Source organism: Lepidochelys olivacea, assembly GCF_965140295.1.
Source record: "Lepidochelys olivacea isolate rLepOli2 genome assembly, chromosome: 7".
Lineage (NCBI taxonomy): Eukaryota > Metazoa > Chordata > Testudines > Cheloniidae > Lepidochelys > Lepidochelys olivacea.
This window is the reverse complement of record NC_140417.1, coordinates 107,705,541-107,849,719: the sequence shown is the minus strand read 5'-3', so window position 1 is coordinate 107,849,719 and position 144,179 is coordinate 107,705,541. Positions and strand designations below refer to the sequence as shown.

The 144,179-nt window shown below is 40.1% G+C and overlaps 1 protein-coding gene across 7 annotated transcripts; it reads right to left on the bottom strand.

Annotated features, from left to right (window-relative positions):
- Nucleotides 1-45,077: 45,077 nt before the first annotated feature.
- FGFR2 (fibroblast growth factor receptor 2) lies at nt 45,078-141,195 on the bottom strand. Of its 7 annotated transcripts, none has more exons than XM_084634861.1 (18): nt 140,693-141,195; nt 134,731-134,988; nt 115,345-115,605; nt 114,543-114,617; nt 107,158-107,327; nt 97,834-97,957; nt 78,378-78,568; nt 77,378-77,516; nt 73,231-73,433; nt 60,307-60,458; nt 56,458-56,579; nt 55,706-55,816; nt 54,467-54,657; nt 54,125-54,247; nt 52,459-52,529; nt 50,043-50,180; nt 48,122-48,227; nt 45,078-45,496 (listed from the first exon to the last, which is right to left on the bottom strand). In XM_084634861.1, the coding sequence occupies exons 2-18, from the start codon at nt 134,903-134,905 to the stop codon at nt 45,332-45,334; spliced, it is 2,517 nt and encodes an 838-aa protein (XP_084490987.1). In that variant the 5' UTR covers nt 134,906-134,988; nt 140,693-141,195; the 3' UTR covers nt 45,078-45,331. The 7 variants fall into 7 exon arrangements, with proteins under 7 accessions (XP_084490987.1, XP_084490988.1, XP_084490985.1 ...); XM_084634862.1 differs by having other exon boundaries at nt 73,237-73,433; XM_084634859.1 differs by lacking the exon at nt 77,378-77,516 and adding an exon at nt 75,759-75,903.
- Nucleotides 141,196-144,179: the final 2,984 nt, after the last annotated feature.

Here is a 144,179-nt window from a genome sequence, read left to right as displayed (position 1 = left end):
TACTCTAAAAAGCAGAGATCTCAAAAGATCAGCCATGCATCTGAGTTTGCAGCTGCATCTGAACTGGACCCAAGGGCCATTTGATTATGACCTGAAACCAAAATAATATGGGCAGGCTTGGATTTGGGGATTCAATCCTGTACCTTTGTAAAATTGGAATGGATTCCAGTTTGCAGTTCCAGATTTGGTCCATCTATAGTTTTTATGTGTAGCCCTTCCGCCCGTCAGAGTTGGCAGCAACAAGGGCCAGGTTCAGTATCTAGGGGTTCCATTTCAATAACACAAGGCAAAAGCAGCTTGAGCCCCCACCCAATGACCTGGGACAATTACATACCACCCCCCCGGGCGCCTCTGAGAGGCAATACTTCCCCTCTCGCAAGCACAGAGTCTGAGTGCAGCGAAAGCCTTTTAATAGAAGAGGGAAACAATGTGGCATTATGTTGGGGAAACACAGCAAACAGGATTCATAACACAAACCACAAGCAAAAGACCCACCCCCAAAGTAAGTTTGACAGTGTCCTTTTCCCCTCAGGGTTTTAAGTCCAACAACCCACCAGTCACCCCACCCACAGTTTCTGACCTTGATCAGTGCAGCCCTCAGAGTTCAGAAGTTCATCTGCAGAGTTTACCTCCCAGCCTCGGTGGAAGTGGAGAGAGGTACGTGGAGGCATCTTACAGCTGCTCGGGCCAACAGCCGAGTGCCACGCCTCTCCATGGGGTTCTGCTGCAGTCTTCACCGCCAGCTCTGCCTCTCCGCCAGCCACCCTGCTATCCACTCCATGCCACTCTGCACACCTCTCAACTAGCCATCCGCTCCTCTCTGCCAGCCGCCCTGCTATCCACTCCACTCTCCGCACTAGCCATCCTGTTGTCCACTCACCAACTTGTCTTCAGCCCGCCCCAGCTCTCACTGACTTCAGCTCTCAGTGACTTTAGCTGGTAGCAGGGGAGCCTCAGTGCTGGTGCACCACTAGCCCAAAGTAGGTCTAATGCTTAGACCTAGGGGTCAGTGATTTCAGCTCTGCAGCAGGTCACAAGACTCTTAACGGAGCCAAAATTAGCTCCGTTATCACACAGTGGAAGGAGGAGGGGGTCAAAGTAGTGTTTATGGCCCTTAGAAGGTACACATACCTCTCCGCAGCCTCTTGCTATTCACTGGATTTTGGAACCCATGTCCCTTGCCTAGCAAGTGCTACTTAGTTGAGGGCGAGTCCCTCCATCATAAAATGCCAAGTACAGTTCTACTGTCCTTGATTCACATAACCAGGATAACAACCCTTTATTACTCCTGCCCCAAAAACAAAGAGACTGGGTATCCCACAGAAGCCAAAGTGACCACTTGGGCAAGCAGTCCATCATGTTAGGCAGGGTGGGTGTGCCCATGCAAACGAGATCAGCCCCTGAAGTCCTTTCCCACAGCTCATCACCAGATGTCAGGGTAGAGCTCATTCTGACTCTTTTTACATAGGTAAAGTTCAGTATCAACTAAAACAACTGGGGCAGGGCAGGTTTAAGTGAAAGTGTTTTTTATTATTTTGGCCTTGGTCCTGCAAGTCATTATGCAATGTGCAACAATAAGTGAAAAGTCGTCATGCTCCAGTGCAAGTGAAAGAGGAGGCCAGTAAGTAAGTAAGGTTAATCCCATAGGGGTTTGAACCTGGGAGTGGCACCTCTGAAGCACAGAATTCCACCTTTGGAGCTAAAGGAGTAGCTATGTTAACTTATAGCAGTGGCAGGCTGTTATCCTCTTGTGGAGCAGCCGCAGAGGGGAACATGACACACATCTATGCTAATGTGGGTTACATGTTCAAATGAGTCTCTTAGCTCCTTAGTATCACTTCTGCTGCTATACAAGAATAACTTGGTGAGCATGCAACAGAGTTCTCATTAGCGCTGGATCAGTTTTCCCTAAATAGTCTGTTCTGCTCATCCCTTTGTACCTTGCACATATACAGGCAACATACTTTACCTGCACTGTGCAGGATCAACCCTTCTAGTCAAATGGAGTTAACAATTGCTCAAATAAGCTCTGGTGTTCTCTAGAGACCTTAGTACTTGACAAATCAGTATGCAGGGGAAAACAAGATTAAATATTTAAGCAAACAGAGAAAATATCACTATTACAGATTATATAAATAAGGGGGAAACTGGTAGCAAACCGAGAAAAAAGAGCAGGTCTGTTATAAAAAGCAAGCGAGATGCACTCATTGCGTAACTATTTGAGGAATAAATAGTGTAGCTGCTGAAGTTCTAAAGTGTTCCATTTATTTGCAGAACAAGGTGTAGCAGTCTTAAAAAGAAATCCATCAAATAATGTGAACTCACAACTTTCCCATTAGCGAGGTGTGGTCTGTGGCTAGTTCTGTTCATTTTAGAAAAACAAAGAGTTATAATTCAGTTTGCAAGCTGGCTCCTACATCCAATAAAGTTCAGTATAAATATAATTTCCTCTGCCACTACCACAGCATGCCCCATACCCCAGCCTTCATAATATACACCCAACTTTTACATGGAAATTGATAAATACTCTACAGCACATGTTTCTGGCTCCCAAGAAAAACATTTAAGAATTGGTGTGCTGCCTTAAGACTGTATTGTGCTTAAAGATAAGGCAAACAGAAAACAAAGAGTACTTTGTAACCAACTGGCATAGTGGCCTCCGAGTTTTCCAGCATCTAAGTGTAAGTTTAAAATAGGTCAGATATTATTGACAACCAAACCAACCTCTTTCTTGATTAACATTTGTGCCATACTCTACAGTAGAATAATGTGGTCAGAGAACAGAGTTAACCAGGTAGTGATTGAACTGGCAAAAGCTAACACTAACAACACAGATCTGAGAGCACCAAAGTGAAGTGAAAGCTAGAAATGTTATAGGGAAATATTTTAACACAGATCCCCCCAATATTTAGGTTGCCTGTTATATTAGAAAGGATTTTTACATGTTTTCCTTTGAGAAGCTTTCCCACCTCTATCGTTTACAGCTGCCTTTGACACTCGGCAGTAGAACCCTCAAGTTAGATAAGTGCCTTTTCTTTGTGCCATCAAATTCTGTAAAGTTTATGTTGAGACTGTTAAAAATCACCAATTCCCTTCTCTTTCTTGCATTTCTCAGGAAAATTTTCGCAGCCTGCCAAAATAGCAATTAAATGCAAAGAGACCTGAATTAGGTTGCATGGGCAATTGTAAATCTGGCATTTTGTAACTTTAAAGTGCTTGACTCTACAGCCTAAATACCATTCTTTTAATGCTTCCAAGGAGGTGGCAATGCATAGAAAGGGGGCATGTGCATATATCAATAGCATTGAGAGGAAGAGGATTCTGTACTTAAAAAGACGACATTCAGCTGTATTATCGAGACAAAGAAAGGAGGAAGAAGTAAAGTGTTAACATAGCACTTCTTAGGTTTGCCCGAGCTCCTCACATGCAGTTTTGCACAGGGGATGTGTAGAGCAAGATGCTATGGAGACTGATGATGCTTTATTCAGATAAAGCAGCTGGAAAGTATGAAAACTGAAGAGATGGAATTGTTTGAGGATGGACAGAAAAACTGTAGCTGAACAGAAGTAGAGTGATATCATTAAATCATATTTTTCTAATGGGATAAGAAGGTACATAAAAAAGAAAAGAGGCCAGCAAGTATTGGGTGGAGAGCATATGTCAAGAGACAGAAAAAAACATGGTAGAGGAAGATAGCTAATGCCAAAAAGATAAGTGAGATTATTTTCTTTAGTCAATCCAGTTCCTGTTCCCATCCATTCTTTCCAACAAAAAACAATATTTCTATTGACATTCAAGAACAAACAAAACAAGGCTAAAGAATTGCTAGGTTGATTATGCATGAGAAAATGATATCTTCCGGGTAAGGCAGACATAGAGTAGGGTTTTCAAAGAAGTCTAAGGGAACTATAGGGAGTGGAAGAAGGGAGGGATCAGTAAGGAAAGCTACCTTATTGAGGTCAGAATATGTAGGGATAAAGTGAGACAGGCTAAAAGTCAAGTAGAGTTGGACCTTGCAAAGGGAATTAAAACCAATAGTAAAAGGTTCTATAGTCATATAAATAGGAAGAAAACAAAGAAAGAAGAAGCGGGACCGCTAAAAACTGAGGATGGAGTGGAGGTCAAGGATAATCTAGGCATGGCCCAATATCTAAACAAATACTTTGCCTCAGTCTTTAATAAGACTAAAGAGGATCTTAGGGATAATGGTAGCATGATAAATGGGAATGAGGATATGGAGGTAGACATCACCATATCTGAGGTAGAAGCGAAACTCAAACAGCTTAATGGGACTAAATCGGGGGGCCCAGATAATCTTCATCCAAGAATATTAAAAGAATTGGCACAAGAAATTGCAAGCCCATTAGCAAGAATTTTTAATGAATCTGTAAACTCAGGGGTTGTACCGTATGATTGGAGAATTGCTAACATAGTTCCTATTTTTAAGAAAGGGAAAAAAAGTGATCCAAGTAATTATAGGCCTGTTAGTTTGACATCTGTAGTATGCAAGGTCTTGGAAAAAATTTTGAAGGAGAAGGTAGTTAAGGACATTGAAGTCAATGGTAAATGGGACAAAATACAACATGGTTTTACAAAAGGTAGATCGTGCCAAACCAACCTGATCTCCTTCTTTGAGAGAGTAACAGATTTTTTAGATAAAGGAAACGCAGTGGATCTAATTTACTTAGATTTTAGTAAGGCGTTTGATACTGTGCCACATGGGGAATTATTAGTTAAATTGGATAAGATGGGCATCAATAGGAAAATTGAAAGGTGGATAGGGAATTGGTTAAAGGGGAGACTACAACGGGTCCTACTGAAAGGTGAACTGTCAAGTTGGAGGGAGGTTACCAGTGGAGTTCCTCAAGGATCAGTTTTGGGACCAATCTTATTTAATCTTTTTATTACTGACCTGGGCACAAAAAGTGGGAGTGTGCTAATAAAGTTTGCAGATGATACAAAGCTGGGAGGTATTGCTAATTTAGAGAAGGACAGGGATACCCTACAGGAGGATCTGGATGACCTTGTAAACTGGAGTAATAGGAATAGGATGAAATTTAATAGTGAGAAGTGTAAGGTCATGCATTTAGGGATTAATAACAAGAATTTTAGTTATAAGCTAGGGACGCATCAACTAGAAGTAACGGAGGAGGAAAAGGACCTTGGAGTATTGGTTGATCATAGGATGACTATGAGCTGCCAATGTGATATGGCTGTGAAAAAAGCTAATGTCGTCTTGGGATGCATCAGGAGAGGTATTTCCAGTAGGGATAAGGAGGTTTTAGTACCGTTATATAAGGCACTGGTGAGACCTCACCTGGAATACTGTGTGCAGTTCTGGTCTCCCATGTTTAAGAAGGATGAATTCAAACTGGAACAGGTACAGAGAAGGGCTACTAGGATGATCCGAGGAATGGAAAACTTGTCTTATGAAAGGAGACTCAGGGAGCTTGGCTTGTTTAGCCTAACTAAAAGAAGGTTGAGGGGAGATATGATTGCTCTCTATAAATATATCAGAGGGATAAATACCAGAGAGGGAGAGGAATTATTTAAACTCAGTACCAATGTGGACACAAGAACAAATGGATATAAACTGGCCACTAGGAAATTTAGATTAGAAATTAGACGAAGGTTTCTAACCATCAGAGGAGTGAAGTTTTGGAATAGCCTTCCGAGGGAAGTAGTGGGGGCAAAAGATCTATCTTGCTTTAAGATTAAACTCGATAAGTTTATGGAGGAGATGGTATGATGGGATAACATGGTTTTGGTAATTAAATATTCATGGTAAATAGGCCCAATGGCCTGTGATGGGTTTTTAGATGGGGTAAGATCCAAGTTACCCGGGAAAGAATTTTCTGTAGTATCTGGCTGATGAATCTTGCCCATATGCTCAGGGTTTAGCTGATCGCCATATTTGGGGTCGGGAAGGAATTTTCCTCCAGGGCAGATTGGAAGGCCCTGGAGGTTTTTCGCCTTCCTCTGTAGCATGGGGCACGGGTCACTTGCTGGAGGATTCTCTGCTCCTTGAGGTCTTCAAACTACAATTTGAGGACTTCAATAGCACAGATATAGGTGTGAGGTCTTTTTTAGGAGTGGTGGGTGAAATTCTGTGGCCTGCATTGTGCAGGAGGTCAGACTAGATGATCATAATGGTCCCTTCTGACCTAAATATCTATGAATCTATGAATCTATGAAACTAGGTGCCCACGGGAGAGGAGCATCTAACTCCCTTAAGCACTTTTGGAAATCCCAGCCATAGGAGGCACTTTTAAATAGTCAGCATGTGCAAATAGTCACCGCACAGTTATTTCCTATTCTGAATATAAGGGAAAACCTGTGATATCTCAGATTGCAAAGGAAGGTGATTGTCAGCAAATGCTGGGTTATAAGGGCAACCATTCTACTTACCAATTTCCTCCTTATACCAAGAGAAAAGAACAGGGAGAAAGAAATGATGTGGCAATGAGAGAGAAAGAAATTTTAAACTTTAAGTTCAATAAGCAAGCAATGTGTTTGGTTTATCCCTTGTAAACTGTTTAATAAATGAATGAAGGGTTGTTATAGCCATGTTGGCCCCAGGATATTAGAGAGACTAGGTGGGTGAGGTAATATCTTTTATTAGATCAACTTCTACTGATGAGAGAGACAAGATTTCGAGATTGCACAGACCTGAAGAAGAGCACTATATAAGCTCAAAAGCTTGTCTCTCCCTCACCAACAGAAGTTAGTCCGATAAAAGCTGTTACCTCACCCACCTTGTCTCTGTTTTAAAATGTTCATCTATGGACAGAAGAAAGCAGTAGACTGTTTACCATAAAGCTATCGTGTACACTGATAGTTGTAGATGAAATGCTCTGAATGACATTTAGAACCTGAATCACAAAGCTAAGAAACGTAAAAGGAAATCTGATTCAGTCAAAGATCAATGTGAAAAAAATGTTTATGTAATAATCTTCCAGTCTATAGCATCAGCAGGGACAGAACCCTGAGATCTTTACTACAGGCTTCTACCACTGAGCTATATGAAAACTCCATCAGCTGGTGGCAGTAGTAGGTCTTATGTTGACTAGGTCCTGCTGCAGACAAGGCACTTGCAATTGAACAATTACATCATCTAGACTTGCTCTGAGCAGGGTCAAACAAAATTATGATTAAAGCACGGGTAGCCATTCTACATTAGCTGGGAAATTTTAGGTAAAAAGGTCAGTGGAGACATAGCCACATAAGCTTAATCTAGAGTGGCTGGCTACTGGAATTCCTGTTCCATGGGGAATTCTAAACTAAACTTAAAAAAAAGATTAGTTCCAAAATGGAACAAAAGAAGCAGAATTTCAAAAATTGGAATTCCAAAATTTTGTTTAAAAAAAGTTGAGCTGACATTTGGTCTTGATCTTTTCTAAATGTTTCTGAGGCTCCTCAAGCTGATGCTCCAGCAGTCTGCCATAAGTGGAGGTGGGCAGATCACAGACCCTGGGAACTGGGGATCCCAGGACTTCTGGGCTGTCATTAAGCCCAGGAGCCCTGGCTCCAGGATAGTCATTGGGGATCCTGATAGCCCTTGCTCCAAGGCATCCTGCCTAGTGAACTGCTGAGACGTACAGGAGACATGGAGCCTGGAATTATTTTCTGGTGAAGAATCAAAGTTTTCCTGCAAAATTGAAATTTTCCCATTGAAAATTTTGATTTAGCAGAAAGTGAATTTTCTATAAGAAAATCCTACCAATGGAAAACTCCCAACCAGCTCTACTTTTTCCTTTCCAGGAAAACTTTACAGTGAACCTCAATGTAAGCCCCATAAACGAAAAGGAACAATGCTTGAAGTCTATAAGAGCCAGTTAACCCACAAAGTGGACAGTGAAATCTCATAAGATGGGTAGTACCTGAGTGGCTCTATTTAAACTACAAAGGTAGGAGGACTGAATTTAGGAAATTGTAGAAAAAAGGCTCAATAATTAAGATAAACAAATGCAACACACAGACTACTACTATAAAAACACCACACAAAGAGTCTTTTCCCCCAACCCACCTTCTCCACTGAATTCCTGACACAAAGAATTAACTAAAAATGCAGAGTATTTATTGAAAAAGCTTCAATCTTAACAGCTCAAAGCCTGGTTTCCTTGCAAGTGACAGGACCTGTTGCCAAAGACAAAGGGCTCCATTGATGGGGTAAGAAATAGGGGCACCAAACAATAATAGGGTCAGGATCCCTCAGGAACCACTGAGTTTCTCTGTGCAGGCAAGGCTATGAAGCCTGCTCTATAACCTATGTCAGTTGTTCCCCAAGTCACTCATTATTTATTTGCTCCTGGCTAGGGTAAAGAATCCATGTGTTTCTGAGAAACACAAGATCAGGCAGAGCCTTGGTCCTGGAATACCCTCTGAGGTCTGGATAGTACCGGAGCTTGCAGAGGATGGGTTTTGAAGCTCTGTGTGAGACTTCTGTTCTCCTTTGGTTCCCAAACTCGATCCCAACTCAGGGAAGACATTTTTCCCTCCCCCACCCCTCCAGGGGAATGTAGCTAATTTTAAAGGTTCAAAAGATGTCTGGTGATCTTGCACAGACTGTATTAGCTACTTTCTGACAAGGTAGGTGTGAAGCGTTGGTCCTCTCTTCCGGGGTGCCACCTGATGTGCTGGGGTACCACAGAGCCCACCTGTTTCACCAGCCTTGGCTCCCTCACCCTGTCTTGCTGCACACACATACACACGCAGGTAGGGACGCACCCAGCTGTAGAATCGCACAGTCTGCAATCAGCTCTGAGTGGGAAGATTCAGTTTGGGGAATTGCCCAACATTCTGGTGCACACACCATCTGGAGTGTAAATCCAAAATTATATTGTCTTCCACTATGTAGAGATCTATACAGCATAAGCTCATGAAATTCACCCCCTCCCTCAACATGGAGGAAGATATGCACAGCTTCTCTCCCCCCCCCCCCCCCCCCCCCGGCATTAATTGCACAAACTGGGTTTTGGAGTAAACAAAAAAAAACAAGTTTATTAATTACAAAAGATAATTTTAAGTGATTATAAGGAATAGCAAACAGATCAAAGCAGATTACTGAGCAAATAAAACAAAACATGCCAACTAAGCTTAATACACTAAGAAATACTGGTTACAAATAGTAATTTCTCACCCTAAATTTTGTTTCAAGCAGGTTGCAGAGTTTCTTGAAGGTAAACTGCACCACTTGCAGCTTAAATCTCCAGGGATTCCTTTTTACAGGCTGACCTTTCTCACCTGAACTCAACTTCTGCCTCCCCCAGCTTAGTTCCTTTGTTCCTTCAGGTGTTTTCAGCAGTCTTCCTTCTTGAGCGGGCACGCAGTGGAGAGGAGCCCAGATTAACTCACTCCCCAGCCTTAAATAGATTCTGCATATGGCGCAAATCCTTTGTTTCCCACTTTGACCCCCCTACCCCTTCCTTTGGAAAAGTAGCAGCATTTCAAGATGGTATCCTGTACCAGGTGACATGATCACATGACCCTGCAGTGTCAAAGAAGCATCCCAGAAAACTTCTCAGAAAGGAGGGAGATTAGTATCTTCAACATCCTATTGTCCTTCCTAATGGCCCATGCAGGCTGATTGTATACTGTCTGGTGGGCGTGCCCCAAGTACACACAGTTGTAATTGTTACATAGTCAATACTCCTAACTTCAAATACAGAAACAATACATGCATACACATTGGATAATCACATTCAGTAAATCATAATCTTTCCAATGATACCTCACATGACCCATCTTGCATAAACCATCTTAGTTATGCCATATTCATATCATAATATTTCTATGAAGAATATGGGGCATAATGTCACAGTAGGTTTTCATGGCTATGCCAATTATAGAAAATACCCAGAGACCTGATTAGAAAACTTTATGTGGCAGCCACTGTTACAACTGGGATTTTTTTTTACATGACTTATCCCATGGCTCTATGTAGGCAATCCATCAGAGATCTCACCCCAAAGCCACAGAGGTTACATGTATTGCATCAGTTGCGGGGTAGGGTACCATGTAAAATTTACATTTACCTGAACTGGAATAATAACAATGGCAGAGTAAGCAAGAACAAGTGTTGGGGTTTCTAGAAGTACCACAGAGTAGTTTCCTTGTATAAACAAGACCAAGCCATGTTCTGAACAAGACCTGATTAGAAATGGGCCTACCCTTCAAAGTATGAGATTTGGAAATAACATACATGGAATTCAAGTCCCATGTCTGAGTTTGGCTCATTATGGAAATAAGCACTGTCTACACCACTGTTTTTTAGAGTGCTAGCGTGAGCCTTCTCATCCCAAGGTATCAACCCAGACTAGGAGGCTCGTTCCAAAATGCTGTGAAGACAAACCCAAACGGCCCACACCACAGATAACGTCCTTCATGTAAGCAATAATAAGACATGAGAAAATCCATAGAGCCAGACCAACTTGGTGGCAATGGTAGCCCATAGGTGACTCTAATGTGTATGTTATGCACTATTTTAATCCACGCTGGCATGGAGGCATGACATCCCTGTTTCATTTTTAGCAGCTGGCAACTTCCAAACAGTAGAGAATGAGGATATGGGAAAGAATTCAACAACAGCAATAAAGCATGAATGGCAGCCTTCTTAAAAATGCTTGAATGACTTGGGTGTCCATCTTAAAGTTGCCCAAGGTATATTTAAATTATGTAATATTGGCAATTAAGCAACAGATAATCCCTGTATACTCTTCTTTGGCCATATTACAGGGATAATATTGTCACAAGGACAGTTAAGGCTAGAACAATGGGTGCAGTGTAATATATGTACTTTTCAGCATGCCAAGACCCAAATGTGAGGAAAAGACCCAAAAATGCACATTGAAACTAACAACATAGGAAATGTAAATTAATGTGGATTTAACTGCATTAGTAGAAACATTTGCTATCACCCATGATTCTGCCCTTCTGAGGTCCATAATTCTGATGTCCAAAATAAACATGTGTGGGGGATTAAGACAATATGGCTTTGAAAGGAGAGATGTCCCTGATAATGATGGGAGTTAAGTGCTAGGATTAGAGGCAAACAGGTTTTCCCCCTTAACCGTTGGAAAACAGGTTTGTATTCTCTGCCTAGATGTCTTTCTTAAACAAACATTTATCATGGGCTATGCAGGAAAAAACACCCCTTTCCACCATATTAGAGTTCCCCATAAAGTAGTCATTATTATTAAAAATGTAACGCAAGCTTTTGTTCCAGACCTGTCACTTTATGCAGTAATTACTTAAAAACAAACAACCCTAAAAAAGCATGATGGGATGTAGCTGCCTTTTGTAGTTTTACATTCCCCAGCATGTGTAGTTTGGAGTTCTTAGGTTCTTGCAGGTGTGAGAACCTACATGCAGTTTCATAGATATTAAGGTCAGAAGGGACCATTATGATCATCTCGTCTGACCTCCTGCACAATCTCACCCACCCCCCACTCCTGCGATAAACCTCTCACCTATGCTGAGCTATTGAAGTCCTCAAATCATGGTTTAAAGACTTCAACGTGCAGAGACTCCTCCAGCAAGTGACCTGTGCCCCATGCTACAGAGGAAGGTGAAAAATCCCCAGGTCCTCTTCCAATCTGCCCTGGAGGAAAATTCCTTCCTGACCCCAAATATGGCAATCAGCTGAACCCTGAGCATATGGGCAAGATTCATCAGCCAGATACCCAGGAAAGAATTTTCTGTAGTAACTCAGATCCCACCCCATCTAACATCCCATCACAGGCCATTGGGCCTATTTACCATGAATATTTAAAGATCAATTAATTGCCAAAATCATGTTATCCCATCATCCCTTTAGATGACCATGTGTGTTTTCCCTAAAGCGTCAGCTTCTAGAATCAGGTGATAAGTGAGTATCTCAGCTTTCATTAAAAAAGAAAAGGAGGTTTTTAGCCCTCATGGTTACAGAGAAAGCTTGAAAAAGTGAACCTTAAAGGCTGAAAACCCAGAAGGTAAATAAAAAGAATTCTTTTTTTTTAAAATCACATAACTGGCACTATTGGACCACATCCTTCCATCCTCCATTTTCACTACCAGACTGGATCAGATTTGTTGGTCTGACTGCGTCACAATCTATTTTAGACTTTCATGACCATGTTGTGATGATGTTTAAAAATTCTCATTTACAAATGAATTAGTCTCCTGAATAGATAGATAGATAGATAGATAGATAGATAGATAGATAGATAAAGATTAACTTCTGAAGTTAATTATAATTTATAATTTAATTATAAAAATTAAATTATTTAAATGAGAGCTCAGACCATGGAAGAACTATAATGAAAGTTTGGAAAGTACTTGGTGTAGCACTAGTAAACATTTCATGCAGTAATAAGAGGCCATTCAGTAATGAGGAGACTGCTGAAGACTGGAAAATGAGTTCATCTCAAAAGGGCCTGAGACACATCTAGGAAATTAAGGCTACTTGGTTTTACCTCAGTTATGGGAGAAAGTTGGAGGGCCTCTTTTAAGGGATGAAATGAGAGAACATATTTAGAAGAGAAAAACTAGATTAGAGAAAACCATCGTGATTTCATAAATAGAAGAGTCATGCTTCACTAGCCTACTGGAATTCATAAAGGGTTTTCTAACAGCAATGAGAGAGATGCTGTGGACATCATCAGTAAGGAATGTTAGTTACTAGGTTATAGAATGAATTGATTAGAACTAGGTGGAGAAAAATAATTCTGTTTTGTGAAGGATTTTGATGTTTTAAAATTCGGGTTAATTCTGATTCAGAATGAAATTTCAAAATTCTCCACAAATGGGAAGGGAAGCCTGGCTTGTGGGCAGTCCACCTGGCAGGCTGTCCCAAAGCTAGGGAATCCCTGAGAGCCTGGGCTGCCCAGAGGTGGGCTGGCATGCTGACTGGAAACCAGGCAAAGTTCCATCTGATCTGCATTGAAAGCTAATTGTCTCTCCAGAATGTTTTGAGTTTGACAAACCAGCAAATTCTGACCAAAAAATGTTTTGTCTGAATTGAGACAAATTTAGTAATAAATTTCAGAGTTTCAAGAGGAGACAAGAATAAGAAATGAAGGAAGTGAACTGAGTACAGCTCTTGACACAGCGAGGGGGACTGTTCTAAAGCCCACTGAGACCTTTGCATCAGAGCCTCTATGAAGAGAAGGAGGGGGAAATGGAAAGTTGCAGTGGAAAACCTGGAGAAATTCTGTCTGACTTAAGCTCTGGGGTAGCTGGCTCTGGAGCAACAACTCTACTGCCTTTTGAAAGGATTCAGGCTGCCCCAGGTGACTTAGTTCAAATGGCCAGTGAAGAGCTGCCTTTGGAGAGGCTAACACAGTGGCAATTCTTGATTGTAGACTGAGTGCCTTCCTTCTACATCCTCTATGTATACACTCCTAGACTGTGGGTGGCTTATCTGCAGACTCCTTGAACACACCTACCCACCCCATGCATGACCAGCCTCAATCTGATCCCAAAACCAATTGCTTTGGATAATATGTCTGCTAAATTTCCCCCTTTAATGATTGTGTGGGTCTATTTTTCCCACACAATGAGATCCATGGAGGAGCACGGCTCTGTATCTCAAATAAGCCAGCAGCAGATTTGGCAGCATTTGAAGTGATGCATGGCATGTGCATATACCTTATGGAAGAGTAGACCTCTTTGTTCAGAGCATGCTGCTGCTTCTTAATCTCTTCAGATATCCTTTCAATTTCCTAATATTATACTGTGTTCTTTTTGCATATTATCTGTGCTTCAAACAACTTTCATGGGCATAAATGTATAAGTCAAGTTTTAAGCTAATAACGAGACCAATATTAAAAGCAGAAGTTTGGCAACCAATATAATTAGTTAGCATTGTAATGTAATTATCAGTTCAACTTCTGCTCCACAGGAGAAATGAAGTTCCAAAGCTGGACAATGAGCATTTTGAGGAATACAGGAATCACACACACACACACACAAATCCCAGATCATATTTATCCAAGTGATAAACCTTAATGTCTACAACCTTGTGATGTTCAACAGGACCATATGATATGCTACATAGTTTACAACTTTGTCCTATTTTAGTGAGGGATACAGAATGTACCTTTATTCTTAGGGCACAGAATCGGGGACCTTGATCTAACAGTTCTATTCTATGGGACATTCTACACCCCAGAAGAGGTAAGATCTATGAAGAATGAATTTCACAGTACAGAATGGATATGTAGGGCATTGACATCAGAGTAGCATTTAGGAAGCCAGGAAATTGTTTGGGAGTTGAAGGAATCAATTATCAAAGTATGCAACTTAATAATTACCTTGTTTGTTATTATTGTCATGGCACAGTGAACATTAGGATGAAAATAAAAATTGTTCCTTAAATAATGGAACAAGAGACCACCCTTCATCTAAAAAGATTCTTAATTCAAACACTGTGTCTAGGCAAGATGATCAGAACTGTTTCTGCTTCATAGTTCACCATAGTTTCTATACTGCACACACACACACACCAGATGGAAAATCACATTTGTTAAAAACCACAAAGGCTATAAAAATGGCACAAAAAGCCTTCTATAGTGGCTATATTTTAAAGCCATATATTTGTAGAACAGCTCTAGCCTTCTACTACATTATTTCACCCTTCACATGCTGTTGATCATGTTTGTTGTTGTTCTTGTCTGAATTTATGGAAGCTCAAGCTTACAATGCTCTTCAAGAAGCAGCAGGACCCCCAAAGGAGTAGGAAGAATTTGTAAGTAAACTTATTCTGATGGGAACTAAGAATCTTGGAGAACTTAGATATTTTCTGTGATTGTCCTAACTTTAATTCTGCAAAGAACCTCATGTTCCTAGCCAAAATTTAATCAGCATATAAATTCTACCCCCACGAAAACTTGGCCCTTTCCTCCTATGCTAACATTTCTATACAGACACAAGAGAGTAGGTGATGTAAAATTGCCTGGTTAGTAACACAGAATTTTTCATTAAAAGGTTTACACTACAGCAACCATGCAGCTATTTAGAAATATCTAGTCTCCTGAAGAATCAAGAAATAGCCCTCCAAGTGGCACAGGGGAGAAGGAGTAGAGCTCACAAGGGTTGTCTACCTGTTTGGCTACAGTGTGACACAGACCACAAGGAGATGATGAAACCTTGCTATTTTACCTTACCCATTGATCCAACTGAGGCAAAAATTCTCTCTCAAGGTGAATAAATTTGAGCCACAAAGTAAAACTCCTGCTTAAATATTGACACAGGACAGCGTATATGCTGCCACATACTGTTTTGTTAGCAATTAAAGTATTAGATAACAGGGCACATGTACATAGCTGAATGCAGAAACTCAGAATTTCTGAACAGTGTCCCAGTTTCAGGAGTGGGCATGGAGTCAAAATGACCTTTATCTTGCCAGTGTTAACAAATTTAGATTAAATACACAGATCACTGAATTCCTTGCATGATTTGTTGACTATGTAATGTCAATTTTTTCATCCACACAATTTGAACTGTCTCATTTTACTAGGCACTGTGTGAAGCAACAAGTCAAGTATTTGACAATACAGAGGTTGAAAAGAGATTACATTTACACCCCTATGAATGACTTGACAGTTGGAAAAGCTTATGTTCCAGCTAGGTAAGAGAGGCTGAGCTGTCTCAGTGCACAGTTGAAAAGAGGGTGTAAAAGAGAATGATTTAAGCTCCTAGGCACCGATCCTGCAATGAGTTCTGTGTGAGCATTGACTTCAGTGGAGTTCTCCCCAGGAACAAAGACCTGGTTGGCCATGTAGAATTCATTGCAGTTTTAGCCTGAGTTACTGGACAGCATTAAGGGAAGAGAAAACCTATATTGAAAAAGATCCACCTTATTAATCATAAGGAACTAAAATTTTGACACAGAAAATGTATAAATTGGGCCTGGATTATTTAAAGCAGGAGTTGGGGAAAAGCTACATGTGTTGAGATGCAACTCAGGTCAGACTAAAGGCTTGTTTACACAGAAACTCAGCATGCGGCAAGCCAGAGTGTCAATGTACAGCGCGAAGACTGATGTGCACCAAGTAATGACATGATATCGTGTACTAACAGTTCGATAGTGCGTGTTCACGTACTGCTGATTCAAATCCATTAGGGAACTTTTAGCACATGGTAGCAGGGTCCAAACATCAGGCTAGTACACTGTAGATTTACACCCTGCAAGCCCTAAGATTTGTAGGTGGCCAAGAAAAAGGAATCTGTAAGAGATTTGTGACATCCAGGGTACAGTCGATTCTCAAGGGCTGTGTCACCCCTGTCCTGCTACCTTGGATGCCTTACAATGCCTTGCTGAACTAGGTCCCATTTGGGCCACTCACAAACACAATTACTGAATGCAAGTCACACCCTCAGTATCTGTGTATAACTGTAGCCTGACAGCCATGCTGGGTTTTGCACTGGCTCTCACCAACCTTGGTTATATTGCAGGCTGACCCCCAACACACCCCCAGCCTCCCATTTCCCTTCAGAAATGTATGTCCTGTTCTGCCCCACCCTCTCCTAGACAGTACAAATATTTATGTCCATTATTCTTTTAAGGGAATAATATGCCATCTTCTTATCTCAAATAGTTATTCAGACACTTCCGTTTAACCACACTGGATAATATAAAACAGTAAAACAAGTTATTAACTACAATGAGATAGATTTTAAATGAGTACAAATAATGAGGCATAAAAGTCAGAAATGGTTATAAGATAAAATGTTTACTACTGCCTAACTTAGACTATATCAGATTCAAGCAAAGTTTCTCATCACATGCTTTCAGCAGTCTTACTGACAAAACTGTGTGTCAGGACCCCTCCCCCAGAGTCCAACGATTGCTTTATTTGTCTCTTCAGGTATAATGAATGTGATGGGCCGGGGGGGGGGAAGGGGGTGGCCTTGGGGTGTTTGTCTCCTAGTAGCCGGCTGGAAATGTTTTTCTAGTAAGGATCTGAAACTAAAAAGGAGGGACAAAGAGTCTATGTGGAAGGATGTTCCCTGATGGCCTTTTCTCACCTGTTTGAGCTTTCTTTGTTTCCCTCCCAGCTTGGTGACTCTGTTTACTGCTTAAATAAAAGTTAAGCAGAGCACACAGTCCTTTGTTTAGGATAGACCTATTTGCCAACTTCTGTTTGGGCAGGACTGTGGGGTTTGGAACATATGTTAATAACACCCTACAGGGGAATCCTAAAACTTCATATACAATGTTGCCACACATTTTACCAGAACAATACTGACCTGCAAATTATGAGTTTTCAGATGACATTTTACAAGGCATACTTTGCACAAATGTTATTACAATAGCATGAACGGTGTGAATACAGGTGCGTATTCTGTCACAAGAGTATTAATGTGATTTCCTGTCTCTAGCCTCCTTGCTTTTAGGGCATACCATACCATCAATCTGAAAAAAAATACAGGCAAGCATTTATTGTAGTATTTTATATTGGAAACACATCCAGTTTGGTGGATTTGAAACAATACTATGAAAATCAGAGATATTCAGGATTTATACCGGTGTCAATGAGATCAGACTCTAACCCGCTATCTTTGTAGGCTGGGGTTTTCAAAGGAGTGTCCATGGAATTCGGTGACCATATTCCAATGTACTTGTGTATTAATTGTAAAATATGACGAGACACTGAATTTATATGCTGTGGAATAGTAATCTCAATCAACAGCCAAGATATACCTAAAATGTCTCATTTACTCATTCTCAGGGATGAGAGGATTTATTGTTATAAATGTAACTGTTCTGCCAGGTGCTGATGGCAGCAAAAAAGGCCAGGTTCAATTTTCTAAGGGTTTCCTTATAGATTTAGCTTACACCCTCCACCCAGAAACCTAGGAAACTATATCTACCACCCTGGGCGCCCCAATGAGCAATATTTCCCCACTTGCAAGAAATGAATCCACGGGCTTAAAACTGTTGGAACTTTATGGGGGCAGGCAAATTATATGAGGTAAGTCTCCCACCCCAGGGTGCTTTAACCACAGTCCCAACCTCAGTCCACCTGACAATTTAGAGTAACTGGTACATTCTAGTTCACCCTCCTCCCCAGCACCCCATTTAGCTAGCCATCTTAGGTTGGAGATGTCCAAACATACTGGCAGGCCAGTACTGCCTCCTGGGCTGCTCTAACGCCTGACCCAACTGGGGCGATTTTAACTGCTTGGTAGAGAAGCCTGCATTGGAGTCCCTTTGGCAGGCTGCTTCTTTCTCTGCGGCTTCAACCCAAGCTGCCTCAGCTCTGCTTTGGCCACCACTGCTCTGCGCCACCCATCATCTTGAAGCTCCTGCCACTCTGTGCCATCCTCTATTTTCCAGCAGTCTCAGCTCAGGTTTTAGGGAGGGATCAGTAACATTTACGGCACTTAGAGTCTCCATCAGCAATAACACACTCACAGCAAATGGTAGAAGTCTCTTTCCCCTCTCTCTTCCTTCTTTAGCTCTGTCCAGGCTCCCTTGCCCACCTGTGCCAGGCAGAAATCTCATACATCAGGACCCTAAGCACATTTGATGTTGGTGTTTTGTCCTTGCATTTCCCAACAATGTCAATAGCATTCTATTGCCCCCCGAACAAAAAATGTAACTATATTTTAACCAAAATACCCCAAATTGTCACATACCTAAAGTGCGAAGGAGGCCTGGCCCATTCAGTGAATGACTCTTGCTCTCCAATAGATGTTGGTACAGAGCACCTTCCCCAATGGAGTCACTCTTTTCCCATTTCACCAACAGGTGACCGTTGAGAGTTCTACGGCTTCAGGCCACAGAGATTACATAAACAATGTTTATGTTTTAATAAAAATAATATAACTGTCTTTGAGATAAGATGCATTCGCTCCTACTGGAACAGTTCCTCAAGTGCCAGCACTCTCTCTGAACATTCAGCGTAACTGATTCTCATTCTGCAAACACCCAGACTAAAGTAAAAACAAAAAATTAACTGAATGCAGATTTGTATAAAAGAAATCATTGAAGGATACAATTCCGAATGCAGATGTGAGGACAGAAGGTCACACACATGCTCTTTGCCACATCCCCAGTTACATACTGCAGTGTAGCTAGCCAATTACACAGTGAAAAGAACTTATTCATAGGATTGGTTTATTATGGTCAATTGCACATTTCACCAAAGCTGGTAGGTTTGCTCAAACTAAAGATATGAATTTAGCGAAACTGGAAGACTTGGCCAGGGCCTCTGTTTAGAACACATGTTGTTGAAACATGGGATGGAATCTAGATAACGTAGTGAGTTCATGCATCAGCCTTACCCACTGCAGTCCATAGCGGATATTTTTGCTTAATTCTTGAGTGAAAATAAATTTGTCATTTCCATTTTGGTTCCCCATTTGTCACAACAATGAATACCCAGTACTCTAATCAGCATAATTAGAAGCCCGAAGAAGTTCAGATTTGAATCAGAGGGGGTTTTCCAGGTTATGATTCAGATATATTAGGCTGGCTGTAGCAAGTCCAATTTCTCGATCTCTACATTCAGTTAGAAATGTCAAAGAAAATACAATTTGTGACAAAGATCCACTACAAAGCAATATGTTACAAGTTACAAACCTCTTTAATGTTACTAATCTGCATTTCATAATGCAGCCCTTCAGATGGGAGTAACAAAAGGCAGGATCAAAACCAGATTTGGGACAGAGCTAAATGTGGGTTTGTAACGAGGACAGCCCTTGCAGTCAGCTGCGGCTGAATGGAACATTTGAAGAGGATGGCTGGGGTACTCAGAAAGCTTTTTGCATAATGGGTTATAATATTAAAGACACATTTTGGCTCTGCTTCAGTTGGAATCTTGGAGACCAGAGTCAGATTTTGTAGGGTTTGCTTACCCTTAATCTTCATTTCAGCAGGTTCAGTGATACTCAGCCCTAATTATATTTAACATAGAAATACAGGGGTAGGTATAAAAGACCTTGAATGACCACACGTGAGCTTTCTGTTGGCAGGTTTCCCCTCTGATGTTCTGAATCAAGGGGGCGAATCTTGCTTTCAAAAGTGTCAAACTCTGTTGGCTGCACTTTCTCTGTTCTTGTCTAGTCTGATTAGGTTCTTATATGGCTCCCATCATCACAGACATCAACCTGTCTGCTAAACCTGTGCTTTCACCTCTCTGACTTCTCAGAGGATGCTGGTTTTGAAAATATTGTTACCCCTTTTTGACTTAAGTGCCTAGTCAAATGCTGAGGTCCTGGAGATGTTCCATTTGGCACTAGCAATTGCTAATAGAGTGTGGTATTTTCTTTGGTGCGGTCTGTGCATTGCTTGCAAGTAAACAAGAGTCATGCTTCTACAAATGCAGGAGAAACCAAAAACAAAGGAGTAGTTTCTTAACTTACTGGCCCAAGCTGCTTTCAGCCAGAACTTGCAACCCACCACCTTTCTCTAGGCTTCTCTCAAGGTTACACCATAGTTACAAGGCTGCTACGGGGCTTTCTTGCCCCCTCTGAGTGTCTCTCAGTTCTTGTCTTCCCTCCCAAACACCCCCCAAAGCTTATCTTTTACACACACACACACACACAGAGTCTCCTGTGCAGAACAATACCTAATTCCTGGAGAGACTCTGTTAGGCCTTGTTTTGGGTGTGGCCCCTTAACAGTCTCTTACAGCAATCTTAAAGGAAGGGTAAATTCACACATCAGTCTCACTGAATGTCAGAATGTCAGAAGCTCATTTGGGTCCTTTATCCATCAGATAGTATTACCCATTAAGCAGTAGAAGTGACTGCTTTGAGCACTGGAACATGTGGGCAGTGCATGTCTCTGTCGTCACCTAATATGGAGCCCAGGGCAGGTTTGTGAAAAGCCTTAATTGTAATGATTATGTAGTCACTCTTCTCAAGCAGCAGAGTATGGCATTGTACATGGCATGGAGGGAATGAGAGTTCATTTGAATTCCCTCTGCTCAGGAATACTCTCTCACTCTCAGTACTTCTATTGCCATTTTAGAGAGAAGGCTGCAGCCACCTCAAGCAGGAGGGAGAGAGTATACGGAAGGCCGGGGACAGGAAAGAGAGGAGGGTGGAAAGCAATGATGGGTAAAAGGAATCTTTTTCAAGCTAGGATACCCCACAACCTCATCCCCATTAAGGAGGCTCTGCCAAGGTTGAGGTGAAAGTGACCCACCTTCTGCCCTTATTGAGATAGGGAGCCAAAAGGGTCATACAGGTTTGCCCTTCCTTATGGCAGTAAAGATGTATGGACTGGACCAAACTGTCCTGGCGGTAGCAGTTCAGGATGCAAGTCTTGCCAATGATTGCCTGTTTGGCTACCTTTCCTTTGATTACTATATTTTCTCATAAAGCTCAGCCCTCTCAGCTTTACTTTACTTTACATTGACCATTGCATTATTTCACTTTGCTCCTTCTGTTGGTTGGGAAAAAAGTTAAAATTCTGATCTATCCAGATTTATTCCTCTGGCTCAGCACCACGCTGAGCCAGTGAGGACTAGTGAACCCAGCAGGGAGACAACGTCACTGGGCACTCCATAAAAGCTCAGCCAATGGAGGTGGAAGCATACATGCACTGACTCAGTGTATCCCCCAAACCATCTTAGTCCCCATAGTTTTAGGTGGGTTTTATTTTATTTTTTAAAAGCCTTTGGCTATCAACTGCAGTCTGATTTATACCTTTGGCCACTTTGAGCTACCAAAAGTGAACAGCTACCTTTCTTGCCCAGAAAGCAAGGGCACAGTGTCAGGCATAAACTTGTAAAAACCTCCAGCCATAATGAAAAGAAAAGATGGTTTAAAGTTGAGACAACAAGGCAGGGCATCCAAGTGAATTCTGTTTAATAATGAATTGGTGTTTATTCAACATTTAATAGCTATTTTAATGAAATCTAAATTAAATCCATACTTGGAAAACCCTAACATTTACAACCTTGTCCTTTAGAAATGGAACAAATAAACTAGTCTGAAATACTCATTGTTGTCCATGTATTCTTTGCTGATATTACTTATTCTAGGACCAAACTGCAGCTATGTTTGCTGGAGAGTTTATATTGCTTGGTTACAAAACTACAGAAGCCTCTGCTTGTGACTGCAGTTGGCTACCAGAGTTTAAATAAATAAATAATTTTCATTTGCCATCAGTGGATATGTATAGGTGTAAACTGTCAAACCTAATAAACAAATTTGTTGATGCACAAGAAGAAGGTTCCTAAGATATATTTGTTCTGCCCTTTTCTTTTCTCTTCTCCCCTTTTTTTTGGGGGGGGAGGGGGTGGGTACTTAATTCATCAGATACAAATAGATACAACTAGCAGATCATTTCAGACAGGTGTTTACATATTCATTTTTCAAAGTATTCCTTTTCCAGTATCCAACCTCTTGAAAGTGGCCAGACCTTATGCATCATGGTAAGGGAACTCCCTCACCTAATGCACCTAGTCATTTCTGTAATGCTAAACATGAAAGTGTGTTTGGAGAGACACATTCTTGCTTGATACCTGTTGCCATCAGATTACATTCTGGAGCATGAGCTCTAACTACCCTCATTTTACCATATATATCTAGAAAAGTTATTAGTCACTAAATTACCAGTCCTGTTATCTATTTTCTAAATAAAATGGAAGACCATGTATTTGATTGTCCACTAGTATGGTGAATTAAGTGTGTGTGTGTGTGTGTAAGCTCTGTAGAATAAACCCTTGGAAAAGAATTAGGTTTGAATGTGCAGTTGGCCAGGACTGAAACTGAAAATGGTATAAACTTAACAGCACTCCTAAAAGTTTGTATCAGAAGTCCCTGCCACAGTATTTAGGACTGAGATCATCAAAATGTCAGGGACATAGTGAGAAATAAAGCATGGAGCACATAAAAATTATGCTTAAAAGGGACCTGCATGGGGTTGTTCCCTAAGCTTAGAATATATGACAATGTTCTGGCTATGCCCCCTTCTCTCAAGCCATGTTCCTAGATGGCCCCTATGCCAGAAGCCATCGGGTGGTGAGGTAGAGCATCCACACCTCCTCTATGGCATTCAAGGAATATTCCTCGTTGGCCAGATCTGCTGACCTTACAGCTGTTAAGCACTAGAATGGCATAAAGAGGCCATATGTAGCAGAGAATCTGGCCCAGCTTATATGAATCCTTCTGTTTTGGAGAGACTGGAAGGTTAAAAAGTCTCAAAAGAACCACAATTGACACATCACTACTACTGCTGTGCTACTATCTGGCCTGAATGATTCTTGTTTCAGCAGGATCCGACAGCACAGGAGCAGAGAGCTCCTCCTTCCATTTGGTTCCCAAACCCCATTGTCCCTGATCCCAAGATAAACAATGTGAAAGGTCAATGTTCCTCCCCAGCCCAACAAGGAGTGCTAATAGCTTCCCCCCACCAACACACACACTCCTGAAATCTGAACCTACAGTGCCCTGCTTTCAGCAAATGCTTTTGGGATTTGCATTTCTTTATGGAGCGGCATGCAGTACAGTACAGGTGTTTCTCATTTGCTACAAGAGTCATTAAGGTAGCAATCGCTTTTGTGTGGAAAAGATGTTCAAATGGGAAAAAAATCTAATAATGAGAGGAAATAAAAGGGTGTGGCAAGCAGTTCACAAAGTCACTTTTAACAGTGTTGTAAAACTCATATGGGGAACATTATTAAACATCACAACATGGCAACTTCAACTCCTGTGTCTATAGTTTTCTTCTGAGGTCATCTGTCCCATATTGACATATGGTCTAGAGAGCTCTGAATCCATCACCTGAAAGACATCAGTTTGCTGACAGTTTCTTCCAATGAACCAATTCCAACCATGGTGTCTCAGGACATTACACTGTTCACAGAATCATAGATGCAAAGAGGCTTATTAGGTAAGTCTGGTCCTATACCCTACTGATGCAGAATTTTTCCCCAAAGTCTATGCTTGTCAAAGCTTTGTTCATGACCCTTATAAAATGATTTGAGCAATGATGAACTCAGCGCTTCCTCAGTGGTGACAGTCTAATAGACCTCCCAGTTAAGAAATGTTTCGTTAACAGAATGTGAACCCAATAAATCAAATTTTAAAACCCACAATGCTCAACTGGTTAAATATGCCATAAAACATAATACTATCTAGGGATGGACAAATATTATAAAAACTTTTCCCCCGCATGGAAATCCTGAACTGAGTATCCCAATTTGCGTTAGGAAACAATCTGTCCAGAATATAATTAATTTTAATCGAATAGCCACAAATAATGGCCATAATAATAGCCTAATCCTGGTCCTCCTTTACAGCACTTGGACAGCCCTACCTCATATGTCTAAAGTAGAGGAATTATGGGTCAGATGCTCAGCTAGTGTAAAATTTCCATGGAGCTACACTGATTTACACCAGCAGAGAATTTGGTCCATTTTATTATTCAGAAATTATGTTTAAAAAATGTCCTGTGCACAATCTCAGAGCGCAATCTGACAGATTCCCAAATGATTGTTAACTGCCACATTTGTCTCTTTAAATCAGTACCTAAAAAAGTTCTATTTTTATCTCAACATTGTAAATGAGTACAAGTAAGGGTTACAACATTACCAATTAAACAGGTCAGCTAAAATTTAAAAAAGAACTCAGAGAAGTTCCAGAGCAGTGCTTTAGGATGCTAGCTTCACTAAAAGAGGAAAAAAGATTCAAAAAACAGTAATTGCTGTCTCAGCTTTCAGCCATACAACAGTTTCTCCAAAATAATGTTTTATCTGTTGGTTCATATGCTTAATTAGAAATATAATCATTTCCCCTCTTTCTAAGGGGAGACCTGGTGAATTAATGCCTTTGTATCTCTATTTGAGCTGAGTGAATAATACATTATTTTACAAATTTAGCCTTTTTACTGGTCCTGGAACATCTATGAACAGATTTCAAGTTCCTTGAACATACTCTTTATTAGAAATCATTCCATGATTTGATTTGTGACATTGTTTTGTTTACATATTTGCAAGTGTTCATTTTTTGCTGTTTGAGCTGTAGCTGTGATCAGTCAGATATGTCACATGGTACTGTTTCTGTTCCCTTCTTGTAGAGGCACACAAGCACTTCAGATGAGAACACTTGCGGTCTGTAATATAAAACTTGGTTTCTGCATATATTGTGGTGCAGGACTGTAAATTTGCTTTCCTCAGCCATATGTGCCCGTGAAACTTGATAACTTGAATGTTCTTAGAGAGTGAACTCAAAAGTGGTGGGTACAAGGCCTAAGCGAATTCATTTCCAAATACAAATAAAAACCAGTAGAACCTTTTGGGAATTATTCAGCCAGATCGAATCTATAATACATTTCTAATCTGTGACCGTGTCACCCTGAAAAACCGGTGAGACACTCCTGGTGTGTACAATGCTATACAAAAGTCAGGTATATAATACATAATTTGGAGTATGGTTCAATGTACAATTAAAAGCTCTTGAGAGTTAGAAGTCTACCCAGGTAAAAGTGTTCCATACAGCTACTCCTAGGAACTAGCAAACATGATTTGTTTCCACTGGAATAGTCTTCATCAGGAGAACTTCAGTGTCAGCGGTATTTTGTCAACATGAGGGCAAGGCCAGATTAAAGCAATCCAAGACTTCTGGCACACCCCATTTATGGAATCCCCGAGCACCAAGCCCTGCACTGTGACACATGTCCATGCTCTCTCCACATGCAGAGGCCCCAGTTCAGGAAAGCACTTAAGCACATGCTTTAAATTCAGTTGGACTTCAATGGTAATTAAGGATGTGTATACTTAAAGCATGTGTTCAGGTGCTTTCCTGAATCAGGACCAGAGTCCTCTGGAGGGGTGGTGTCCGTAGTATCCTAAGAGGAGTGGGTTTCAGAGTTAACCTATTAAGATGAAGGGAGCAGTTCACACCTCGAAAAGCCATTATTTCAGGCTGGGTGCAGATTCATATGGACATTGATTTACATTTCTGAACTTTTCTTTGCAACTGAGAGGCTCTGAAACATTTTTTTAAATGAAAGCTAAGATTCTGTCCTGATAACTCGAGTCCAGAAGACAGGGCCGTAGGCCTGTTCACAGTGCCTATGCACTAACCTATGAGGAGTCTAAAGAGCAACTAACAAATGGCTGAGATGTGTCTTAAAAATCAACTCACTTCATCAGAATCACTGAAAATACTGCTTACAACCAGTGAAAGCATCACTACCTCATAAAGAGCAAACTAAAAACACATATGGTACATGCTACATTCTCTGATAATTTACAGATTGATCAGGGTGGGGTGAATTACCATGAGACAATCTTCTCCCTTGTGCATTAAAACTGGCTCTGCCTCCTATTTCATCATCACCCTAAAAAAGATTGTGTGATAATCAGCTGGATGTACTTTAGTAATTAAAACAATTAAAGTGAAAACCAGTTGAACCTGAATTATACCATTAAAACTTCAGTTTATGCTACTTTAGTCAGCTGAAATGAGTCTCTCATTTATTTTAATTGTTAATGCGCTCAGATTTTAATTTCCTTCCTTGAAGCATTTTTTTAAAAAGTGCCAACATTTTTAATGGACTGAAATCATAACTAAATCACTTTGGATGCCTTTTTAAACTTCAAAGGTTGCACTAGAGTTATTGTATGGTTGCCAGCATAATTAGTAATATTCTTCTCACAGAAAAGAAGTCTTGTTAATGCCATGAACATGTTGTAGTAACCCAAAGCTGCTATGTCTTTAATTGATACAATTACCAAGAGCGCTAGCATAGATAGATCAAGATGGTACATGACACTTTGTCTTGGACCAATATAACAACATGCTCACACCCTTTAGACCCACAAGAGGACTAAGATTGCTGGTGATATTTCCATTGCATCTTGATTCATTTTGATACTAAAATTTCTGCAATGCTGACTTCAAATTTATGACATAGACATCCTGATACCTTGTTGACCAGATCCATAATTCAAACTAACAGTCCAAGGGCCACATTTATCCCTTGGTGTAATGCCTTTGAATTCCATTAATCTCCTCTTTGGTATAGCCCTACTCTTGAAATTAATGTCTTTTAAAAAGTTAACGCCTGTCTTTTTATTTGAAGCAAAAGGTGAAAGGTTGACCAAGCGGGAGACTGAAGCCCAGTTTATTTTGGATACAGCACAGAAAGCTGCTGTGCATAGTGCCAGCTAATAGAGCTAGGAGAATAATCATAAAATAATAGAATATCAGGGTTGGAAGGGACCTCAGGAGGTCATCTAGTCCAACCCCCTGCTCAAAGCAGGACCAATCCCCAACTAAATCATCCCAGCCAGGGCTTTGTCAAGCCTGACCTTAAAAAATTCTAAGGAAGGAGATTCCACCACCTCCCTAGGTAATGCATTCCAGTGTTTCACCACCCTCCTAGTGAAAAAGTTTTTCCTAATATCCAACCTAAACCTCCCCCACTGCAACTTGAGACCATTACTCCTTGTTCTGTCATCTTCTACCACTGAGAACAGTCTAGAGCCATTCTCTTTGGAACCCCCTTTCAGGTAGTTGAAAGCAGCTATCAAATCCCCCCTCATTCTTCTCTTCCGCAGACTAAACAATCTCAGTTCCCTCAGCCTCTCCTCATACGTCATGTGTTCCAATCCCCTAATCATTTTTGTTGCCCTCCGCTGGACATTTTTCAATTTTCCCACATCCTTCTTGTAGTGTGGGGCCCAAAACTGGATACAGTACTCCAGATGAGGCCTCATCAATGTCGAATAGAGGGGAATGATCACGTCCCTCGATCTGCTGGCAATGCCCCTACTTATACATCCCAAAATGCCATTGGCCTTCTTGGCAACAATGGCACACTGTTGACTCATATCCAGCTTTTCGTCCACTGTAACTCCTAGGTCCTTTTCTGCAGAACTGCTGCCTAGCCATTCGGTCCCTCATAATGGATTTTTCGGTTCGGTGGCAGTTCTGAACTAAAACGAGGAAAAATCAGGTTTTTTTCCGAGTGGTTATTAAGGGATGGGGGAAGGGGGAGGTGACAGCAGCACCGTAACTGTCACCTCTTCCTAGGGCCATTTTGTGAAGGTTGAAAATATTCATGTTCAATTCACTAACGCTTTTGTGTTGACCCAAACTGCATTTTTCATTTTTTATTTGTTGGAAAAATTTCACTCAGCTCTACCGGCTACTCTGACACACAGTGACTACTTCTAGAATGAGAGGATAATTTCTTCTCCATACAGATTCCATCTCTGGTCTCTCTGTTGAGACTGCCAACAAGGATACCAATTAATTTCTATTGTGATGAAGGATATTCTGATGTTAGCATTCATCTACGAGGAACTTGACTGAGAACTTTATCACATTTCACATAGCCAATGACCTACCAATCATCACATGGTAATTTGTTCCATACTAGTGACATGGCAGTAAAAATCTCCACACTCCACCTGACTAATCTCTCAAACCATTCAAGCCTCCTTAATATCATCTCCAACCAAATCTAAATAAAAATAAAACTTCCATGAGATTAGTAGATGGATCATTATTATTGTTATTTTATTTGATCCCTGGCTGAGAATAGAGATTAAGGGTCAAATTCAGCCCTGGTGAAGGAACAGGTGCAACTCCTTGTGACCAGTGGAGCTACTCTACACATTTTGTTCCATCAGATAGTTTTGTGAAAGTCATTACAAAAAGGAAAGTGAATGTAGTTTCTCTTTTCAGCCGGGTCCTTTGTTCAGAGAAGAGATGAATGGAACACTTTATGCAGTACATTATGTGTCATCAGAACCACTGATAAGACTTTTAACAGAAGTGTTCACACAAACTTTGGAGGACTGCAAATCTCAGTGAGAAATATAGCAGCAGTATGTGAATAGGTCAGACAAAGCTAACATCAAATGGGTCCTTCCCATGCCCACTTTGTTTGCCAAAATATAGAAGCCTGGAAACCTTCCAGCATTGTCAATAACAATAATCATTTTAAGACTGGATTATTACTTGCACTAGGCAAAGGGACTAAATTCCTTAACTCCCCTAACGGACGACACGGACCTTGGGCCCTGGTGCACAGAAGTAAGAGGAACTATTCACCCACTTCCTCTCTACAAAGAAGAGAAGGAGTTGCAAGAATGGGCAGTGGAACGGGCTGAGTGTTGGTTCCATCCACACTTCTTGATGGACAGTAGCTAAGCCAATGGTATAGGCCCGCAGTAAATTATTACCTCCATAAGCAAGGATGAAGCAGAGGAGGCACTGACAGTTGTGTGTCTCAATCACTATGTCTCCGAACACTACGCCTAGTGTCACACAGGCCTGTGCCTCAAATCACAATCCACCACTCAGTATTTCTTTTTCCCAAATATCTTTTAGAAAATAATGTGCAATTATTAAGTGATTTCATCGTGATTTGGTGTGATCCAACAATGCTTGGTGGATTAATGAAACTGGTTAAAAAGGAAGAGAGAAATATATGTATAAAGATTACAAAAAGCTCGCACTATTTAACATGGAAAGCAGAAGTTTCAGTGGGAACTTTGACTCAGATATTTCAAGGTAATGAAAGCTATTGTGAGCACTAATCCATTCCTCCTTTGTATGCTGTCCCTTAATAAGTAACCTGAGGGTCACTTAACAAACTTAATGGTTAGTAAATGTGAACAAGTCCAAGAAAATAATTCTTTTACACAGCAGGTGGAATTCACTGCCTTAGGAGGTCAGAAAGTCAAACACTGTAGCTGGATTTAGGAAAAAGCTGGATAATTTCATGATTATAATAGCATTTGTAGTTGTGCATTCTGAGATAAAATTATTAAAAGCTCAAGCTTTGGAAGTAAAATGATTGCCACTGGTCAGGAAGAAACCCTCCCCACCATCCAAGGTACAGCACTGCACACTTAGTCAGGTGTGCACTAGGGAGTTTTAAGGCCTTCCTCTGAAGTGAAGTGTTGACCACTGCTAGAAACAAGATGCTGGAATTGATGGAGCAATGATCTGATTGACTATGACACTTATTAAGAAGTTTCCTTGGACTCTAACATTAAGACACATTGCATGTGTACTAGTTGCCCCAAGGATCCCAAACAGGTATGGACCAAATTCTACTGTGTGTAATGAAAGAAATACAAACTATCAGAAGATTTCACTCCTCATTGTCCCCTGTTCCTTGTGTGCTAGGCACAGGTGGAAAATGGCATGTCTGCCTATCATGTAACAATCAGCCAGGTAGCTGCTTTGTTATCGTATGAGTGGGTGAATAATTAAGTTTCAAAACATGGCTTTTGTCTGAAATTCAGCCAAAACTAGTTTATATATCCATATCGTCTCATACATGAGAGGTAAATACGTCATAATAAAGTCCCTGCAGATTAATGATTTTGGCATTTGAGAGGCTTCTTGTGTTATCTAAATACGTTCAGGAGGAAAGTCTGCATTCTAACTTCTTGAGCTAATTTTGTGCTTTAGAATGTAGACAGTGTAGAAACTTTTCTCCGTTACACGTTCACAGAAACGTTATATGTAAAGTTACTAGTGCACATGATACACATTTTAAAATTTATTTACTAAAAGAATGAAATTCATATTTAAAATGTTGTCTGCCTTTCAACAGGAAAAAAAACAATAGAAAACATAGTGATAGATAGTCATTAAAAATGGACTTTATGGTCCTGCAATGTATACCATTACTGTGCTTTTTATGGTCCTAACTGTCATGCAGTCTGGAGTAGCTCACAGTTGAGAGTGCCTATGTCAGGCAGGACTGTCAGAAAACAGGGCAGACAGCCCAAGCTGGTGGTGTGTTCTGTAATTAAATTTCACCAAACAAGTAACAAATGTGAGCTCTCCAGATCCTACACCAAAGACAACGCAGGCAGCCAATTCTATAGTAAACTAACTATAGGTTTATTTGCTAAGGAAAGGAAATGAGAGTTATTGAGAAGTTAAATCACCTAAAATATATGCACAGGTGATTCACAATTTATAATTCTAAATGGTAGCAGTGATGTAATAAATTTCCAGCTTCCCAAAAGTCTTTCAGGATACCCAGATTGTGTCTCAGGATCTCCACTTTGCATCTCGTACAGTCCCTTGTAAGTGTCCAAACAGTTTAGAGACAAAGGATCTTTCTTTGAATCCGTATTTATAGTTTGTTGACAAAGAAAACAAGCTGACAGCATCTCTACCCCTCTGGGCTTTTCCTTTGATGACAGTGAGGGAGGAATACACTTAAGTCTCTTGTCCTCCAACCAGCATACATATTGGCCACTTGCTTTGAAATCAGCTTGTTCTGTTAAAAGAAAAGGAGTACTTGTGGCACCTTAGCGACTAACCAATTTATTGAGAGACTAACTCTAAGGTGCCACAAGTACTCCTTTTTTTTTTTTGCATTATAACAGGAACAGATAAGTGAAAACAATACAAGTAACATTCCGCTAGTGTTCATGAAGTTTAAATGTATGAATACACACGAATACATGTATTTTGATCTGTACTAATACACAAGTGAATGGGCCTGTGGCCCGAATTGACCTTGTCTGCTAGTATCACATTGCGTATACTTAGAATGGGAACCTTAACAAATGCTATGGTAAATTTAACTACAGCAAGTGGTAAATATTTTGTTTTTAATGTGGTCCCCTATATACACACCCTTTTGAGCCCATCCAGGCCCATACATCTGTGGCCTTCTGAGTTGGGCAGCTCCAAAACAGCAAAGGTTTCATATCCATGCTGACTCCATCACTATTCAACATCTATATTAGTGATGTACCCTGATACCATTTTGTGCAAGTTCATTTATGCTGATGACACTCTTGTAGCACAAGGCAAAGCCTGCACCACCATCGGCAACACCCTCTCCATTAATCACAAGATAATGGCAGAATACTTCCAATATTGGAAGCTCTGCCCTACTACTTCCAAAATCTTGGTAATATCCTTTCACCTAAACAACAAAGCCTCCAAGGAACTGTGCAATGTCACCTTCTATGGTTAACTGGTCCAAAATGAGCCCTATCGGTCCAAGATTACACTGAAGTACTTTGGATAGGGCTCATTTCAGACCAATGCTTGACTTTTAAAACTCATCTGGAAAGACACTTGGAAAGGTAAAAGCAAGGACTAGCCTGGTCCAAAAACTTATGGGCACAACATGCGGTGTTAATGTGCACACACACTTCAAACAGTGACTCTGGCATTAAAATACTTGACTGCTTACTACAGTGTACCACTCTGGGTGGGCTGCTCACAGACAAGATCTCTGGACAAGCAGCTTAATGCTATGATGAGAATCACAGCTGGAACATTAACATCAACACCTATCCAATGGTTGCACCACCAGAGACATACACACACAGCATAAGAATACAATTGAAGAATGGCCAGCTTAAATTTACCAATTCATGAGGACCTCCAGAACCTTCTGAAGACACACCTGAAATCTCACATGCCTTTTTGGGTCCAGTCTAAGGCTCTTAAAGAATCCTCATCCAATCCTGAGGCACACTGCACTGGAAAGAATTCTGGAGCAATGATAATATCCCAAACAAACACTTAATTGCCAACCCCACAAAAGAACTTCCAGGTGTTAAACTACTCTGGAAACAATGGTCCACCTTGAACCGTTTCAGAACATCACATGGCACATGCTGTCATCTCTTACTTCTCTGGAAGATGAGAGAAAACACACAGTGTTGCGGTGGGCATCACTTACAAATGAGGGACCACACTGCAAATCAAAGCCTGCTGGGATTTTTTGCCATTGCCATTTCAGACTTGCATTACTTCCAAAGCCAATTACTGCTCACTAAGCTGGACTTGGTTATTTGAACATGAATAATCACTTCTGTTTCTGTACTTGATATGTAGGAATATCTAGGATGGGAGGCGAGCTGTTTGAGCAAACTTTATGGAAATAAGTTTTCCATTTATTCTCAAGCTCTCAGGGCTGTCTTCCCTTGCACTTGAACACAGAATCAGGATTCATGGAGAGTTGCAACTGACCTAACCCAGGGAAGGTGAGCTCCACCTTCTCTCATCAATATTGGTAAAGTAGCCAGGAGCTTTCCATTGTGTTATCAAGGATCTGGGGCATCCTCAGTCCTAATCTGTATAGGAATGCTTCCTTGATCTCCCCTTAGTTACTTCAATAGGTAAAGATTGCCTAAGGAACACAGGATTTCTCTTGAGTAACTTCAATTTTTCCCTAACTTGTTCCATGAAGTAAAGACTCTGAATATTTTCAGTAGATATAACAGTGATAATATTAGGTTTCAGAGTAGCAGCCGTGTTAGTCTGTTTTCGCAAAAAGAAAAGGAGTACTTGTGGCACCGTAGAGACTAACAAATTTATTTGCGCATAAGTTTTCATGAGCTACAGCTAAGTGAGCTAAGCTTATGTGCAAATAAATTTGTTAGTCTCTAAGGTGCCACAAGTCCTTCTTTTCTTTCAGTGATAATATTGACACTGCTTTCATTATACTGTGTCACCTCAAAGAATAAATGTGCAAGAAGGGTGGAAAATGTAGGATCTTATTCTATTATTCTAATCCTTTAAGAAATAATACAGCATTCAATGGCAAAAAAAGCCAAGCTACTTCTGATCCTTGGGTAAGTTTTCTGGAAGTTGTATATATTTCAGGATGGGGGGCAGGAGAAACTATGAAAATCAAAAGAACTAAAGGTGTTTAAAAAGACAAAATTGTTTACAAATTTAGCATGTGGCTGTACAGGGTTTGCATATGTATTCCTCAAAGGAACCTACTATTCATGATTGCAGTCCCACTTAAAAGAGAAGGGGCAGCCATTATGCCCACACAAACCACTAAAGCCCTGGGGATTTATTCCTTTGTTAATTTCAAGTCTCCTCACCTCCCCTGAGTTGAAACAAAGTAATATACTTGAAACAGCAAAGAGATTCTTGCCCTTTTCCTGAAGTTGTCATATTTTTTTAGATATCTTAGTGATTGAAAACAGCATTTAAAGTCTTTTCTTTGTTTCCCTCACTCTTTCTCAAAGCCCCACTCTAACCAAACCATAGTGATGTTTGAAACTGACTCAGTGAGCAGTATCTGGAAACTTCAGTTGAGTTGATTGATTGTGTTTAATTGCATTCTGTGTTTCATAAATGCAGTATTGTAAATCTACCAATTGTCAAACAGAACAAGGTGATTAACGGAGCAACAGCCGTCTGTCAGTAGCCTTACAAACAAATCTCAAAAAATATGAAGGTCTTTAACGGTGCATGTTTCTGAACTACTGATATGCTGTGCGCTCTGTTGGCAGATCAGGGGGGAGGAGGAGGAGGAGGGGAAGGGCCCCAGACAGAAAGACAGCAAATACAGTACAATCAAAAGCAACTAACCACATTGCCTCTTCACTCTTTGTCTATCTGCAACAAGCTAGCCAGAGCATGAGGGAAACCACAGCAGATTTTGCCTTTATGTATACTGCAACATTAAAAATTAAGACAGTTCAGTACATATTCACAATTTGACTTCAACATATGCAGTATATATGACAAATAAAGTTTATTGACTTTTAGAAGGTCCAGGAATTGGATGATTTCACTACGGCTTGATTTGGATCTGAGTGACATCCTTCACATTTAAAGCAAACACTCAAAAGGAGGTTGGATATGATATTCTGGGGTGATTTTAAGACTTATTAGAACTAGTCTAGGCTATTAATGCTGTTTGCTGATCATTAAACCAGCCAAGGATAAACACGGTATCTGGGAACACTGGAGCACAGAGTCAAACAAGAACAAACAAAACGTTGTCAAATGTGAGGGAAAAACCTTTTAATTCCACAAATGAAAACAATTCTATTTTTTTTCTCCAACCAGCTAAATATATTTCAAAACTTTAAAAAAAATTGTGCAGTATGTCTATTGAGAAGTCATGTCTATTGTATGTCTATCAAGTATTTAGACACATGGTTAGCAATCAGCAGAAGGGAAAGGAGCCAAGTTTAATTTTGCTTTCCTTCTGAAAGCTACTCAGAATGCATCGTTGTGCACTTAAAAAAACTGGAATCTGCTTTATGGGGAAAATCCAGAACTAGAGTAAAGCAGCAGAGCTCCATTCAAGACAATGAAACCATGCTGATTTACACCAGCTAGGACACTAGCCCTAACAAATGTCATAAAATAAGCACCTGAACATTTTCACTAAAAGTAAAGTCAATTTTTACAAATAGGCAAGCAAGATTTCAATAATTAGCAAACATAAATTTGAAGTCTCCTCCATGTCTATATTTTTAAAATTGAAATAAATTCATTTTTAATTACTTCCAATATTTAAAAATAAAAAAATGAAAGATGGATAAGAAGGCTGGCATGAACAATAAAGAGAAAACCCTTGGAAAAGTTGCCTATAGGCAATTTTCATACTTACCGACACTTTCACAACAGACAATCCAGACATTCACGTTGGCATCTTCACAGGGCTGGTGAGGGGAGAATGAGAACCAACCTTTCTTTGAGAGCTCACACCAGTTGTGTAGGTTTTCTTCTATCACCTCTTTTTTCTAAAGATGTCCATTTTTGTGGTCAAAATATATTCTTTAAGATGATGTCCTTGGGTCTCTCTTCTTGCAGAATACCCAGGTGTGATGGATCTTCTTCCTCACTTTTATATTCCTCAGTTTCCTCTTATAGATTCTAGTGCCAAAGCTAATAGCGGTGCCGACTCATGTTCTAGTATAGGGGCTTTGTCATGTGTTCTCTGAAACTATTCTTGTCTTTTTGCCATGTTCCAGACAAAAGAAACACAGGCAGTATGTGACCATTGAGGCTGTAAGTGTCAACCAGAGTAGATTGCACTTGGGATGTTTTCCATCTCTGACCGAGTATTTACAGAGCCAAGAGCAATGTGCTATGAACTTCATCCTATTGCCATTGAGCTCAAGGGTAAAACTCCTTCTAACTTTGGTGGGAGAAGGAGCAGGCTGTATTTTGCTCTTTGTGGATAAATCCATTGTAAAGTACAATACATATTGTACCAAATTCATGTGTGTTGGAACTTCATAGATTAAGTTACACCAGGGAGTCATTACTCATCACAAAGGATGAGATTCTACTGTTAAGACTCATACAACCCATCTACGTAGACAACATACATACCACTGAGTGTGACATTTGTGGCACAGTACAAGTGTTATCTTGTATAACAAATGGGTAGATGAAAGGATGGGAGAGAGGGTATTCCCAATTCTGCCATTAACTCATTGTGTCACATTTCCTTTTACCTTCAGCATTACTACCACCAGAAACTCACAAATACAGTTCATGACAAAAATAATGGGTAAAAATCTCGGCTTTGTTGAAGTCAATTACCAGGCTCCCATTGACTTCAGTGAAGCCAAGACTCAACTAATGTCACAGAAAGCAGAGAGATGCAATTTATAATCCTGCTGGATAGATCAGAAAAGAAAGGCATCCTTCTTCCATTGCAGTTTGATTCTTTTCCCAGTAAAGATGATCACACGCAAACCTCAAGCATGAATGGTTAGAGCTTTCTTCAGAACCATTGGCACTAACTCATTTTTCCAGGTCCTCAAATGTTATGGTTGTCTTACGGTTTACAAGACAATGTGCCAAATTCAGCTGTGGTGCAAGAAGGTACATTCTTTTCAATGGCGTTGGTCCCACTTATTCCAGGATTGGATTTAACCCAGTATTGTGAACTGCCAAAGAATAATTAAGATGTCAGATCCCTTACTGTCTTCAATTCAGCAGTTAGCATTATTTAGTTTTGTTTGTACCACTCTGTGGCAACATAATTTTGGAAGAGAAAGTACTGCATACTGCTAAATAGACCTAAAAAATTATAGTCATGCCAGGGAAACATGTCTAGACAAAATAGTGCACCTTGGCTACCTTCTTCTCTCAAATGTCTTGAAAAACAGTGTCTTTGGCACTTCAGATTTTTCCATAAATTTTCAGTCTCTCTTGCTCAGATGTAATATGCCATGGACTTCTCCAAATGGCAGGGGCATCGGAAGCAGACTTTGGTCTCCCTTCCTATTCCTCCATCCACTCCCTAGTGCTTCAGAACAGCTTCAAGGCACTGTACCACTTTAGAAGCAGCACAGAGTCTCTTCTCCAAGAAAAGCACTAGACCTCTTCCCAGACTTTCTCAGAGTACAGGAGAGCCTGTTCAATAATTACACCCTTTCAGAGGACACAGCATACTCTTTTGACACACTCTGCTGGCTGATGAGAAGGGGGCATGGCCCTGCCTCCTCTCCGCTGACTCACATTTGAAGTGTTGTGTCCCTGGAAATGCATGGAGGAATTGCATTTACACCTTCCCTTCACACACAGACCTTCAGGCAGCATCTGTCCTGTATTCTTTAATGACTGGTGCATTATCACAGATGTCACACATCAGAAATGCCCTTTTTTTTCTTCTTTTTTAAAGGAGCTCTGTGAAATATAAAAATTATTGGAGCTGGTCGAATCTCAGAATCTCTATTCTGCAGGAATTTCCAACATTTTGAAATTTGTTTCAATTCCCAAATGGAAATTTTTAAAAAAAATTTCCCACACAATGAGATAAAAAAAAACAAAAAACACCTTATTGGGCCGAAGCATACAGTTTCAATAAAATCAAAAGGTGTTTTGTTTTAATTTTTACTTTTTAAAATGTTACATATAAATTATAAAATAAAATAAATTTTAAAAGGAAAAGTCATTTTGAAACAAGAATTAAAAACGCTCCATTATGATAAGGTTGAGAATCTTCATTTAAAAAAAAATAATTCTAAACAAAATTTCATCTAAATCAACTGTCCAAAGTTTCAATTTTGACTGTTTTGTTTTTCCAACTGTAAGTGCTGTCAGAAAATTGCCAGCCACCTCTAAACATTAGAAATGAAGCCAAACCCAAATCTTGAACTTGGAACTCCTTAGATGTTTAGGGGGCTGGGAATAAGATGTGGTGGGAAAGAATCAGATTCAAATCCCCCCACATTCAACCATGTCCCTTATGTTCTATGTCAGGTCCAGTGGCCTATTTCCTGGCTCTGGTTCAGATGCATCCAAAACACCCTGAGAACAGCTCACAACATTCTGATATCATCACATTCAAGATCTGATTCAACCTGAACTCCTAACTTGTACAGTTAATCAAGTCTAACTTTTATCCATCAACCACCTGTTTTGCCAATTGCAATAAAAATATGTTCTGGTGGATTTCAATATTTAAATTTCATATTATGTTTGCATTTGTTGTTTTACTTTCTCCGTTTCCTTACTAGTAGCACTAGCAGGAAATTAATTTTCAGTTATTCATTTCTGTGATCAGACCTTTTCGTTAAACCTAAAACCTAAACTGTAATGTGTAGTGCATCCTACACATGAATACAAGAAGGAAAAGAGTAGCTTTCCAGACTTCCTCTCCAAAACTGAGGTCATATTATACAAGAACCATGCTAGGAGTTCTGTGGAAAACACAGTTAAGCAAGGATTTTGCAACTCTAAACAAGAGGAAAGAAAGTTTTCTCCACAAACAAAACCAATTGACTTCTTAACCTGCATTTCATTTCTAGATATGACTATTATGAAAACTCAGAACCAATGCTCTGTATCCATATTTATAGGTGAGGCAGGGTCAACAACAAACCTTCTTAACATGAATTGTTAGTTGTAACTGCATGTGATATTTTTAGGAGAACAAATTTATTTCAGAAGGAATTACATTTTCCATGTAAAAATAATTATTCATAGCAATCAGCTCATTAGAGTTATATAATTTCCATTTTATAAGAAGTTTCTTTATATTAAAAAATCTTGCTTACTATTTTCTCTTCTGATACTAGTAACCTAATCAGCTTTACATTTGAGTCTAGATTTTTTTTTTAAATTGCCACACACACTTCATAAAACAAAGCAAAAACAAAAACAAAACAAAAAAAAAACAAAACAAAAAGCAGAGAAACCAACACCAAGAAAGTTCCTGGAACTTCTCCCCCCGAGATTTGTGTCTCACTACATTTTTTCAACAGTTTCAATCTGCAATATACAAAATTTTGCAATAAAGCTGTCCATTTGATGAGATGCTTGATATTCACTTGCAATTAGTTGAGCAACTGAAAAACATTTAGCTTTGCAATTCAGTTTCTTCATGACAGGGATTTTTTCCTTTCATAGAAAAAGCAATTGTGATCATCTAGTCTGACCTCCTACATAACATAAGCTTTAGAACCTCACCCAATAGCTTATGCACCAAGCTCATAACTTTTGTTTCAGCTATGGCATATCCTTTAGCAATCTATACAGTCCTGATTTAAAGACTTCAAGTGATGGCAAATCCACCACATCCCAAAGAAAACCATTTCAAAGATTAGTGACCCTCATTGTTAAAAAGGTGTGCATTCTGTCTCATCTGAATTTGTCTAGCTTCAGCTTCCAGTCATTTGATCTTGTTATGTCCTTTTCTGTTAGGCTAAAGAATGCTTTACTCTCAGAAATTTCTTCCCTGTGTAGGTAATAGAAGAACACAATCAAGTCATCTCTTAACCTTCTCTTGTATAAACTAACTATATTGAGGTTCTATAGCCTCTTCCACTCAGGGGTGAAAGTAAGTTAGAGGACTTACCGGTACGCTGGGGTCCTGAGTAGGGGGCATGGCCTCAAGCGGAAGAGGCAGGGCCTTAAATCCCCAGGCCCTTTAAAACTTGATTTAAAGGGCCAGGGCTCCAGCTGCGGTAGTGGTGGCTGGGAGCCCAGGGCCCTTTAAATCACCCCCCAAGCTACCAGCTGCAGAGGTGGCTGGGAGCCCCGGAGCTCAGGGGCGATTTAAAGGGTCCAGGGCTCCAGCTGCCACTACCGCAGTGGAGCCCCAGGCCCTTTAAATCACTGAGGAGCCCTGGGGGCTCCCGGCTGCCACCGCTACCCCGGGGCTCTGGGCTCTGGCAAAGCTTTAAAGGGCCTGGGGCTCTGCTGTGGTAGCAGCTGCTGGAGCCCCAAGCCCTTTAAATCCCCGCCTGAGCCCTGCTGCCCGAGCCCTGGGGTAGCGGTGGCCGGGCTCCTTCAGGTATTTAAAGGGCTCCGGGGCTCCAGCCGCCGCTACTGACCCGGCCCTTTAAATGCCCGCCGGAGCCCCACCACTGCTACCCCAGGGCTTTGGCAGCAGGGCTTCGGCGGGGATTTAAAGGGCCGGGGCAGTAGCAGTGGCTGCAGCTCTGGGGCTCTTTAAATCCCCACCAGAGCCCCCCCCACCCCTATCCCAGAGCTCGGGCAGCAGGGCTCAAGCAGGGATTTAAAGGGCTTGGGGCTCCAGCCGCTGCTACCGCCCCCCCCTTTAAATCCTCTCCGGACCTCCGCCGCCGCTACCCCAGGGCTTCGGCAGCAGGGCTCAGGCAGGGATTTAAAGGGCCCTGGGAGGGTAGCGGGGGCTGGAGCTCCGGGGTCCTTTAAATCCCCAACAGAGCCCCATCACTGCCGCTACCCCAGGGCTCGGGCAGCAGGGCTCTGGTGGGGATTTAAAGAGCCCTGGGGCAGGAGCAGTGGCTGGAGCTCCGGGGCCCTTTAAATCCCTGCCAGAGCCGCTACGCTGGGGCTTGGGCAGCAGGGCTCAGGCCAGAATTTAAAGGGGCCCTGGGGGGGGGGGTTCTGGAGCTCTAGGGCCCTTTAAATCCCCGCCACAGCCCCGCCGCTGCTACCCCAGGGCTTTAAATTGCCCTCTCGGAAAGCCAGTCCTGGTACGGCGCACCGGCTCTTACCGGTATGCTGTACCGGGGCGTACCGGCTTACTTTCACCTCTGCTTCCACTATAAACCATGTTCTCCAATACTTTAATCATTTCTGTGGCTCCTTTCTGAAATATTTCCTATTTTTTCAAATCTCTTTCTGAAGTATGGATGCTAGAACCCATAAGATCTCCAGAACAATTGCTCATATTATTTTAAAGAACAAGACAAACTTTTCCCCATCTTTGACCTTCATTCATAATTTTGAGTATTCAGTGTCACAAATTAGATTTTGACCAGTATGAAGTGTAACATCCTAACAAAGGACATGAGGTAAAAACAAGACAAGAGGTAAATATGAAAACAAGTGAAGGAAACCTCCTTATAGACTGCAACTATCCCATCTTGTGCCATAATCCTGTCTTCTCACATGCTAAGCAGGGTTGGGCTAAATCAATATTTGGATGGGAGACAACCCAAAAACAATTAGGTGCTACAGCAAGTGGTGATGGATATTCAGTACATGAAACTTCTTGAGTCATGCTCTAGTCTATTGTGAGGGCACATTGTAGTGGTGGTGGACCCATGTTTCAGGCGAGATGTACAACCAAATTTCTGACCTGCTCATGAAAGAGCCGTGGCAATTTTTTCAAGATTACAAGGTGCTTGCCCTTGTGTCCTGACCAAATTCTAACTTGAATATTTATATTCTACCTGCCTAAACTGCCCCCACAATTCCAACTAGATATGCTATTCTTCACCTCTTGTGTAGGAGTTGCACATTGTTTCTGTGCTGCTGCATTCTGCTTCAGAAATGACTGCCTCCAAGGGCAGTACTTACCTCCAAGAGATGGAAAAAAAATAGGGTAGCACAAAGGAATTAAATAGAACTCATGCCATGAAATTAGGTAAAGGGGAAAAGTATTCTGTAAATTGGTAAAAGTCCCGACAGTGAGATTTATGAAACTGTAGAAAATTTTGCACAGTAAGAGGTGAAAGCCTAAATGCTTGGGACATTTAAAGCAAGAATGAACAAAGCAGCAGCAAATATGCCATAGGGAACAATCCTGTACTGACAGGCACTAGTTTAGATGACCTAATAGAGACAGACCAGTCCTCGCTTACAGACAGCCCCCCAACCTGAAGCAAATACTCACCAGCAGCCACACACCAAAAACACTAACCCAGGAATCTACCCTCGCAACAAAGCCCAATGCCAACTCTGTCCACATATCTATTCAAGTGACACCATCATAGGACCTAATCACATTAGCCATGCCACCAGGGGCTCGTTCACCTGCACATCTACCAATGTGATATATGCCATCATGTGCCAGCAATGCCCCTCTGCCATGTACATTGGCCAAACCAGATAGTCTCTATGCAAAAGAATATATGGACACAAATCTGACATCAGGAATCATAACATTCAAAAACCAGTAGGAGAACACTTCAACCTCTCTGGTCACTCAGTAACAGACTTAAAGGTGGCAATTTTGCAATAGAAAAGCTTCAAAAACAGACTCCAACAAGAAATTGCTGAACTGGAATTAATTTGCAAACTAGATACCATTAACTTGAGCTTGAATAGAGACTGGGAGTGGCTGGGTCATTACACAAATTGAATCTATTTCCCCATGTTAAGTATTCTCACACCATCTTGTCAACTGTCTGAAATTATCATCACTTGATTATCACTACAAAAGTTTTTTTTTTTCTCCTGCTGATAATAGCTCATCTTAATTAATTAGCCTCTTAGAGTTGGTATGGCAACTTCCACCTTTTCATGTTCTCTGTATGTATATATATCTTCTTACTATATGTTCCATTCTGTGCATCTGATGAAGTGGGCTGTAGCCCATGAAAGCTTATGATCAAATAAATTTGTTAGCCTCTAAGGTGCCAAAAGTACTCCTGTTCTTTTTTTTAAAAAATACAGATTCTTCTCATAGCCCCAAAGAAGAGCCTTTTTAAAACAGAACTGCCACAACTGGATATTTACTGGACATTTTATGAATTCTTTGGGACCGGAGCAAGCATAGCAGTGGATGTCAATGGATGCCTCCTGGATCTAAATAGCTCTTTAGAACACTGAACATCTATTGGTTATACCTCGTACCTAGCACAATAAGATTGAGGCATCTAGGTGCTAGTGCAATACTAAACAAATGTAAGGAACCTGAAATAAAGTTTGAAGGTTTATACATACATACACCACAAAACAAGTTAATGTTTAAGAGGCTATGAAAAAACAGCATCTATGGCAAACTCCCATCCTAGCGCACAAAAACCTTTCTTATTAAATTGAAGCATCAGAACTGGTTTAGCTCTTATGCTTTGTACATGAATCTAGGGTTGATAGGTAACATTTAAAAGTCTAACTAATAAAGGGGGGGGGAATCATTTGCCATAGAAATAATTCAAAATTCTAATTTAGACAGACCTTCTTTCCATATGCTACATTTGTTAAAAAGAAGCTCTGATTATTCGTAAAATTTTCCATAAGGTATCAAAGCAGGAATGTAGGGCAAAAATTAAAGATTTATGGCAATTTCTTTCCTTTTGCAACAACCTTTGACACAAAGGATAGTACCATTCAAATATTAATATAAATGCTTACTGGCAATGGATACAAACTGGCTGGAACAAACAGAGAAAGATATTTTGAGAAACCAAATTTTTCTTGGCATCAATTTGTTATCTGGGCAAATCACACAAAACATAGAATCATAGAATATCCAGGTTGGAAGGGACCTCAGGAGATCATCTAGTCCAACCCCCTGCTCAAAGCAGGGCCAATCCCCAATTTTTTCCTCAGATCCCTAAATGGCCCCCTTGAGGATTGAACTCACAACCCTGGGTTTAGCAGGCCAATACTCAAACCACTGAGCTATCCCTCCCCCCAGTACATTTTCAGCTCAAACTAATATTCTGCAAACACCAAAACTTATATATATTTTACTCAGGTGAGTAAAGTGACTCGTGCTTACATGTGTGAAAGATGGTGTACAAACCCCTGTACTAAAAGAATGTTTTGCTAGTATGTGATCCTAATGTAAAGCCAATAAGAAGAATTACTTGATATGCCCCATCATTTTAAGTACAGGAAACCATTTTGTAAGACACACAGGATTAAAAAAATAAGCTGCATGACATTTATTTTGTAATGTTAACATTAGTATCTGTAGAAACATTTTATTGTCAGTACAAAAGTTAACAGATGTTAATACTTTTTTCCCAAATTTTTAATAAGTAAATCAGTGTAATTCGCATTTGTATTGCATGGCTATATCAGTGTGAATGGGTGTTTTGAAAGTAAAAACACAATTTTTTTAAAAAAAATACAAATGAAAGAAATGCAGTAATATTTTGTCTGACCCCAGCGGAATAGTTTGGAAAAATATACTGGAGCCAGTATGAACTAATCCCTTAAAAAGATGGTAGTATTCCTATGGCAAATTGTCATGATAAATTGTCTCTCTCTTTTTAACTTATGTTACAATATAGGAACAGCTGAAAGGCTACTATCGGGCCAGAAGATCTGGAACCCATTATCAAGTCAATGAAGACAATACTAGTTAATTTGATGCATGAGCAAAGCAGAGTGGAAGCTCAGCTCTTTTTAGAGCAGTACATTCTGCTATGGTTATAGACAAGTTAATATCTTTCCTTACTTTAGGAACCCATTAAAGACTCTCCTTTTTTTCCCCCTCCATAGAATGATTGTGTTATTTAGGCCTTAGAAAATATTGTTCAAGTGTCACATATGCTTTAGTGATAGTTACAAAACCAGACACACAGAAAACAGAAGACCTTCTTATTAAAGGATTTTTTTAAAATATGGGAATTTTGATATTGATAAGAACAATCATCTGGCACTGAAGTTTAAAACACAAATAAATCAAAAGCATAATTCTCCCCAAATTAGTTATATACTGTAAATATTTCTTTTTTTAAAGATCTGACAACTACGAAAGTCTGAGCAATATATCTACTAGATCTCTGGGCTGCCTGCTTAGAAATGCCATTTAAATTACAAAAAACAACCCTATAAACGATTAATTGTTTTGTACATTACCAATTAGTTAATAAATTAATGATATACCATTTTCCCTGAAAGCAAAGTATTTTCCACCTTTGAATGGTGAAAATTAAGAAATTCTGTGTAAGAACAGCATTTAGCAAATAGCTGTTAAAAAAAAGAACTAATTTGCTAGGTGGATTGGAACATCCATTTTTAAATCAATACAAAAAATAATTCATTGTAAATATATAATATATATTTATACATATTTTGAATATATTTACATACATCCAGCACCTATATACTGCATTTGTGCTCTGTAAGTGTGTGCCAACATATATTTTCTCCAAATATTACAAAATAAACAAAAAAGGCAGACCCAGAGTTTGCCTTAAGTCCAACTGGTCCATGGTACAAACAAAGTCCATTGCAGCTTGCAGTGAGCCAGAAAATTGACATGGTGAGGTACATCCATACATGGCCCATAAACATTCTCCTTCTTTTGGAATTGCTTAAGAGTTCCAAACTATATAATTCTTTACACATGTTCTGACCATCTTCCTCCAAAATATTTTTTCTTCTTCTTATATTTCATATGTACAAACAGAAACATTAGGGTCCTGGAGAAAAGAGCTCTTTACTTGTGGTAGGTAGGTTGGCATTCTTGTTTCTTTATTCCTCTGAGGAATAAGAATGCTTTCCTTTCATGTTTTAACACTACCATTTATGTGCTGGTACTTGGGAAGACAGGGTTCATAAGGCATTGGATCAGGAGAAAAAACAGAGTCATCACCTGAAGAACACGAACTCCTAGTGTCGGGATAACTGGGTGAATACTGTTCAAGAGGTCCACTGAGGTCCAGATATTCCTGGAACAGAAGAGAGAAATAATTTTATTTATAAATGACAGAAGCACATTGCCACATGATTTGGCTTTGTCATGCAGTATGTATATTTCACAGACAAAAAATGTTCAGGCAATTCTATACTAAGAAAGATCAGCTACATTCAAAATTGACTGTCGCCTATATATCAGAGAGAGAAAGTGAGAGAGAAAGAAAGAAAGAGTCAGTCAGTCTAAGGCAGATGTGTCATTTCCAACAACATGAGCATTAACCGCATCAGTGGAAATAAACACGCTCACCACATCAAAAGAGGACTTTTTGCTTATAATGATAAAAATGAAATTTTCATCCTAAATAGAACCATTTTTCTCTAGCATATGGTAATGATTTGGAGAAAAAGATACTTCCATTTTTATATTCCTTTGGTCAGTTTGACTATCTGGTTTTAAATTTAGATTTAGACATGTACTACACTTGCATGCTTATGAGAACCGAAATGAAAAATAACAAAACCATATTCACTGGATTTGGGTTCTCTACACTAAATATTCTGCGATTTTCTTTCTTTGTTGTTGCCTCCTAGAGCCATGGTTCTGTGTACCGTTGGGGGTATGCAGAAGTCTTCCAGGGGTACATCAACTCATCTAGATATTTGCCTAGTTTTACAACAGGCTACATAAAAAGCACAAGTGAAGTCAGTACAAACTAAAATTTCATACAGACAAAACAAGAAAGCCAGCAATTTTTCAGTAATAGTGTGCTGTGACATTTTTGTATTTTTATGTCTGATTTTGTAAGCAAGTAGTTTTTAAGTGAGGTGAAACTTGGGGGTACGCAAGACAAATCACGCTCCTGAAAGGGGTACAGTAGTCTGGAAAGATTCACAACTACTGACCTAGAGTAGCCATGACCAGACCAGTATAACAAAAAGGAAATAATTTCAGTTTAATCCAAGGTTCGAGTTAAGCAACTTTTGTTAGAAACGGCAATTTTGGCAGGAGAATAAAGTTATTTTTTCCCTTGAAATGTTCCTTCTCTTTCAACTTCTGAAGGGCAGCTGTATTCATTTAATGCTATCTCTTCATTTGCTAAACCACAAGTTATGATCATGCTGACGAGACAAATCTTATCAGTCAGTATTTTATATTTCATTTAATTATTTGATTTAAATGATTCTTCAAAATCTTAAAGTGTCAGGACTTTATGGTCATAGCTTTAAAATGAGGGCAATAATGGAGGTTTTAAAACAAACACCCACATAGCAGGCAACAAAATGGTTCCTAGACTGCAGTTTTGATCTAACATAACTTCATATTTCACAAGCAATTTTTTTAAAGCTGGCCTTTGTAACTGTTTGAAGACAGGATACACATGTAGGTTAGGGAAACAGCTCCAGGGCACCAGAATGGTCTGGAAATTTCTGACACAAATGGAAGCAGGAAGTACCAGAATATGAGAGAGGGAGAGAGAGCATTCTCAGGAGATTTCTAACACAGTTTCGCAGATTCAAGAGTTTCACATAATTCAGTTAATCATCTGGCTGAGATCCTCACCCCCACTCCAGCCCCTTTATATCACATGGAAGAGCCAAAGTGGTGTAATGGGGCCTAAAAGCCTCATATCAAGCTTGAGGCGGATTACTGGAGCTGGCCTTATGGAATACAGTGATAAGATTGCTCCCAAAGACCCCTTGGCAAGCCCCAGTGCAGGTGGTGTGCAGGGGAGGGTGGGAAGAGGGACATGGCCACAGCATTGTGGAGATTATGGGCAGCACGGCTGCCCATAGGTTAGCTAGGCAGTCTGCAGTAACAAATAGGCCGCTGTAAGCTCCGGGCCCCTAGAGCAGCATAGAATCAGGAGTGTGCAAAGACAGTTTTAAGCCCTCTCTCTTCCTCTTAGGGATGCAGCATTTATCCAAACCAAAGCACCAAACTTTCTGGTAGCTGTGAGTTAGTGGTAAGAGAACTGAAATGATCCCTATCTGTATATCTTAATGCATTGCTTGCTACAACTAATAGATTTTCAGACCTCTGAAAATAAGGTTCTAAGAATAAAATAGCGTCATGTATATTTCCAGCTGGAATGGTACTAGATGTTGCCCTTGTAGAATTGCATGGTTTCTCCATATTCCCCTCTGGGTTCTTGTACCCCCAGCAGAGCTATTTCAATGAAGCAAATTAACGCCTAGACAGATCAATTGAAATCTGCCATTTACTTTGGCTGCTTATTCTGACTTAATTACTATAAGTGAGAATCAAACTAAGTTGATAAATTCAGAATATAAAACTCTAGGTCTGTCCCTCACACCAAATTGTAATGTTGAAACATAAATCTCCCCCCCCATACACACATTTTTCCTGGATGATATGCTGAAACTATTATGAGATATGCAGAGGGACAAGGGAAAACGCTTTATTGTGTGTGTGTGCGCGTGCATACGTGTGTTTGTTTTGTTACATAAATCAAAACCTCTAGAAGAAAAAACATGATTCATTAAGCCATATAGTTTATCTATGTGAGATCCCAGTGGAAAACTGATAAATAGAATTATAATAGAAATAGAGCAGTTTCATATTTTAATAAATTACATTTATCTTGTAAACTTTATGTTCTGATCTGCTGGTTAAAAAGTGAATATACTTTACTTACCTCATTAGTTGTGAGAGTGAGAATTCGATCCAAGTCTTCTACCAACTGCTTAAAAGTTGGTCTCTGGGAAGGCACTGCATGCCAGCAATCTCTCATCATCATATAGCTGTATAAATATGCATTTCACTGGGTTAATTAACCATATTTATCCTTGTGGCCTGTCCATTTAATTCACAATTATTATTATTTGTATTACTGCAGCACCTAGGAGCCCATGGACCCTAATGTGGTCATTGTACAATACTTCACTTCTGTTAAATTAGGGCTTAGCAATGAGCTTGCATTTCTAGTTTTATACCACTGCAAATAACTGTGAAAACCCAGCATCTAGATCGCAGCATTTAGGCCCAGATTCAGGGAAGCACTTAAGTTCCATCAGTTTCAATGGAACTAAATCACATGCTTAAAGTTGAGCGCATGGTTAAGTACTATGCTGAATTAGGGAATTTAGCCTCTGTGAATTGTAATTATTGCTCTCCTCTACTAGAAGTATAATTTAATGCAGTGGTCCCCCAACTTTTTACCTTGCGCCCCCCCCTTACCCCGTCCATGCCCCCCCCCCTTCCTGAGCTGGGGCCAGGAGTGAGGCCACGGTTCTGGGGGTGGGGGAGACTCGGACACGGTAAGGGGGCTGGGAGCGGAGTTCCAGGAGCAGGGTCAGCAGCTGGGGTCAGCAGGCGGGGGGCCCTGGGCCAGCAGCCAGTGCCAGGAGCGGAGCCAGGTGGTGCTTCCCCTCCTGTGGGGGTTGGCCCGGGCCCCAGCCACTCCCCCCGCATGTTCCTCCATGTCCCCCTGGGGGGACGCCCCACAGTTTGAGGACCTCTGATTTAATGCCTTTTATGTCCTAACTTTGGGCATTACCCGGGATATAGCTTGAGGTCAAATCAACTAGTTTCAACAAAACGGCATGCAAGCAGGGCATGACATTTGCCATGACAAGTATGGATTTTGGCTATAAGCATGACAATTCATTTGACATATACGGCCCCACTTTCACAGGTGAGGAGCACCCACATCGCCAGTTGAAGCCAATGAAATTGCAGGTGCTCAGCCCTTCTGAAAATCTGGTCTATTTCATATCCAGACTGGACCAATCATGTTAAATTATTATAGAACTTTATACTTTACAAACGGCTCTGCACTTTGTACTGCACCCTAACAGATATAGGGCATTTGTACAGCATTCTGCAGATACTCAAAAACACAACCAGAACTAGTTAATTTTATGCTTGGCTTTGCCTATGACTCAGGAGCTAAAGTGCTATGTGCAGGGATGTACCATTAACTTGCATTCTGATATCTTTCAGAATTTCAGAATATTTTGAGAGGCCACGGGGTGACCTTGTGTCTGTGCTGTGGACTCCCACAAGCCTCTGGCTTCCTAGGTGTACCTCCTAGTGGCCCACTGAGCTCTTGACAACAGGAAAAGTGGCTTGTAGCGTTCTATCCTGCTGGGTGATTAATAAGTGGTACAGACTCACTCTTGCACCTCCTCCTCTTTGGCGGGAGGAATGATGGATACTATAAAGGACCTTGAGGGTGGAAAGAACAAAACAGGGGGTAATGTGTAGCAAAGACAGTCAGGGGTCATATTCATACCTGTTACCAAAAGCAGATAATGATTTGCCAATAGATTTTAATACGCTAGGACTGAGTGTAATAACAAATATACCAAAGATTGACTTGTTGAGATTTTTTTTTTTAATTGTTTTTTAACAGTACCAAAGTTAAGTGAGCAAATGTCTATCCTGTATCACACATTTCCTGGAAACATGTTTCAACCATTTCTTTTTTATACGCAATGCTCCCGTTTATAGAGTCAAGCAGCTTAGAAAATGCTGGATTCTGCATGGGATTCAAATCAGTATTAGCTGTGTGACCATGCTAGTGTTGTATTACTTCAGTAAATAATGGTCCTTACAGTTCATTGGTGCAGTTGGCAGGCTTATCCATTCTGTGCCCTTCTTTAAGCAGCTTAAAAAGTTCCTCCACTGGAATTCCTGGATAGGGTGATCCTCCCAAAGTGAAGATCTCCCACATCAACACACCAAATGACCAACTACAGAATAAAAGGGAACAGTGCATAATTAAATTAATCTTACCTATAAAAGCAAAGGCATATCCCTGAAAGAGACAGAGAACAGTGATTCCTTGTTATTTTCTGCAGCAGTTCTGTGTTTAAGGGTCAGATTCTACCAGCCTTATTACGTAGAATCTGACTCCTTGAATACTTCCCATTTCACTGAGATGATTAATCAAATAAGGAACTACTCAGTATGAGAAACAATGGCAGAATCTGGTCCTAAATTTGGCCACAACTCAGCAGTCCATCCTTATTCAGAAAAATAGCTAAGCATGAAATTAACTTTATGCATTTGCCACTTTATGCATCTGCTGATTTCAATGGGACGTAAGCACATGTTTAGAGTTAATCGGGTGCATAAGGACTTTGCTGAATAGGGATTGTCTTAAGCACATTCTTAAATGTTTCCCTGAATTGAGGCCTCCGTTCGATGTTCTCCAAACTCCCAAGTTGTCAGTTTCCAGGGCTATTGTAAATAAAACTGAAATTGTAATTAACAGTATAATTATTTATAGAATACCTATATGGTAGAGCGGGCTGGAAATGTTATGATAGAACGTTTCTCTTTCAGAAAATGCCAATTCATTAAAAACAAAAATGTTCCACAGGAATGTGTCAGTTTTGGCCAATCTTTGTAGGAAACCAGGCAGGAAACCCCGAGGAGCTATGGAGCTGGGCTTTTAGGGTCCCAGAACCTTGGCAAACTTGAAAACTACTAAAAATATAGACAGATAAATATATTTGTCAAGGCAAAGACTATATGTAGACATATGGCAACTTTTATTGCAAGTTTGCTCAAAAAAGTTGCTAAAATTTAATTCAATTTTAAATATAAAGTCTCTCTCAAACAAATTAAATCAGCTACCACTAACTTTTGTTAACAGCGTTGTCTACAAATAATGAAAACATTGCATGAAAACCAAATGTACATCATACATTATTAACATTTTTTAAAAGACTACACATTGACTAGGATATTCAAAATTGACTAGCGATTTTGGGAGCCCAGCCTGACACCCCTTAAAGGTGGCCCAGTTTTCACAGGGTGGGTACTCAGCACTTTCTGCGGATCAGATGCCACAAAAGTTAAAGCACCCAAAAATCACCAGCTATGTTTGCAAATCTTGGTCTTAATCCTTCAGTTCCTCATATGGTGCATACGGATGTTACACTTCTGTGTAAATGCAAGTAGAGGTTATATACAGATGCAAGTGCTCTGATTAGTGCAGGATCAAACTCCTCCCGTCCTGTCGTCGTCGTCTTTTTTTTTTTTTTTAAACTTTGTGTTTATACATTCAATTTCTCATGTCTGTGCTGTGCAGCATCAAGCCCTTTGGGGTTAATAGCTCTTCATATAAAAATAAAGAAATGTGCAATTTCCATCAGCACTGTATAAAGACTATGCAACAAAAGCAATATTTAAATTGTTATGAGTAGTGTCAATTAGCGCTGTGATTCTGAGACCCAAAGTGAGAGAAAAAGAGAGTCCTTCTGCTTAAATCAAACCAAAGTATAGGAAACAAAGACACTGGAAAACAGTAAATATTTACACCATAAAAGAGTTTATTTTGTTTCAAATTGTAATCCCAGAATTATAAGGAGTGCTAAGATTATCCTAGAAAACTTTCCTAGAAAGTAGAGCAAACCCCATAAGGTTATGTCAGCTAGATACAGTGGGGAAACTTAAAAAGTCTGTTCCAGTTTTAGAGGTATTATTGATTCCAATTATTCCCCCTACTTAAAATAGGGAATGCTTCTGGAAGCAGTAATAACTCTAAAAGCAGAATGAACTTTTCAAGTAAGCCCACTGTATGTTTTACCTAAATCCAAACCATTTTTATCACAAATTTTAACAAGTGAAAATTTCAGGATTATTTCCTTTAAAAAAAAAAAATAGAAGGAAGTTCAGAATATTACCAAAGCCAAGCAAATTAGATACATGCTTTGTAGCTGCACATCCGTAAGTAAGTTCAAGGGGGGAAAACTTCCGCACTGACAGAAGGAGGTTAGCATTCTCCACCTTTCATGTGCTTTGAAGCCAGGCAGATTAGTAACAGAGCATTGGTTAGCAGTCTACCATAAAATCCTCACTTTCTAAGGGCGATGCCTGCTCCTTCTATTAATGTGTGAAACAGAGAAAGCAAGCAGTTAAGATTTAAGGAAAACAGGAAAAGATATAAAGATTCCCCAAACTGTAACTAAAATAAAATACAATAAAATAAAATAAAAGGCTAAAAAAAATAAAGTTACTTACACATCACTTTGATGTGTGTACACTCTGTCAAACAGGGCTTCTGGAGCCATCCACTTTACCGGCAGCCGGCCCTGGAAACATGACGGGGAGGTGGGTGAGAAATAAGTAACACTGAATTAAAATTGTAGTTATTCACAAGGCAAATTCAGCAATAGGATTTCTAAAATATTCGATACTGTAATATAAAAAAGCAAGGATTAATGACATGGTGTTCTCAGAGATAACAAAGACTGATATTCTCCAGACCCCGGGCTCAAATAAATAGATGTAAACTTTTCAGACAAAATTAGCTAAGACAAAATGATCTAAGGATCCACAGAAAGAACCCTTACATGCCACGTATCCCCCACATTGCCTATCAGTGGGAGGAAGAGATGGAGAGAGTCAGTAGCCTCATATGGGAGGGCCTGACGCCTAGGACACTCTGCAAACAGATGAATTTCAGCAACTCTTTAACCAGTAGACCAGCACAGAGGGACTAGTTGGCGGGTGAGGTTAGGGCTACTGGATTCACATTTATCCTGCTCCCGTGGGCCAAACCCAAGCATGGTGGGCACAGGAGAGCTGCAGAGCACTAGAAACTGGAGGGATAGCTCAGTGGTTTGAGCATTGGCCTGCTAAACCCAGGGTTGTGAGTTCAATCCTTGAGGGGGCCATTTAGAGATCGGGGCAAAAACTGGGGATTGGCCCTGCTTTGAATAGGGGGTTGGACTAGATGACCTCCTGAGGTCCCTTCCAACCCTGATATTCTATGACTCTATGACATTTCCAATGACGAGTCTGCAGAGGGGCTATGTCTTGCCCCAAGATTGATGGTGGATTCTATTCCCTCCATGACAAAGACCATGGAGTTGCCCACACAAAGCCCAGTTTCACCCTTAAAAGTGCAATGGATGGTAGCTTAGAAACTTATTTTTATGAATTAACCATTTAATGTAATATATTCTATTAATATTTTGCACTAATATAGCAACTTGAATCAGTGGATCTCAAAGCACTTTGCATAGCTTCCATTGACTTCAAATGGAATTGGGGTTGCTCAGGGCCTCTGAAAACTAGGCAAAAGGTATCTCAAATTAGGTATCCCAAATCAGTGACCACTTTTTTGACCTAACTGCCTCGCTCAAGATCATATCGCAGATCTGTAGTAGAGTGGTCAATGAAACCCATTCTCCTGACTCCAATCCCACTTACCACCACAGTAAAGTGTTTACAAACCTGAATACAATACAAGTATAACCAGAAATATCTACAATAATGTACATTATTTGGGTACCATAAAAGGAAACATTTTACTGTTTACTAAATGTTTTCAAAGACCCTGGGATCTGATCTAAAGCCCATTGAGGACAATGGGAATCTTTCCATTGATTCCGTGGACTTTGGATCAGGCCCTATGAAAAGCAATACTGAATGTTATCATTCATAATTAATAATTAATCATAATTAATCATGTAATATATATTCTCTCAGGTTGTGTAAACAGATAACATTCATCGCTTAGTAAAAGTGATTAGAGATGCTTATGCCTTTGATTACTATTTTATTTTCAGTGATTAAAAGTTAGGCTGGTGTACAAGAAGTCCATTAGTATTATAATCACACTACTTTAAATGACCCACTGAAAGAAATACTGGTTCCAGAGATAAGACTGCAATCCACTTACATTAGTAGTCTTTTTATAATAATCTATATTATTGATGTCTCTGGCCAAACCAAAGTCTGCTATTTTCATCACATTATTTTCAGTTACCAAAACATTTCTTGCTGCTAAATCTCGATGAATGCACTGAAAAAGAAAAAAAGAAAAATAATTGCTGAATGTGTGAGACATTAAAATGAAATCATGTGAACCTCCTGGAACAAGGCCTCCATTAACATTTCTGCTGGTAAATACATTCTCTAGTTAACACAAAAGGGGTCAGACTAAAACTGAAGTGAATTAGTTTAAAGCATCAGACAAATATTCCCAGAAAGATTTGTGCAGCATTTGCCAATCTCTACCTACTTTCTGTGAAGCCAAGTACTCCATGCCCCTTGCCAGTTGGTATGTGCATGATACTAAGTCTTTGAATGTCATCTGCTCTTCTGGTACCCTGTTGATATCAAATGAATATTCCATTCCAGGGGGTCGCCGTGCTCGCAGATACTCCCGCAGATTCCCTTTAGAAGCATATTCAACTATCACATACAACGGCCCTTTAGATAAACAGAATAGACAGCATGAGAGTTGAAACAGGGACAAAGGGTAAAATGATTTTTAACAGAAACTTATATAGTGCTTTCCATCTTCACAGCACTGTACACACATACATTCACTAACTAAGCTTCACAGCACCCCTGCAAAATTGGCAAGTACCATTTTAAAGATAGGGAAAAAGAGGCAGAAACATTGTGAGGTGATTTGCCCACGGCCACACCACAAGTCAGTGGCAGAGACAGCATTAGCGCTCCAGAGTTCCTAAATCCCAACCTTGAGTTTATTCCTTTCAGACCATGCTCTCTCCTGCACTTTATACATTTGCAGAACAAACATTGCATGAAACCCCCAAAAGATTACACCACTTTAAAAAAAAAAAAGTTAGTTTTCCTGTCACCTTTACACAGTTCTGGACTCCTTATACCTCTTAATTAGCTTGTAATAACAAAGTGGTAAAACATTTACAAAGTAAAGTGATCCCTTCCAAATGACACACTAAAAGTTTCACTAAAACAGGACTGAAAGTGTCAGAATAAAGTGTAAAAAGAAAAGGAGAACTTGTGGCACCTTAGAGACTAACAAATTTATTTGAGCAGAAGCTTTCGTGAGCTACAGCTAGATCAGAATGCATCCGATGAAGTGAGCTGTAGTTCACGAAAGCTTATTCTCAAATACATTTGTTAGTCTCTAAGGTGCCACAAGTCCTCCTTTTCTTTCTGCAGATACAGACTAACACGGCTGCTACTCTGAAACCTAGAATAAAGTGTGTAAAACTGCTGTAAAAAAAACAAAAAACACTTTTCCCTATAGCAGAGCTAAGTTACAGAGGTTTCACACTATACGGTATCCCCTCTTAACATTACAGCTGCAAAGCCTGTTTATAATCAGATATGGAAGTTAAAATATTGCTGCTAAGCTAAAGAAATATCTGCAAATCCCATCACAGTATGACTGTTTCCTTTAAAACTATTGAAAAATTATGATAAATGAGACACTTCAAGACCAGTTTGAATGAAAGCACTGGCTAGCTTTCTGCTTTGTACTCACCATCCTGTGTACAGGCTCCAAGAAGATTGATGATATTTTTGTGCTTCCCAATCATTTTCATCATCTCCATCTCTGACACCAGGTCAGATAAGTCTTTTTCTGTAGCATCATCTGCACAAGAGAAAACAAGTTCATCTAACGTTTTCTGGTGTGCCAGCTTAACTTGGGTTGTTAGCCATTTGTCAGATCACGTGACATCATCTAAAGGACACTGCTTTAGGAATAAATGTGAGCTTCTAGGACAAAGTCATGTGACCTGATAAGCAGTGGTCTCAGTCTCTTGAAACAGGCTGGACAGCTGCCCCCTTCCCTGTCCCCTTCAATAACATTCTGTTTAGAGGAAAAAGCAAAAAATACGGATTGCCAAGACGCTGCAAAACCTGCACTGGACTCTCAAGCAATTAATTGTTGCATCTTTTCTGAGAGCTAATCTTATAGCTAAGTTTATAACAAACATGTACCTGTCTACCTGGAAATGGAAAATCATGGGTATATCTAAATATATTTTGTCTCTCCTGTGAATGAAACCAACAGACAAGAAAACTGAACAGTTCTAACAAGACTTCGATTTGCTTGTAAATACACATTGCTGAAGATAAATAGGCTGTCAAAGGCACTGATTTATACTGAAAGCTGCTGAAGGCTGAGGTCAACTATGTGAACTCTGATCCCATATAATGATAGAGTTCAGATGCCACAAAAGAACTTTCTTGATAAAAATTACCATCTCATCTCCCCCCCCACCCCTTTACCTTTCAGCATCTTCACTGCCACAGTAACTGCCTCTTTTGGTTTGTCTTTGTCGATTCCCACTGCTTCTGCCATGACAACTTGCCCAAAGCAACCTTCTCCAAGGGGTTTACCCAATGTCAGCCTAGAGGTGTAAATAGAGGATTAGCACACAGCATCTGGTGAAGGGATATAGCCAGTGAAATTCCAGAGCAAGATATAAAAAGCTTGCAACAACTTGCTATAGCATGAATCATTTATCATAAAGAACAAATGAGACTCCTGGTGCATACCAGGTTTCATGCACACTGTAGCATGTTTTTTTTAGTGACACCACAGTGAGCATCCAATACTGCCAGAACAGTTACTAAACCAATTTTTGAAATCTTCCTTTATGTAGAATAACAAACACTATATATGATGGCTAGCTGGTCAGATTTGCAGGGCTCGCAAGCTGTAGTCCTTAAAAATTGCTCAACTAAAATGCAGTGTTTCAGATTGGCCAACAGCGGCTAAACTTTTCACATCACTGTAATATGGTCATTTTCTTCTTTTCCAGCCAGAGTGCAGGGTGATGAGAAAAGAGTTTATTTGTGTGTGTGGCTCTGTGTTTGGTTTCAACTCTACTTGTTAGCTTGGAGTTGGAATGATTCTTGTGTTAAAGGGTGGTATCAACACCTTTGGGATCTTTTAAATATCAGTGGCTCATCTGGTATAAACCCACAGTCTGTAGGCAATAGAGACATTAAAATGACTTCTAAACAGTTTAATTTTAGATCAGTTTTCTCTTTCCACTTCCTGTTTCAAGGTAGGGGCAGCAAGTTTCTCTCTCATGACATCTGGAGCTGAACGGAGTAGGCAGCACAGAGACAGGCATACTGGGTCCCAACCCCCATTTCTCCCACTAAAGGGTCCAAGGTTGGGGGCAATGAGGTGGCCAGACAACTTTCTGCTTATGGGAAAAGGGAAGGAAGACACAGGCAAGAGGGTATGGAAAGGGGAAACTGCCAGTGACGACCAAGCAGCTAGTCCATAGGGAGTGGGGGTTGGGAGGAGCTGCTTCTGTAAAGCAGCTGTGAGAGCATACAGAAAGCTTCTCTCCAAATGCCTCCAAGCCTTGGACAACTGCCGGGAGCTGCCAGTGCTGATGGCTCTCCCTGGCTCTGCTCTTCCCTTGTGAGTGCTGGTACCACTTACACAGAGGCAGCCTCTGTCCTTGGCTGGCCAGTTACTGGTGTAAGTGCTCTCAGGAGCAGCACCTCCTCTTCCCAAAGTGCTCCCCTTCTCCATCCTCAGCAGTAGGATGCCTGTTCCCATTCCTTCAGCCCCTCTCACTAGGGGCTGTGTCCCAGTATGGTCTCTGTGGGGACAATTTCCATGCTGTATGCTCTCTCCTGCCCCAGATGTCATATGAGAGAGAGGCTCCCAACCCCTGTCTCCAGCCAGGGGGCTGGGGCAGGGGCTGGGGAAAGTAAAGTTTGATCATAATACTTTCACCATAAAAGATTTTAACAAGAACATTCAGTACCCAGGCCACCAGCATGTGTAAAATGCAATGTGGGTAGGACACCCGGGAGGCGGTACTCACTAAACTGTAACAGAGAAATGTCATTCTCAAATTTTTTTGGGGGGAGGAATAAATAAATACATAAATAAATAAAAACAAAGATTGCAAAACTATGAGATTTGAGAGAGTTCGGTGCCAATATCAGTGTTTACCCAAAGTTACAGAACTACAAAATCAATGCTTCAGGGCCATGTTCTGCTCCCTTTACTCACATGGAGCAGTATTTTATTCCACAAGTAGCCCCACTGGCATCAATGAAACGACTTGTGGCGTTTGCTGCTGCTATTCGGTGTGAATAATGGGATCCAAATCACAGTTGCCAACTTTCACGTGGTAAATAAGCACCCCGACTTTCACAATAAGCCAAAAGTCAAGCTAATCCCTTTTCAAAACAAGGCCAAAACAAACCAATCCCTAAGAACTCCAACACTCTATGTGACTAGATCCCCCCGGCGTGCAGTCTGGGACTGTGGTGGGACCGCTGTGCACCCTGACTCTCTTCCCCCCCTTGCCGGGAGCCAATCAAAAAAAAAAAAGAAGAAGAAGCAACAAACTACAACAAGCAACAAGCCAAAAACTAGCCAACAAGCAACTTACAAGCCAATTAAGCCAAAAACAAGCCGAATTTCTGCATTTTTCTCACGGGTTTGGCATGTCTGATCCAAATATGGCCCTCGACATACAGGGCTATAAAAACTGCTATTCAAGTTGTGTGGGTCCACTTTTGGAAGTAACATCTTTTTCATAAGAATAGGTATACAGGATGGGATGTTCAGAAAAAAGCACCCAGCATTGCTTTCTATCTGTTACCACTGAAGTAAAAGGGGGGGTTAGCACAGGGGTGAACAGGAATAGATTAGTGCTAAATGATTTAAAAATCTCTTCTATTTCCTTGGAAAACAATAGAAAGATATTTCCAGCTGGGACAATTTGATGGACTTTCTTTAAATATTGTTCTTTAATTGAACCGTAATACTAGTGAAAATGTATCAACATGCTTTGGATCTGTTTTTAGTGTGCACACTAGCTTGAAAAGGTACAAAGACTGAAGGGCAGGGTATGCTATGCTGAGGTCATTCTGCGTTTTATCCAGAACTATAATTGAATTTAGGGTCTTGGCAGAGAACAAACATTTGCATTGGAAAATGGTTAATTTATGTGTTATTGCACGGCTAGCACCAGCATAACAATCCTGTCATTGTGTGCCAGCTGCCCCACAACCTCATAAAATGCCTCTAAATAGCCTCCTTTCATTGCAAACCAGCTCCACCTATATTTGTGCTGAAAACGGTTTTTAAATGTTTAGCACTCTAAAATGTTCCGCATTCAGGGAATCCCCCCAGGGTGAGGGCTGACAAAATTATTCATACAGACCCCCACTGTTGACCAGAACATTGCAGGTGGCAATTACAGTGTATTGCACCAGGTTTCGACTACATAATTCAAATAATTTCCATAACTGTTCTCAAAACATACATGATTACAACTCCTCTAGCCAACAGTTATTAGTCTGATCTTACAAAGGAAACTGTTCATGGTAAAAACAAGTTTTCTCAAACCAACCTAATGATTTTTTTTAATTAATACTAAATTTACTCTACGTTTTTGGTTTTACCTATGTTAATATTTCATAGCTCTCACCCATACAGATTAAACCCTGGATGATATTTATGGTAAAGACTATGCTCTAGCTGATCTTGCAGATACTCAGCTTTATTACTTTGCTAAGAATAGATTTTCCAGAATAGCTTTATTCAAAAAAAGAAAAAGTTCCAAATAGGCCAAAACTGATTATCATCTCTATTAGCGTTGTACTACATTTTCTATTTATTAATTACCCACATTGATTAAGAGACATGGTTTAATGGAAAGGAATCCCAGGGGTCTGATTGCCCATTAGCTTTAACAACTGCTAACGAGATATTATCTATTACTGATCCAGATTGTATAAACTCTTGGCTCACTGCTAACTCACAATTAAAATTTACTCCTTTGCTACTAACAAGTCAGTTATATGGATCTGCGAAAGTTTTCTACAGAGTGGACTACCGTTACCTAAATGTCTCTGAGGGACATCTGAAAACTTCAGAATAAATCAGAACTATAAATATTGGATTCATAAAACAGAAGTGAATCTGACATTTAGCAAGAGTTCAGATATTTGGGATTTTCATTTAACCATATTAGGCAAAATATATACAGCTAAAGTAATCCTTGAAGAGATTTGGAAAGAAAACCTCTTCAAAGTACCATGTTGTGATTTTCAGATGTCTGTAAGTGGTGTTAATGGAAATAGTCTACTTACTTATCTCTGGAGAACTCCCATTTTGGATCCTCTGGCAGTTCATACTCTGAGACACCTGCCAGCATTGGGGCATCAGCATTTGATGAGAGACGAGTGGTTATCCTCACCAGAGGTGTGTTGGAGTTCATGGAGGAGCTAGAATCTGCAGACACCTGTTATTGGAATACAAGATGCAAAAGGAGGAGATGTAATATTGGCCCAACTATTAGACAATGGCAATACATTATAACCAAAGAAAATGAAGAGTGGATGAAACCACACACTTCATTTGGACATGTTTATCTTCCCTTCTAAATAAAGCACTGACTCTAATTCAATTGCCAATAAGAATGAGTCAGTTGTACAAGCAGAAAACTGGACAGTGCTAAGTGTTTAAACACATTCACTATTAATTTAGTTGGCATCATTTTTCCTCTTCCATTTCTAAGATGATGAATTATTGAAACATTGACATTCATTTTAGTTGTCCTTTTTATTATTTTTACCCTATATACACCTGAATATATTTTTATTTTCTAAGAATTTCTATTTACTTTGTGCTCAACTGGGATCACTAAGCAAGTGTAGTTTGGGAGCTCAATGGTATACAGAGAAATCCTATTGTGAGGACAGATTCAGAGCCATACCCCAACTGATTAAAGTAATAATTATATTTATAACACTTCCCACATAAGATAGCGTAGGGCTGCATGCAACAACATAAAAAATAAAAAAAAAATGTGAAGTTAAAAAATACCAATCCCCTTCCAAACAAACAAAACCAAAAGAGGGGTGAATTTCTGACCTCACTGAAGTCAACAGAATTACTGCCATTGATTTCAGTGGGCCTTTTTACAAAAACCAACTTGTCAGCGTCGTTTAAATGTTTCATTTGGGGGGGGACAAGGGACAATGTAATGTCTTTTATTGTTAAGGCTTTTTTTTGTTTGTTTGTTTGTTTGTTTTTTCCCTAAATTACCATCAAAAATATCAAAAAGGATATCAACATTTTTGGTTTACTAAAAACAAGTTTTTGGACAATGAAAAATGTCAATAAGCATATTGATAACATTTTTGATTAAAAAATATTGAAAATAATTCATTACAATTTTGCAGGGGGGGGGGAATGAAAAATGACTCAATGTCAAACACAGCAAAATTAAAGGAACTTTGGCATTTTGATTTTTTTTCCCCCATGAAAACAGGTTTTAGTTCTCCCCTCTCCCCAGCTGTACGGCTAGATTCACAGCTCCTCAGTTTGTGCATAGACACCCAGAACAGACATTCAGGAATTCACAGTATAATGTTAGAGGCCCTTAGTGCTAACCGCTAAGCAAAAATGACACCAGCAATGTTACAAATTACATTTGTGGGATAAAAATAGTTTCTGCAAAAAATAAAGAGAAGATGCCACCTTACATATGGCATTTCCCTTGCATGCATCCCACTGTTATTCAATCTCATTGTTGCAAGATAATTTAAAAACAAAATAGTGTTTTTTCTCCCCCAGACCTCCTCATGTCTCAGGCATCTCTAGTGTCGTTGCCACCCTGTCTCTGTCTTTAGTTTTGAGTCCACCTTTTTTCTCCAGGTATTGGCGTTCTTTCTGGAAACCCAGTATCTTGTTGGTAGGGTTGGATGGAGGTTCTCTTTCAATGCTGCCATCAATACCAATCCTCACAATCAGCTGGCAGGAGGTCCTCGAAGGGTGGCATGACTTGCTCCCATCCCAAGCCAGAGATTGAACACATCAGTATGACTAACACACCTGATCTTTATCACAGTAGGGACCAGGAGTCTTGTGATCAATCGTTAGCCCACGGCCCACATGCGGCTGAATGCCATGTGGCAGGTGTACAGTATTAGCAGGCCACATATTTCACATTTGTTCCAGATATTCAGCAAACACAATTAAATGAAAAATAATTATAAATAAAGCAGCTCCCAACCATTCTGATTCATCCAGAGAGAGAAAAACATTCTCCTGCGAATGCCAATGAAAAACACATAACATCCTTGCTGCCTCTGTGACACCAGGCTACTGCACTTTGGTTCCCACCTATATTAAACCCCAATATAGTTACAGTGCCAAAGCTCGCTAAGTTGCTTAGTGCCCAGGAATAGAGTTCTAAGGTGGGTGGAGGATATGGCGGAGGTAATGATGTTCTCAACATGGGAAGATTCCCCAAGATGATGCTCTCAACATAGAAAGATCCCCAAGACTATGATGTGACATCAGGTGGATTTGGCCTCTTGATGTAGCTCCCTGGGGACTGCCTATGTCTAGAAATGGGGAGAAAGGTGCTGTGGTTTGCTTTCAACAAATTAACATATTAGGAAACCATTCCATTTTACAGCTGATTGACAAACTTGCCTTCAAAAGAAATCTGGTTGCCATAGATCAACTCCAACTTCTGCATCTGTGGTATGTGGATATGAGTATAGGTGACTCTGACAACTCAAATTAAAGTCTTCTTTTTACACACAAATGAGTCTCTCTTCCTCAACATCAATAAGTCACTATCCATTTATAGAAGATATAAATACATGGCACAGAGGACTCTGTGCACTAAGGAATAATAAATACCTTGCCCACTTGGTATATGAATAGGCCATTATTAATACTGCTTACACGGCTATACTAAGCAGAGAACGCACTTTAACCAAAGAGTCTCCGCAAACTGCAGTGAGCTAAGAATAATTATCTCCATTTTGCAGACAGAAACAAGCACAGTGAGGTTAAAGGACTTGCCCAGAGCTACAGAGCAAGTCAGTAGAAGACCCAAGATTAGAATTTGAGTTCTACTTTTACTTATCTATTTCCCTTCACAAGTGCCTTTTAAAAAATATACTTCATAAAATGAACTGATAGCACAACCAGAAATATACAGAGCAATATGAGCAAAATGGCAACTCCACTATCCCATATGTCCTTCAGGCTCACAACTTCAGTGTTATCCTTAATTTCCCTCTTTCCTTCTTCTCTCACACTGATGCTATCACTAGATTCTGTCAGTGTTTCCATATATCTCCAGAATCCACCCATGTCTCTACATCTCCACTGCCAAGACCCTGGCCCAGGCAATTATTATTTTCCACTTCATCCCTCCCTGTTGTGCTTTCCATACTCTCAGCTCAGGCTTCTTCAATCTGCCCAAAATGTTCTCTCTCAAGGCATCTACCTTGCCTGCCACTCTGACGACATCCCTCTTCAGTCCCTCTTCAAATCACTTTTACAGGCTTCCCATGGTCTTCCACATCAAATGCAAACTCCTTGTGCTCACCTTCAATAATCTGCACAATCTAGCTCCTGCCTGCCTCTCTGTTCTCATCTCCTTTCATTCGTCCCTCACCTAGCCCTTTAATTTCCTTCATTCTGGCTTCCAGACCTCCTTCCATGACTGAAAATTCCCCCCTGATCCAATCTATCATCCTCTATGCCTTTCCTTCTTTAAAGCACACTTCTTCCTAGGGCCTATAAATCCTAGTCCTTTCAGCAGAAGTGCTAATGTGCTTGATTCACAGAGGATACAATTCTGTATACAACTCCCAGATCGGAAAATTAGACCTTTAGCTCAAGTTGTAGAGGCTGATACTTTTAGCTCTAGAAGTCTCCAGTTCAATCCCCGGTCATGACCAAAATGCCAGGTCATCAAGCTAACTAATGATAAACACCAAACATAAATTGAAAGAAATTGTGAAACTCACAAGACGCTAGTCCCACTTCATCATGCAGTCACACTGCTCTTTGTTCCCCTTACTTTGTTTATACGTTGTTTATTTTAGACTGAAAGATCTTTGGGGCAGGTATTCTGTCTTTATACTTGTCTGTCAAGAGTCTAGCACTCTATCAGTGCAACATAAATTTTTTTTTTTTAATACTTCCACAACAAGGAGTAGATGCCTTGGGTGAGATCCTTGCCCCACTGAAGTCTATGGCAAAACTCTCATTGATTTTAATGGTGTCAGAATTTCACCCTTTATGTCCATACCCTATATTATTTACAAATGCCTGTCTGTCCTTCTGTGTTAGCTGAGAAGCTCTTAAGTGATACAAAGCAATGAAATGACATGTAAGTGAACAGCATACTTCACAAAATCAGACACATGTCCAGGAATTTTCCACAACCACAAATAGGTAGAACTCATGGTGGGAAGAAGTTCCTGAGAGAAGTAGTTTAAAAGCAAAGATGGAATTTGGAATATTCCATCCAAATTTGCTTGGGCATCATTTAAGTTTTGGTAAATGCAGCAAGAGTTACTCTTTTGATGCTTGGCAGGTAGAATTATTCATAGGTGATGATCATATTCACATTTAGTAGCAACTTAACAATAGAAAACAGTTCACATTAAAAACACCAATTTGCAGAACTCTGAGTAAAGATTATAGTGATCTGACAGATATTTTACTTCATCATCATAGCCACTGCAGTTTTCAATGGACACTGAACCATGAAGGTATGAATAAAATGGTGTGTTACTTAGTTTATATCTCATGCACATCAAAGAATGTTCTGAAATGGTTTTTCAGAACTTTATTTCATTGATAGGATGTCATTAGTACAAATAACTGTCTCTTCATCTTTGATCATTTGCTTGCTCTTAACTTAAAAGAGGATTGTAGTCAGCGGTTTTACAGGTTAAAAACAGGTTTACATTTAAATTTGGAAGAAAATGTAAACCTGTAAGTATATTTTGAACACAGAAAATTGCAAAAATGTTAAAGAAAAACAGCTGGAATTTTTTGCCAATTTCCATTTCAATATAACTGAACCTGTTTACTTCATACAATAACTATGTAATTGACTAACTGCTGTATGAAATAAAAGCGCATTAGCCTGGTATGACGGACGAACGACAACCAGAAGGATCCCCCAGTATTAGTCATAAGGAAAGGAATAGACCATGCTCACAGGTAACATAATTTTGATTGATTAATTGGAACAACGCAAGAAGTTATGGAAGCTGAAGGGCTATAAAAGTCCTGCTTGAGAAAAGAGGAAGGCAGACTGAGTTGGCCCTTGGTCAGAGAAGGCCCTCTGAGATTAGACAACTATTTAAAAATGGCCTTTTCCCCCTTCTGTACTAGCAAAAATAAGCCTTTGAAATCTACATCAAGGGTTTTTGTTTACCCAGTATCGGACCACACTATATAACAGTGAAGAACATTCCACCTAAGTGAAACTCAATGACATATTACAGCAGTTTTAACCTACTTGAATATTTTTCAGGAGTCGTATGTAGGAAACTCACATTTTCTTGCATATTATATATCCCTTTTTAAGTAGATCACTGCTGCCCCATGCTTCTGGGGACATGGGCAACCTCATCCCAGAGCTTGCTGCTTTGCTAAGATATGCCCCAAAGTTCAGAATGGAGAATTCATTTCAGCAGTGTGGGACAGCAGGTTTTGGTTTCAATTGTGTAATGATCTGAGAGACTTATGGTGTAAATATAAAGGCTAGACTGTGCCTTTGAGGCAAAGCCCAGTGTTAAGGAGATGGAGAGAAACCACACTGTAGTGAAAACCCTAGGCAGAATTTTGGCTGACTCAGTCACAATTCCTTCTGGAGCATGCATGATGCAACAGATCCTCTGCGCCAGCCTTTAAACGGGCTAGTGTGGTACACATTCTCCTCACTCCTTCTTAAGCAAGTTCACTGAATGCTACACAGGGAATTGCAGTTATAGACCCTGCTCTTATTCCATCTCTCCTCTTTGCAGGATCATTCTAGAACCAACTTCACTACCAAACTTGTACAGTCCCTTAACTCCCTAGACTCTGTGGCTAGCCCGCCCGAACAAGCTTAAAATGGGAAGCAAGGAGTCTCCCACTCACTCTACCCTTATGCATCTACCTCAGTGAGTCTTTATAATGAAGTAATTGTCCTTGGGTTGAATGCACTGAATTTAACCAGTTCAGAAAAAAATAAATAATTTATATACTGTATGTGGTACCAAAATATAAATAAATCTTGGATGGTAATTCAAGTTTAATGTGACAAAATTAGCTGTGGAAGAGCATGTAATTTTGAGTAGTTGATTATGAAGGCATGTTTTCCTGCATTTATGATTTATGCAGATCTAAAGCCTAGATCTGTCAGTTCTGCAATACAGACTGTGAAAATACAGGGTTTAGCAGTGAATGTCTATTTTCTGTCTCTTTGAAGGCTTCAGTCTAAAAGCTAATCTGAAGTCACATGCATAGTTAGTAAGTGAGCAATGTAATCAGCTATTGACAGAAATCCTGATAACACGTCCCATCTGAATGACTGTACCTAAGAAAATACAAAGCAAATTCATTAAGTGAGGAGACTTACTATAGTTATAAGCATTCAAGCCATTTACAAAAACTGAACGGTCATACAACTTTCAGAAAGAGTTTCTGCTCAATGAAGTAAGAAAGAAGAACCTGAACAGCACTACTAGGCAAGGCAACTTTAATTGCAGAGAGCCAATGATATAAAAGAAAGAAACCAAAATAATATATACTTTTAAGATAAAGTCTGGGGCCAGAATAGACCCACTGCTCCTCCTGCATGTTGTAAGAGGCTACTAAAAGGGGGCTGTGTGGAGAGGGATGCGCTCCGCCAGGTTAGAAATTTGCCCAAGACACACCATATGATGAGCAAGTCAACAATGTCCATACTGGCTTGATCGCAGCCTGGGTTAATAATGACCAACAAAAAGGACCCATGGAAGAGATAACATCATCGTAGCCACATGGAATGTAAGGATATTGAGACAAATAGGGAGATTGAAAGAACTCATGTATGAACTGGAACAATATACCTGGCACCTCCTAGGAATATCTAAGGTCAGATAGGGGAACTTTGGAGAGGCACTAACGGAAGAAGGCCATGTACTCTATTACAGTGGAGAGGACAAACATGTCAACTGGGTAGCATTTCTTGTGCATAAAGATATCAAGAATTCAGTAGTAGGATGCCACCAACTGTCCAGCAGGCTTATTTCCATCCGTCTATAGGCAGTACCATTTAATATCACAGTAGTACAAGTCTACGCCCCTACAACAGACTATGATGATGAGCAAATTGAAGATTTTTACAATCAGCTCCAAGACATCATCGATAAGGTACACAAGAAAGATATCCTGATTGTACAAGGAGATTGGAATGCTAATGTGGGTACTGACGCACAGGCAGATTGGTGAGATTATTGTGGCCCTTTCTGTAATGTCAGCTATAACAATCTGGTTTTTGAAAACACATTAGGAGCACATAAAGCATCCAGACGATCAACATGGCACATACCTAATGGTCCATATCGGAGCTGTGAAATCACTCAAGAACGGAAAGGCTACACGTATTGACAACTTCCCAGCTGAATTGATGAAATTCAGAGGAGGAATAGTAATAGATGTACAAGATCTGCAACAAGATCTGGCAGACCGATGAGTGGCCCTCCATGTGGACACAGTCACTAATCATCACTCTGCCAAAGAAAGGCAACCTGCAATTGTGTCAAAATTACCAGACCATAAGCTTAATTAGCCATCCCAGCAAAACGATGCTGAAAGTCATATTGAACAGGTGGAAGCCACAAGTGGAGAATATCATAGCTGAAGAACAGGCTGGAAGAAGTACTGGAAGAAGTACCACAGAACAGATTTTCAACCTTTGTGTTCTATGTGAGAAGTTCTTAAAATACCAGCAGGACATCTACCACATCTTTGTTGACTTCAAGAAGGTGTTTGACAGAGTATGGCACAAAGCTCTCTGGGCAACCATAAAGATTACAATGTTGGTTGTAAGCTTATTCTTACCATTGTATGCCAAGGCCAGCCAGTGCAGTTCTCACCAATGGCACAACAGGAGAGTGGTTTCGCACCACTGTTGGGAGTCCAGCAAAGCTGCCTTCTTTCACTCACATTGTTCAACATCTACTTGGAGTGTATAATGACTGAAGCCCTAGAAGATCACATATGCACAGTCAGCATTGGCGGGTGAACAATCTCAAATCTTCAGTTAGCTGATGACATTGATGGCCTGGCAGGCAGCGAAGATGAACTTGCCAACCTGGTAAAATGATTTGATGAAACCTGTGCAAAATATGGCATGGAAATCAGTGCAGAGAAAACCAAGATGATGACAAATAAACATGATGGGATCAGCTCACACATCACTCTCGGTGGACAAGAGCTGGAGACAGTGAAACTGTTCAACTATTTGGGGGCAATCATCACTGATGAAGGATCCAAGACTGAAATTCGGGCAAGAACTGCGCAAACTGCAGCAGCAGTGGCAAAGATAAAGCCAATTTGGAGGAATAAGAACATCCCCCTGGAATCCAAACTGAAACTGCTGCTCGCATTAGTCATCTCCATTTTTCTGTATGCATGTGAGACATGGACCCTTATGGCAGAACTTGAACAGAAAATATAGGTAGTAGAGATGAGATACTTCCGTAAAATCCTGGGCATTTCCTACTTTGACCACATCACTAATGAAGAGGTCCGCATCATCATCACCCAATGCGCTGGGTCATATGAAGACCTCCGAATGACCACGAAGAAGCACAAGCTGAAGTGGTATGGCCATGTAACAAGATCATCTGGCCTATCCAAGATCATCCTTCAAGGGACAATACAGGGAAAGAGAAGAAGAGGTAGACAGAAGAAGAGATGGACAGGAATGGACTTTGCGGAGACTCAAGCACTGACACACAATCGTCAGGGGTGGAGACAATTGGTTGATTGCTCATCAATGATGGTGCCCCAATGACCAATGTGGTTATGGGAGTGATGATGATGATGATTGATGATATAGTAAGACAAGCATTTTGGGCCATATCCAATACTAGATCAATACTACATGAAATATTATAGAATCATAGAAATGTAGAGCTGGAAGAGACCTTGAGGGGTCAAGCACAGGCCCCTGTGCTGAGACAGGACCAAGTCAACCTTCACCATCTCTGACAGATATTTGTCCAACCTGGTCTTAAAAACCTCCAGGGATGTGGGGATTCCACAACCTCCCTTGGAAGCCTATTCCAGATCTTAACTAACCTTAGTGTTAGAAAGTTTTTTCTTAATATCTAACCTAAACCTTCCCTGCTGCAGATAAAGCCCATTACTTCTTGTACTACCTTCAGTGGACATGGAGAAGAATTGATCACCACCCTCTTTATAACAGCCTTTCACATATTTGAAAATTTTTGTGAGGTCCCCCCAGAGTCTTCTTTTCTCAGGTCTAAACATGCCCAGTTTTTTTAACCTTTCCTCATAGGTGAGGTTTTCTAAACCTTTTATCATTTTGATTGCTTGCCTCTGGACTCTCTTCAATTTATCCTGATCTTTCCTAAAGGGTAGTGCCCCAAACTGGACACAGTACTCCTGCTGAGGCTTCACCAGTGTCAAGCAGAATGGGACAAATACCTCCATGTCTTACATATGACACTCCTGTTAATATACCCCAGAATGATATTCACCTTTTTTGCAATTCCATCACATTGCTGACTCATATTCACTTTGCGATCCACTATAACTCCCAGATCCTTTTCAGCAGTACCACCACCTAGCTAGTTATTCCCCATTTTGTAGTCATGCCTTTGATCTTTCCTCCCTAAATGCAGTACTTTGCACTTTTCTTTATTGAATTTCATCTTGTTGATTTCAGACCAAATTCCGCAATTTGTCAAGTTCATTTTGAATTCTAATCCTGTCCTATGAAGTGCTTGTTCTAGTGACTTTCCAGGTATTGCAGTTAGGCTGACTGGTCTATAATTCTCTAGGTTTTCTTTGTTACCCTTTTCAAAGACAGGTACTATGTTTGACCTTCTCTACTCCCCAGCTATCCTCCATTATGCTTAATCTTAACTTCCTAAATCTTAACTATTTCTTTCTCTCTCTTCATTTTTAATCCTATCAAATACCATCGTTCTGAATGATGTTATTCCATTTGGTGAACTCAGTCTTCCCACAGATCAATTAACCTATTTATCCTTTTTATCATTACAAATACATTTGCTATATCTCCATAGTTTTAGACTCAACAGCCTACTTCTAGACCAGCTGATAGGCTCATCAAATTAATTTACATGTATTTCAAATATGTCTCTCTGTAAAATGCCTTCCCTTCTCACAACACACAAAGGAGAACGGATTGAAAATATTTCCTTCTGATCCATTACTGTGATCAATACTTGGAAAATTTCTAGGCATGAGAGCGTTCCTGCTTATCCATAGTATGTTTGTAACCCTGGCAAGTCACGAGCTATGGGACCCTACCATCCGGAACACTAAAGTAGTGTCATCTATTTTATTAAAGGCATAAAATTGTTCTACAAAACAAGTGAAAGTTCTTACTGATGTTCAACTTTTCACTTTGGTTCCTCTGCCCCATGAAGTGACTATTTGAGATCTCTTCTCTGACTGGTGTCATAATACCCAATCCCATAAGCAGTTCACCTCCCAACCCTGTGAATAGTTACTCCCACACAGAATGCCATAGACACACACCAGCGTAGGTCCGATTTTCTGTAACTAAGTAACAGCACTGGGCTCATAGGCAGTTCCTGTTCAAAAAGAAGGTAACAGGACACAGTGAGATCAGGGCAAAGGGTGGGGAAAATATTTTTTTCTGATTAACTTCATTGTGACCCCAGAGCTTCTCTGGAATGTGGAAATAACTGAATTTTGGTAGGAAAAAATCTTACATGTGTAGAAGGATAAAATATAGTGGATATTCACTAAATAATAGTTATAAGACTCCCAACCCGAGCCATACGGTACGCAGCAGTAAACCTCTTCCTACCTAGAGAAGATGCCATTCACAGTCAAACAAATTCCTCATCTTTGCCAGTTTCATGCTCAAATCAGCCCCTTGGGAATTTGACCCATCAGCAGAGAATGTATAACACATGAAGAATTCACTACTGATGACAAATGATTAAACTGAGGGCAATTATTGGCACAGGACGTCACACACATACCAAAAGGACACCTAACAAACCACCAGTCCAAAAGTATTTTCCATCAGAAAAAGATGAGTTTACAATGAGCCTTAAGCCTGGCTGGTGACAGTGAAGGCACGCAGAGGATTCCTATGGCATTTTCTCTGTCAACAACATTTTAGTACAATTCTTGTCATTCAGGCCACAGTCCAATAAATGTCTTTTATCGTAGGAGCTGATACACATCTCCTTCTCTGGATAAGGGGGCTACATTTAAAAGGCCCTCTTTGTGAAGAACAATTGGCATAGAATTTTTAATATCTATCTATCTGGTGAAGAGAGACATGTTGTGGCTATTTCTGATCAATCAATCAAGTTCCACAGGCTTAACTGGCAGTGCTTTGGGGGGGAGAGGGGGTCACACCAAACTTTCTCTCTCCTCATTCGCAATCAAATGCAAATGCAAGCAAGTTTAGAAACAGAATTACAATGATTATGATGAGCAAAGAGATTCAAATAAAATAAGAACTGACACAAATCTTTGACCATAAGAGGAAACCAAACATATTTAAGGTTTGAAAGAGTTTGCGCATTTTTCCTCCCTATTCAAATTCTATGAACCTCTGCACTTGCTGTATTCAAGATCAGACTAAAATATTGCAATAAAGGTTCCTCTCACAGTGTTTCTAACCCAGAAGAACTAGAAATCCAGCAAAAACAAAACAAAACAAAAAAAAGCACAGCTTATTAAATTAAGACTCATTCCCACAATAAGAATCTAAACTTCTATCTGCTCTTATCCACACTGAGAAACCAAACTTTCTGAGGAACACACATTATTACAAATTACATAATATTCTGAACAGGCTGCAAAAACAATGGGAATTTTGTACAAATTACTAATTTCACAGATGGGCCAGATCCAAACACCGTTGAACATTAGAAAGCAGAATCTGAATCTAAATTTTGCTGATGGCAAATTATATTTTTTATAACGAAGCAAACCCCCAAATCCAGACACCTCTGAATCCTAAGGCATTGGAAATCTGGGAGTGAATTTTTGTGGCTTAGGCCCATTTCTTCTGAAGACTTATAGCAAGAAAATCAAAACATATTACACTACAACCTCAAAAGAAACAAGTCTTTTAAAAGAGGATAGTATGTGGGAATCTTGCTGGTTTGGCAAGTGATGGGCCTCTGACAAAGCCAAAAAGCCTATCACTTGCTCAACTGGTTTGTAGTTCCTGGTATTGCCCTCTCCAGAGACTTTTACTGCCAATGATGAGTCAAAGTATGCTTTAATAGATTCAGTGAATGTTTCACGTGACTTTTTATTGTGATGTATACTTCAAATTTGGTATTAGTTTTTCCCTATGGCCAGGTTCCAAATGCATCTGCAGCTTAATCAAATTGCCTTTGGGAATTTGTTTAATCTCTCCCCTACTATTTGATTATGCTCTTGTGTATTTCTGAAGCTGTTTCTATGTGTTTGGTTAGCGTTATGATGTACTGAAATTCCTTCCTGCTCAGTCTCCGGAAATGCTTCCTAAAAATTTCCTCTTTCTCTCTGGTACCCACTTACTATGATGATAGGTACCTTAGAAACAAAATTATAAATAAAATTAAATGAGGATCGCTTGTGATGCCCATTTCTGAAGCCAGCTGAAAATTTTCCACTGACTTCAACGAGCATTGGATCAGGCCATAATTGCATCAAGTGCATTTTCCCCTGTGGATTGCTAATATAGAACATGCTTCATTTTTAATTTTCCTTCCCCTACCACCCACCCTGCTTTCTTCTCCCCTTTGGGCATATACTCTACATTTAGGATGAGGCTCTCCATATTCTGGCTTCCTAGGGTTTTAGGCACTGAAACCAACTCTTCTATGGCAATTTTGTGTACAACTGATTTGAATCTACATCAGAACTCTGATCTTACAAATCAATTTCATGGCGCTCTTGCTCTCTTTTTTGGGGGGGGAGGTGGGGGTTGGGAAAAAAGTTTTTTAAACTCTTTATCTACTTTCTGTTACCTGTCTACGCAGAGGAATGCGCTTAGTCAGCTTGTGCACGGCAGGCTGGCTGCTGAAGTCCGGCTTCTTGGTAGTATTCTTCATGCGACACAGGATGACTGTCAGCACCATACAGGCAATTAAGAAGACCCCTATGCAGTAAATGGCTATCTCCAGGTAGTCTGGGGATGTCTGATACTCTTTTTTTTCATCAGGAGCTAGGTTGGAAGTTTGGAGGAGGAATAATCATGCCACAGAGTTAGCACACACCAAAAACATGTATCAGTACAGTAACTGGAACAACATTAAATTACATGGGGACTTCATGCAGTGACTTCATGAAATACAGAATACTGTTGATCTCCAAAGAATTTGTTTAGAACATCTCATAACCAGTACACTGGTCTCCTTCTCCAGCTGGTTCAAGACAATTTTGAACTGTGTGTGTGTGTGTCTACATATATATATAGTTGTTGGGATAACTCATTTTGCTTCACTGTGAATTCAGTTCTAAAAATTAAAACTACACCTAGGTTTGTTTTCCAGTTCTGACTTTTAAGCCAGGCTCTTGAGGAGGAGAAAATGGGCACATAATTCACTCCAGATGAATAAATAGTTAAGCCAATTTTTTGATAGCAACAAATGACAGATTTAAGTCAAAATAATTCACAAAACCATTGTATTTAACTTTGCTAACCGGCTGAACACACATTTACAGACAAACACTTATTCATTTAGCTGGGCTAAAAGAAATGCTTATAAACTCCTAAACAGAACGTACTTTGGGCATGAGCCTGTGTTGCTTGCGTATCCAAGATTTCCGCTGGGAAATAAGTGCACAAGGAATTCAGGATCCATGAGCCCCTTATAAGAAGTTTGCTTCTTAACTCAGGCTGTTAAATGAGTTGAAGGGAATTAGCTGCCCAACTCCTACTTAATTTCTATTTTAGTTGGGTGCCTAATTCCCTTAGGCTCTTTTGAAGAGTCCAGCCTCAGACTAAAAAAGAATAAATAAACAAACATGATGACTGAATTGCTTTCAATACACTTTAATGATTCTCCTTCAGTCAGACCTACATAATAGTTTTCATACTTTTTTTTTTTAACCTCATTAGTGGTAACAGGTCAATAAGATTAGTCCTTATTTGGGGAGGGGCGGGGTGTGTGTGTGTCTTTTTGTAAGTAGGTGCTATTCTTATTGAAACCATTTTGAAGTTATCCTCAAGACGGTTACATATGTGAATACTCTAAATTCATGTTTACCTAGCCTTTATCTGGAATATGCCTCCAAAAAGGCAGCATTCCACAGCAATCAGGGGTCACTCTGCAAGCAGTGCACATCCAAGTTTTCATTTTCTTGTACCTTGTCTTCAGTTAACGTCATATTTCATTCAAGCAAATTGGTTAAAAGATGCTAAACAGTCACTTGTAAAATGCAAACACTGCTAGCAGAAGCAAGCTCAGCATAAGCATTGTCTGACTGCTTAGTGATGAATGAACCATGCAGATGTCAGCTCACTGGGCAAGAGGCGAGTGAGATATAATGGAACTGTTTTGTCCAGTGCATTTTAAAAATAAAGACATAATGGCCAGTAGATATTAAGAACATTTCACTTGTGTCGCACAAACCATAACTACACAATTATGCAAGACACACATGCAGGTAACTGCATCTTTTTCTTAGGATTAAGAATTAATTAATGCTCAAGTACATAATGGCCCAGCACACCTCAGATGACCTAAGTTATCTCAAAGGTAACATCAAGGCAGTTACATTATAGCTAACAGTTATACATAAGAAAGTTTGACTAGCATAAAAGTAAACTAAAAGGTTACATTTTCGGACAGCTAAAAATTGTCAGGCAATAAAGCACATTGATGTTTGTTTCTCCTAAGAAAAAACATCAATCCCCGCATTCTAGGACATGCTTTGCAGTAAAGGCAAATTAACTATTCATTCTCTTAAAACATGCAATGTTGAAAGATGCACAGAACCGATTCCCAAGGTATATCATACACTGCTTCTGTATACATTCTGCTGGCTTTAAAATTAGACCCAATGATTCTCACAAGAGACTTAGGTTATAGGTAAAAGTGAACCCAATCATATTAAATGGCTTAGAGATTTTGATGAAACATACTTTATAATGGCCAAATTAGTTTCAAAATTACCAAGGTAATTTTGAATTTCCTCTTATGGGAAAAGTTTGTGATGATCCGTGTGTTGATTCTCAGTATCTCATTAAGCGCTAAGAAAATATATTTCCTTCAAATTTCTGATGAATGTTTGACGAACGTAAAGATGTTTAAATTAAGCCTGATAGTAGTTCAATTTGTCCTTTACATTTTTTATAGCTGCAGACTAAGTGCAGTTCTGTAAGACATTCACAGACTTATCAAGGTGACTTTCTTTAAAAATAATAATAATTAAGAATTTTGAGGATAATAAAAGCCCCATTTCCGAGACAGAAGCTGTGCTAATTCTGCAGCAATCAACAAAGAAAATAAAAGAGGAAAAACCACTGAAAGAGAGCAGTGTATACCTGGCAGAACTGTCAACCATGCAGTGTGAAAGGATATCCCAATAGAATTACCCGCCAAGCATGTATACTCCCCAGCATCCTCAAAAGTTACATTCCGTATATAGAGAACCTCAATCTCTTTGTCCGTGGTGTTAACACCGGCAGCCTAGAAAAAAAAAGGGAAGCAATAGAAAAGCTAGACATTGTGGGAATTCTTGTGGACAGGGCTATGGAACCACAGGGCTTTGCACTTTGTGAAGTCAGTGGTGTGCAGATCCAAAGTTCCTTCCCCATCCACAAATCCCTCATCCAAAAGGCGTTTACCAACAGGTCCCAGCTCACCTCAGAGAGCAATCAACACCCTTCACCAGACCTAAACTCACCACCTAAACATGCATGCAATCAAATGACATGGAAAAATTAACCCACAACACTTCATTTTCTTTCTTCTTTTTTTAAGAATAAAAGTAGATTGAAAGAAAAACAGAGAGAAAACAAAGTAGGACAGTATCTGGTACCACTCAGCTACCAGAAAGAATCATGCCATACAAAAATATACACTGAAGAGATGAAACCTAAGAGGCAAATTCTAGCCTCAGCTACACAAACAACTTGTTTGCTATCTTGAGCAGAATATGGCCCTAAGAAATCTTTATCCATGGCACTGTATTTAAATATGGCATGTTACATAGTGCTGCCAAGTCTCACCATTTTCAATTATCTAGTCTCATGATGTGCTTTTCTTAAAACCCCATCTCCTAGAATCATTCTATTATGTAAGAATCTCAGCTTCTTCTTTTCCCCTCAGGTTATGTTACTAGCCCAGGATTGTGGAGAAAAGCTAGAAAGCCCTAAAGGTTAATAAAATCAGGAGGCAAACAAAATAGAACCCCAGTAGATATATAAAAATCTCAGCACACATAAACAAATCTCATGATTTTTGATGCCTGAACCATGATATTTGAAAGTTTCTTGTTGACAACACTGATCACGTCACAAGTCATCTGTTGTATAATCGATTATCCAAACTTTGACCAACAGAATTAACTCAGAGAGACTTTTAGCCCTTGGATCCTACAAACTGTTCAATGGGGCAAAGCACTGCACTGACTCTTAGGAGGAAGTAGGTCAGACATATAGAGAACACAATTTTAAAACAAAAATAGAAACTAAATTAAAGTAAATGGGGGAAAATCAATCACATGCAATTTATGTGCATGTAATGTAGAAGGTCACAAATGACTAAATATTGTGATAACTTATGTTTTGAGATGTACGTATGTAAATTTTATATATTTGCTGCAGCAAAAATTAGACCTTAATATTATATAATACCACTCTGTATTTTTTATGATGAAATATACGGAATTAACAACAAACCTAAACACAGAGACAGACATCAAATACAAGAGAGAATAAAATTGGTTAAGACAGATCAACTTCAGAAAACACAGAGCACAGACAGAGACTATTGTGAGAATTTTTCCATGGCTGCTGGCGTAATACCAGTTGCATCACCAAAGGAGGATTATAAATATACCAAGGCCAAAGAGTTATCCTACAAGCTGCCTGCAGTCTCCCAAAGCACCATTTTTTTTTCAGCTTCCACACATCCAGCTTTCTTTAAAAAACATTGTTACCTTTTGTAACAGTGAGCCAGGCAGACTGGTTGGCCTCCCCTATATAATTGGAGACCTTACAAATATATTCTCCAGCGTCCGCCTCTGTCACATTGTACAGCGTCAGCACTTCAGCATTGGAACTATTTATCCCCGAATGCTAGAACAGACCAATAACATAGGAGAACAATGTAACTGCTGCCCAATATGGACATTACTCTGTTTATGGTCCCACCACCAACACTGCATGAGAACATACCTTCCATTTAGTGTAAACACCAGTGTCAAAGCATTGTTTTTGTTGTTTGGGTTTTTTAATTAGAAGTAACTAAGAGGAGTTGTTAACAGAAGGGGGGGGGGGGAGAGGAAGAGCACCAGAGCTGGTATACTAGTTCAATGGAATAACATGGCATATAGTTGACCAGCCTGGATGCCAACTGGTTGGATTCTTGGCATCGCCAACCAGTTTGGAAAACTTCATAACAGAGAATTTCCTTAAACGAACTTCCTTAGAATGCCTGCCAAGAAGAATAACCTTGTGCCATTCATATGCCCCATCAAGTTGGTGAAAAATTGACATCTCTGCAGGCTCCACATCCAGAGAACCCAGCACTGCCAACAGTCATTGGCAGCAGATCTCATCATTACTAAGGGCCTTTGAAATGAAGAGGCTCAAGAAATGTGAGAGACAGAGTAGATTCTCTTTGGTTTGCTTTGGATGCTCTCTACAAATAAATAGCATTGATGTTCTTTTAGTGGCTTTTCACTTCTTTGAATAAAACATGCATAAATTATTTTAGAGATGGACTTAAGAAACCATGGAAGAACAACAGACTTTCCTTAAGCTAGCGCAATTAGCATTTAGACTAGCAAATTTCAACATAGAACATATCTTACAAATGCAATGGTTTTTGTTAAGCTAATCAGTTTGAAAACAGAAGAACTGATCTCAAAACTCTTGGGTTCACACAACATATAGTCCATTCTCCAAAGAGCTGCTTAATGTGCTGAAAAGCCTCACCTTTAGAACTTGAAGATACGGTAATCCATCTGGCCCGTATTTACTGCCATTCTTCTCTATATGTTTTATCCACTGAATATGAGGCTGAGCATCACTGTACACTTTACAGACAAACTCCACGTCACCCCCGACCACTGCGGAGGCATTTGCTGGAAGGCCAGCTTGGAGAATAGGCCTGTGTGGTGATCGTTCTGTGGGGATGGGGAGTGGGAGTGAGAGAGAGAAAAAATAAAGATGCATAAATAAATAAGCAGTGCTGCCAAGAACACTGTTATGAACTCAAGCCAAAAAGCCCTATAAGCCTGTTGGCTGACTCCTCTGAAATAACACTGCAGCCAAAATGTATAACAAAAACTACACTTCAAAGGAGATCACTTGAGTACTACACTTGTAGTTCAAAGAATACCCATTTAGAAGGCGCGGGGGGGGGGGAGAAGCCACATGACAAACTTTTCATTTTTTTCAAGGTTGGGCCACCACCGAATAAGGAAAATACATTTAACTTTACAGTTCAGCATAACAAATGCTTTTGAGTTTTTATTTATTCTACTTAATATAAAACCAGAAAAACACAAAGTTTCATCACTTTATAAAATTAAATAATTATTGCTCTAAAATGAATGAAGTTATTACAGGCATAATAAAAAAGCTTCATAGGCATCAAACTCTTGGTACAAGATGAACAAAAATTAAGTAGGCTTTTGAAACACAGGGAACAAAAGTCAACTTGTATCAACTACAGCATCAGAAAAACCAAAGTTGCTTCCTATTCTAAGTATAGCTTAGGGGAATATGGAATTATCTTCAGTAGCACCATGGGTTATTACTGTCAGTTAACTATTACTTCTACAGTCTGTGAACCTACAAGAGGAGTCAGCAATATGCTACTGTCACTAGCAGAAAGTTGTTGTCAAAATATGTAAAGATTTGGGATGAAATCCTGGTTCCACTGACATCAGTAGGTGTTTTGCCATTGAGTGCCGCAAAGACAGGATTTCACTCTTGGAGCCTGCTTCTGCATTCTTTTTGTGCACAAAGCCTGATCTTGCACCCACTGGAGTCAATGGTAAAGTTCTCATTGACTTCTGTGACAGGATCAGCCTCCCAAAGCTTCCATTGGCTACACTGGGTGGACAAGGAACTCTAGCAAAGCTTAAAACCATTCCACCTCACTATGGTGTCAATTAAAGTTGTTTTAACGACAGCCTTGTCTTAACAACAGCCCTGCACATTGAAATCTCCTAATTATCCATACATCATAATTGACAGGACCAATACATCATTCAACTTCCTCAACTTTGAGCAGTCTAGAAGTGAATTTAGTACACTCTCCATACCCATCCACCCCTTGTCCTTTCTCCTGAGATGAACAGGGGTTCCAATTGTGAGGGACATTTCTTGTAACCTGGATACCTATTAGAAATGAGATTAAGACCAGCAACTCACTTCATGTAAGTCACTAAATAGCGGTTGGGTGGTAAATATTTACAGTTAATACTGACCTAGATCAAATGTGAACCCATGAATTAGAAGTGAAAGTCACATTGCCAAATCTCCTGAGCCATCCATACCCCCTTCAAAACATTTTATTTAAAAGATAAGAAAAGGATAATGGACTTAAATATTTATAGAGGCAATGTATTATAAGAGCTTAAATGTAATAAGCCAAATCAACTGAATTTCAAATCAAGTGTTCTTTCTTAAACATACTAGTTTCCAATAAATTGTTTCACAAGCAAACATTGTGAGTGTAATAGCAAATAATGATGCCCACTGAACAATGGAATCTTTCATACAGTCCAATATATTTGGCATGTTGCAAGCATCTACTGGGAATTTATTCACTGACGCAACACTGGCAGTGTATTACAAAGCAGCAGTCTTGTTTTACTCTTGGAAAAAGTGCATTTGTGTTGCAGTTATTAAATTATTCCATGGCTATCTGTGTTATTTTCTAAGGCCTAGGAACAGCTTACTATTTAATTTGTAAATTGCAGTAGAATGTATAAATTACTATTTTATAGTCCAGGAGAGAATTTATAAAGTTTCTCACCTTATACTAAATAGGGTCTAATTCCACGTTCCCCTGCTCCTTCTTCTAGGTACACAAACAGCAAGCATGATCTCCCTTTAATAGAAACCTTACACCATCTTCCAAAACTTATTACAGCTGCCTTCAGTATAAAATGAAACCTTAGAGAATGTTATTTAAAATGTTTTTTAAAAGTCAGTAGGCCTCATGTTTCATTTCTCCACATCAGGGTTTGATTTCCTTTGTGACCTTACTCTCTGCCCTTAAACAAACCAGAGAATGAGGCCTGAAACATCTTGGAAAAGTTCCTACTATGCCAGCATCAACACAAAAACACGTTTGGTTTATCTCAATAGCCATCAACAATTTAATTTTTTATTGATGACTGTCAACCCCCCTCCCCTCAAAAAAAAAAAAAAAAAAAGGCCAAGTAAAGAAGTAAAAGCAATGTTTATACTCCTGCTCCTAAATTCCTAAAAGAGTCAGGTCAAACAGGGGTAAGGACTTGTGAAATTTCCTCTTGCTATGTCCTGAAATGCATTTCAGTTAAATGCATTAGAAGCAAATTAAAGTTTGCACACTGGGATATAAACTGCTGATCAGTATTTGTTCAACTCCTGTTCATTTGCTTCCACTGGACAGGCAGACTGCACAGATTTAGAACTGATCTCTATGATTCAGACCTTTCGCAGTTTACTCTTAATCCCTGATCCTGCCACTTGTTTCACACTATGCCTGGAGCCTTGCTGAAGTCAGGCTACATCATATGAAGTCACTGGGGCTCTGTATAAATCCTGGAGTCTGTGTTCATTAAATAAGGTGCAAGATCAGGGCATTAGATAATTACTTGACGTGAAACAGAGTATTTATTAACACAGGGAAAAGAAAAACTATGGAAAAATTAGTAAAATTGAAAAACTGTGACCATGTTGCTGACTATATTTCTGTGTAAGATATTTTTGGTCTCCATTAGAGTGCTAACATTTCATATGCTGTTTCTATGCAATGTGCAAAAACTAATCAAAGAGACTGTGGATCTTTATATGCTATCTCAGATCTTGTATATGAATTCCAGGTCAATATGTACATTTAAAACCTAAGCCTTACATTAGTATGCAGCTATCCCCTTGTTGACAGTTGGCTGCTCTAATATCATGAGGCTATGAAATCTGCTCAATAAAGATAGACAAAAGAGTTGAAAGTTCTCTCTTAAAAATATCCCTCAAAGTTAACAGAAACTAATTCTGAAATAAAGAGCTTGTCTTATGGATACTTAAGAACGTAGATTTATTTTGTATCATCTAACAATTGTAGCTAAGCATTGTAGATAAACTAAATTACGGAGGATATACACATTTTTGATAATTTCACTCAAAATACTAAATATTTTGATAAAAACAACTTGGTCCCAACCGTCCTCTCAGTTATACTAGCTTTAGACTGCTGTCATTCCATTGATTTCAGTATACTTCCTCTTTTTACACCAGTGTGATAGAAAGGTGAATCAGGCCTTTGGGAAATAAATCTTTGCTAATTGACCATTTAAATTTTATTGCTTTCCATTTCCAGTGCTAACATAATATGTTTGCCCAAAAACAGGTCAACATCATCGGCTATAACATGGGGGGAAGCCCTAGAGAGTAGAAAGATGTCCAAGTGTTTTCAGGCATACTGAACACTGTATTTCTAACACCATAAAAGTTACTAGGCATTTGTTTTATTCCAACACATTAACTCAAACCCTCAGATATTTAATTACTGAACAAAATTCAGGTCTACGAGGTATTTCAAAGATCAATTCTGCTTTCTTAACTTTTTTTTAGTAACTCACATTACATGGCTTTGAAATAATAAAATATATTTTTCTCTAAAATGAGCTGGAACTAGCAAAGTCCAATGCTATAAAAATATAAATTTGAGCAAGAGCATGTTAAATTTTACTTTCCTTCTAATTCCTCTTGAAGTCAACCACTGTAATATTTTACAAACAGAAAGCATGGCTCATTGTCAGTAACTCAAGGAAATGTGGAGATAAGTAACTCAGAGTTAAAAACAACAACAAAAGAACAGCCTATTCCCCTTCCAGAGAAGTAGGTTTCTGGTCAATATCTAAAGAGTCAATCATTCACTAGAGTTCAATCACTTCCTTTACAAGAGGCAGAACCACAATGATCATCAGTGTAGGTAATGCCTTATTTCAAATTTAAGATATCTAAATTACATACCAATATATAAATATGTTCAGGATTTGTTTGCCCAATTTTTGGATTGCCTAAATAGAAGGGAATAACAGAATCGACATCTGAAATGGAGATTGTAAACAATTTGCAAACAAAGAAAAATCCCCACCAATTTATAAGAAATGGTCATATTTTAACGGATGCATTATTGAAACTATTAACATTAAAGCATCAGGCCAGATTGCCTTCCTCCAGCAGAAAAATCTGCAGAAGGGAGCCAGGAAGTTCAGAAAAGTCCATGAGATTGACCTCATGGAGTTTCCTGCAGAGCATCACTTTAGAAGACAGTTAGTTGAGAAATGAGACCTCCCAGACTCTGCAGAACCTGAGGCTCTAGGCGAACAGGGTGGGGAAGAAAGGACGCGGGAATTCTTCTCTCCACAGAGAAACAGATACAGGATCTGCCCCTTCAGATGACTGTGCTGGACCCTCTTCCTTTCCTGGACATGCAATCAAGAGAGTGCCTCTGCAGCTTCTCAGCAGCAGCTATTGAGATGATTCTGCAAGAGTGAGTGACACTCAAGGCTCCCGCCATTATCAGCACTATTATGTAAGCACCTTTATTTTCAGTAAGATCAGTCACCCGTTAAATGTGTCTTGCTAATTACAAGTTGCAGAAGAGCATTAGTTCACTGCCTTTTCAAGGATCTCCCTAAACTCATGTTTGGTCTTGCATTCATTAGTCTTCTTTCATTTTCCAACCTTGTAACAAACATGCTATTTATTGCCAACTTAGATGGGGTTTTTGTCATGTGGACACTTGTTTCCTCTGATCATTTTAATTCTCTATTGCTATAGTTTATAATATTAATTCTGATTAACAGTTCATTTTCCGAAGCTAGTTGCCTACCTTCTGCACTCAAAGCTGACATTAGAAAGCTTCATTTAAAGAGTCCCTAAGATATATGACTACAATTGACTCAGTCTGGTGAATTTTCAGAAAAGTTTCTAAAGGCCAGGAAGAAGATTGGGGATCCATCAGGGACAAATTTGCTGGTTGGTGCACGTGAAGTGTGCTATCTTCATCCCAATTTCCACACCTCTATGCCCATCACTCTGGATGCTGTAGAGGGCCCCAGGGACCAGTGTGAAGGAAAGGGATGAAAAAAGAAAGGCCAAGGGAGACGTCCATTGTCCATCACCAAACACCTCAGCTACCAATGGTAAATCTGTCCAAAAATTAATTAAGCCTCAGGCTGCATTAATTGTTGCTGGAGCCTTCTCTGCACTGGAGAATCTTCTTTCAAGATTCTGAGGAAAGCTATGGCCATGGGAGCTTCAGCCAGAGTGGAGAGTTCAGCTGGCCCTGTGTCCCCAGCTGCACTCAAGTTGATCTGCGGGATCTCAGGCTGTACATTCCTAGGTAGAGTGACACAGGAGGGATCAAACTGGCAAGATGATTAGGGGAAACTCCAGAGCGTCCATAGAGATTTCCCACCTAGGTGTATGCTCATATGGTGGCAACCCATGCCTAAATTTCCTTACTCCAGAACTAAGCAATGGTTTATGGGGGCCTGCGTCATTGAAATGCTAGAAGGAAAACACTATTAATTCCATTGCACTTGCTCAGTGATGTTCAGAAGTAAAGCTGAGGGATGGCTGCTGCTTCAGGAGACTAGCAACAACTAAGCAGGTATAGGCAAGTACCTCTACTAATTAATGTCATATATTATATATATATACTGAGCCAGGGATTGAGTAGCTTTGACCAGCTGTGTGTCAGTTTGATTCCTCTTGTTTCACAAAGCATTGCATTCTGTTCATACCCAATTCAGAAGCTCTGCTGAACGGCGATGCTCTATTTTTGTATATAAAATAATCATTCACTCTGTAATTTAAACTGGAGATAGCCACATGGTAAACCAGAGAAAATATTCCTTTCCAACACTGGAAAGACTATCCCAGCCATACAGCTGTTTACTAACAGGTAACTCATAAGCAGAATGGACTATGGATTTTGCAGTTTGGACCAATTTTGTTCATCAGAGCTGGTCATATAATTTGTTACCAATGGTGGCATCTTTGATAAAATAATTGTTCCTCAATAAATTTTTACTAATTATTCAAATAGCTTTACTGTTCAGCAACAGGTTTCTTATGAGTTAAAATAAGTATGGACTTGTTAGAAGATTTTTTATTATGTAATGATTGTTCTGCTAAGTTTTTAGGGAAACAAGGGTCTTCTATCTTTTGATCATATTCTTCTCTTTTCTCTGTATACAATATTCCGATCAGCTCAAGACTCCTTAAAGAGGTAACACCTAAGACCCCAGTCCCACAACTGTTTCCGTGTGGGTGGACCCCAGTGCTTTGAGAAGCCCTAAGGAAGTCAGTAGGGCTCCATGCAGGCACAGAGGTCTGCCCATGTAGGTACTGACAGGGACTAAAGTCTTCATCCTACTTTTTCTTCACCATCTTCTTTGTTCCTCTGACCTAGCGAAAGTTTAGTGGCTCCAGTTTTGTAAGACTGGATTATTTCTTTCTGCTGCTGTTTCACATACTTTGACATTGTTAATTACGGGGCCTAACTGTCCACTGGCATAAGACTGGAGTACCACGCTGGAAGGTCAGGGGCAATATTGTTTCCCTAAAGTTGATTATTGAATAAGAGTTCTTAGGTAAGGTTATGAGGCTCACAACTTTAAGAAAAGCTTGAATGGCTTCACTGGGGCTATCTGTGATTTTTAAACAATTATAGTTTTAAAATATATAGTGTCATTACGGAAACTGCCTTCAGTAAAGTATTTATCACTGTGCTTCTTTGTGCCATCTGAAAACTGCCTTCCTGGTTTGAAAGTAATCACATCGAGGTCAGGTTAGAAAATTACAATACCTTTCAACCCTTCACAGAAATGACTCACGTGTTCAACTCTTTTGCTCTTCCTTTTACTTTTCGCCTCAGACTTGAAATACTGATCCCTCTTCAGCACTCCCTCCATGGACAAAACTTCCACTGATGTCACCCTGTCTGTTTATATTTTCTCTTAGATCAAGCACAGAACAATGTACCTGTGGTGGCTCAATGTAAATAGCAACAGCTACCATGGACCTTTTAGCACCTTGCTGGGTTTTTTTAAGCAGGCAGTGAAGCATTATTTTTTCTAAACATAAGACTCTGGTCAGTGCTTACAACTCTCAAGATTTATTCCAGGTGGGAGTACTGACATGTAAGGGCATGAAGGGGAATTAACACTAAGGCCTCACTTGTGCAAACCCTTATGCATGTGCTGAGCTGTATGCACCTGCGTACTCTCATTGACCCGCTCAGGCCCGCTCAGGTGCATAAAATTAACCATGTGCATAAACTTTTTCAGGATTAAGGACTAAAACTTCACTAGCTCCTTGCAGGGTGGGGATAAGACAGCTGTAGCAAAATAAAGTGGAACATGACACTACAAGGAAAAAGGCCGCTTTTATAAGGGCTGAGTGAAGTCAGTGGAAAGATTCTCACTGATTTCAACAGGCTTTGGATCAGGGCCTGATAAAAGTCGTATCAAAATTAAATAAAATCTGTTCTTTAAAATCATGACTGCATGAGAGGGTTTAAAAAAAAAAAAGACAAGTCAAGACATACTCAAGAACTGAAGCATGCAACATGAACGTTCTTGTTTTAAAATGCTAAGTTGTCAACACAAGGTAATACTTAATACTAGACTATCCTTAGTGCAACACCCTATTGTTAGTCTGCCACAGTATGCATTTCATCAGTCTTGCCAGAGTGAAAAAGTGTCTTAGCTGAAAAAAGACGAATGTCTGCCCTACTAAGCCTAGGAGTTCACTTGTGGTATCCCTGAAACACTACATGTATAAGCAACAGTGTTAGGCACATCTGAGCAAAGGAGAAATGCCTCATTTTGGTGTGAAAAAACATGAGAAGCAGAACAATGAAAAGCTTTCCACTGAAATTACTTCTGATTTGCTTCTTCTAAAACTTCAAGAGAATGTGAAAAGCGGCATGTAACTTCTCACGGACAAGGCTGGAAAGTGGGGAAAATGTCACTGTCCAGGCCATTTCCAGATGTTTCATTAAGCTTCTTGGGGGAAGGAACTATGTGTTCTGTGTTGCAGTGAGCACCCAGTCAGCACGCAACCACTTAATAATGGCAATGATGGTGGTGATGAAGGGAGTGTCTTGTGGAGAAAGCACAGGGCTGGGCTCTATATCTGGTTCTGACAAGGGTTTGCTGTAGGACTCTGGCAAATCACAACCTTTCTGTGACTCCATTTCCTCATCAGTAAAATGATAACAGTGTTTTCCTAACTCCCACAGGTATTGTGAGATTTAATTAGTTAGTTAGATGCTATAAAATGTGAAGTATTCATTATTATTAGTGTGGCTCCACCACATATTTTCTATCTCCACACTCTCCCTTCCCTGAAAAGTGTCTGCCTTCAAAGTAGACAGGAAATACCATTGAAACCCGTTTGAGTTCTTTTACATTTCCCCAATTCTCCCTCTTCTTAATGTACTGTAGTATGGAATCTAGAGCAGAGGTGGGCAAACTATAGCCCGCAGGCCACATCCAGCCTGTGGGACCGTCCTGCCCGGCCCCTGAAGCTGTCCCCCGGCCCCTCCCCTACTGTCCCCCCTCTCACACAACCACGCCACCATGCAGCACAATGCTCTGGGCAGCAGGGCTGCAGAGCCTGGCCTGACCTGGTGCTCTGTGCTGCAGGGCGCAACGGCTTCTCCTGGTGCACCCATGCCACCAGCCACTGGTGCTCCAAGCAGTGCTCTAAGGGGCCAGGGAGAGTTGGATAGAGGGGGTGGTCAGGGGCGTGGACAGGGGTCAGAGGGCAGGGAACACTGGGGTTGAATGGGGGCAAGGGTCCCGGGGGGGCAGTCAGGAAGGAGAGGAGGGGTTGAATGGGGTTGTGGGGGGAAGTTAGGGGCAAGAGGTCCGGGGGCAGTCAGGGAGAAGGGGTGGTTGGATGGGGCAGGGGTCCCGTGGGGGGCAGTCAGGAAGAGGAGGGGGGTTGTATGGAGCGGTGGGGGCAGTTAGAGGCGGGGAGTCCGGGGGCAGTCAGGGGATCGAGAGCAGGGGTGGATGGGGTAGGGGTCCCTGGGGGGCCATCAGGGAACTGTGGGGGTTGGATGGGGAGGAGTCCCGGGGGGGCTGTCAGGGATCAAGAAATGGGGGGGTCTGATAGAGGGCAGGGGATGGGCTATGCCTGGCTGTTTGGGGTGGCACAGCCTTCCCGAACCGGCCATTCATACAATTTCAGAAACCCAATGCAGCCCTCAGTCCAAAAAGTTTGCCCGTCCCTGATCTGGAGTCTGTTCTAAATATTGGATTGGATCTGAAAAGATGTCGTACAACTCCAGAAAAGTGTTAAATGTCCCTGGTTCCTAGTGGCTTATCAGGGAGGGCACAGCAGCTTCTAGATGGGCCAACTGCAACCGTATATTTGTTCATCACCATTAACTTAACTCCACTGCTTCAACAAATAAAGGTGAAGCAACTTTAATAGAAAACATTTAAGCTGGCCACGCCTGGGCACAAACATACTATAGATGTGTCAAAGACAAAGCAATGTCTCTCATGTCATTTTCTTCAGCTATTAATCTCCCTTCTGTACCTAGGTTTGTCTGACTTTTAACATAAGCATTCGAATGGGAAGGACAGCATAACTTTCACATGTAACCAGATGCATGGAGAAACAGCAGAGCTATTTTCAGTCATCTGAACGTCGATCAGTTATTTATGGGTTTACTAAAAACAAACAAACAAAAAACTATATTCCTCATGCTAGAAGTGCTCATTAATTGACAGATTTACACGTTCCTCTCTTCAGGTTCAGAAGCATCATCTCCAACCTCCTGGCCAAGTGTATTTGATGGAAATGCCATCTCACTAGAGCTGAGTGAAGAGCGGGAAAAAAGCTGTCTGTCTGTGAATGCTGACTGCGGACATGGGAGCATTCTGCAAATATTCAAACCCTAGTACCGGTATTAGCACAAATACCCACTCAAAGAAAGGTTAAGATCAAATGCTCAAATAGTCACCAAAAACAAATTTATACTTGAAACCACCACTTGAAATACAAGTTGTGTTGGTTACTAATGTGTCTCATCCAACCAGAGAAGAGAAACAATATCAGCTAGATCACAGCACTAACCAACAGTGTGAATTTTAAAATTTAAATAGAGACTATATGTTCATGAGCTATTATTATGACAGAATAATTTGTGAAGGTGAGAAATAATTTCCAACAACTAATACATCTGAGAACTTCGCAATCTGCTTGCCAAAAGAAGCAAAAAAGATTTTTTTTGCAAAAAGAAAAAGATAAAAGTAGGTCGTCATGATGAGTTTTCCATTCAGCTCTACTTCTAACACTATCAATGTTGTTCTTTAGTAGACCTGAATGGATGAAATATTTCAAAGGGCAGGGGTGGTCAGCCTGAGCCTGAGAAGGAGCCAGAATTTACCAATGTACCTTGCCAAAGAGCCACAGCAATACGTCAGGACCCCCCATCAGCTCCCGCCCTCCAGCCCGCTAGAAGCCCCACCAGTAAGCACCTCCCACCTGCGGCAATCAGCTGTTTCTCATGCGCAGGAAGCTCTGGTGGGAAGTGGGGAGGAGTGAGGGCATGACGGGCTCGGGGGGGAGGGGCAGGGTCATTGGGAAAAGGGATGGAGTGGGGGCAGGGTCTGGGGCAGAGCAGGGGGTTGAGCAGTGAGCACCCCCCAGCACATTGGAAAGTTAGCATCTGTAGCTCCAGCCCTGGAGTCAGTGCCTATGCAAGGAGCCGCATATTAACCTCTGAAGAGCCGCATGCGGCTTCGGAGCCACGGGTTGGCCACCCCTGTCAAAGAGCAATCTGAAAAAAAATAATCAATTTTTATTGATAGAGCCTTTTTCCTCCTAAAATATCCCAAAATTCTTCACGAAGTATGGTTTTTAATAGGGCTTTTAAAGTGTAAGTAAACTAGCTTTAACTGTACTTTCATGCTTAAAATGCAACAACTGCTACGAAAGCACCTTGGGAATGGTAGCAATCCAATGATGGTCTAATGACTTAAAATCCTCAACACCTATGAAATGCAGCCACATCTGGAGTAAAGGGCACACAGGACTCTGCACAAGAGGGAGTAGAGGGGACATTTGCATGAAGGCTGTCAGGGAAAACCTCTTTTTTTATATCTTTAGTGTCTCTGCAGTGCCCACAGAATTCCAAATTCTCATCCAATAGACCTCACCCATTAAGCTGCACGGTACTTAATTTATGTGCCTTAGAAAGATGAAACACCAACTCTTTTCCTGATAGCTTTAATTATTAAGGCACGGGTAAACTGCAATATAACAATGTACTCATGTAAACAAATGCACATGGGTCAAAAGCAGAGGTTGAACCCTGGGACCTTCAGAGCTAAAAGGGTGAGTGCCCCATGATTTGAGTTGAAGCACCAATAGCAGACTCATTGCTGGACACAGTAGCAAACTCATAAAGCTCTTTTGCGGATAAGTCTGTGGAGTGGAGGGTCACAAAGACACAGATTACACAAGTGCCATTCAGCAAGTGCCAAATGCACATCTAGTAATACAACATGCTCATTGGTATTTTCAGACAACTCTTGCAAACTTCTCCTTGAAGTTCAGTGAGTGTGAAGCTGGATGAATTAAAAGACAAGATTAAAGAGAATAATCTGCACAAGAGCTGCAGTAATGTCCCTCAAACCAAAAAGAAATACCTGTCTTGAGATTGTAAGAAAACAGAAAGTGGGACAGGGAGGCTAGTCCTCTCACAAAAGATTAGTCAGCAAGCATTTCAAATTTCAGCATTCACCCAATGGATAAAGTATTGATGCTAGTATATGTTCATAAAATATATTTTAGCCAGACTACTCAAATGAAATCAGAAGCTTCAATGCTATAAAACTACAGGTTTGGAATATTTTGACTTTATTAACAGGAGCTGAGGGGGGAAGGAGGGAGATCAATTCACTTTCCCTTTGCTGAACCATCACACACCAATCTTTATTCTCAACAGTGAAGCACACAGCCTCAAGCACTAAACAATCTGTAAAAAGAAAAGGAGGACTTGTGGCACCTTAGAGACTATCAAATTTATTTGAGCATAAGCTTTCGTGGGCTAAAACCCACTTCATCGGATGCATGAAGTGGAAAATACAGTGGGAAGATATATATATATATATACACATACACACAGAGAACATGAAAAAATGGGTGTTGCCATTCATGCTATAATGAGAGTGATCACCTTAATTGATCACTCTTGTTATAGTGTGTATGGCAACACCCATTTTTTCATGGGGTGTGTATGTGTGTGTGTGTACATATATCTTCCTACTGTATTTTCCACTGCATGCATCCAGTGAAGTGGGTTTTAGCCCACAAAAGCTTATGCTCAAATAAATTTGTTAGTCTCTAAGGTGCCACAAGTACTCCTCGTTCTTTTTGCTGATACAGACTAACACGGCTACCACTCTGAAACCTAAACAATCTGTGTAATTTCCTCTCAGAGTTGTAGATGTGTTGCCAAAAGCCCAATGCTGGGTGTAAAGTCCACAGTCAGGCTTATTAGTACTTTGAATAAAACCTTCTTCCTGCTCAATTTAACCAAATACCTGAGGGTAGTATGTATTCCTTCATTCTTTCAGTCTCTGTCCCATCATGTCCCAGGCTGCATGCACTCAGGTGAATATGTCATGCTAAAGCATGTTCATGTAAAGATCTAGTCAACAACTTCCATTCACCTCTGCCAGAAATGCAAGTTTGGGCTTGGTTGTAATACCTACATTTAACTCCAACCAGACATGGATGATACACAGGGCAAACTATAAATTTAGACAATGTAAGTCATTATTGCTCCTACATATAAATTGAATACTCTATTTTTAAAAAAAATAAAAAATTGAAGGGACACAGGCCAAACCTTAGATTTTGAAAAGTAAGTGTTTACAAAATCTAAGATCAATGGATAGGTTTCCTTGAATTTAGAAACAACAAAATGTAGGCATGCCTCTTTAAAAACGAACAAACAAAAAAAAGCTTGCAGTATTTTTTGCAACATTACAGCACACTAGAACCTGTAAGTGAATCTGACGAGAAACAAAAGAAGTTCATTCTCATTCCCAAAGAGAAATACAAAAAAGAAAACAATCAATCATCAACAGCAAAAAGTAGATTGGCTGTTTCGAATCTTTGATGGTCTAATAATGTAACATAGTTAAGAAAATTTGCTTCAAAAAATAAGAGGTCTAATCCTGCAAAGACTTCAGTATGTAACTTTACACACATCAGTCAATGGGACTACTCACATGCATAAGTCTTTGCAGGATCAGGACAAAGGATTTTCAACAGAACAGTATTTAACAGAAGCCTTTAAATGGCTCCTCATGGAGAAGTTATTCTGCCACCATTTTCATCTGAAAATAGTAATTACGGTAATATAGTAGAGCTAAAGGTACTCAGCTGCATTTATAGTTATATTCCATTAAAAAAAACCCATAAGTATGACTGGACAATTTAGGAACTGATTAATAACCAGCTAAACAGGTTGCAATAGTACCTTTAAAAAAAGACAAGTGTTTCTGACAAATTCTATTAATTTTACAATTAATGGCATAGTCTTTCTATACATTCTTTGAGGATGTTGAGCAACTGTTAGCTGCTTATAACACCCTGTAGATGAGGTAATGTGAAGCACTTAAACTGAAACCTAACCAATTTTTTGTTTCCCCAGATGATTACATTAAATAGGACAAATTGCAACCTACAGCCTGAATGTTCAGTGAATATCTCTTTTTTTCTGTTACAATATAAATTCAATTAGTTGTAAAATGATTTCCATGCTTATAGAGAGCAACTGCTACCCAAGCTGTACTCTGGTGATAATGGCAATCTAATTATATAAAAACTCCAGCACTTCTGTGTTCCCATGTTGCTTTCTATAGTCTGAATTTGCTACATACATACATAATTGTAATTTCCAATCATTTCCCCTTAAGACTGAATGACTTTATACATGGACGGCATCTGTTTTGTGAGCTTCCTATAAATAAAAGTTTCTACCTGCAATTAAGTACAGCAGAATAAAAAGGTACTTCACCTGAACTCTAGTAACAGCTGATAAGCTTTCAGAGTAGCAGCCATGTTAGTCTGTATTCGCAAAAAGAAAAGGAGGACTTGTGGCACCTTAGAGACTATCAAATTTATTTGAGCATAAGCTTTCGTGAGCTACAGCTCACTTCATCAGATGCATTCAGTGGAAAATACAGTGGGGAGATTTATATACATAGAGAACATGAAACAATGGGTGTTACCATACACACTGTAAGGAGAGTGATCACTTAAGGTGAGCTATTACCAGCAGGAGAGCGGCGGGTGGGAAAAAACCTTTTGTAGTGATAATCAAGGTGGGCCATTTCCAGCAGTTGACAAGAACGTCAAAATTTACAAGAGGAAGGATGGTCTTATAATTGAAGTCACTGGACTAGGAGACTTGGAACTGGATTCAATTCCTGAATCTCCAGAGGCTTCCTTTGAGACCTAGGCTAAGTTAATTTCTCTGTCTATGCCTCAGTTCTTAATCTATAAAACAGGGATTGATAATACTTCCTTTCTTCCATCCTTTATGTATTTCGAGTGTCAATCTTGCTCTTTGTACATTCAATGCCTAGAACAAAGAGTCTTTGATCTTGTTTGGAGCTCTAGGCACTACCGTAATAAATAAGATTATAATTATTCTCCTCTGGACAGGTTTCAGAGTAGCAGCCGTGTTAGTCTGTATTCGCAAAAAGAAAAGGAGTACTTGTGGCACCTTAGAGACTAACAAATTTATTTGAGCATAAGCTTTCGTGAGCTACAGCTCACTTCATCGGATGCATTCACAAAGTGATTTATACAGGGAGTTCTGCAAGATCTCTGGGAGCATGGAATCCTTCCCACAGGCCAGGGAGCCCCAGAGACACAGCTCTGTGTCCACTATCAAACCTCAGGACTCATCTTTTTGTTGCCATCAACAAAAATAAGCACAGTCACTTATTACATGATGTTAATGCCTTCTCCCACCTCTGTGGTAAGATTAAGTACTGTGTCAGGTTTTATTTAATGTTTGAAGATCATAAAACATGATAGCCCTTTAACAATACAACTAACTCTTTCACGGATGTTTTCCTGGTGCTCTGGTGAAGAGAAAAGAGTGGGAGACACAGAGATGAGAGAAAAAGTATTGGTTTCCAGAAAACACACTTCCTGGTTTACAGGGTGAATACGTGTGTGTGTGTGTAATACAATTGAGCTTTACTAGGACTTTTAAAAAATGTGTCAGACCTATAATAAATCCTCATCATCTGCTGCTACTGCAAACTAATTGTCTCAGGGTGAAATTCACCCATTGGCAAGAGACCAACCCAAAGTCCAGGTACCACTTAAGTCCCATTGTGAAAGCTAATGTGGTGTCTATTCCGTTTGCTCGACCCTCTGCAGTGATGTGAATTTCATACTCATTAGAGCCAGTCAAAAAAATTTTGGAGGTGGGGGGGGCATCACAAAACATTTCAAGAATCACACTGTCCATCAAAGATTCCTGACCAGCTCTACTCTACAGTTAGAAGTTATCATTGTAAATATGGCCGAGTCTTTTGTGATATACATATGGATGGCTAATAATTTGCTACTTTTATTTCTATTCCCACTTGCTGTAAGAAATTCAATCTGACTGTGTGCCAGGTTTGTAAATTTGAATGAGAATGTCTGAGCCAATGGAGTCCTTATTTTATAAAGTTCTTCCAAGTAATTACAAGTAAAAATGACTATACTTCACACGTACATTTTGACTGAAAACCTCTCGTGCTCTGCTGGCTCTGGGCTTCTACGTGTCAAAAGGGTTCAGGGTTTGGAAAGTTATTTGAGTCGAGTAATAAATGGATATTCCCAATTAGGATTGTGTCATTATTTGGCATGAATTTTGCTGGGATACCTCCCAAAACTGTGACATAATCAGAAGTTTCTCTACATTACACCGTACAGTCAGCTGCTCATTTTATTATAATAGATTGCCATGTTTAATACTATTCCTTATGACTTACACTAAAAATCAACTCTGGAACCAGTTAAACCATTTAGGAAAATCTATTTCAAAGAATTTCAGCTGACAGTTTTCAAACATTCTCAGTATACAACTTGGCCTAAAATTATAGCCTGAAGTTTGTGAGAGGTGATCACCAATGGCTAAACATACCAAGGAATATGACTGACTAGCAAAACACATCCACAATCCTCTTTAACCCGATGGGAGCTGAAAATGTATAGAGCAGAATAGAACAAACCAAACTTCTGTAGAAATACACCAATACAATAGGGAAGGGCTGATAGAGGTCTCCATCCATGCCTGGTTTAATTCAGTCCTCCGCTCTGCCTCCTTCCTAACCACCACACTCAGCAGTGGCTTTCAGTATCTTAGCAGCCACAGAAATTTGCCTGACCCCCTTCCAACAATCCCATCCACATGCATTCAACCAAGGGTCCTAATCCAGTGCCCACTGAAATCAATACAAAGACTCATAGTGACTTCAGCAGACACTGAATCAAACGTCTGTCTGTACATGCACATATAGGACTTCAAGTCAAACTAGAAATGTGGCAGTTACATACATTCCCCAAAAAACATTTTACACACTCACACTGGGTTATTGGGGACAAACATGGTTATGTTCACTGTAAATGCTAAAATGGCTAGCTTCCAAAAACCATGAACTGCCACTTTCAAAAGTAGTGAATGATTTTGGGTGCCCAATTTGAGTCACGTGAAAGGGGGCTGGTGTTCAGAAAGTGCTGAGCACCCACCATCTGAAATGAGGGGGTCTCAAGTGAATACCTAAACACAGAGGCACCAAAAAATCACGAATCACTTTTTGAAATCTTGGCTTCATTATTTACTTTTCTGCTTCTCTATAGGAAAGGAATAGACATTTATATAAATGACATAATCCTTGTTACCATTCCATTCATTCATGCAGGCCACTGTGATTTACTGCCAGGAAAAATAAACTTCTGCATAATATTCCTGAATGCATGACATTCAGAAAAGGCTTAAAAGGGGAGAGGAGGTAAGGGGTTTCTGGCAAATATTTACTCAAGTGACAGCATTATCCATGGTGAACACATTTGCTAGAGAACTGGGTGAAAGGGTTCACAGTCAATGTGAAATTGGCCAGTTTTGGCGCCTTTTAATCAGTTTCACTTCAGCTAAGAAAATTCCAGGCATTTTAAAAGGGTCTTTTTTTCCCCCTTAACCTGCTACAAATACTTTGTAACCTCAAGCAAAGTGGAACAAAGCCAGGACTTGAAGGGAAAAGAAAATCACTGCAGAACTCTGTACCACTCTGTTCTTACTTTGCTAGCATTCCCTGGTGAGCTAATGTGGTTTGACTGCACCCTTCCACCAGCTGGTCTGCAAAGGATGGAGCCGTGTGTAATACAATTTACTACAATTCCTGGCAGCTGTTGGTGCTGCACCCTCAATAAACTTTGTTTAAACAAGTGTTCAAACAAAAATGGCTTTGTGTCTTAGTTAGTTCACCTCAACTGTATGAATATGCTCTCTATGCAGGCTACGGAGCGTTGTTAGTGCTGTAAAAGGCCCTGCAGTTGTCTGGGTCTTAGCTTCATAACAAACTGCATCTCCTCTTCATGAACCAAAGCTACAGCAACGATCTGCTAAACAGCTCCAATGAACTAATTTTTAAAATGTAAATGTCGGCGTGGAGGACATCTTCATTCGAGGGCATTCTCTGTCTCTACTGGTCAGATAGGACCAAGTTTGCTGAAGAGGTGTGAAGTTCCTCTATTCTGTCAGGGTGGGAATTTCAAAAGTCCCTAAGTCAACAGGATGTGCTCCTAAACCCCTGGGGTGCTTTAGAAAATCTCACCCTCAAAGTTTTCTTGGGAAGCATTTGTATTCACAACTGAATGCAGGGTTGAATTTTTTGCAGATTTGGACAGTTGTGATCTGAATGCAGCATTGCTTTTTATTAATTCACTTCCAGGTATCCAGAGACAATGTGATGGGTGCACTATTATTTGTATAAATACAATGAATTAAAATAGAAATGACAAAAATGGGTCACTGTTGGTCTGATCCCTATCCAAAGTCAATGATAAGACTCCGATTGATTTAATAGGAGATGGAATGCACCTTCTGTCTCTAGTTGGAATTGATCTGCAATTGCCAAGTTACTTTTCAGTGCTGAATGATCAGTGGTTTTATTCACTAAGCTTCAGATGCCCACATCATTTTAACCATCTGGTGTGAGCATGAGCTATATTCACATATGTTAGAAACTAAGGACCCAGTTCTATCACCATAGTCATGTTGAGTACCACTACTCACTTCAGTATGTACTACTCAGAATGGGTATGTGCGGTGGAATTGGGTCCTGAGATTCTAGGCCCTAATTAAACAAAGCACTTAAAGCATGTGCTTCAATCCTATTGAAGTCAGTAAGCCGTAAGCGCATGATTAAAGTTAAGCATGTGCTTAAGTGCTCTCCTAAATCAAGGCCTTGCTACTGATAAGAATTTTTTTAAAAAAAGATTCTCCATCAGCCAAATGATTTCACAACATTTATCCTTTATGTTTCAATAAATGATATCAGCACTTCCCAGACCAAATTCTGATCTCTGTTACACCAGTGTAAATCCAGATTAACTGTACTGACTTCAAGGCCAACACTCCAGAGTTACACAGGTGTAACTGAGATTAGGATTTGACCCTTTATAGGATGATTTTTTTTCCAGCTATAATTACAGTAGTTCAGAGAACCATGTGACAATTCGGACAACTGCAGTAAGATTTGAATTATTTACACTTCACAATGTACTTGTAAGTGTACTGTATCATATTGTATAACAATAATGAATTCATAATATGAGACCTCATACACTTAGGTACCACATCTTTGCTGAGACACAAGGAAACTGGTGTGTGTGAGAGAGAGAGAATATATGTATAAGGTGTGTGAATCAATGAGGTTTTGCTGTAGTTGCAAGGCAGTAGAAATAGCCTCAAAGAACAGAAGTTATTCTTTTATCCAACCCTGAAATCATCCTAAAAATTAATTTTAAAATATCCATTAAATTTAGTTTTAAACAAAGAAATAAAATTAAGCCATTCATTTAAAACATTTCTTGTAGTTGATAGAATTTTACTCACCCACAACATCTAGGTGGTATGTGTGATTGATGGATCCATATTCATTTTCCACTATACAAGTATAATTTCCTTTGTCAGATGGGACTACACTCTCCATAATGAGACTCCAGTGCTGGTTTCGTACCTGATAGGATTTCAATAAGAGTGTTTTAAAAGTTGATAGCACAATTTTGTACTTGTCTTTCCCACATAAAAGGAAGATTTTTTTTCCGTTACACTAATGTTTTAAAAGCCATGGCAGCGCTGGATTGACAGGTCTGGAGACCAAAATCCTTTATTTATGCACAGAGCAGCTACAGCATAGGCAGTAGCAGTGAATGCTGCCACACCCTCCTTTACCAAGGTACTTCACCCTTAAGTTGGAAAAATAGTCTTCAATGCACTTCAGTCCTCAGCCATTCTGTTTCAACTGACAACAAGGGTGCCACAATTAGTCCCAGTTCGGATTATGGTTTTACGACGTAGACACCAGTCCACTAGAAACTGAATTTAGATTGCCAAGACATTTCACATCTGCCTCCAACAGTTATCTGATGGTATTGGCTGTATCACTCTAGCAACCAGGGCTGGATTTTTCCCATGATATCAAAGGCCCTATAGCCAACTAACAATCCAGATACAGAGTTGTTATAGAGCAAAAAAACCAAAGTGCAACATTAATACCCAAGTAGATCTTCTATTATTCTAGGAATCTAATTTGTACCAACAGAGGATCTTTTCAAGAAAACGGTTCTAAAAATTCCTGTCTGATATAAAATATAAGGCCATCTGAATGTTGCAATGAAAAAGGAAATTACGCTGGAATTAAACAAAACCCTCAAAGCGGTATTGTGAAATTAACACATAGTTAGATAAACTGAAAAACCTTCTGTCTTTTAGGTCGAGTGATTAAATTTCTGTTCAATTCTATGAACTATAAATATATCATGAAAATTAGGTCCAAGGTCTGCCCTTCACTACCCAGGACCCCCTACACCTGCCTCATCAATGAACTGCCATGCTTACAAAAGTCAAATGCTGTAAACACAAATTTGAGTGATTTTAATCATGCAAAATGGAAAACAGTGAATTCTCCCTTCCACAATTTTGTGTTCTATAATAACTTTTAGGGGTTACATCGATACTGTCAGATACTGTACATCAAAAAAGAAGCTTAGTAAGGATTCAAGTGAAAATCTGGGAAAATCTATGAAATCCTATTTTCCTTTTGGTTATTATACTGGTCTTTATCTGTCAGGAAGAGACTAGTGTTGTCAATAATGTACCCATGGTTTAGCCACACAGTTTAGCTTTGCACTTTAAAGCACATGAAAAGGTATTTTGTTTTCTTTATATCTTTCTGCTCTTTGATGTTGGTGACAGCACCAATGGCCTCCAGAGTTCAGGCATTTTATATAAGTGAACTATCAGCTCAGTCAAGGACTCTTGGCCTTGCCCTTGTGCCTTCACAGCTAGTTATTACCTACCAGAAAATAGTCACTTTGGTTATGTGCTTTAAAAAGGCCAAATCCTGGAAGAAAGTCCAAGCCTATGTGAATGGCCTGGACACTAACCAAACCACTCAGAAACGCTACAGAATACAGGACCAGCATCTTCAGCCCTCGCTTATGATGACCGGCATGCATCCAGGCAGCTGTTGCTGCTCCCAAACAGGTAGGGGTTGAGGTCTCTGGATTCGTAAAACATATAGACATAGTGACCACATGCTGGGCCTGCCCAGATTTCCCCCTACAACCTGTGCTATGCATGGAACTACCTTGGAGCTCTGCTCCGCAGGGTTCAGGGAACATGGAGTGCCCACGCACTGGTTCTCTGCTGGCTTATTCTGCCAGTGCAGTGGAAAAGTTCTTGGCGCGTACTACCATGGAAAATGAAGCCTGCTCAGTATTTGTCCCTACAGGTGAATTTCAAACCTTTGCAGACACGCAGCTACACCTACACACCAGTTACTATGCTATAAGTGGTTTAGAGGCTCTGTGCTGGCTCTATGCAAAATTGTTAATTTTTTCTATATTTATAAAATTATCCTAAGTATTTACAAATTTTTCATAGTATCAAGAGTTTATAATAAATAACTATTGTATTCTGTTTTTATGCTGCTAAGCAGTTTGCACGTTACGTGTTTGGGGTCGGAAGATTATTATTGTCATATTGCCAATAAATAATGGTGGCAATTGCCATGTATTTTGGATGCTTTACTGCTTCATGGCCTCTTTTGGGAAGAAGAAACATAAGAAGTTTTCTATGCTTTTTGCCTTTCCAAGTTAGAAGATTTAGGATTATAGACCAAGAATTTTTAGCCTAGATTATATCAAAACAGGACAAACAGAGTGTGGGTCCCCAAAACAAACAGCTACTCAAATAATTAATCTGGGAAGAAAATACAATCAATTATGTAACTTTTGATAGGAAAATAAGGCTTATAGCTAAAATGTGAATGTAACCGATGTCAGTATAAAAAAGCAACAGTGGAAATATCCTCTCATATCCCAGAGGGGAAGAGCTATTGTATCTCCCGATTAGACACACAATTTAAGCTTCTTTAAATTAAACTAATCAGTTGCTGTAGATGCCCAAAGCATTTAGGACATCTTGTCACGGAATCAGATTTTTGGCTGCTAACTTGATTTATCTTGTTGGCTCACTGCCTCCATGTTGTAAATGGAATGGTGAAAGCTATTTTCCTGCACTGACGGAAGTTTCTCCTGATGAAGATTACTGACCTGAATGGTTAACTATAATCATCCCTAGAATGTAGCCATGATCCTGAAGTGGTACCTTGTCACTGAGTGTTGTACACTGTTACAGAAGAAGGTGAAAAATTTTGACACACTCTTAGGTAACCTGATTTAACCTGTGAGCTAAGGGGACCAGGTAATGAAACTGGCCCCTGTGGAGGAGGCCAGGTCAAGATCTAAACAGCACGTAACTTCCACTTAAAATGTCAAAATCAGGCCAATGTGGGTCTTATGTAGGATATAGGCCTTGTGCTGGCCTTCACAGGCGTGAATTGTACCACTGAATATGAATAACTCCAGTGACAACGATTCAGTAACTCTCTTTGGAAGAACATTCCATACACCCTTCATTAATCTTTAGCTAAGGAAACCCTTTTTCTTTTTCTTTTTTTTTTATTAACTGTCCACCCTCAATATTTCCTTGTCCATTATCGCCCTACTATTTCTAGTGATACCAACCTAAAGCTCTCTTTAAGGTTGAGTTCCTTCAAGTTATTTCAGCATATGCACACCTCACCAAGACTAACCAGCTTTACTGTCCTTCACTCTGTCCAGTTTGTCAAGGCCTTTTCTTGACCCGGGGCACCCCAAAGGGCATGCAATATTCCAAACACTCTGGAATTGCAGCTGTATACAGAAGGATTATCACAGCCTGGCCTGTAATGTTTTGCCACCAGACCTTATTGCGAGCTGATCTCCATAATTTACAATCCACCACTCAGTTTAGTTTTATCTTGGTATTTTTGCTTTCCAAGCATCATCTATTCATTTTATAGCCATGCTTTGCAGTATTTTCCCTCCAAATATACCACCTTGCATTTTTCCAGGTTGCATTTATTTTCTTTCTATGCTCAGGTGTTTACAGCTCCTCTTACCTTAACAACAGCTGCCATTTTTTTTCTATTGTCTCTGTAATACCGTTAATGAAACTAGGATCCAACACTGACCCTTGCATGTCCCCCAGTAGCAGTCTATTCAGTGAAGTGCTATTTTTGCTTAGTCTGTCAGCAAGTTTTTGATTCATGTCCTAGTAACCCTATTACAACCGCTTCAATTTTTTAAAATAGAATCTCACAAGGCACCATATCAAAACCATACAAATTCACCTTTACGCTAATAGGAAATCTAAACTGCTTCAATGCTGATAGAACCAAAAGTAATATTAAGTAGAGCTGGTCAGAAAATCGGATTCCCCCACAGAGAGAGAGAGAGAGAGAGAAAACATTGACTTTTCAGCAAAAAAATTAAAATAAAAAACTTCAATTCAGCCATAAGGTGCCTCATGGGAGGTCCTGGTCATGGTGCATCGTAAGAGATGTAGTCTGGCTGACGAATCCAGCCCATAAAGGAGAATAGGAGGCATGAGCCAGCTGAACTACAACTTCCATGAGGCACTGCAGCACCCTTTCTGAATCAAAAGCATTTCAGTTTGGGGGTGTTTAGTTTATTGAACAAAAGTCAAAATCTTCTGCAGAAAGCAGTTATTTTTCAGAAAAAAACTGGTTAATCAAAAATCCAGTTTTCCACTGAAAAACAAAACAGAGAGAAAATGTTTGACCAGTCCTAACATTAAGAGGATGTTTGCTGTAACCAGGTGAAAATGAAAGCAGACTGCTGTGCATCAAAGTGAAACAGAGGGGTAGAAAAATGAGCACTGAGCCCTAAAACAATGAAAGCATCATTTAAGTTGCTTATCTTCCCCTGAAAGTATTGGGCAGAGAAACTAAACAGAGGAGAGAAAAGACAACAGTTGTGACTACACAATTTAAATTGTTCACAAAGACAAGCCCTATATTTTTCATTACACTTTCACTATGCTTGCCAGACTGAGAAAACAGGCAAATGTTCTGTTTTAATTTTTTTTTTAGAAAGTAAACTTGCTCCCGCAATAGGTTTTTGCCAAGTTCTAATAACAACCCCTTCCATGACTAGCGGTAACATATAACTGAAATGATTCATTAGCATAAATTTTTTTTAGCCCCTCAAAGAGTTCCAGGTATCAGCTAAATTGCTGAAACATATTGTGTCTCTTTACCTCCACATACAGGATGTGAATTCAGACTAGTACCAAAGCCAAAAAGTTCAGATCCAGATTTCAAAGCACTTTACCCCTCCCCAGTGTTCAGATCTGGGGATTTGGTTTGCCCCCATTATAAAGACGACGTCCAGTCAGCAACTTAGGTTTTGGACTGGGATTCTAAACCCTTCCAAAATTGATGGGGTTTCAGATACACAGATTAAAAACATAATACAATGTAAATATTAAAGGGGAGTCTGAACCAAAACCCTGAAATTTACTAGCATGGCTCTATCAGAAATAGATCGACTAGTCATGCATCAAGTAGTACAGAATGAAAGTATTTTACAATTTCCCTGCTGCGGATACTCAGTTCCACAGAGCTAGGGCAAAAAGGTACATGCAAAAAGTATATATTCTTACAGTTCTTATAGATTCAAAACTATTTGTTAATCCTATATTTACCCAAGCTGAATTTAAATGTGTGAAAAGGGCTGTGGTGATGGAGTTTATCAAAACGCAGATGTGGAAACAAACACCTGTTAATACTTAAACAGTAACAACAGATAGAAGTAAATTTGCTTTCTGGGTGGCGTACAGAAAAGTAAAGGGTCCTGTGATCTCACAGAGAGTATATTTTCTTTTTAAAGTACACACTGAGAAATTACAAAATCTCTTCAAATGACCTAGCAAATACCATAGTCATGTTAGAGGGGACACGGGGGATCAAAAAGGCTTGGAAAGGTATGTAAGGGGCCATTTTACTTTGATATATGAACTCTGAGTATATCACAAAAACCATAAAAGGTTATATTTCCAGGGGTTAAAAAGCAAAGTTACTCACTGTGGAGGAATTCCCTTCTGGAGCCTACCTCCCTTCACAGATACCCATTCTGCTATCATGCCTGAGTGAAAACTGACTCACCACACACCTCAAATGAACAAAGTACTGGGTACTGCTATCTGATTGTGATAACGAGAACAAAAAGAAAAAAGAATAGATTCCTTAGCTCAAGAGGGGAGGAAAAAGAAGCATGTGGGGAGGAATGGAGGATCAGTAAACAATTTTACATTTTCCTTCCTCTTGTTTGCTCTTTATATCTGTGTAGATTATTGGCTCTGTCAGAAGAAAAAAGCACAGACTGTCATGTCAAGTAGCAATGGTGGATGCAGACGTTCTCTTCTAACCATTCTAGATCAGTTAAGTCTTTCTGAATACCTTGAGTATGAAATTCTACAGCAGGAAGCTTTTACATACTTTAGCCCCAGAAAGACTTCACATACAATCCAATTTATAAAAGTCAGCACAAGATGCTGCCATGCCTGGTTGAATATAGTACAATAGAAAAAAAAAAATTAGTCATTTCTAAAATGTCTTCCTTCCCTACTTAACTGTTCATACTGAGGTTGCAAAATGCATACCAAGCCTTATTGGTTAGTAGACGCAAAGTTCTTCTGACCCGAGGAATTATTTTGAATAAACGTGAAACACCTCCCAAAAATCAACTTGGGCTTCATTCTGTAACACGCTCTCTGAGCGCAATTTACTCTGCTTACTAGGACCACTGTCATAATCTAGGCCAGGGATCGGCAACCTTTGGCATGTGTCCCACCAGGGTAAGTCCCCTGGGGGGCTGGGCCAGTTTGTCTACCTGCTGCGTCCGCAGGTTCAGCCAATAACAACTCCCACTGGCTGGCTGTGGTTCGCTGCTCCAGGCCAATGGGGGCTGCGGGAAGCGGCAAGGGCTGAGGGATGTGCTGGCCGCCACTTCCCGCAGCCACCATTGGCCTGGAGCAGCGAACCGCAGCCAGTGGGAACTGCGATCGGCTGAACCTGCGGACGCGGCAGGTAAACAAACTGGCCAGGCCTGCCAGGGGGCTTATCCTGGTGGGCCATGTGCCAAAGGTTGCCGATCCCTGATCTAGGCTAAAGGTAATTATGGCAAGTAGGAAGACTGCTTACTGAAGGACAATGATAAATATGAAATGTTCTAGAGGCATTTATTTGATATATGCTTGCTATGAGAAATCATAATACCACACGCTTTTTTCATCTGTTAATCTTAAAATGTGTAGGATATTTTATGATTTAGGGTTATAGGAATATACTTAATTTTGTCTTACATCAGCTTCAGGAATATGTGTTTGTGATTTGTGTGGGTGGGTGGCATATATGCATTTTTTACATATATTTTTACACACATGATCAAAATTTAATTAACCCCACTTAATATTTTTCAGCTAGATATCTGTGTTTTCCCCCCCTCACATGGTGCAAAGTGTTCAAACAATGGCAACGTTAGTGCTAAAAACAGCTACTGTTATGCTCCGAGACAGGATTAATGGTTTCTCAGTTGGCTTCATTTTTCTAACAACTCTACGAAACCACCGAATTGTAGCCAATTCATTAACACACTACAGTACTATAAAAGACAGACGGTGTTGCCAAGTGTACACTAATAAGGAACAGTAATTTATGGAGCAAGCAAATCAGATTGAAAACCCTTGAAGAAATAATGTTTGTTTAGGGAAATTTGCTGGGAGTTAGCTCTGTAGAAATGCAAATATTGGAAAAACTGACACCTTCTACAGTAAATCTGGGTAGAAAAGACAAAGGGGAGCCTAGAATCTGGCTTCCTTAGCCCCGGGAAACAAATTTTTGCAATAGGGATGATCTGACTCAACAGCAGGAAAGGCAATATGCGTGCTTGCTACAGCAGGGCATTTCAAGACAAGGCACCTTAATTTTTTAGCCTGTAAAGCAGTAATAAGATTACATCAATCTGAGTAGGGAAGCAGTGCAGCAGCAGGCTTAGAGCAGAGAGCTGGGCATTGGGGCTCTTGTGGTCTAGTCTGGGCTCTGCCTCTAACTCAGTGTGTCACCTTGAGCACGTAACTTAATTTCTCTCAGTTATTTCAGGTGTGTGAAAGCGCTTTGGGATCTTCAAATAAAAAGTGCTACAGTGTCCGGCACAAAGTGGGAGAAAGATGAAATGCCAGGACAAAAGGCTAAGGGAAAAATATCTTAAATGATGAATTCAGAGGAAAAAACTTGAGGAAGTGAAACAAGTATTTGCCACATTCCTTGGCATTATTATATATGTATGCTTATTTACACTACATTTCATAAATGAAACTGAATTCAGAAGTTTTACAACTCAAAATCAATATATTCACTTCTCAATGCGAGAAATATGAAGCAATCTAATTAGATGCTCAAGGAAGTCTTTGCATCCATGAAGACATTTCCTTACCAAAGCCATTTTCAGGAGCTTTTCTGGAGATGCTGACACGAGTTGGATACAGACTGTGCTAAGGATGAGTGAACTCCTTACAGAAGTCTACCTGTCAATACACCCATAATGAAGGCTTCCTCTATGCTCCCATTTGCTTATATGTGCAGATCACAACTTTTTTTTTTTTTTTTTGGGTCTTGTCTTCCACTGTAATAAGTCAATAGGAGTTTTACCACTAACTTCTGCATGCTCACGGCCACAAAAAAGTTGGGGTTTTTTTTGTGGGAGAAAAGAGAAAAGCTAAAGGCATATGCCATGATCCGCCCTATTCCTTAGAGAGACCCTATTGTGTGGTCCCAGTATGGAGAATCAGTGGGAGTGGAAGGAGACAGGGATTCTACCATAATTTATACTACTGCCTCCTGCACATGTCTGAAAACTCTTCTCCCTTGGTGGGATTTCTAGAAGTGTCTGAGGAAGTCAGTGGCCACATGGCTGTGGCAGATGCCAGGCTGGATTAGAGCTGGCCTGGAGCTGTGGGGCAAGGTGGAAATTATGATTCTTGTGCAGACACTTACCATCAAACACGTTCAATCCGGTGTATGAACAAATTCATGTTCAACAAAGGCTAGGGTACAGTGACCAAATTCTGACTTCTGATCTGACCTACTCCAGAGGTTAAAGGTTAGTGCACTATACCAGTAAACTAGCTGGTCCCCTAAACCTCCCTTTTAATCAGTAACTATGAGTTGAGACTGAAACTTCTGATCTTGAACTATTTAAAATTCAAACAAAGCCTTGTAAGTAAGTCAGTAATTGCTGTTACTTTCCCTCAAACTCTGCTTCCCATTTCAGTTTCACAGACCATAAACTCCATAGAAAATAATAACTTTTGACTTCCGACCCTTCGTTCATTAAACCTCTGTAATCACCAATGTAGATTGTTGTATTTAACAATGCAACTGAATATTCCAGGATACTAGAGCTGAAAGCTTGGGCTGCTAAGATCTGATCTGTAAAAAACATGTTTTGTAAAGTTATTTTTCTCTTAGTTTTTCAAATTAGCCCTCAAAAGTATCTTCAAATATATTCATATTCTCTGAGACTGAATCTGTTTAAAAAAAAAAAAAAGGTATAAAACTCAGCTTGCAAGCTCAATAATGGCCAAAATAGACAGAAGAAAGGCAAGATGAACTTATTTTCTTTAGAAGCCTTTTTGTGATTCTAAGCCTGATCCAAAGTTCTTTGAGAGCCTTTCGATTGACTTTAATAGGCTTTGGATCAGACCCATACTGCAGATGAGAAATAGAAATATAATAAAAAGTAATCTTACCTTGTATCCACCAATGCGATGCTCTTGTTTAAATTCTTTTCCATTCTTTAACCATCGCATGGTTGGTGTTGGGTTTCCCATAGCCGGGCAACGAAATTTGACTGTGTTAGCTGCTGGGACTGCATGTAATCTTTTCTCCATTTTGTCAGTGTGTGTCCAGTAGGGCGCTCCTGTTTCCAAAAAATAAATATTCAAAAATAAGTATCTACTGTTCTGAGCTCCCTTCCCACTTCTAGAAAGTTTCACTCTTGGTTTTGCATGAATTGTCTGTGGGAGACAGACAATGTAGTTTAGAGTTAGCACAAAACTAGGGTCACATGCTTCTGCGTTCTAATCACAGTTCTGCTGCTGACTCACTATGGTTAAGAGAACTATACCCTTAATTTATTTCACCGAGTCTCAGAAGTTACAAGAATCGAAAAAGTGGGAGCTATTACATGCCAAGGGGCAAATTTGGACTCAGTTCATTTTTGCATAGGCATTTTGACAGGGCACAGCTCAGTGAACAGTACTTCCCATGTTGGAAATATGAATTATCTGAGAAGATGCGGGTGGCCAAATGAGTCAAGTAAACCAACAGCAAGAGGCAGACCCTGCCCAAGAACACTCCGTCATATACGATTTGCAGAGTGGTGGTCTCAACATGGATTTGGAGGAGAGCCAAACTCAAGTCAGCAAAATTGTATTTCGTGCTTTCTCATCAGGACATGGGGGGTTTTTTTGGGAAGGGGCGGAGAATTTGGCAGCATCTGTGTTAAAGGTTATCTGATTAAAAAAAAATTGATGATACAAGGGCAAAGTTGCAACCTTTGGATTTCTTCGCTGTTATGTGTTCGTCAAGATCCTTCAAACCAAAACTTCAGTGGATAGAAAAGCCCAAGGTGGTTGTTCAAAAATGATCACATATCTGTGAGCCTACACTTACATGGATGATTATCATTACTGCACTCAAATGGATGTTTAGACCTCCAAATACCCATTTCCATCTGTAGTTATGGTCAGTGCTCACACACGTAGATTAACGTGATGTGTGTGCGTGCGCGCACGTGTGCTTCTGGTGTCTAAAAACTGGGCCCTTAATATGTCATGTATGAAAATCATAAACTGTGATAAAAAGAATTGAAACCAGTCTGTTTTTACCCAGTGAATGCCGAGTTTGGAAAAAAAAATTACATATATTCACACACACACGTACACGTTAGAATGACCAGACAGCAAATTTGAAAAATCGGGACAGGGGGGTGGGGGGTAATAGGAGCTTATATAAGAAAAAGACCCAAAAATCGGGACTGTCCCTATAAAATCGGGACATCTGGTCACCCTAACACACGTGTAGATAAATAGAGATAGATAATAGCTGATGCCCATGACTCATGGGGGTCTATTAGCACTAACTATATGAGCCATACACAGTACCAGTTTCCCCGCACACTTTGTCAGTTCAACTCAATTTTGGACTGCCCTAACATACCTACTATACGAGATCTAGTCCTCTCAAGCAGAGTGTACACTACTTGGGCTAAACTGCATGGTGATTTCATAACAGTTTTAATTAAGCCACCTTACCTGCTTTAAAAAAATCAAGATCTCTTTAAGAGTAAGAAATATTACTTTATTTTACAATGGCTTCTTCCTGAAATCAATCAGATTAGCATGGAATTTTTAGGACTAAAGGGGTCTAGAAAAATAACTGCACTTCTCCCAGCCCTGTTTCATTTCCTTCATTAGCAGTCTAGCACTCCACTATAAATAAACTCTTCCGTTCTTCAAATATTTATAGCACTTCTTACAATTGGTAAAAACTCAGAAATCCTGTGACCTCTCCCCCCTCAAAATAAAAATACAGCTGGACAGAAATACAGGAATAAGTTCTTTAACAACCTCTCCTCCATAAAGAAAAACATTCCAAAAGCAAGTCTTAAATGATGCTGGATACGATAAGTGGGGGTTTTTAGCCTGAAGAAGCAATTAGTGTTAAAATTAATGAACTAGAAAAACAAAGTAAATTTGCACATGAAGTTGAAACATAAAATTAGGTAACTTGTAAGTATTTGGAATTAAACTGCAGGACCAAGAAATTGCTAAATGATCCGAAGTGAACAAAGATGCAGAGGAAAACACCATTAAAATTATCAGCTAAAAACAGTATTTCCCTTACACACCAAAGGTTCCTTCAATAAATTAAAGTAGTAAGACCAAAGGAATTTACTTCATTTAGCAAAAAGTGAATTACATTAAAACTACATCAAGCAAAGGGAGAATTACATTAAAGTACTAATGCATAAGAATATTTTCTCTGCACCATTAAACGTATTCAATAAGGTAGTGCAATGTGATCAAACAGATATGCTCACTGGGCCAAATCCATGATTCCTGAAGTCAGATTAAACTTGATTTTTACAAGCAATCTACTTACCCACTTGGCCATTTATTTATTCAGGGCTCCTCACTGAGATATCGGAGTACCTACAAAGAGCTGAGTGTACGCAATCCTTCCTACCATGTGTGTAGCACCCACCCAGCAAATACTATAAGTAGACTTGGAAGGATTCAATTCTTATTGGTAAATGGCAGGAAGCATTGATTTCACACACACAAACCTATGAAAAAGGTATTTCCATCGAAAATAATCAACTTTTAAAAATAAGCAAGGTAAGAAAAATGCTGCCGGAGAGTTCATTAGAGTTTGTTTTAAGGATATTTACTTTGTATTTTTTGACATGTGATGTTCAAAATTTGTGTTTTAACAATTGTAAAGCTTTGAGTGATTGAACTACAGTGTCTATTGTCATTAAATAATTATTGTGTGACACTCCACCCTACCCCATAATTTCTGCAACTGTGAACATTTTAAAATCTATAAAAAGGAAAAAGCTTCAAAATAAACATTACTATGGTCCATCAAAATTATCAAAAAGAAAAATCAAATTCTGCCAAGCCTAACGATAACACATGGGCTGTAGTCATGTCCACTGCATGCACTGACTCAAGCATACACTGTGAGAGTGTGTGTGTTTTTGTGTGTGCACGAAGTTTGCAGCTACCCAATGGAACCCCATAATTGCAGACCCCCACCCCATTCCACATTGTCTTGAAGGAAACTGCTCCACAATTTACAGGACTGGACTGAGTCCTCCTGGGAGGCTTGTCTGCAGAATATTCCTCCCAGCACAGTGGAACCAAGACAATCAGGATCCAGACCTTAGTTGGAAGAAGGATCCCCAAAACAATGCCGGTTTGTGCAATTAGATTTCTAGTTAACTAGTATATTTCTACTGGGCTAAAACATATAATTTTGTGTTAATAATCAGTCCTTCAAAGGGCCTTATGGTATTTCCTTAGACAATCATTGAGAGATATTTTAGCAACATACCATTTGTTTTTTAAACAGAAATAAAAAGAAAAACAGCAGCACAGACCTGTAATACCCATCTTCATATTATTTTGGTTTATTAAGGAGAAGAAAGTATCAAAGAAAAACAAGGAAGGTTTTCTTCCTTTCTAGATGAACTTCTGACCAATAGTGCTTTTTATTGGCTTACGGAAAAATAACTTTTACCAGATCTACTAAAACCAAGAATCAATACATGTTAATACTTCTGCAGGATCTTTTTATGAGCGATACTGATCACATACTATCTTTGCTAACTAACTAGACACTTAAATGTATACAGATAGTACATCAGTTTAACGTTCACAGTACAGTAACAGCATAAGTACTAGATAAACTGGTGAGAATTACTGATTACTTTTAGAATTCATGTTAGCTAAGAAAATATTCTGCTGACCTGCTCTGCCCTTGACTACAGACAAATTAAAACTAATCAGGAAAATCCCGAACATGCAAACTTGAAATTAGACAATGCAGAGGACCATTTTGCTTCAGAATTTACAAAGTCCTACAAAAAGTATTCAATAAACACAAATGTAAAAGATGTCAACTGCACTGAAGCTTGACTGAGAACCACCTCCAGCAGGCAACACCCTGCTTTAAGTGACCACATCAAAGTATCCCGAAGGTTTCCAGTACAACTGAATTTGACCTTTACTTAAAGACCACTTCTACTAGACATCCAGTTTTGGCTGCTCCCTTGAGAGGGTTTCCGTTCTCTGCAGTTTGATTCGTTTGCACCTTTTTATCACTTATCACCCTATAGACAGACATAGCTTATAACTATATAGCTTATGCTTCTGGATAGTCTTCGAGTTTCAAAAGGAAGACTTAGGGTTCAAATACAGGTTGTTTTAAAACAAACACTCCTAATGCCAATATACATTTATTTAACTGAAAGGAAATGGTTTAAAAGGAGATGGAGAGAGCGAGGAACTGGATGGTCACAGGACTAAGTTTGGATATGCTGCCTTTCATATATTAGAATTCAGTCCAAGTTAGAAGTGACCTGCCTGATGGTCATTCAGTGGCCCATGTGAAATTACAGTTGGTGGCCTCAGTCCAGTTATTCGTGAACAAGCGTCCATATCACACAAATCATCACAACGGATACTCATGTCAGAATTCTCAGCAATGAGCACAAACAGCTAAAACAATCCTTCAAGTTGCTGACCACCCATCAACTCCCACTGATGTCAGTGGTATATTAATTATGGTGTGACCAATCAGCAAATGGTGGCAATGCACTCCCGTTGAGGCCAAGAGAACCTGAGGATGCTCAGCACCATGTAGGAGGCATTCTGTGACTTGCAAGATTGAGCCCTGAATCAGCATTCGTGACCAATAGCCTTGTAGCCCCTAGAGGTGGCCCTCAAAACCAGGATGGAGGCAGATTGTCAGGTCCGTGATGGGGAAGCTTGAACTGCCACCAAAGCTATTCCGTGGAGAGAGGATTTTATTTTCTAGTACATTCAGCCCAGCACCACTAATCCCTTAAACAAAAGCTGGAAGCAATAGAAACCCATTCAGGATACTGTTTTCTGACCGTTCAAATATCTGGCAACATGTAAGGAAACCAAATACAGAATGATATATGCTGTGTATGCCCATCACTTAAAAAATGCACATAGGCCAAAATGATCAAACTTAGTTGCTTAGATTTAGGCTCCTAAATTCATATTTAGTCACCTAAATAAAAGCAGCCTGGTTTCAAAGCTGCTGAGCACTTACGGCACCCATGAAGTTCCCGGGGAGTTGTGTGTTCTTGGTACTTTTGAAAGAAGACTGCATTTACCTACAGACTGAGGTGCCTTCATCTGAAAACTTTGGCCACAAAAAATATATTTGTAACCAAAGAAATGTCTAAATAGTATTTTAAAAGACATTTTTAAAAAGTAGTGAATAAAACCACACAAAATGTTTGCTTTATTTCTAAGCATCCAGGATTGAGCATGCCAAGGTTTGGTTTCCTGAGAAAGCTCTGCAGCCATTTCCTTCCCCACCCTTGCAAGAACCAGGAAGACAATCTAGGAAAAAAGTGTCTTTCTCGGGCTTCCATTTGCAGGCAGGCAGAGCAGTTCGTGAAAGCCTTATTAAAGAGAACTCTTACAGTTGTCTTTCTTAGCAGAGATTCTGTTTTTTTGTGTTTACACCAAAAAATTTAACAAACTTTTATTTTGCTACATAAAATGAGTTTTGAATATGCAAAGTCTAAGGTTACATCATCAGTGTCATTTTGAGCAGCAAGAATGCAAATGAACCTTGCTAATCTGGACACACTCAGATCATCCATCTTTCACCCTCTTCTCAGCAAAGAGTTAGCAGTGGCCTACAATGAAGACTCGTATTACAAGAATGTCATTTACTGTGGCAAAATACACTACAGGACATATAAATAAATAGTAGTAAATTCAACTTGTTAAATAAGCAAACAAAGCTCTTTTGTGAGGCAGCAATCTGGACTTTTCCTCTTTGCTCACTTTAGTCACTCACAAAATTCATTCCATCACAGCGTCTCATGCACAGTTATTAGTGTGGTTCAGAAGCTCCACCATATTGACTAACTTCTTAAAAAATGCCACAAAATCATTTCAGCAAGTGTAAAACAAACTTGAAAATGGGAATTTAAATATGGATGTTCCCTAAAACATGCAACACGGAATTATGCCCTCATGTGCATTTGCTATATTCACCAGCTTTGACTATGAAACTCTGTTTTTAAAGAAAATGTCTCTTTTCCAAACTTGTCAATTATCCTTGCCACCACATTCCTTTATCAATGCAGCCTAGAGCTGCTTAATCTAAGCCACTTTAAGATGCACCTGTGAATCAGACTGTGTTAATCACACTAACAGATGGCAGGGGCCAGACAGTCAACTAAGAACTTATGTAATTTAAATAGCATCTAACATTTCACATTGTCAGAACAGAGGCAGAGGCAGTTATATACAGCAGTATCTCTAGTACAGTTGAACAACACCGGTACTTAAATCATTTGAACGTATGTTTCAGCTACGTATTATATGCCAAACAAGAGCTAATTACAAAGCAGCCTGAAGAATGAATGTACTACTTGACTGCTACATACTGTAACACTGTGACCTCTCTAATGCATGATGTCTAAGTAAGCTAATGTGAAATGTAGCAGTCTATGTTCCTTAAGTCAGTGATAATACAAAAGTGTGCACAATGGCACACCACCAGTAATCCACAGGGGTTTAATAATAATTCCATTGAGCCACCTAAGAAATCAATATGAATACACTTTTCTTCCTAGTGATTGATCCATTCAGGCCATATTAATAACTCTATAAATAACCAAAAGGGAAGGAATTTTAATGTCCACATAGGTTTCAGATTCTTTTAATCCACTTTCACATTAACTGAGTATCATAAATGTTCATGTTTAGTTGGACTACTAATTAGAAAAAGTGCTTTCTATGGGATCAAATCCTGCAGCTCTCACTCCAGGAATAAATCCCATTGTCTCTAAATCCATTAATTGTCTCCAGTAGAATTTCTGCCTGCGTAAAGGCTGCAGATTTGGTCCAATAAGGTTCGGTTAAAAATAGTTCCAAACCACCTTTTAATTAACTCATTCTCAAACAGATTATTTTTCTTTAGTTAAACTTCAAATCAGACACAAAAGCAGAAAGTGAAAGGGGATGATCGTTTATAAATTGGACTCCATAACACAACAATGGTTAACTTTAATTTAAGAAGAAGGAAAACTACTAAAAAGTTAAAGATAAACTAAGATAGAAAGAACAGACCAGTAAAACAAACTGGGTATGCAACAATGTTAGTTTATTTTCATGTTCCAGAGTCATGAAATAAATTACACAGAGAAAACAGTTGGGAAAAGTTATTGCTATTTGATATCACATGCATTTAAGAGCCAAGAAGCCAAGGAGTTGACAGTGCGAAAGGTTAGAAAGCAACTACTTTCCACATGGATCCCACCAGTCACCTCTAGCAGTCGGCTGTTACTTACTCATATGGTTGTTGTCATTCACAAAATCCTCTGAGCCGTCATTGTCATCTTCATCATCTCCAGATGAAAGAGCATCTGCATATTAAAGATGATCATATCTTTTATACAATGCATTTTGTAGCACATGCAATTTCCTACACTTTAGAACACCTAAACAAGGTACATCTGGATTAGATTTCTTTAAATGTGCCAAAGTTAAATGAGTAGCAAACCCAATCATAAAATGTGTACGAGTCTTACAAAACCTACTAAAACTGGGTAATAATCCCGAAATTGCTATAGAGATTTCAAAGCAAGGTTGCTAACTACGGAAAATCTATTTCTTTCCAGTTATGATTCTTTTCTCCTTAAGAGCTCTAATGGTCTCAGGAATGATTTGTCACTAGCAGACTGTAGCATGCAGGTAATACAGCAACATGCAGAACTGTGTGATTGGTTCTAGGATATGCTTATATTTCTCATATGAAAATCATATCATTTAAATACATTACACAGCCCGTTTTATCATTGTGGTCACTTGTATAATCCAGTAATTTACACATAAAGCAAAGGGTCACATCTTCAGCTGGTGTAAATCAGCATAGGTCCATTGAAGTAAATGAAGTGTTATGCCAATTTACACCTGTTCAGGATCTGGCTCAAGGGGAAAATATTAGAAACTTCACGATATGAAAGGCTATTCTGTGTATCCTACTTTACGTCTCACTGGACTTCTTCAAATTAGAACAGAATGTAGTTTTATATCACACTTTTAACACTGAAAATTGCTACTACGTGCAAGATCTGTGTTCAGCTCACTCACCTGTAATATTTACAATGAAGTATAGAGTATCACTTTCTGTAGTCCTAACAGCAGTGCAAGCATAGAGGCCCGAATCTCTGGGTGCAGCATCTTTAATTTGCAAGTATTCCCCACTAATCACTGTTCTATTATTGGGCCCCAACTGGACCCCATCTTTAGTCCAAATGATGGCATCTTTCAACTGACAACGCAACTTAAGTGGATCTCCTGGAAGTGCTGAGTACACATCTGGTTGAGAGATTTGGTATTTGGTTGGTGGCTCTGCAAAGTGGAAGGAAGGAGGAAAAATAAAAAGGGAAAGGAGAGAATTGCCAACAAAAGTTAGTAAAGGCCCCTTTCATCCACAGAAATTAAGTTATGTTAAGAAAATGTTTCATTATCAAATTCTCCCAGCCACCTACTTTATAAAATTGAAAGGCATGCAGTTATGGAGCACATTTTACTTGTAAAAAGTAAACCACAAAGAAAGTCCCTGCCAAAGCAGCAGTGGTCCTTCCTTTCTTCATTGGGATAGTTTTGCATATGATTATGAAGAGGCACATCACACATAAGTGCTTATTATTGTATATTAACCCTGTAACATTCTTATTGTATGTTAACCAAAAGCTGCCTACAAAATATTCTAATTCTGGTCAGGGGAATGTCACTGAGTCTGAGATTCTGAGGATCTCAAAGCAATTTTGGGGAGGGGGGATGACTCACAAAACTCATTCAAAATTTAGAACATTTACTTCATCCCTGTACTTAAATGAATGGATATTTTTCACCAAGAGAAATTAATTTTAGAAATAGAAAACAAAACATTTTTCTCCCTGAGAGGTTCTGAATAGGGATAAGGGGATACAAGAACAAATCTAAGCTGGCATAAATCCATTGCTTATACACAGTATATATGACTAATTTATCCCCTCTCTCTGGCACCTCTCTGCTCCTTTTTCAAACTTTCTATATTTGTTTTCCATACTGCCCACTCTCTGCTCCAACTTACAGTCTTTTTTTCCATTGAATTGGTTCTCTCCCTTTCTTATTTCACACTCTCTCCTGAGTAGAATGTAAACACCTACTGACATGTGAGTGAAACTTTCAAACTCAAGATGAGACAGTTCACCCTTCTGTTCCCTTACTGTATCAGGATATTCACAAGAACTTCAGCAGCTGTTTTCTCAAACAAATTTGATATTCAAATTAAGTTTTTCTATATTTATATGACCGAAATCATCCTCTCCCAAAATAAAACCCAAAAGAACACTGGAAATTCACTTCACAGTTACCTCAAGTGGGACAGATTCCTGTCCTTGTGAGACATGGAGCATGAAAGTTAGAAACCCCACAAAGCCCTAGGCTTCATTGTATGAAGGAATTTGGTCCCTCTGTACCCATGGGTTCCTCTCAGAAGCAGTTATGTAGCCACAGTCTACTCTCCTCCACACTTGTACTCCTCCTCCCTTTCTCCAGAATGGAACAGGGAGCAAAGAAGGGGAGAATCATGGGTACTGAGGAGGGTGTGTCATGTGGAGCAGCTGCTCTCCAGCTCCTAAGAACCCCAACAAATATCCTTCAACATGGAGACACCAACTGTCCAGTATGCCTATGTGTATATGTATAAATAAAATATACATATTGTGTTGTTGGGAGCCAAGCATCATCTTAAAATAGGCGATGTCAACTCTTACTTCTGGGAACAACATTCTCTAGCCAAAGTCTTCAAAGAGCTATAATACAACTTGACACTTTTTACAAACTCATTTTACCTCATCCACCTTAGTCTTGCTGGCATGTTAAGAATTCCATTGATCCATTATACAAGTTAAACATAGTGCACCAAATAGTGCTATTACAAAAGTGATCTCCAGATGGAGGACAAGTGGTTTCTACATATATTTCATATCAGTAAAGAGTAAACCCAAGAAAACTCATATCCTACTGCCAAAGATTTTTTTTAAGTTACCTGAAATTGCAAAACAAACAAGATGACAAATTTACTTTGCAGTACAAGAATTGACAGACTTCTCTGTAGCTTCTGTAGTGGGCTCTATCTTCAGAGTAAATTTGTTTTACAGAATTACTCTATGCCAACAATTTACAAATGTCTTTAAAAATGACTTTGTTTAAATTTTTAAAATGCCAATATAGGTGTTGATAACTTTATTCAGCCTTCCCATTCACTGTTATAAGGGGCTTTATACTGAACAGTTCAAGAAAGCAAACAGACAGGGCCCTCTGGATCCCATTGCAATGTCTCCACATACAGATTACTCCAACTGTGATTACATGCCGTGAAAGATAAACCATATTCAAACTCCATCCCTAAATGAATTCTTTTTAAATGGCTATCCTACTTAATCTTTCAGCACAAGTCAAAAGTCATATTTAACCACAGCTCTAAAAGAAAAATTACTAGTAAGCCAACAAAGAATGGACAACTCATATACTGATCTGTACAAATTAGTAATCCTTGACCTAGTACATTATTCTCTATTAATATCATCTGCAGGAAGGTATAGCACCAAGAGTTGTCAGGAAATAACCAATGTTGGAAGGAGTGAGCTATTTCAGTTAAGGCTTTGTGTTTCTAGCAGCACTTAAGACCGCCACTTTTTATAATGAAGTGAGCTGTAGCTCACGAAAGCTTATGCTCAAATAAATTGGTTAGTCTCTAAGGTGCCACAAGTCCTCCTTTTCTTTTTGCGAATACAGACTAACATGGCTGCTACTCTGGAACCACTTTTTATAATGTTTGCCAATAAAACTTTTCCAGTCTGGGTGTTGAATTGGTGCCCAAACGCAAACAGGTGGTACACTGAAGCACTATCCTGTCCAATAGTTTCATAGTCAAAGGTCAACAGGTTTCAACTGTTAACTGATCCCGCCAACTACAGTACTCTACAAAACTACCCTCCTCTCCAAGTACTCTGCGCCCAGTTAATAAATATTTTTACACTCAGATGAGATTTACAGCAAGGAATACAGGGCCAATTTCTGCACACACACACACTGTGTAACCCAGTTAATGCTGGACCTTAGGCCCACACTGGGGCTGTTTCTGCAACCCAACCTCAGATGGATGTCCAAGGATCTCTGGCTTCTCTTGTGCCTGCATCCTGGGGTTTGCCTCAGATGCAGCCTTTGTGGTTCCCCCAAGCACAAGGGCTGCTCAGTACTACCAGACATTTGGCACCCCAAAAGGGGTGAGAGAAAGGCAAGGCTATGACTCCTCACCATCAAGGAGATTTTTACAATTGCAGAGGGTGGCATCTCCCTTCAACAAAGCTCCACAGGTTGGGAGTCCAATTTGGCCCCTAAGGCTGAGTTTGTAAGTTGACAATTTACTCAATCGGGGGTGGAAGACAAATGCAGCCAAACACTCTTTGTATCTTTTAGTACTCGGGTTCTTATATCGCCCCATCACCGTGGTATCTGAGCGCCTCCAGTGGTGCATTAAGCAATGTAACTATCATCTGTCCTTCCACCCTCAAAAAAAAAATTTTTTTTTAAAGGATTTCAAACTTCAGTTCCATTCTTAATTCTTAAAAAAAAGACTCCCTTTCTTTTACATTCATGTCAATCATCTGCTGACAGTGACATCATTATTTTAATGTCAGATGGGAAAAGAAGTGCCCGTGCGTGAACACATCAATGACAACATAGGTGGAGAAAAAGCAAGGGGGAGTCCCTTGCAAAACTGGGCACCTCTGGGATAAATGTTTGACAAACAGGCTTGGGTGTCTTCCCACCTCCCCCATGTCTCTCAGCATGGTTTATGCCAGCTGACCATCCTGAACAAATGGTGTAAATGCTGTTTGTTTAAGAGCCAAGTGGCCAGAAGAGAGGACTGTGGAAATTCCTATAGCTCATTTTCATATTACTATGAATTCAATTATATTCCAAACAGCATTTCCATTTAGGGCATGACCAATCTAAACAAGAGGTTTATATATGTATTTTATTATGTTTTCTAAATTTATTAAAATATTAACAAAAAGCTAAGAATGTGGATATCGTAGTTACAAACAAACAAACAATCAGCTAACATATCCCACCCCCAAAAATAAATAAATAAATAAGACCCAGCAAAGATTCCCAAAAAGCTCTCCACCTTCACAAAAGCCATATCCCCCTCCCCCCACTCAAGCCTCTTCCACTTCAAAAGCCTTAGTAAATACCCAAACACCCTCTGCAGCACAAAGACCCAGGCTGTATTGAATCAGAGAGGCTGGTTGCAAAGTTGACAGCCCCTCACAGAGAAGACTCTGCTGCCAGCTCCCTCTCTTTTAAACTGAGGGGGACTGTATCAGTATGGGATGGGAAGAGTAGCTATCCTAAGGCTAATCTAACAGAGAAAGGTATAACATGAGCCAACTTGGCTGGATGTTGAAGCTAGGCGAGTTCAGACTGGAAATAACGTGCACATTTTTAACAAAAGTAAGTAACCATTGGAAGAACTTACCAAGGGTCATGGTGGATTCGCCATGGTGGATTTTAAAATCAAGACTGGATGTTTTTCTAAAAGATATGGTCTCGGAATTGTCTCGGCCAGTGGTTCTCAAAGCCAGTCTGCCGCTTGTTCAGGGAAAGCCCCTGGCGTGCCGGACTGGTTTGTTTACCTGCCGCGTCCCCAGGTTCAGCAGATTGCGGCTCCCACTGGCCGCGGTTCACTGCTCCAGGCCCATGGGGGCTGCTGGAAGGCGCACCGGGGCTTTCCCTGAACAAGCGGTGAAGCAGCGGATCGGCTTTGAGAACCAATGGTCTAGGCTCTATGGAGGTCGGTCTAGATGACCACAGTGATCCCTTCTGGCCCTGGAATCTATGTCTCTCATAAGGCATTGAAAGTCTCAAACCACTTCGGCTTTGTAGGTCAAAAACAAAAGCTTTAGTACTATCCAGAAACCAACAGGCAGCAGGTAAAGACCAAGGAGCACAGTTCACAGAGGGTGGGCACCCCCAATTTAATAGTGTGGAGATCATTCTTGCCCCATCTTCCACTTCCCTCCCCCAACCTACCAGAATCCCTTCAGTCTTATCTGGACTGAGCTTCAGCCAACTAGCTCTCATCCATGTCCCAATCTTTTTTCAAAACCCTAGGCCAGGCATAGCTATGACTTCTCCAGCTGTTCTGTTGCCATACGTTATCTCCCAAATACACTGCAGTCCATTATAAATATCTTCTCACAACACACACACACAAATCTTCTGCGGTCAAGAATAGCCCTACAAAGAGCAGAGACTAATTTTTTCCTCTAAAAAGAAATTTAAAAATGTCATTACAATCAGAAGCAAAAGTCTTTATAAAATAAATGGCATTAAAGAATGGGAACTGGACTTCATTCTGATAGTTACAGACAGAAGAAAAGTGTGACAAATTCTAGTTCTGTTTCAAAGAAGCTACTGAACAAAATTACTTGAACTACTGTATTTCCAATCACAGCCTCATTTACAAAATATGTTAAGAGACAGATTCCCAAATAAACTGAGGGATTTTTTTTCTGGCACCCTTTAACCCTTAGATCTTTAAAGAAGTAGGCTTCTCAACTAGTCACCTGAGGTGTGCAGGGCTGTACCACCAATGAGATAAGATGAAAAAAGGTGTAGCTCTGAGATGAAAACCATACATCAGAAAGCCATTTCAAAAGGTCAAGTTACTCTGCTCTGGCAGAGGAAACTTGCAAAACAAGTTAAGTTATGATGTCATGTTCTGTATACCTCGTACTCCAATGAGTGTATACTTTACAGCAATCAGTAATTACAGTATGAGCCTACAGGACCATAATAACTTCTCTCACATGCTACACACACTAGGACAGGGAGAAAAAAAAAATGAATCTCCTCCAATAGAAATATTTCCCAACATCATCATGGGAAGGGGAAAATATTACCCAGCGCTGACTTGTTTTCGTAAGCACTGAGGACTTTAAAAAATAATAATAATAATGATGATGGGAAAATTAGCAATGGGTTCCAACATTTGAAGATCCTATTAGCAAAGAGGAAAGCCTCAGAAACACACCTAAAATGAATCCCTGTGTGAGGACTTCGATTTCAAGTAATACTGTTTGGAAACTGGTTGGTTATCAATATGAGAGAAGTAATGCTGCATACTCCTGCAGATAACTCCTTTCAGCTCTATTTAGTCTTGGCCGTGAATACCAGGATGTAGATCATGCATGGCAGAAGAGAGCATTTAGAATAAATAACTGCAATTTCTTTAAAAGACCTGATTACCACGGAGTCTTATACACCATACGTGAAAGTCACATTTCCCCTGACATGGCTAAGTATGGGACAGAATACAACAGAAATGACACCATTCTACTGCTTGGGACAACATGAAGTGTATTGCAAAGGAACTCCAGAGCACTCTGCAGGTGATGGCATTACGGTCCAGGGTGGCCCATTGCACAGGATGCCCCAGCAGGCTCTTGGGGAGGCAACGAAGAAATGAAGTGTGGCCAGCAGATCCTCAAACTACACAGATTGTCTAGCTACAAACCCTACTGGTGGGGGAGGGAAGGCATAGTGGAACACAGAAACTATTTCAGGCACTGTACTGGTGGTGGCAAAGTGGCTGCTTCAGTGTCACATGTCCTGCCTCCAGGTTGGAGAGCGATGGTTGCATCTCACAGAACCTCTGCGTTGGTCTCCTGTGAGAAAGCTTATTTGTTCGAGCTTTGCACAGGAAGTGAGAATTTCACCCAGCATTCACAGTCCACCTTACTGCGGTATAAAGAACCTTACTACAGAAGTGACCCTGGAGTTATGGCTGCAAGAGTACACAATACACATGGGAAGTGCCAAGTCTTACATGCTGCTGGGTTTAGCTATGCACCACATGCTCTTGGAAGTCACCCCAGTTACATTATTAAGTATCCTTTAATTATACTGCAGTTATGGTGATCAAACCACATGTCATCGGCAGGACTCGAACCCATGACCTTCAGCTCCAAAGTACAGACCCCTATCGTTGGAGCTAAAGTAATACCTCCATTGGTTGGACACAGTAGTAGATTGTTATCCTCTATGCAAACTAGATGCTATTGGGGAATGTGATGTGTACTTCACACAGTTATTCAATCTCATAAAAACTAAAGCAAATATTGAAGCTAATTACAGTGGGATCTTTTGTGTAACATGTAAAACGATAAAAAGGGACATCAACCTTTTCTAGAACCTTGAATGCAGCATTTTGTGAAACAACCTTTACTACTGCTAAAAGGCACACTTTGAGGGATGGGCAGAGAGACAAATATCATGTGTCTCCTCATTGTTTTTCCTTCCAACAACAGCACATCATCAGATCTTTTCTGCTCCTGCACAGAGCACTTACTTCATGACACAGCAGTAGAGGGGTTGAGCTGGTTTCATTTTGCTACCTGGCGCTATCTGCTTGACTGGGAAACACTATGTATAGGAGACATGATCCTGGGAAAAGGGATGGGTCTATTTGATTCAGGATCCAGAATAAACAAAAAAGCATCTTAAACCAACCACCAGACTCATCCCAAACTATAGCTTTTTATCCAGTCCCCTATTTCCATTTATAAGAGTGATGAAGGGGAAGTGCTTTCCACTCCCCATCACATAAAAATGGAACTAAGCCTCTGTCTTCAAGGCTCACACCATCCTCTGGTGGTGTTATCACTGTAAACATACCATGGGAACATAGTACAATTTTAACATTAGAAGTTGCATAACTTCTGGACAGAGAGGGAACATACTCAGGTTCTCTGTGAGCAAAGCAACGGTTGCTTCTTAAGTAAAAACTAGACCACACACACGACCATATCAATACTCTTGACTAAAACAGCTCAGGAAAAACAGGTTGCTTGTTTGTTAGTGTGTTTTTGTCAGAAAAAGCCAATTCATCAAAATAAAAAAAAGAGAGAAAGACCCAGAGTCCATTTCTCGGTGCTTAGGGCACTCACATGGGAAATCGGAAAGTGCAAGTCCCTGCTCCAAGTCAGGAAGAGCCCTAACCACCACAGACAATTGAGAGGTGGGTCTCCCTCAGTCTCACCAGCTGGAGCTTTTCCACTTTACAGAAATAATTCAATATTCCTTGGGACAGAGATACTAACTTTATAGCCCAAGAGTTGGGGGGGCTCACCTGGGATGTGGGAATTGCAGGGGCTTAAACCTTGGAATCTCTAATCTTTTGCGGGACAGGAAAATAATTTCCCACCCAGCTCTCCTTTTGACCTCATCTGGAAGTCTATTCTGCGAATTCACTATTCTCCTTGTAAAATAAAACCTCCTTTGATGGCTAGGATGGGACTTTTAGACATCAGTGGAATTGGATGCCTATAATTCCCTTAAGCATTCTTGAAACTCCTATTGTTAATACATTACTCTTAACTTAAAACCATGGCGTATCATCTGACTTTGGTCTGTCCCAACTACTATCAAGATTCAAAATCTAGTTGGTTCCATTTAAATGCTAATGCTATTTGCCCTGCACAGCCCCAAGATCAGGAGCTGAGGCATGGACCAAATTCTGACCTTTGTGTAATCTGTCAGCTCCAAGGGAGTTTCTCCAGATACAAGCTTTAAGTCAGAGATTCTCAAACTGTGGTCTGTGCACCACCAGTGGTCCGTGAGCTCCATTCAGGTGGTCTGTGGATAGTTCCCTCTAAGGTGCGCTCCTGGGCGGCCGCACATGAGAGAGTGAAGGGCCACCCACCTAATTAGTGGAGCCGTGCAGGCGTGGCTTCACTAATTAGGTGCCTGGACCCTGGAGAAGATGCATATGTAAGGTGAGGTGGTGGCCTTGTGGGGAATAGCGGGTAGGTGGGAGGGGGAAGTGGGGTGAGAAGAGGGGGTGAGGGGAATCTGGGCTGCGGCGGCCAGAGAAAGAGGCAACTTTCCCCAGCTGCAAGGCTGCAACTGCCAGGGAGAGACAACCCTCCTTCCCTGCCCCAGCTTGGGGGCTGCTGTGGCAGGGGAGAGAGGGCACATCCATCGCATTAGAAAGGTAAGACTACTGATATTAAAATATGAGTTGTGCGCTTTTATTTGTAGAACAAAAAAAGTTAACTATTAATTTTTTTTTATATAGCACTTTTATCCAAAGCGCTTTACAATAGTTAGTTAGCTAATGGTACAAAAAACATTTGGAAAGATCATTAAGTGGTCCGCCGAGACCCTCAGCAATTTTCAAGTGGTCCTCAAAAAAAAAAAGTTTGAGAACCACTGCTTTAAGTATTTTAAACTGCAGAATCTGTAGACTAGTCTTTTCTACCTCCCACTTTACTCCCAGATGGGCTGTTTTTTCAGAGCATTCCCTTTCCTGACATGCTACCTAAGGCTGTCAACACAGGCCTTTTAATCAAATATAGCCACTTTGGTTAACCAGCATTAAAGCCTGGTATCATATATCAGTATTCATATTGCTGTAGCAACCAGAGGTCCCAGGCAGGATCAGGGTCCCAATATGCTAGAGCTGTATTAGCACACAGGAAGACACAGTTCCTTTTCCAGAGAACTTACAGTCCACCATTCTGATCCTGCAATGTACTGCATGGGATCAGACACCTGCACCTGTGCAAGGCCCCACTGGCTTCAATGGGGCTCTGAGCATAGGGCTGTGTCTTTGCAGCTCTCAAAGCAGGGTCAGGGCCTAATTTAAAACAAGATGCAACCAGTGAGAGTAACAAACAATAACACCTGGGGAAAGGGAGGACACTGTTACAGGATGAGGCAGTTACACAGGCTAGATATATTCACAGCTTGATGGTCCCAGAGTCATTTTAAAAGGTATGGGTATTTTTAATACAGTATAAATAAATATCAAAGTGATTCCCTGTCCCAGAACTCTCTCCTTGGCAGTAGGTAATATTAGTGAAAGATGGTCCATTGGGTCAATTTTTTTTTTTAACTGCTAACTTAAGATGCTGTATCTACCACCTAGCAGTGGTGTGCTGTAGATTTATAACAAGGCCTGCATGTTAATCCTGAATGTATTACAGAAGTATCTGCATTTCTGTGGTGAGTGAAGACTTGCAGATGCATTTGAAAAAGCCTAGAGAATTAAGGGAGCTAGGCAGGAGCTATGGGCACAGCAGGAGAATTGCTGAGGATTGATTCTGCCTGCCTGGTTTAAGGGTCCTGAGCTGCAGACAGTGCAGTGGATGGGCCTAGATTCCCTTAACTCCCCTTTAACAGAAAGTTAGATTCAAAGGGGGCCTCCAAGAGCCTTGAAGATAAGGACCAGCCAGCGTTCCCCCCAACTATATATAAGGGGAGGCCCTTGCACAGAGGGATAGAAGTTAAGGTCCTTACCCCAAGGATGTGCTACTATATAGATTCAAACCAGCTGGGCTGAGTGGACACAGTGTAAGATCCAGCGTGATCAGAAGGGACGCTGATGCACTGAGACACTAGAGTACAGTTAAGTATTTTTTTATATTTCCATCTGTTTCCAAACTAAACATTTATTTTAAGCAAATATTAATCTTTGTATAAAAGGAAGGGGATTCAACTATTTCTACTGAAGTTGGAAAGCTAGTGTAGAAAATATTCATTACGAATTATGCCACATTTATTACTGCAGTGCCATAATAGCCCATTGTCTCGTATATATTACAACCTCACATAGTTGCAGTTATGTCAGGATTTTTATTGTAAACTCTGTTTTAATGAGTTTGTATCTTGCCTGTAAAAATTTACTATGGGCTAAAATGTAGTTACAAGTTCTCTACTCAGGAGTAACTATTTTAAAATTAAAAAAATACACACCCATTTAATTGTTTTAGTTTTTTAGTCACAAGTTAAAGAAAAAAAAGAACTCAACCAGTCTGAAATGTTTTTGGCCCAGAAAAAAATAAAAACCAAAAAATAAAACAACCCCAACCCCGCCCCCACAAGATTATAAAAAAGGGACTGGGTTTAAAATGTATCAAATTAGCCTACCATGCGCAATTGTTTCTGATACTTTGAAAAAAATTCAAATATAGCTGATGTGCTGAAGTTTTAACACATGTTAGGGTATGATCAGTACAGCAGTATAATATGCACATGCCTGCAGATTTAGGTCTTGTCCATGCTAAAGGTTCATAAAGTTCAGAATGGATGTTCATGATCATCTACTGTGACTTCTTGTACAACATAGGCCATAGAACTTCACTCAACGATTCTTGCTTCAAAACTTGCTATTGAACCGGAGCATGTCTAAATCTTGCTGTAAAGAATTCTTCTGATAGAGAATTTACCACATCTTCTGATAAATCTTTTCCCGTGGTTCATTACCATAGTTAAAAATTTGAATCTTAATTTCAGTTCAAATTTTTCTGAGCTCAGCTTCCAGACATTGGATTTTCTTGGCGCCATACAAAAAAGAACCAGGGTTTGTTACTACCACTGTTTAATCCTTTAATGGGGACAAAGCCTTGCTGTCCATGACTTTCACTATAAATGGCTCAAAGTTTTATCAAGTCAAAATTATTTTTGTTCATATATCTACAGTCCCTTGCCTTTTACAAAGCATGCAGACCAAACTGAAGTATTTTGTATTGTCCTATCACCTACTGACCACCTATCTGAATTTGCTGGCAGAGGAGAAAATCTTTGTATCCATGCTGGTGTACTTTTAACTATGCTGCTTTGAGCTCAGAGATGCAGATTAAAACTAAAACTAAGTCTGTCTTTTTAAAGGTCCAAAGGTTGCAGTGAAAGAAGATAACCTTTAGTGAAGATGCTAGGCTGTCCCATAATCCCTAGCACAGGGACCTAAAGGAATCCCCCAGTATTATTGCTTAGCTACTTCACAAACAGGACACATCTCTGTGCATCATGTGGCTGGTCTTCTTACTCTGTTTTGGGGAGGAGTAGGAAGAAGGATTCTGATGCTTCATGCCATTCCCCAATGCCTTTAGATTCGGAGCAGGAACCATCTAACCACAACCAACCAAAAAATACAATACTTTAGGAGTGGCAACCTGGCACACATGCAGATGGAATCTGAGGAACAGCTTACTAGATTCCAGAGTCTGAATCAAGACTCAAGGTGCCCGGGGTTCCCAGAGCAATAGAACCCACGGTGATTAGAGAGTATGTGTGAGACTTTCATACACTTTGAGTGTAGGAGCCCAGTGGAAGTGGCCATCAGACCATTTTCTAAACTGCTTTAGTATTGTGTTAACAGAAGTCAGAGCTAATGGCTTATATTTAAAAATTAAACGTGTTCTTTAAATATTGGAGCTCTTTTTTATGACTGTAAGGCCATGTCTACACTAAGAAAGTACTCTGATTTTACAGAAGTCGATTTTTGGGAAGAGATTGTATAAAGTTGAGTGCATGCGTCCACACGAAGCACATTAGTTCGGCAGGGTGCGTCCACAGTACCATGGCAAGCGTCGACATTCAGAGCGGTGCACTGTGGGTAGCTATCCCACAGTTCCTGCAGTCTTGGCCCCATCAGGCATTGGGAGCTCAGCCCATTGGGATTCCTAATGCCTGATGGGTCCAAAAATTTGTCGCGGGTGGTTATGGGTAAATGTTGCAGTCAACCCTCCCTCCTTCCCTCCATGAAAGCAACGGCAGACAATCATTTCTGGCCCTTTTCCCTGGATTGCCTGAGCGGGCCATAGCACAGCAAGCATGGAGCCTGGTCAGCTCACCGCAGCAGTTATGACCATTGTAAACACCTCGCGCATTATCGTGCAGTTTATGTAGAACCAGCACCTGAAAAACCAGGCGAGGAGGTGACGGCAGTGCAGTGATGAGGACATGAACACACTTTTCTCTAAAACCGCATTCCCCCGCAATTTGGAGATCACGGGGCAAATGGGGCAGGCTCATGCCGTGGAACACAGATTCTGGGCACGGGAAACAAGCACAGAGTGGTGGGATCGCATAGTGTTGCAGGTTTGGGATGATTCCCAGTGGCTCCGAAACTTTCGCATGCATAAGGGCACTTTCATGGAACTTTGTGACTTGCTGTCCCCTGCCCTGAAACGCAAGAATACCAAAATGAGAGCAGCCCTCACAGTTCACAAGCAAATGGCAATAGCCCCGTGGAAGCTTGCAATGCCAGAGAGCTACCGATCAGTCAGTAATCAATTTGGAGTGGGCAAATCTACTGTGGGGGTTGCTGTGATGCAAGTAGCCAACGCATTGAGCTGCTGCTATCAAACGTAGAGACTCTGGGAAATGTGTGGGTCATACTAGATGGCTTTGCTGCAGTGGGATTCCCTAACTTGGGGAGGAGGGAGGTCGGTTAAACGGGGGCTGCAGCGGCAGTCTGTGATCCTGCTGCCGTTCATGAACCTCCACCAGATGCCGGACCATGTCTATTTGATCCCGCAGTAGCCCCAGCGTTGCCTCATGCCTCCTCTGATCTTCCTGCCACCACCTCTCCACACGTTCATCGGCCACTGTCCTGTACTCTGCTGTTGTGTCCCTCCACACATTCTGCTGAACTCTGTCAGTGCCGGACAACTGCATGAGCTCAGAGAACATTTCATCGCGCGTCCATTTTTTTCACAGCCTTATCTGAGATAGCCGTTGGGATGGAGGAGGGAGGCTTGAAACATTTGCAGCTGCTGGAGGAAAAAAAGGGAGTGATGTATTTAAAAAGATACATTTTACAGAACAATGGCTATACTCTTTCACGGTGAACAACACTATTCACATTACATAGCACATGTGATTTTGGTCGCATTTTGCGTCTTATATTGCATGCCTGCGGCTTTGGTGTTAGAGATAACACACGCAGTGCCGGGCAACAGAATTAGGCTTGCAGGCGGCCATGGTAAGCCATAGTCTTTTGGCTTCGGCAACCTTCATAACAGCAGCGCCCTCCTCTCCCATACCAAGCAAAGACGTTGAGTTGGCCATTTAGTGCTGCAGTTTTCCTGTTAACGTGCAGCAACAGAAACCAAACTAACCGCACCGCCTGCCCCGTATCCAATTCTCCAGGATGATCACTTTACCCCTCACCCCACCGCGTGGCTGGTATCAGGGAAGATTCCTGCTAGCCAAACGCGAACAGCTCAGCACCAATGCCCCCGCCCCCACCCCACCCCTGACCGCATGGCTAACTGAGGGGAGGATTTCTTTTCAGCCACAGGCAAACAGTCCAGTAGGAATGGCCACCTCTGAATGTCTCCTTAATTAAATTCCCCTATTTCAACCAAGTTACCATGAATGATATCACTCTCCTGAGGATAAAACCGAGAGATAAAGAACAGATGTTACTTGAATGCCAGCAAACATCGGGACCATACGCTGCCTGGCTTTGTCATGCAGTGATACCAAATTACTTGCTACTAGCATGGTGTGGTAAAGTGTCCTACCATGGAGGACGGAATAAGGCTGCTCTCCCCAGAAACCTTCTGCAAAGGCTTTTAGAGTACCTCCAGGAAAGCTTCATGGAGATGTCCCTGGAGGATTTCCACTCCATCCGCAGACACGTTAACAAACTTTTCCAGTAGCTATACTGGCCAAGAATTCATCCAAAGTCCTCAGGGCTACCTAATCATTAAAAAATGCTTGCTTTTATAACATATATTATATTTTAAAAGGTACACTCACCAGAGGTCCCTTCTCCAGCTTCGTTGGGTTGGGAGGATATTTCAGTCAGGGTGATAAAAAGATCCGGGCTGTTGAGGAGAACAGTGTGCTGTGTGCTCTCCTCAAGCTCGCCCTTCTCCTCCTCCTTATCTTCCCCATCTGCAAAATCCTCAGGCATGGCGGAGAGTACCCCACCATCGGAGTCCACGGACGGGGGGGTAAGGGGATAGTGGTGGTGGTCCCCCCTAGAATTGCATGCAGCTCAGTGTAGAAGCGGCATGTCTGGGGCTCTGTCCTGGAGCGTCCGTTTGATTCTTTGGTTTTCTGGTAAGCTTGTCTGAGCTCCTTAAGTTTCACGCGGCACTGTGTTGCGTCCCTGCTGTAGCCTCTGTCCCTCATGGCCTCGGAGATTTTTTGAAATGTTTTGGCATTGTGTCTTTTAGAACATAGTTCTTATAGCACGAATTCCTCTCCCCATACAGCGATCAGATCCAGTACCTCCTGTTTAGTCCATGCTGGAGCTCTTTTTCGATTCTGGGACTGCATGGTCACCTTTGCTGATGAGCTCTGCATGGTCACCTGTGCTGATGAGCCCGCCTGGCCAAACAGGAAATGAGATTCAAAAGTTCCCGGGGCTTTTCCTGTACACCTGGCCAGTGCATCTGAGTTCAGAGTGCTGTCCAGAGCAGTCACAATGGTGCACTGTGGGATAGCTCCCAGAGGCCAATACCTTCGAATTGCGTCCACACTAACCCTAATTCGAAACGGTGATGTCGATTTCAGCGCTAATCCCCTCATTGGGAAGGAGTACAGAAATCAGTTTTAAGAGCCCTTTATGTCGAAAAAATGGCTTTGCTGGGTGGACAGTTGCAGGGTTAATTCGATTTAACGCTGCTAAATCCGACATAAACTCGTAGTGTAGACCAGGCCTGAGTGTTTCAAAAGGTGCCACTTAAACACAACATGGCCACTTCCACACTAGTCTCAGAAATACCAGTTGCCTTTTTGTCTCTTAATTAGAGTTTATTCTTGCTGACAAGTGTTTCTTACCCAGTGAGCTGCCGTACCACTGGGCTGAGCAAAATGGATGCAGTTTTTCTCTAGTATGCTATAGTTACACCATGCACGACTCAAGTGAAAATTGAGTTTAAAACAGACATTTCTTTGCCCTTATCAGGCATATAATTTAAAAGGGCAAATTGGTACTTATTTTCTTCCCTCTAAAATTCTATTATTTCCTTAGATAAGAAGGCATCCCAGAATGCATCATTCTGTGACTTGACTCATACCAAAAATGTCATTGCTACCAATAGTATTTGTAGTATCACAAAATTATGCATTCTGGAATACCTCCTGCAGTCCTGAGCATAATAAGAGGATTTTACAAAGGGGAAAAAATAAAAGCTATGTTAAAATATGTTTTTCTGCCGGATGCCCCTCACAACCTGCATAATAGGGGACTTTAACTCATTTTTTTATTTTTGTTTGCTCTTCTTTTCATTTCCGATGTCTGTCCCAGCACAGGCAAATCAAGCCTGGGTAGCAATGATGAAAAAATTCTGACTTAGATTGGATTGTGTTACTTGATTTAATTGTGATTGGACTGTATTAATCAAGTGACATTAACATTAATCACAGTTCTTTGCCAGTGGATTATGAAACACTTTACAGATATTAATGAACTGCTTTAGGTATTTAATTACACCAGCTGGTATTTATGTTCATTTACTATCAGTGAATACTTGTTACTGAGTTAAATATCAAATGACAAATTATTAGCCACTTGTGTGTCTAACATAAGCATACATCACCCAGGGGGATACCCATCTGAAGAGATTGTATACCCTGCTACTCCTACATTTTAAGACTAATTTTAAACTATTGTGTTTTTCACAGGGCTTGAAATTAGGCTGTGCTTTATGGAGAGTTTAAATTAGGACTTTAAAAACAGTACTAAATTAAAAACAATTGTTCCTGAAATTGTGGGGAAAAGGTGGAAATAGTGAGTCTGGGTATACAGAGCGCAGTGTCAAAGTCCTGCATGGAGGGGACTAAATTAGTTAGCTGGCAGGCTTCATAACAGACAACTTGGGTGAGGGGAAGGTCAAGGGTTACCTTGCCCTTTATCAAATGTGTGTCTAAACTAATTATTCAGTTCACAAAGTAACCCTATGTGTGCGGTCAACTCCCCCCACCCCACCCCACCCCAGCATTTTAAGTGCTGGCTGCAATCAAAAGACTGCATAATGTGAGTGTGCTATAACAGAAGAACTCCATTATATGCTGTCGAATATGCTTATTTCTAAACATCACAATAATTTGAAAGTGGAGATTGTGTTACTCCCCCTGCTCAGAACTACTCTTCCCGCCCCATAACATTTAGTGCTAGGTATAATTCTACAGACATACAAGCAGGCTTAAAACTGAGTCCTTAACATTCTGCTGCTGCAAACACTGCTAATGTTAGTTCTTACTAGGACATGCAGTAGGACCCACTCCAATCAGCAATAAGTGTTGGCAGGCATAGGTGCTGGAACTAGGGCTGCTGGCAGTGCGGCCGCACTCCCTAGCCTGAAGTGGCTTCCGTCATATACAGCGTTTACAGTTTGGTTCAATAGCTCTCAGCACCCCCACTATACAAATTGTTCCAGCACTCCTGCTGGCAGGATCGGGCCCTTAGTGAGTATACATGACACTGCAAGATAAAATGGCTTGGTTTTGATAGATGTAGTCTACTGTGTAACTATTATTTATTACGGTACTGCCTAGAGGCCACAGTCAGAATCGAGCTCCACTGAGCCAGTTGCTCTATAAACAGACCGAGATGAGCTCTCACTCAAAGATATACTGGAAATAAGCAAAAAAGAGTTTTTATTTCCCAAATCTCCAATATAATCCCACACGGTTCCCTCTATTCTGCAACATGAAAGCTATTATGCCATTAATTCAAAAGCCTATTTTCGCTTTGCTGGTAGTAATTCACTGTTCTCACATCTGAAATTGTTTTATGTAAGTGACATTCCTGCCCAGGGAAAAATTTTTAACTTCTTTTCAATAATTTACACTCTGATAAGATCCAGATTTCATCCAGTGGATACTCATTTTGTAGGCATCATATTTTAGAATTGGAAGTTTAAAATAAAAATGATGGTTATTTCTTCCCTATAAAACTGAAAAATGATGATGACCGTAAGATGAAAACATTTATCTTTTACTATACTGCCCTGCAATGAAATCACATTTCTTCTGCATTAACCCTTAAACCATAAGCCCTTGCCATAAACAGCAGCCCTAAAATCAGAATCATTCATGATTTTGTCATGCTCCCAAGAAGTCAAGAAAGCACCTGGTGGGCTATTAAACAAACAGGTCCCTTAAGCAGTGATGAGAGTTTGGCCCTTTTTTTGTTTGTTTGTTTGTTTTAATTCTCATATTACCATGAGCAAAATTACTTTGCTACCAATAATCTCTACTGATGACAGACTTCAGTATTACAATACTTTGTTAATATTTTTATGAACGTACACTAGGGGAGAGCACTCATATCTAAATAATCCAACCTCACTCATCTATAAGAATGTATTAGGAATTTATTTTTAAAATTCACTAACTGGTAACCCTATTTTTAGACATAATGGGTTGAAACAAAGAAGTTCAGCGTTAAAATACATTGAAGAAAACCAAAGCGGTATTCCTGTATGTGAACAATATAACAGAGAGAGGCGAAATTATTTAAACAATGCTTGCGGGATAGGAAGGGGCCAATACACAATTATTTTGAGAAGACTGTTTCGACAGCCCAGTTATTAGAAAATGTATCCGTGCGCTGTATTACAAGATAACTTTATTAAGAAACAACCATCCCCATTGAGGTGCCTAGGGGGCCAGTGAGGGTGCTGTACGGCATAACAAAAAATATACTTAAATACAATAAACATGTTATAATAAAAACACCTTCTTAAAAGTCAACAAATAAATCAGTTTGGCACAAAGATATCTCTAAAGAAACAGTTTCTGGCACATTTAGGCTCAAAATATTAGATTTTATAAGAACTTGTTTGTATAAAGCATACTATAAATAGAAATGTTCCCACTATTCTTTGTTTTCACTGGAATTAATATATTAATTTTAAATATATAAGCACAAACTCTGGAGTGTGTGGTTTGCAAATCCTTACAGGGGAATGCTTAAATCCAGACTATATATAATTGTATAACACTATAACCCAAACTAAATATATTAGCACAAACTCTGGAGTGTATGGTTTGCAAATCCTACATTATATCTATCTAGTGTGGATTTAAGCATTCCCCCGTAGGATTTGCAAACCAGACACTCCAGAGTTTGTGCTGGGGCATTAGAAACAATAACAGAAATTGACCATAAACAAAAATAAAACTGAGTAACCCGTTTTCATTCTCCTAGCAGAGTTAACTGCAAAATTACATAATCAGCACAAATGATGAAAAATAAATGGGATTTTTTAAAGACATTTATGCTTCTTATATATATATAAGCTCAGAATGTGTAACAGATGTGTACAAACACAGTGGCTCCATTCAGCTAGGAGATGAATTCTCTTAAAGGAAACCACAGACCCATTCCTGCAATCATATACTCACAAGCTTAACACTACACACGAGCAAAGGTCCGAATGAAGTCACTGACACAATTCACCTGCATAAAATTAAGTACATGCACATTTGCCGGATCGGAACCCATATTTGGAAGGGAGAGAATTAGAATACATGAAACTATTTCTGGACTAACCTGACACTTTCTCAATGTTTATCTGGGCAAATAAACTAATTTAGTTATATTTCAGGCACCATTTCAAATGAACTTATTTTGACGCTGAAGTATTCTAATCTAGAGAGCCTTACCTTCAGGTTCCAAAGTGGTGTCTTGAACAACTGAATTGTATGATGGCCGAGCCAGGGAAAGTCCAGCCATGGCGACCACCACCAAGCATATAAGGCAACCCGAATTGCAGCTGACCATCTTTTTAGTGCGAGTTCCTGGTCCTTTTCCATATATCCATGTGGACTTTAATCCCATCTGAACACTTCTACACAAGCATGGACTGAAAGCAGTGCCTTCAGCCTTGATAAAAAGCTTCTCACTTGGAACTGTTGCTGCCACTGTAGGGAAGAGAGATTTAGTAGTGTCAGTGAAATCATCTTGAATGCCAGTTGAAAATCTTCACAAAAACCCAAGGGGGGGAGAAATAGTTTTACAGCTTTGAAAGGAGAAAAGTGAGTGATTTTTCATTTTCTGTTAACAGTTTCCATCATCACCTCGGGCATAACCAAGCCCTTCTTGATTTCACAAAATTGTTCCTCAGCACATATTTAAAGAACTATTTTAATCACAGAAAAATATACAGCTTGCTAAGAAATACAAAGGCACACATGTGCAGACACGTAACCCCTAATGCTACAAAAGTACCACAATTATACAAATTCTATTCTTGCTATTGTTTGAACATATGTTTGAGTTTGCATGGCCTTTCGGTCCCTCACCTATATAGCTGTAGAGTCAGCTAAGTTTTAAAAAGAAAAGGAGGACTTGTGGCACCTTAGAGACTAACCAATTTATTAGAGCATAAGCTTTCGAAAGCTTATGCTCTAATAAATTGGTTAGTCTCTAAGGTGCCACAAGTCCTCCTTTTCTTTTTGCGAATACAGACTAACACGGCTGCTACTCTGAAACCTAAGTTTTAAAGCAAACCAATAATGTTCCACATAGAAATATAGTATTTTTCAACTTTTTGCCACTTAGATCTTCCTTGAGATTTTATTTTATACTTGGGATTCCAACTGTCATGTATATTTACATTCTTCTGCATTAACTTCACTGTCAATGCAAATGTCTGCATGACTGGGACAATTAAAATGGTCCAGTTTTTGCAGCTGCACTTGCTCACTTCACTGTGTTTTGGAAAATGAAAATCTGAATAATGTTTGCCACAAAAATACATTTCTGCTAGAGATCACACAAGATCTACCATTTCTATTTGTTTACACACAAAGTATACATATAAACACACATATATACACAGGTATCTAGAGAGACATCCTTGAGAAAGAATATAGACGTGTATCAGTAGACGTTATACAGGCAAGAAAAAAAGTTTATTTCAATCTTTTTAAAACAAGCCACTTAAAAGGATGAAGAGCACCCTTTATGAAACACCAATGTACTGGAAAAAATTTAGTGCCAAAGAAACTTGCAGCTCCCACAATGGACCTGGTAATCACCACAATGGTGTGTCATGGATCAAAATGCCAGCACCAACACAGAATGGCTTAACAACTAGACCAGACACAAACTTCTCTCTCTTCCCCTCCATCCCCCGCCCCGAAACACACACAGAAAACAAAAGACTACTCCTCAGGGAATGAATAAATCAAGTGACTGCATCATTAATTCTGATCTGTGTGACCTGGCTAATGACTAATCTTAGTTGTATTAAGTCCTAACTGAAATTTCAGAGGTGGTAGTTGTGAAGAAAAACAAAAAAATCAAAAATTTCTTTTTCATTGTCCCTCTCTCTCTTCTCCCCATTCCCATCCTCCAATTATTTTTTTTTAACTGGAACTTTCTCCAAAACATCTATCCGTAACATACACCACACCCTGGTTCCTCAGCATTTAAATGGTTTGACACATGAATTCATCCTTTAATAAGTATTGCTGGGTTCATTCAGAATCTGTCAGCCTTCAGATATCCGATGAAGTGAGCTGTAGCTCACAAAAGCTTATGCTCAAATAAATTGGTTAGTCTCTAAGGTGCCACAAGTACTCCTTTTCTTTAAGCTATATAATGCATAAAACTAACCTGTCCTGTGCCTTAAATAGGAAAAATGTTGATGTCATATTTTCTGCCCCCTCAGATACTACACAGTGTAACTCAGGTTTCAGATACAGAAACGTATTAAACATTATAAAAATGTAATTGCAAGATACTTTTTGCTAATTAATACATGATGTTTCAAGCCACCGCATTTTTTTCTCCTTATCTCATGCAGATCCATACTCTGTGAAATGAAATTTAAACATTGCATGAGCTTTCATAATGTATATTGTAACAGCTATCATGAAACCTTCAATGAAGCAAACACTAGATCACTGCAAGGAATGATTTTAAAGACAGGTTAAAGCTGTAGCTCACAAAAGCTTATGCTCAAATAAATTTGTTAGTCTCTAAGGTGCCACAAGTACTCCTTTGATTTTAAAGAGGATCTGAAAAAAATGTTTAAATAAGGACTAAGCAGGAGTGAATTTGCTACCAGTTTAAGTAACTTTTGTCTCTGACTGTCTAGCAATTAGAGCAGTGGAACCAGAAGTCTGTACCTGAGCTCTCTTCCTAACTGCCATTTGACTCACTTCTTTGTGAGTTTACCCATGTGTAAAATAGGTACAATACTTAATGACTAAACAGGATGGTTGTGAGGCTAATTTAATACATTTCTATAAAGCCTTCTTTGAACTTGATTAAAGGGTATATTTAAATGTAAACTGACCGGTTTCAGAGTAACAGCCGTGTTAGTCTGTATTCGCAAAAAGAAAAGGAGTACTTGTGGCACCTTAGAGACTAACCAATTTATTTGAGCATGAGCTTTCGTGAGCTACAGCTCACTTCATCGGATGCATACTGTGGAAACTGCAGAAGACATTATATACACAGAGACCATGAAAATGTAAACTGTAATCACAGGCAAGGAAACTATCATTGCAAGAAAGAAAACTGTATTTAAAACAGGGCTGGAATATTATTTAACTCTAGTCACATTTTAATCACTAAAGAATTTTAGGCTACATTAAACCCCTGAAAAGGTTTTAAAGTATATAAATTATTCCTGCCCTCATCATAAACATTCTTCAGTACAGTAACACTAGGCTTCTGTCAAGACTCCTTCACACCTGAGTATTAGCATGGTTTCTGCATCTGAACATTTGCCAGGAGAGAATAGGTTCTCTTAATCCATGGCGCAAAGGCAGGTTTGAAATGCAGCAGATCTCTCTTACAATTTAACAGCAAAGCTGAAATCCGATATTTGCATCCAGGCATTAAGCAATTTGCATTGCTATATGTCAGCAACCCAAAAATGTTAAAGCAGCTCAAGTATCAGGGGGTAGCCGTGTTAGTCTGTGTCCACAAAAACAACAAGGAGTCCAATGGCACTCTAAAGACCAACAGATTTATTTGAGCATAAGCTTTCGTAGGTAAAACCCCCACTTCTTCAGATGCATGGAGTGAAAATTACAGAAGCAGACATAAATATACTGACACATGAAGAGAAGGGATTTCCCCCACAAGACTTTTTACCCACAAAAGCTTATACTCAAATAAATCTTTTAGTCTTTAAGGTGCCCCCAAAATAGTTCAAGAATCCCACATCTCAAAGCAGTTCCTCCCCCCACCCCACCCCCAAAAAAAGAAATGAAACCAAATTCTTTTCATATTTTAATTGCCACTGTGGCTGGTGGACAATTCTTTGGAATTTGGAAAGACCTCCTACTCTGGATAATTATGTACCTCTATCTCAATGTTTGGAACACAGCCCCAGCATGCTTTTGGCCTCCACAATTCTGGCTTCCTGACTACAATACCATAATCCCTCCTGGAGTCTCAGACTCAGTGAAAGCCACACGTAGTGTTTATTTTTCCCCTTGAAAGGGAACTCTGTCTCTCTTCTCAGCCTACACTTTGGGGAGGAGTTGTCAGCCTCCAATGATTGATCGTTCTCCTTGCCACCCGCTCATCAAGTCAATTTTCACCTCGTCACATACCTGCCCAAATTTCTTTGCCAAACTGACAAGCATGGGAAAACAACCTGGGTTGGGAGCGCAACCAAATTCCTCCAAGCTGTAGTTCAACTTTAAACACACACACAGTACTTATTCAGCAGTGGCTTTAATTAAATTCAATCATCGGAGCTCTTTTTAATCTCGTCCCATTGTTGTGTATATTATGTTTATCACTCCCCAGAGAGGTTGCAATTTGTAGAGAGCATGTTATCCAAATCAATACATTGCACACTGTAGAACACTTAGGCATCAGGGGATACCAAAATATGAATCAAGTATGGATCTCTCCTTCTAAAAATCATATGACTATCAGCTGCTGCTAAGGGAATGAGCTGTACAGCAGTTAAAAAGTGACAGTATAATTGAGCTAATGTCATATACATTATATAAAACTAAAACTCATCTCAATTCAATCTCTAAGTAGATCTGAGTATCACAGCTATTAAACATGAATTCTAGAGGACTAATGGGAACTGGCTAGCAGTTTCGGTGAGACTTCATTGTTTGGACTTTTCATTTACTTTCCTGAACTATCCTGTTTTTTCTCGAGTCTTTTGCCACCAAGAGATCGGGGGGTGGGGGGGGGGGAATCTGCATTTTAATTGACATTCCAGAGAGAGAGAGAGGTACAGAGGCTACTGATTGCTGTCTATTCAGCTCAAACAGGCTTTTCAGATGAAAATGAGTAAAGGCTAGTGGAAGATTTACAGGGATTTGGTACAAAGGAGACAATGAGGTTTTAAATGTTGATAGCGTTTCACACCAAACACATAATAGGTCACTGTTTGAAAGGGCAGTTTTACATTTAAATATATATTTCATTAGAAAGGGGAAATTATGTATCGCTTTAAAAAAAAAAAAACCCGAAAAAGTACCTAAATCATGCATGGCTAGATGAGGAACCTCTTGCACTTTTGATTTTAACAACTTTTGCTCCACGTTTTCACTAAGCTCCATGTAAAAGTCCTCTCTCCATTGACACAGATTGTTGCAACTATTGCTAAAAGATTCCATGTGTTGAGTTTATACTGTGGCCTTCCACAGCCACATAGGTTTAAAAAATTACCACACAAGCTTTAACTTGTTAGGCGTTTGAAAGACTTAGCCCCACTTTTACTGCAAGTGAGTACTCTAGATCTAGTCTTGCCCCCCAAAGGTTAGCTCCCTTTTAATTAAGAGCATGATAATGGTTTACTGATAGGCCAGGCAATTTAGATCGTGTTGTAACCACGGAATATTAATAAGTGGATTTCTATGAATTGGGTAAGAAAGATGGCATTCAATTGTTAGGAATAAACCATGTTTAGAAAAAATAAAGAAGGTTTAAGGTTTGTCAGGCTTCACTGTAATTAACAGCAAAGATGACCAAGTCCACATGCAATAAAGACAAAAAATGCAGTCTTGTAGTGGATGAGGTAATCTTTTATTGTACTTGTAGTAGCAGAAATGATACATGAGGGATGAGCATTTTCATTGCCGCTCTACCGGGCGCTCATAGCCAAAGGCCACTGTACAAAAATGATCAGGCATTCAAAATCAACCCTCTTCTTTGGGGGAGGAGGGAAGTTCCCCGATTGGATTTGTTTCCCTGCGTGCTTGGCCTCAGTTCCCTCAATCCAAAACAAAAGACATCCTCGTTAAATAAACCTGTAGGGCTGAGATCAGGCTGGCTAAGCTGACAGGGGGTCTGCAGATCCCCACTGAACAACTCCACGCTCCTGCGAGTCTAGGGCAGAGCCCGATTCGCCGCTGCCTGGCTTGTCACCAGCGCAAAGCTATTGTCAGTGGGAACGGCGCAGCGTTTTGCACGGGTGTGGACAGGTCTGCACAAGGTGCAAGGCAGGAGTGGATGGGGCTCACAGAACCGTTTGTAAGTTACAAAAAAGGGGGGGGGGAGAGAGGGAGGCCCACGCTAGAGATGGGAAAGGGATCCAGAGCCACCGAGTCCTTCCTTGCTGCGTTTCGGGTCCTTGCGACCCCAGTCCCGCTCCGCTAAGGCTCTGTTTCCTCCACCCACCACTGGTGCAATTACCTTGAATGAAAAGGCTCCGAGTAAGCGATCTGCTTTCCCCCTGCAGCAGGCGTGTGCGCAGGATGAATCAAAGTGACGAAGACAGGCTCCCTTGGGGGGGAAACTTCTCCAAAGAAAAACAATCGTGCCTCGGTTATTCCACATTCAGGCGCTCGGCCCCTCGGTGGCAAACCCAGGCTGCGGAACAGGAGCGCCTGAGCCGCGCAATTCGCACGCAAATTGCCGGGAGAATAGAGATTAAAAAAAATTAAAACGAAATAAGCCTCGATTTAATAATCAGCCAAACTTTTCTTCCCTCCACTTCTCCAGTTAGGGGCTCAGAGAGGAGATCCAGCCTTGGGGAAAGGGAAGAATAACTTCCAGCCAACACAACGGCATATCTGGGATTTTTAAAAACAAGTCCTAGGTCCAGGTCCACTCCATTCAGAATTCCGGTTGTAATCTCTAAAGCTTTGTCAAGTCTACAAACCCTTTTTTTTCCCTCCCCCTACACACTCCTCTCTTTCTCTCTCCCCTTCCTCCCTCCCCTGGTCACTCCCCGCTCGTTGAAACTCGAGCCATTTCCTGGACAGTTCTTCTTCCCTCTGCCAATCACAGCCGTCCCAGGCAATGTTTAACTCCGCAGGCTCTTCCCCCTTAGATGCACCGGGACTCGGAGCGGGGATTTCTCTGCCTCCCTCTCTCTTTTAGAGCATTCGCTCTGAAAACGCCTCCAAGTGGCACAACCAAATGAGCAGGGAGAAAATCCCCCTTTAAAATCTGCACTGAAAGAAATTTACAGGCTCCTGTCTGCCAGGCGAATCGCCCCCTCCGCCCCCATCTCATGTTGGAAACCGATCGCATTTAAAATATCCCGATATTTTTAAAAACTACCCTAACCTCTTCTAATTGTTTCATAAAGGGACTGATCCTGACCCACTGAAGTCCACAGAAAGTTGGCAATTAGATCAAGCTCTAAATAGTAAAAAGAAAAGGAGTACTTGTGGCACCTGAGAGACTAACCAATTTATTTGAGCATGAGCTTTCCTGAGCTACAGCTCACTTCATCGGATGCAAGTCCTCCTTTTCGCGAATACAGACTAACGCGGCTGTTACTCTGAAACGTCTCTAAATAGTAGTGAATTGTCCTGGCGCTAGCCTTCATAATGTATAATATTCCCCGGGAGATTTCAGAGTAGCAGCGGTGTTAGTCTGTATTAGCAGAAAAGAGAAGGAGGACTTGCGGCACCTTAGAGACTAACCAATTTATTTGAGCTACAGCTCACTTCATCGGATGCGTTCAGTGGAAAATACCTGAATTTCCACTGAAGGCATCGGATGAAGTGAGTAGTAGCTCAGGAAAGCTTATGCTCAAATAAATGTGTTCGTCTCTCAGGTGCCACAAGTACTTCATTCCTGGGCGAATTTACCCTCCTGGGAAGAAGAGAGTGAAAAAGACACAGGTGAAAGCTTAGGGGTAAAAGCTGATTTAAAAAAAAATTATCCAGCTCGGTCCCGATTCAGAACGCACGCACTTAATCACGTGCTCAGCTTCTCTCATTGAAGGCGATGGGCAGTGACATGGGTTTAAAGCTAAGCATGTACTGAAGGGTTTTGCTGAACTCGGACCCTAATTTTTAGCGGGAAAACAATCTTGCACAACATCATCCATATTAAATGTCAAGGATTCGAGCTTGAGGTGTATTATAAAGAAGCAGTAAAACAGGCAGCTTGCATATGACCGTCAACCCTCACAATTTCAGCACCACCCATTAAAACAACACGGACAAAAAAATCTTCACTTATGTTTTTAAGAACACTTCCAATGGTTAAACCTGAAAATTGTAAAAATCTATTTTTCCACCATTTGTGCTGTTTGTTTATGAACTTCATTCACTCAGCCTGGACAAGGAAAACAGGCTGGTTAATTTCATTCCTACTTTTTGTCACTTTCACTGTCTGGCTGTCCTGCACTAGCACAAGGTGAACAGTCTGGGTTGCTAACACAGCAGAGGAACCTTTAAAGTCAAACAAAAAAAAGAATTAGGAAAACAAATGGGAAACTTTATATTGAGTAAGTTTTGGGGGCAGGAACTGCATTTACCTGTGTGTTTCTATAGTCCCTCCCATAATGGGCCCCGAAATCCTGACTGGCATCCGATGAAGTGAGCTGTAGCTCATGAAAGCTTATGCTCAAATAAATTGGTTAGTCTCTAAGGTGCCGCAAGTACTCCTTTTCTTTTTGAGAATACAGACTAACACGGCTGTTACTCTGAAATCCTGACTGGGGCCTTTGGGGGTTACCACAGTAAAATAAATAAATAATCAACCTTAGGTTTGGCAAAACCTTGTTGTATGAAACATAAAATTAGCATCTGATTTTCAGGGGCAGTGCCTCTTTAAGAAATGTACTCCTGATTTCTAAAAAGAAGAGTCTGATCAAATAGTCCAGCAGAAGTTATTTGCCTGGACACACAGATTTAAAAACAATGCATAATTCAAACATCTTAAACTGCTACTAAAATAAACACTAATAACAAAAAGGTTATTTATATAGATTCTATTTAGTGCTTGTTCTGTGGAATCAGCTTGACAACAAGATCAATATGCAGTACTTGCCTCAAATTAAATTAGAGTGTTGATCAATTTAATATTAGCTTATTTAAGCACAGCGCCACTGCACATTTTCTAATCTGTGTGCAATGTTGACAAATGGGCATCCGATGAAGTGAGCTGTAGCTCACGAACGCTTATGCTCAAATAAATTGGTTAGTCTCTAAGGTGCCACAAGTACTCCTTTTCTTTTTGCGAATACAGACTAACACGGCTGCTACTCTGAAACCCACAACACAGTATATCTCTGTTCACATGCTTTGGGACATCAGAAACTCATTTTCAAATGTTCACAACTATATGTACGTCTCCCAGGAAGTACTTTTACCTTGTCACCATCATTAAGACAAGCTATGGAAGGGATGGGGACAAGTTTGTCATTGACTGGAATTCTTAATTTTCTCCCTAAAGTAATGGACATTGGAATGATCTAACTGAGAAGCCGAGATGTCACAGTCAAGATCCAATTTCCCCAGCTCCAAGCATGTCCATTGAAAACACTCAACACATTCTCACATAAATTATTGGCCAACACAGGAAACAGCAGTTTCGCCATTCATCAATATCTTTGCATACTCTGAAAGAATGAAAAGGAAGCATTCCACTGAAAATGACAGATAAGGACATCTATTTTTATATCTGGAAACAGTTCTCTGAATTTATTTTTTGGAGGGATGAAAAGACGGCAGCTATCTATCAACAGCACCCTATTCTCTTTAATGAGTCAATTTGCAAGCTAACCCACAATAGCAAAACTTCTCAACCTGAGAAAAGCAAAAGCCTGTTTAAAATTTTTAAAAAAATAAATTCTGTCATCATATTTAGGCTTCAAGTGATTTCAGTGGGCCCAGGGAGGCTTTCACACCAGTTAGGCTGCTGAATGGAAGCATAATCT

Excerpts from the sequence above, each read along its gene's own strand:
- FGFR2 (XM_084634859.1), bottom strand. The coding sequence starts at position 134,905 with ATGGGATTAAAGTCCACATGGATATATGGAAAAGGACCAGGAACTCGC. Across the intron at positions 52,530-54,124 it reads ATTATAAAAAGACTACTAAT|GGCCGGCTGCCGGTAAAGTG; the intron begins GTAAGTGGATTG and ends TCATGTTTCCAG. Across the intron at positions 48,228-50,042 it reads GCCAACTGCACCAATGAACT|CTATATGATGATGAGAGATT; the intron begins GTAAGGACCATT and ends ATATTTATACAG.